Source organism: Taudactylus pleione, unplaced genomic scaffold (genome assembly GCF_031769625.1).
Source record: "Taudactylus pleione unplaced genomic scaffold, aTauple2 ptg000351l, whole genome shotgun sequence".
Lineage (NCBI taxonomy): Eukaryota > Metazoa > Chordata > Amphibia > Anura > Myobatrachidae > Taudactylus > Taudactylus pleione.
The window spans coordinates 1-144,179 of NW_028284752.1; the positions used below are offsets into that span (position 1 = coordinate 1).

A 144,179-nucleotide genomic window follows, 5' to 3' on the forward strand; every position below is an offset into this window, starting at 1 on the left:
CAGAGCCGGACGCTATTTGCGCTCGCTCAGAAAAAGGGGCCAGCTATTTAAATTGAGCGCTCGCTCTTTGCGGTCTGTTGACACCTCTATGTCTGAGCGAGCGAACGAAACATGCGCTCGCTATTTTGTAAAAACGCCCCCTGGCCGCTCGCATCCTACGTCATCACCGCTATTTATTAGATTAATCGAGTACATCGAAAGGTGTCTGAACTGCTCGCAGTGCTTGTGGTTGGATTTTCCTACCGCAATCATGCGAACAGTTCAGGCTAAGAAACAACCAAGCGACGTGGTCGATGACGCTGCTTTGTTAATTATGCACACCCTTAAAACGCCCGTTTTGACCGTTTGGCACGCCTGCGTTCGGATCTATACTCCCCGTTTTCAAGCACCTTCCCCTGTTACCACCCACAAACGCCTCATCCTGTCACTCAAATTAGCAGGCACTCGCTATTTTGCGAGTGCTCGATTTCCGACCGCAATGACTGGTTGGTGCATGCGCATTATGACCCATACGCATGCGCAGTTGTGCGAACATCGCTCGGAGCGAACGAGCGGCCGCTTACGAGCGGCTCTGAATCAGGCCCTATGTTTCTCTTTTTACTACAACTCAGCTATTCTGGTCTACTGACTCTTCTAGCTCAAATATTCATAGTGTCAAAAAAAATGTCTAAAGCTGGGTACACACTTAACGATGTGTGTACCCAGCGACGCAAAGGACGACCGCACTGCCGATGGGCTGACATATCTGGCGACCGGTACACATTAGACGATCCGGTGCCCGACCGCCCGATATGTCTGCATCAGCCGCATCCCGTTGCATGGGGTCGTCAGCCAGATTGTCAGATTGAGTTACATGTAGGGCCAATCTGATGATGCGGCTGACCAAATGGGAGTGTGCTAAGTCATTAGTAGTGTGTACACAGCTCGACAATGTGTCTAAATATCAGCAAATGTGTGCCTAACTTAAGGCAGAGATTCCCAAATGCAGTCCTAAAGGAACCCCAATAGTTCAGATTTTAGAGATATCCATGGTTGAGCACAGGTGGTTAAATCAAATTGACTGAGGTACTAATTAAGGGCCTGATTCAGACCCACTCGCGAGCGGCTGTCCGCTCGTAAGTGGGTCGATGTTTTGGACTGAGCATGCGCACGACGGAGGGAGCTCCGTCGTGCGCATGCGCCAGACGCGACGAGCGAAGGAAAGTCCTTCGCTCGTTGTGTCCGATCAAAGGGGGCGTGCTGTCAATGTTGATTGACAGCACGCCCCCTTTGGTGGGCGTGCCTCCCTGACGGGGGCGTTCCCACGGGAACGCCTCCCGTCAAAAGCCGGCCCACTGACATCACTAGTGATGTCAGTGGGAGTGATTTTGGCTCTGATAGAGCCAAAATCACTCCGGAGCTTGCGGTTGAAAACCTCAACCGCAGGCTCCGGCTCGCAAATTCGATGGTCGCGATGGTCTCGACCATCGCGACCATCACAATGCACGCTCGTATAGCCTGTGGGTGGTGACCCACAGCTATACGAGCGTCCAGGAGGACGCTCCATGAAAATGGAGCCCGGCCCTCATTCAGAGCGTGCGCTCTGCTCAGAGCGTACGGCTCTGAATGAGGGCCTAAGTCACCTGTGGTAAAGCATGGATATCCTTAAAACCTGGTTGCCTTGAGGACTGAGGGCCTGATTCAGACCCGCTCGCAAGTGCATTGCGCTCGCAAGCGGGTCGATGGTGGCCCAGTGCGCACGTGAAAAAGCACTCGCTCCGGGACTCATTACAAAAGGGCCGGCTGTCGATGTTGATTGACAGCTTGCCCCGTTTTGTAGGCGTGGCGGGGGGTGGCTTCACAAATGGAGGCGTTCCCATGCGAACGCATGCCGTTTGTGGGCGGCCCCACTGACATCACCAGTGATGTCAGTGACAGAGCCTCTGGCTCTGTTTGAGCCAGAAGCTCTCTGGGGCTTGCGGCCACGAGACCCTACCACAAGGGTCTCGTCGCAAGCCAGATGGTCGCGATGGTCTTCACCATCACGACCATCATCATGGCCGCTCGCAATAGCTGTGGGTGGTAACCCACAGCTATGCGAGCGGCCAAGAAGCCGCAACTAAAAAAACCTGCGCCCGCACTGATTCAGAGCGAGCGCTCGCTTTTTGTGAGCGCCTCTGAATCAGGCCCTGAGTTTTGAAACCTCTGGTCTAAGGAAAACAAAGCAATTGCACTGGAAATGTCACAGCTCTGCATGAGAAAATCCACATAGGTGAGTGGGTAAGAAGGTTACAAGAGTACTATCTCCTAACATGCCGAACCTGACGACTGTCGTCAGGTTGACAGGCATGTTGGATAGATAGTCGGGGTCGGCAAGGACCCAGCGTGCACGCGCATCGCTGGTCCTTGCCGGCTATCCACTAGCAGACTTTCTGCACGTTCCGACCAAAACCTCCTGGTTTTGGTCGCATCGTGCAGAAAGTGGCAAATGGATAGGCCCCTTAACACTCTTGGGAACAAATTTGAGGAGCTGGCATCTTCTAGCCAAGCTGTAGAAAAGACTTCCAAATGTACAGTCCGAATTGGCTAGCTTCCATGAACATCAAGATTTGGGGGTCTATTTACTAAGCTTTGGATGGCGATAAAGTGAATGGAGATAAAGTACCAGCCAATCAGCTCATAACTGTCATTTCTCTTTCATCCACTAGGGGACACTGGAAGCTAGTACACTGGGGTATAGAGGCATGGATAGTTGGAGCTGGCACTTTAAATAATTTAGAAGTGTGAAGCTCCTCCCCCTCTATTCCCAACCAGCCCTCAGTTTAGTTAAATGTGCCTAAAGAGCTGGTCACTAAAGCTGTGCTCCAGCAGTATACTTTGGTGTGGGTCCGGGTCCCTGGTGCCCTGACTCAGAGTCAGGCAAGAGTGCACAGGGCTTCTGTTAAAAGCATTTGACAGCTCCTTACTGCAGCAGCACCTGTCACCTATAATGGGAGTAAGGGAGCAAAATGTGTATAAACCCCAGCTGTGCGTCCCCCGTCTCCCGCCCCCCCCTCTACCCGACGTAGCATGGTGTGACAGTCGGGACTTTCCGTCCAGGATTTTTCATTTACCTAGGCTATTGCTTTTTTTTCAAACAGGGCTAGATGCTGGTCTCCGTTTAGGGTCCTTGAAAGTGCAGATATCTGCCCTTTTTATTTTCTTTCAACGCAAATTGTCCCCCATACCTGAGGTGCAGACTTTTCTTCAGGGAGTGTTGTGAGTGCAGCCACCTTTTGTTCCACCTACAGCTCCCTGGGACGTGTATTTGGTACTTAGGTGTCTTCCATGTTTGAGCCGCTTGATGAAGTAGATATCAAGTTTTTGTCTCCTCCTGGCATTGGCTTCGACCCGTCGGGTTCCGGAGTTCGGGGCCCTGTCTTGTAAGCCCCCGTACCTTATCTTTCATGATGATAGAGCAGAGGTCAGGACGCAAGCTGCTTTCCTTCCTAAGGCTGTGTCGGCTTTCCACATAAATCAGCCTATTGTGATGCCTTCCTTGGTTGAGGACTCTGGAGTATCCCCGACTCTGGATGTGGTTAGAGCTCTCTGTTTCTATGTAGCTCAGACAACGTCTTTCCATAAGTCTGATTCACTTTTTGTTCTGTATGATGCTGTTCGGATGGGTTGGCCAGCGTCAAAACAAACGTTGGCGAGGTGGATTCGACTGGCTCTAAGCCAGACTTTTGTCAGCAGTGATAGGTAACCTCCTCCGTCTATTTCAGCGCATTCCACACGCTCTGTGGGTACGTCATGGGCGGCACGTCAGGGTGCTTCCACCATGCAGCTGAGCCGTGCGGCTACTTGGTCCTCTGTACATACTGTACCTTTGTGAAGTTTTATAGGTCTGACATGTTTGTGGCTTCTGCTTCACGATTTGGCCACCTAGTTCTGCAGGTTTCTCAGAGCGCTCCCGCCCGTTTAGAAAACTTTGGGACGTCCCCAGTGTACTAGCTTCCAGTGTCCACTAGTGGATGAAAGAAAAAATGGGATTTTGGTACTTACCGGTAACTCCTTTTCTCTGATTCAACAGGGCACACTGGATGCCCACCCAGCTCTTTGCCTGCCTGTTCAATTCATTCTGTGTGTTGTGTAGTTCTGTTTGTTGTGTGACCTCTTTACTCCTTTTGTTCACCATCTTCTGTTGGTCTTCATTTTTCTAAACTGAGGGCTGGTGGGGAATAGAAAGGGAGGAGCTTCACTCTTCTAAATTATTTAAAGTGCCAGCTCCAACTATCCACTCCTCTATACCCCAGTGTACTTGCTTCCAGTGTCCCCTGTGGAATCAGAGAAAAGGATTTACCGGCAAGTACCAAAATCCCATTTTTTCAAACACAGCATGTGACTTGGCAGTTAGGAGCTGATTGGCTGGTGCTTTATCTCCTTCCAAGGCTTAGTAAATAGACCCCCTTGGAAACATACCTCTTAAACTCAGTGGTCGAAGTTGGAATTTTGATACGCCCACAGTAGTAGTGCCCCATATACAATACCCACAGTAGTAGTGCCCCCTATACAATGCCAACAGTAGTAGTGCCCCTTATGCAATGCACACAGTAGCAGTTCCCCTTATGAATGCCCACAGTGGCAGTGCCCCTTATACAATGCCCACAGTAATAGTGCCCCTTATGCAATGTCCACAGTTGTAGTGCCCCTATACAATGCCCACAGTAGTTTTGCCTCCTATACATTGCCCACATATGGAGAAGTCAGCGCAAGCACCTCTCCAGGCCGGCCTCGCGCAGTCACCAGATCTTCACTGATTTCAACATATAGTCCATACTTGTATGTTATAGATAGAAAACAGAGCTCATAAGCCCCAATCACAATTTAAAGCCAGGGCCAGATTAACAATGGGGCAGATGGAGCAACAGCTCTTGGTAGCCATATAAAATTAGGCCCATCATCATGACCCCATGATGATGATCAGCCACCAGCTGGCCACATGGTCGGCCATAAATCGTAAGATTGTATTTCTGTTTTCCTCACAAAATGTTGCAATTTTTATACTTTTGCATATTTAGGGACACATTGGGGTTGATAGTGTTTGGGGTGTTTATGCCCACAAGGCACTGGCCACACCAATACAGCACTGGACATAGCTACTCTGCTTCTCCAAATAGTCTTTTGATTTTCAGCCCCAGGCCCATGTTGCCCTTAATCCGGCTGTGTCTAAAGCTAGGTATACACATGTACAATCTTTCAAACCTATTTTACTTTAGATTTCACTTACATTGCGAAGTCCCAATATTTATGCGTACACACATGTACAATCTAACTTGACAGAACTCATCTGTCTAAAGTATTAAATGAAAAGATTGTGACACCATATGTAGATTTCAGGCTACGCTGTTGCCAGATGTAAACACAATTAGCATAATGGGCTGGAAAAGATCTGATTTAACAGCACATAAACTAGCATACAGGAAGAGGGGATGTAGTCAGGAAGCTGATGGTCTAAATGCAGACACCCGGCTTCCCTACTGCCTAATCCCGGCAAGGTACTTCTGCTACTGGGGGGGGACTTAGGGTTAGGCACCCACGGCGGGAGGGTTAGGTTTAGGCTAAGGGAAGGGGGGGTTGGGGTTAGGCACCCCCAGGGGGAGGTTAGGGTTAGGCACCCCCCTGGGAGACTTGGATTTAGGCTGCAGGGAAGGTTAGGGACTTCTCTGCAGTTAGGTTTAGGCACTTAGAAGGGGGTTAGGGTTAGGCACTTGGGGGGGAGGTTAGGGTTACGCACCCCTCTGCCAGGCTTCCACTGTCGGGATTTGAACCGCTGGCCAGGAAGAGAACTGGAAGCATCGCATCAATGTTTTCTACAGTAGTACTGAGTGTAGAATACATTCTGTTAACTCACTGTCATGATGCAAGAGTTCCTCTGTGGAAGACGGTGAGCTGGGGGGTTCGGATAGCTGGGGAAGTGACAGTCCTAGTTCCCTTAATAAAGGTCAAACCCAGGTGTTGGCGAGACCTAGCCAGAGGCGCGGAGTCTAACCCACTCGGTGGTCTTCACCAGTGACCTCCAATTGGGATGTGGGTTTCGCCACAATGAGTGAGCAGGTCACGGCCCCCTGGCTAGGTACCTGGGAGAGACGAGGAAACTAAGGAATGACACTGTAAAACTTGTTCACAGGAGATGAACTGAATACTTGAACACAGGAGTTGAACGGAATTCTTTAACTCAGGAGTTGAACTGAATACTTGAATACAGGAGTTGAAATGAATACTTGAATAGAGGAGTTGAAATGAATAGTTGAACACAGGAGTTGAAATGAATACTTGGACACAGGAGTTGAGATGAATAGTTGAACACAGGCGATTAACTAAGAAATGTAGGAGAAGTAATCACAGGAATACAGACTGACAGCTGAATTACTAATTAGCTTGAATCCTGGCACATGTAACACAGGCCCTGATTCAGAGCCAGACACGATTTGCGGACGGTCGTTCCAAAAAAGGGGCCAGCTATTTAAATTGAGCGCTCGCTCTTTGCGGTTTGTTGACGCCTCTATGTCTGAGCGAGCGAACGAAAAATGCGCTTACTATTTTGTAAAGACGCCCCTTTGCCGTTCGCATCACACGTCATCTCTGGTATTTATTAGATTAATCAGGTACATCAAAAGGCATCTGAACTGTTCGCAGTGCTTGTAGGTTTTTCCTACCGCAATCACTGCGAGCAGCTCAGGCTAAAAGACAACCAAGTGACGTGGTCGATGACGCTCCTTTACTAATTATGCACTCCCATTAAACTCCCTTTTTACCGTTAGGCACGCCTGCGTTCGGATCTCCACTCCCCCGTTTTCAAGCACCTTCCCCTGTCACCACCCACAAACTGTACATTCTGTCAATCAAATTAGCAGCCCCTCACTGTTTTGCGAGTGCACGATTTCTGACCGCAATGACTGGTTTGCGCATGCGCATTATGACCCATACGCATGCGCAGTTGTGCGAACATCGCTCAGAGTGAACGAGCGGCCGCTTACGAGCGGCTCTGAATCAGGCCCACAGTCAGCTTGGGAGCTGAGCAGCACACTAATAGAAAACACAGGAACTGTTACATGAGACACTGGAGTTCTGTGATGAAGCAGAAGTAACACGCTGAGAATTAGCATGGAAGCTAATACAAGTGACACTGGGGAGGTCAGCGTGAGGGCTGAAACAATACACTGGGGATATAACGTAGAAAACACTGGAGACCCAAACAATCACTGGAGCAACGAAGTTGAACAGCAGTTTTCTGTTCCTGGAGTCAGACTTAAATACCCCTGGGTAGCTGGTCATTGGCTCAGAGGATCAGCTGTGTGACCACAGGACTGCCATTGGGAGAGACTAGTCAGGTAATATGGACCAACATGGCTGCACCCATGCCCGTAAACCAGGACGCACGCACGGAAGCCCTAGCAGACCCAGGGAGAATACTCAGACACCACTCACCTCCACTCCCAGTGACTGAACACCTAAGCCCAAGGACGCCAGCGCGGAGGTGAGTAGCGGCTGATCCCAGGCCGCATCCTGACACTCCCCCATCCTAAGTTTTAACCAAATAAAACCTTGTGCTTGTTGTATAGTTGCTATGATGAAAGCACTGCGAGCAATTAAAAAAAGAGAGAAGCAAGAAGCGTAGTTGCTGAACCAAAGTTTGGCTGCAGAGGTGACACACCTATTCCCATATGCCATTGATACAGGAGAATTGTGAGAGTAATCCTGATGACTTCAGAAATGTCCTGCTTATGGATGACCCTAACTTCTCCAACTGGTCACCCCACTCATAGAAAAGGAGGACACCTGTTTTAGGAGACCAATTTCAGCAGAACAGGGAGTGGTGGCTCAATTACGATTTTTGGAAGGACACTCGCTGATCTGAGGTACAGTACAGCTATATCTTTGCAAGGGAATGGGATTAAAATGCCGGTTCAAATCCCAACAGCATCAGCCTGATAGGAAAAAATCCTGATAGCAGCAGGTAAATCACCTAACCCTCCCCTCTCCCCCCTAACCCTCCCTTAGGGGTGCCTAACCCTAAACTCCCAGGGTGGTGCCTAACTCTAAGTTCCCCCCGGGGGTGCCTAAACACAACCCCCGCACCCTAAGCCTAATCTCCCCCCAGCGGCGCCTAACCCTAACCTCCCCTACCCCTAGCCTAGCCCTCCCCGAGGGGTGCCTAAGCCTAAATCCCCCCAGGGTTGGCTAAACCTAACCCCCCTTTCCCCATGGCTAAGTGCTAGGGACAGCTGGACTCACTTCGATCGGTCTGGCGACCTTCGGCACTCCGGCGTCGGGATGAAGATAGGCATTGGTATTTTGACGCCTATCTTATATCCCTTGCCGGTCTTCTGGTGTCGGGATATAGACCGGAGACATTTAGTCTGCAGGTCTAGTAACTACGTCCCCTTTGCAAGCCCTGGGAGATATAATACCTGAGACCTGTGAGGCAATCACTGAAGTTCTTCAGGGGCAGCACATGAAGGTAAATACAAAGGGCAAGATTCAAAGTTGGACTGATTTGCAGAGCCGCACACAAGCGTCTGGACAATTCCGTCCATCTAAAATGCTAAAGTAGTATGAGGTGTTTATAGGAAACAGACACATCCTTGCTGCATCTGCGATCCCAGCGCTGCGACTGAGGTCACAGCCTGGGATCACCATTGCGACCATCAGACCCTGACCTACTCCCTCCCAGAAAACGGACAACACGCCCTTGTTTCCTGGAATAATGGTAAGCCACACCCCCGCTCGGCCCACCAAATGCTGCAGCAAGTAAATCATCACAGGACCCGTTCTACACATGCAAGAATGGGTCCTGCGTATGCACAGCCCCCAAAACATTGGAGATGTGTGCTAAGTATGGATATGGGATTTTTTTCAGTATATACAATACGTGGGGGTCTGGCTTGCATTGCGGGAGTTCAGAGGCATCCATGGCAGGGTGCGGGGGTCCAGCGGCGTCCGTGGCGGGGTGCGAAGGGGTCCAGCAGGGGTGTGGGACCATCGATGGTTTGCGAACCGATGTTAAGGAAACATCGGTGCTGTGGACTCAAACAATCAATGGTTTCTATAGATAGTTGAACACATAGGCCAAAATTGCAATTTTTTTGATATACAGTGTTTTTTTTTTTTTTTTTAAATAACATTTAAATAACACAATTTCTGTGTGGTTTTTGGAAAAATAATTAATTAAGTGGTTAAACACCAGTCTGCTTTGAAATCTTTGCCTGGGTGAGACCTTGCTAATGCAGTATAACTACCTTGTGTCTTGTTGCTATGCTTAGTTTTGCCATGGCATGTGACCTGTGACCTGAAACTGTCTTGCACAACCTCACCTTTGTAGCAGAGTTTGGCTGTTCCTCACCCAGTTTTAAGCTTCCTACACAGCTGTTTCTGTTTCAGTTAATGACTATGTTTCAACCTACATATGATCATTTTCACCTGTTTGGTATGATTGGTCCATCATACACCCATACTTGCCTACTTTTGAAAAAGCATTTCAGGGAGATTGTGACAGCAATACCTATGAGCGCAGCGGTAAAGTGGGCGTGTACTGCTACATCTGAGAGGCGTGTCATTAAAACTGACTTACATCCAAATGTAAACGATCCCCAAAGCAGTTAGTAAGATCTACGTGTTGAAGAAAACACACTGATATTTTTCAAAAAATTAATATAGCCATAGGGATCATTGTGCCTTATAACCAATGCAGGGAAATTACACTAATGATCCCATTTGAATGTACTGTATATATTTGTTTTTATTATATATATAACAGCTACATAATGGGGATAAGGTACAATCAGTGAGATTGCTGGACTTTTCAGGGAGACAGAGAGATTGCTACTATTTCAGGGAGTCTCCCTGATAATCAGGGAAAGTTGGCAAGTATACATACACCTCACTATAAGCCTAAAAAATCCCTGACTTTCTGCAAGTGTACCTAGAAGAATTGATGCTGTTTTGAAGGCAAAGGGTGGTCACACCAAATATTGATTTGATTTAGAATTCTCTTCTTGCGTTTTGGTAATTGATAAAAATAAACGATTAACACTTCTATTTTTGAAAGCTTGCTTACTTTGCAGCATTTTTTTCCACACCTGCCTAAAACATTTGCACAGCATTGTGTATATACACAGCATCAGACCACATTAATGCCTTTACATGCCTTCAGACTCCCTTTACATGCTATCAGACATGATCCACATGCATCACACCCCTTTAATTGTCATCATGCTCCCTCACATACAGGGCCGGCGCAACCCACTCAGCATAGCCTGCACTGCAGGGAGGTGCCGTCGCTCTCCCTGCAGAGTTGCTGAGTACTTTGTTGCTGCTGCCGGCTGCCGCTGAGCCTGTTGAACTGTATGACAGGCAGCGGCAGCCTACTGCAGAGAATGGCAGTTGAGTATGAGCGGCTCTTCACACACACAGTGGGCAAAACAGTTTTAAACTCAGCCAATGTAATAAAGTCACAGAACATGCAAACTTTCATATTTTTCAGACTCAAAAAACCCTCAAGATTTAAACTCTCATCCAGGTGTTTCCTGTACTGAAAATACAACTCGATCAATGTATTAGTATAAGAGTTTTACTGCTAAACTCTCACATTTTCTAAACTCTCACCCTATTACATTTGGCCCAGTGTGTATGTGAAGAGCCACTCACACACACTCGCCTGTTCAGAACGTTCTCCCTCTTCCTGGCTGGGCATCCCCTTCCTGCCCTCCCTGCTGGGCTAAGCCTTACCTGCTGTTGAATGACAATCAGGCTCAGTATCACTCATGAACAGCTCCTCACCGCCAACGGCAGCACCGCAGCTCGTTCCCCGTGGCTGGGTCTCCCCCTTCCTCCTATCTGCAGCTGCGTCTGTGAGACCTGCTGTTAAATGACAACCAGGCAGTGGGCTGAGCATGCTTGGCTGAGCGGCTCCTCCACCGCCGCTCATATTTTTCTATGGCCGGATTCCCCCCTTCCACATGTTTGCACTGCGTGGCTGCACCTGACCTGCTGCTGGGCCTGCAGTGCTGTCGAACTGACTGACAGCCAAGCAGCAGGCTGGGACTGAGCCCGAGCGACTCTTCGCCGGTGGCACTGCAGCTCTTGTTCCCCTGCCGGGTCCCCTTCCCTCCCTTCTCTCCTCCCCTCCCCACATGACCTGGCTCTCCTCCCCTCCCCACCTGACATGGCTCCCCTCCCCACGTGACCTGGCTCTCCTCCCCTCCCCACATGACCTGGCTCCCCTCCCCACCTGATATGGCTCTACTCCCCTCCCCACGTGACCTGGCTCTTCTCCCCTATGCACCTGACCTGGCTCTCTGAATGAATGCAGTCTCCAGTGCCGCCTTCCCTCCTCTCTGCTCCCTATGTTCCCCTCTCCTCTTATAACAGGTCAGGAGTAGAATGAAACGGTGTCCAGCCAAAGAGGAGCATCAAGAAATTGAAAATGAGTGGAGAAGACAGAAGAAACAAATAGTTGCAGAAAAAAAGGTAAATGTTTTATTTTAAACGTTTATAATATATTTATTTAATAAGGTAATATGTATATGTGTATTAATATAATAAATAATATATGTAATATTTTAAATGTAATATACACAGTGTATATTTCATTCAGAGTATTAAATATACTATTTATTATTATTAATTAGGGATGCGGTCATAATCGAAACTGCGGGGATTCCGGCGTTCAGAATGCTGTCGCTGGAATCCTGACACGTATCAGAATACCGGCGCTGGCATCCCGATTGCCGGGATCCCGGAGGTAAGTACTGGGTTTAGGGGAAGGGTTAGGCACTAAGGAGATGGTTAGGTTTAGACTGAGGTGGAGGGTTAGGTTTAGGTTGCAGGGAGAAAGGGTTAGGGGCAGGGCCGGTGCAATGTAAGGAATTACCGGGCTGGAGAGGTGCCACCGCTGCCTACTCCATCTGCTGGATGCCCGCTGAAATTTTGTTACCAGCAGGCGCCCAGCAGCTCCTTCCCTGCAGCGGCAGCCAGAGGCTGGAGACCACTCCTGAGCTCCGCCTTCTGGCTCCCATGGTGGGTGAAGGGAGAGACATTATGATGTCTCTCCCATATTTCCCAGCACGAGGACCAAGGAAAGAACAGTTGGACAGGGGCGGGTGCAGGAGCGGGGCTTCAGGTAAGTATAGTATTGTGTTGTGTGTGTGTCTGTGTCTGTATGTGTAAGGAGCACTACTACTGGAGGCACTGTATAAGGGGCAGTACTACTGGGGGCACTGTATAAGGGGCACTACTACTGGGGGCACTGCATAATGGGCAATACTACTGGGGGCACTGCATAAGGGGCAATACTACTGGAGCACTATATAAGGGGCACTACTACTGGAGGCACTGTATAAGGGGCACTGTATAAGGGGCACTAATACTGGAGCACTGTATAAGAGGCACTACTACTGGAGGCACTATATAAGGGGCAATACTACTGGGGACACTGTATAAGGGGCACTACTACTGGGGGCACTGTATAAGGGGCAATACTACTGGAGCACTGCATAATGGGCACTACTACTGGGGCACTGTATAAGGGGCACTACTACTGGGGACACTGTATAAAGGGCACTACTACTGAGGACACGGCATAAGGGGCACTACTGCTGTCCTATGTAGAAAACTGGAAGGGCTCAAATTTATAGTTTGCAGGAGGACGCCAAACACCCTAGCACCGGCCCTGCCCACATATGCCATCCAAGCCTTTCCAAGTGTCGTTAGACATCACCCCAATGCCCCTTAAAATACCATCAGGTTTCCCATTATACCCACAAAGGGGTTTAAGATAAAACCTTCCCAAAATATCTTTCACCTTTCCTCCTCCACTTACCATTACTGCTGTCACTGGAGTTGGAGGCTGGACTGGAGCCCATGCAAAGCGTAGAAAAGCGGGAAAGGAGCCCTCTTTCCTCCTGCTTCAAATGGATAAGCTGTTGAGCTCAGTGACCTGGCACCTGGCATTGACACGGCACTGTGTCTGTGTCAGTGCCCCCTTACCCCACTTGCTGTTCAGTCAGTGTGCTGTAGCAGGCTAACAACACAGCAGCTACTCTTGCATTAACTATTGCAGCACTACAATGCTGCACAGGGTCAGCACCAGATTACAATAGAGCTGGGATTCTTCATGGTAACGTCACTCAGATTGAGATTGGATTTCAGCAGCCACCAGAATGCCCATCATTTTTCACGTATGCGCAGTCGCACTAAAACTGCTTCTAGGTACTGCATAGTTTGCAGCAAGCACTGTAAGTCTGGCGATGAGCAGTGTGGGCTTCCTGGTGGAAATCACACACCAGACTGGCAGTCCCAGGGGGAGGAGTTTCATACAGCCTGGTGTGAGATTAGCACTAAGCTTCCAATAGGAAGAAGCTCCTACTTGCACCATCCTCTTTAAAAGCTGGTCTATCTTTGGGGGCTTGGGCCATCTCCACTCCTACACTGTCAATAAGTAATGAATGCTGCTGCGACCGCAGCTCACTGGGGATGATGTGTGGTGGCAGATTTTACTAGGGCCTCTGTAACCCTTAGGTTAAATCCGCCACATGCACTGTTATCAGGGCCGGATTAAGGGGGGGCAACAGGGGCGGTCGTCCCTGGGCCCCCACACACAGAGGGCCCCCACACAGGGTCAATGTGACCCTGCCGAGAACAGGTGCCGGCGGCACCTGTTCCCGGGAGGAGGGCGCTCTGCAGCTGCATGCAGCAGCACAGTCAATGCTGCTGCATGCAGCAGCACAGTCAGTGCTGCTGCATCAGCTTGGGGCAGGGCGGTAGTGCGGATGGCACATAAGTGCCCTCCGCACTACACAGCACAAACACACAGCCGCCGCCACCGGCAGCTGTGTGTTTGTTTTAGCAGCCGATGAGAGTCAGACAGACTCTCATCGGCTGCTGCGCCGCGACCCACTGCCGGAGCATCCATCTTCCGGCTCCCGCAGTGGCTGATGGGAGAGACGTCGATGGGAGTGACTATTCCTAAGGGCATTGCTGGGGGGGTGAGTGACTATTCCTAAGGGCATTGCTGGGGGGGGGGTGAGTGACTATTCCTAAGGGCACTGCTGGGGGGACGGACTATTCCTAAGGGCACTGTTCGGGGGGGGACTATTCCTAAGGGCACTGCTGGGGGGGATGGACTACTCCTAAGGGCACTGCTGGGGGTACTACTGGGGGCACCACACACTGTTGGGACCACTACTAGGGGACACTGTATAGAGGGGGGGTACTGCTAGGGGCACTGCTGGGGATAACACTGGGGGCACTGCACACTGCTGGGACCACTACTGGGGGACACAGCATAGAGGGGGGATCACTACTAGGGGTACTCCTGGGGGGACTGCTACTGGGGGCACGGCTGGGCTGGGCTCAGCGCTATGTGGCTTGAAGGGGGCCCCCACAACCTAGTTGCCCTGGGGCCCCCACAAGCCTTAATCTGGCCCTGACTGTTATAGGTCTGATGAGTAGTTTCATTTTGGCAAATCTATTAGAGAAATAATTAACTAACAGTGAGTTTGGGAAATTCAAGCTAATTTCTCTAGATCTTGTTGGCTGTAAAACGGTAGGTGGTAGGAGATATGGTTTCAATGAACTGCACTCAGTGTTAATAATGTAACAAAAGTGGCTCAGTTATATAAAAAAAAGGGGTAATTGTAAGCATATGAAACGAGCGCTATTAAAAAACAAAGTGGACAAACAAATAAACATATAAACAAACACAATACACCCCACTGAACACATAAGTAATGTTTAAGCTCTTTTGAAGATGGTAGGAAGCAGGTCCAGGCAAGTGCACAATGGTGAAATAGAGTCCAAAGCAGACTAACTGTCCCTACCTGTATCTCTGTATCTTCAATCCTGAGCAGCATGGGCTTTTCCTGCCGGTGAATGCCGGGAGGTGTGCAGTGTGTTGGAGGGGCAGCAACGGATGTGCGTAGCGGCACAGAGTGACGTCAGCGGATCAGACAGCAAAGGCTCCGCTCCTCTTCCTCCACTCAGATAGTGGGTCCAACGCGTTTCATACCTTTCAAGGATATGATCTGGTCATTCATTACTTCCTTATATTGGCAAAACTTTATTGAAAAATTGATAAAAGACCAGAAGTGGTCATCACTAAAATGGCCGAAATTGGCGGTAACCTCATGGTTAATAGAAGCCATATGGTTCAGTGGACAAACATCACAAGACAAAACAAGACAACAAAAAACACATAATAAAAAATAGTTATAGGTCAGGGGTTACCCTTAGGTATCAAAAAAGAGATAATTTGCAATTTTTAAAGTAAAACATTAAGTTCTATATCTGCATTAAGCCCTAATGAATGAAGTGTTTTTAAAGAGTAGATCCATTTAGTTTCATTTCTTTTTAATGTATCTACTATATTTCCTCCTCTCCAGTGAGACATGATTTTCTGTATACCGATAAATTTTAAACCTGATGGATCTTTATTATGTTTTTCTGAAAAATGTAGGGACACACTGTGTTTTTAACCCTCTCTTTATGTTATATATATATGCTCAGCAATTCTAATTATAATTTTTCTTTTAGTTTGTCCTACATATTGGAGCCCACATGGGCACTCCAAAAGTTAAATCATGCCCTCTGTATTGCACGCAAGTTGTTCTAGGTGGTAGATTGATTTTAGCATTGGAATAGGTGGAGGTAACATGTTTGGCGAATGCCTACGACTAGTTGCAGAATAGCAATTGTCATTGCTAATATGGTTTCCACCCTGTCCACTACCCTCACAGTAAGCAGATGATATATGTATGTACATATACAGTGTGTATGTATGTGTGTATATATATATATATACACAGGTCCATAAATATTGGGACATTGACAGAATTTTCATATTTTGGCCTCTATTCACCACCACAATGGCTTTGAAATGAAACAAACAAGATGTGCTTTAACTGCAGACTTTCAGATTTAATTTGAGGGTAATTACATCCAAATCAGGTGAACGGTGTAGGAATTACAACGGTTTCTATATGTGCCTCCCACTTTATTAAGGGGCCAAAAGTAATGGGACAAACTAAACAATCCTAAATCTAACTTTCACTTTTTAATACTTTGTTGCAAATCCTTTGCAGGCAATTACAGCCTGAAGTCTGGAATGCATAGACATCACCAGATGCTGGGTTTCATCCCTGGTGATGCTCTGCCAGGCCTCTACTGCAAATGTCTTCAATTCCTGCTTGTTCTTGGGGCATTTTCCCTTCAGTTTTGTCTTCATCAAGTGAAATGCATGCTCAGTCGGATTCAGGTCAGGGGATTGACTTGGCCATTGCATAACATTCCACTTTTTAGCCTTAAAAAACTCTTTGATTGCTTTTGCAGTATGCTTCGGGTCATTGTCCATCTGCACTGTAAAGCGCCGTCCAATGAGTTCTGAAGCATTTGACTGAATATGAGCATATAATATTGCCGAAAACACTTCAGAATTCATTCTGCTGCTTTTGTCAGCAGTCACATCATCAATAAATACAAGGGAACCAGTTCCATTGGCAGCCATACATGCCCATGCCATGACACTACCACCACCATGCTTCACTGATGAGGTGGTATGTTTTGGATCATGAGCAGTTCCTTTCCTTCTCCTTACTCTTCTCTTCCCATCACTGTGGTACAAGTTGATCTTTGTCTCATCTGTCCATAGGATGTTGTTCCAGAACTGTAATGGTTTTTTTAGATGTTGTTTGGCAAACTCTAATCTGGTCTTTCTGTTTTTGTGGCTCACCAATAGTTGACATCTTGTGGTGAACCCTCTATATTCACTCTTGTGAAGTCTTCTCTTGATTGTTGACTTTGACACATATACACCTACCTCCTGGAGAGTGTTCTTGATTTGGCCAACTGTTGTGAAGGGGTTTTTCTTCACCAGGGAAATAATTCTTCTGTCATCCACCACAGTTGTTTTCCGTGGTCTTCCGGGTCTTTTGGTGTTGCTGAGCTCTCCGGTGCGTTCTTTCTTTTTAAGAATGTTCCAAACAGTTGATTTGGCCACATCTAATGTTTTTGCTATCTCTCTGATGGGTTTGTTTTGATTTTTCAGCCTAATGATGGCTTGCTTCACTGATAGTGACAGCTCTTTTGGATCTCATATTGAGAGTCGACAGCAACTGATTCCAAATGCAAATGTCACACCTAGAATCAACTCCAGACCTTTTACCTGCTTAATTGATAATGAAATAATGAGGGAATAGCCCACACCTGTCCATGAAATAGCTTTTGAGTTGATAGTCCCATTACTCTTGGCCCCTTAAAAAGTGGGAGGCACATATAGAAACCGTTGTAATTCCTACACCGTTCACCTGATTTGGATGTAATTACCCTCAAATTAAATCTGAAAGTCTGCAGTTAAAGCACGTCTTGTTTGTTTCATTTCAAAGCCATTGTGGTGGTGAATAGAAGCCAAAATATGAAAATTCTGTCAATGTCCCAATATTTATGGACCTGACCTGATTGTATGTATGTATATATATATATATATATATATATATATATAATCCCATCCATTTTTTATAAATTTTTATTCTTTATTTATATGCCACCACAAGGGTTCCACAGTACCTTACAGACAATATAAACAAATGAGCACATAAGAAAACAATTATTAGCAGTACAGAACAATGCAGGACAAGGACATGGTTTCTAAACATTGCTGCATTAGTGATCATAACACTTACATAGGCAGCAAGGTGTCCGCAACCAAGTGTTAGGTTTCATTGCGGGGAGTTGGGAGTAAATTATAGCATAAGTAAGTGTAGGAGAAGCACATAAGAAAAGAGGGCCCTGCTCATGAGAGCTTGCGTTCTAACATATTCACTGTTAGTGAATTATTCTTCTAATCGATTTGCTGAAGTCATTAGGTTATACAATTCAATTTTATGTTGTATGTTTTCATTTTGATATGATCTTATAAGTTAATAGTTGTCCTAAATGTATTCATATTTTAATATGTTTAAATTACTCAGAAATAAACCTCTAAACCTTGGATAGAAATAAAGTGGAGAGAGATAAACCAACCAAAGAATCAGCTCCTGTCACTTTATAGGCTGTTTGAAAAATGACCGTTAGGAGCTGATTGGTTGGTACATTATCTCTCTCCAAGGCTTTGTACATTTAGTTGTGCCCCTTATACAACTGTATGAAATGATATGACCATGCTGTATGTATAGGTTATAAAAGCATTTTTGTGGTCACTTTACAGCAGATGCTGGTGATGATGATGATGACACGAAGTGATGTCATAATGAATTACTGAGCTTGGGCACTGTGACATCACAATGGTGTCAAATGATGTGCTGAGCTACTGGCTTGGAACTCTCACTTCTTACAGTGAGGTAGATGGTAGCAGGTATGTTTTCTAATAGGCCCAAGTCTTATCCTGTCATTTTCTATCTTTTCCCAATATTATCCTCCTATATATCTCTTCCATCACATTCTATAGGACATTACCTATTTTCTATCCTTCCCTTCATTTATTCTGTAATAATATAATCTAAACCATTGCTTATGTAATTAGTGGTACTTACCTATGGTATCTGTAATACATTGGACACAATGCATCTTATGTGCTATTCTACTGAAGTGTAGCTGGAAGGCGCTAGATGCTCCCATTTATCTCATGCAATAATCTCATCCTACAAAATGTAACATTGCCTTTGCATTGCTCCTAAAACCATGATGCAGCTTTGTGTCTACCCCGTACTGTACAAGGAACATCTCTCTCTGGCCAGCTCCCTCTATGGGCCAGTGCTCCTGTTCCTCCACCAATGTGTTCCCTAAACCCATGCACTTCAGTGGAAATAAGTCGCACAGCACATCCAAAGGGGATTTTATCCAGCAACTCAGCTGATTGGTGCTATGTAAATGAGTCCCATTACATTACATTTCTTAATCCACCTATGAAATCGGCCTTGACACAGTAGGAACAATTAGAATGGGAGTTATTGCTAACAAGGAGCATTCCTAATACAATTATTGCTTTTACTTTTCTATAACAACTATTTTTATTTTCAGTGTAAGAAGAAATTTTGAGCGCGTACATTTGTACTTAAAGTATTTGGGAATATAGCAATGCTGAGACGCAGCATGTCCATGAGTTCCCTGAGGTACTGTATGTAACTATCTATAAGATGGAATTGGAGAGTATTTTTATTTATTAGACCCCTAAGTCTTGTTTTTTTTTATTTGCTTAGTTTTTTACTCTACTAAATGGATGATACCTGTATGTACAAGGTGGTTTTGACTTTTTGAATGAGTAATTTTGCTGTGTGACCAGTTATATAATGTATGAGGACCTGTTGCTTACTTAGAGCCTTGTGTGTTACTTATAGTTTTCTAGATGCAGCCTAAAAGTCACTATGTTACATACAGTTGGGCTGATGCAGAGTGAGCACTACACCAGCTCCTCTAGTGTAGCTTATGTGATATGCCCAAAATTATGGGGGAGAGGCATTTACACCTACACAGATGGAGGGACAGGGAAGGGAGGCATTCTAATGTAGGCCAAGCTCAGTAGGGGTCTGATCATACAATTGTGAACACAATCATACCTGGGCACAAATACTGTACACATACAGGTCTGAGGAAGCCATATTCTATCTGGTTGAACAGGGGCAGGTGCAAATACTGGGTGATGACTAGTGAAGATCTTATGGTTGGATGTTTACAAATGCATCACTGAAGCTAATAGGTGTTTCCTTTGTTGTCTATTAATACATTAAGTTTTTCTGAGTGTGTTTTATAGATTAGTTTGGGTGTGTATGAGACGTACAGTTGTTTCTGCTGTATTAGAGAAGAGTGTAAGTGTATGTGATATATGCCTGGTGCTATGCTACAATGCAGCTCCCCATGTGTCTTGCAATGGCATCGGTATGAATTACCACCGGACTTCGGTCCGGCGGTTCAAATCCCGACAGCGGCTCGCCGACATGGCTGAAAATCCCGATCATCCTATAGGTAAGTATTAACTAACCTAACCTCCCCCCCCAACCCTAACCCTCCTTAGGGGTGCCTACCCCTAACCTTCCCCCCAGTGCCTAAACCTAACCCCCCCTTCCCCACCGCATAAAAAAAAAGTCCCCCAGGGGGGTGCCTAACCCTAAGTCCCCCCTGGGAGCCCTAAACCTAAGCGCCGGCTGTCCGCAGCGGCGCCTGGCATCCCTTCGATCGGGATGCCGAGCGCCGGTCTCCCGGCGTCGGTAAAATGACAGGCGTCTAGATTTAGATGCCTGTCATTTAACCCTCGCCGGTAGTAAAGCAGTCAGGAAGCCGGCTGTCGGGATTAGATCCGCCGGCTTCACGACTGCATACCCTTGCAATAGTAGCAGCTGTGACTATACAACTGCCAAGATAGTTATACTAACTCTGTATTTTCTTTTGTAGCCTTCACATGTTGGAAGACACTGAAGATACTGAGGTAATTGTAATTTGTTTCACAACATAATAAATATAAATGCTGAACTGCAGGGCTGCCATCAGAAATTGTGGGGCCCGGGACTAACAAAACAGACAGGGCTCAAACCTCCCCCTCCCCACACACACAATGCGGAAAACAAACACTTGAGGAGAGCACCAAGTGCCGACGGTATGTACGGCTAGTCCCACCTCTCCTTACGGCCCTGTATAGCGATATGCAGAGCTAGACGCACTTCAAGATACAGTTGCATCTGCCCATGCAGCAAATTTGCCTGCCGGAATGCAGTTATGAGAACGGCGGCCGCAATGCCGCCGGTTTCGATACTGACAGCAGAATCCCGACTAGGGACTTAAGATAGGCATCGAAAACCGACGCCTATCTTAATCCTGATGCCAGATTGCCAAAGGATGCAAGCCCGAACGAGGTAAGTCCGGGGCGCCCTTAGCGTTAGCTTCGGGGGGAAGGTTAGGTTTAAGGGTTAGGGTTAGGTTTTTGGGGGGGAGTTTAGAGTTAGGCACCCCTAGGGGGGAAGGTTAGGCACCACTGGGGTAGGGGGGGTTAGGGTTAGGCACTAAGGGGGAAAGGTTAGGTTTAGGCACGAAGGGGGGAGGGTTAGGTTTAGGCACTAACGGGGAGGGTTAGGGTGCGGGGTGGGGAGGGTTATGGTTAGGCTACTAAAAGGGAGAGTTAGGGTTAGGGGAGGAAGGGTAAGTATACTTACCCGACCCATGTCAGGATACCAACCATCTGGATGCCGCTGTCAGTATTCTGATAGAAGGCATCCCAACAGCCGGCATTATATACCCATTCCGTATCTGCCATGCTGCTACTAGGTGCCAATGACATGCCTCCAAACAGCTACAGTATATATATATCTATATCTATCTATATATATATACATAAGTCCAAGTTCAGTCCAGCACTCCTCTCCTAATTGGAGACAGCTTGCTCCTGGTGCCCTCCTTTGGGGTGTGAATCCCCCACAATATAAGAATACAATGCTAGCTTCACTCAATAGACTTTTGGCAATAAATAAACTTCTGTGCTTTAGTCATCGTTTTGGGGCGTGACAGCCCCTTCCTCAGAATACGCAACATGTTGTGTATCCTGAGGAAGGGGCCGTCAGACCCCGAAACGTTGATTAAAGCACAGAAGTTTATTTATTGGCAAAAGTCTCCTGAGTGCCGCCAGCATTGTATTTATATATATATATATATATATATATACACATACATACAGCCACCTATCCAGCCCTGCACTCTGACGATTCCTCTTCCCGGCCACCTTCTGCCTCATTCTCAGAAGCCCTTCAGACAGTGGTGTTGCAGCCCTCTTTTGCCTGCCTCAGCCACCATTTTAATCTTACCATGTTTCTTGTGTTCCCGGCTGCTACTCGGGCACTGCGGCTCTTCTCTCCTAGTCCTTCAGTGGCGCACGGTAGCGTCATGACATCACGCGCGCTGGATAAACTTTATTGTGCATCTACACTGCAGAGGGGACGGACGTCGGACAGCAGGACTGGGACCTCTCACATGGCGGGTTCCTTTCAGTAGAGACAGGTTGGGGAGCAGACCGTCCGGGGTCCCCATATACATTATTTGCACTGGCAGTAGCGGCAGCAGCGGGTGTAGGATGGGGGGGTCTTTCACCTAGCCTGGCTGTAGCGGCGGTGGGCAGGTGGCAGGAGTGGGCCAGGCACCCCTTCTCTGTCTTAGGGGTAAATTTACTAAGATGGGAGTTTTATTTAAAAAGTGATGTTGCCCATAGCAACCAATCAGATTCTACTTCTCATTTACCTAGCACCTTCTAGAAGATAATACCTGGAATCTGATTGGTTGCTTTGGGCAACATCACTTCTTAATAGAACTCCCATCTTAGTAAATTTACCCCTTAGTGTCCAGGCGTGGAACAGTAGTCCCGACAGTCCCCCCCTGATGGCAGCCCTGCTGAATTGTGTTGTACATGTTTCTGTGTGTATAATTGTTCCTCTGCTTACATGCTGCTTTGTACTATTACAGGCTGGAGAATCCCTGGAGGCAGGTATGTGTTGGCATTGTAAATATTCTTTATTACAATTCAGGATGCTCAGGTGGCAGTGAAGCAGTGATTCTGGCTGCAGGGTACCATTCCAAGCACCCTGCTAGCCAGTTATAGGGGCCGTGGGTGAGTGGCGGTGGCTCTCACAGGGCTCTGCACTCTGGGCCTGATTCAGCAAGTAACGCAAGTGGGAGAACGCACGGTGTGAGCCGTTGTTTGCGATCTGCGTATGCATCGCATTGCGCGTGCGCGAACAGGTTGCAGAGTACGCTAAGGGCTCTCTCAGAGTACGCAGGGTGCCCGCAGAGACCTCCAATGATGATTGACAGGAAGTGCCATTTGTGGGTGGTGACAGGGGGGTGGTCGGCCAAACACAGACGTGCCTGTGTGTTCGCACGCCGTTACATGGGTGTACATAAATTAATCTTAGTGGTGCCGCATGCAGTTGGGCTCCTCTCTGTGTGCAGGAATCTCTTAAGTGCTGCAGCAGGGTCAGGTCTACCTTTAGTTTTCACGCAGCTTCGATGGCACTCAATGTTCCCGATGTTTATGCTGTCAATCACGCCAGTGGTGGGCGGCTTTATCTTGTGGTGGGAATTTGCATCTTGTGCTGAGGTTTCCGTGCGTATGCACTGATTAGCATATACTAGCAGCGGATTGGTGCATGCACCTGCTAGTGTGAGTTCCTTGCTGAATCAGGCCCTCTGTGCGGTGGCACCGCTCGCACACCCCTAATTACAGTACTGGTTGGCATACACTGTTGTATTATATGCTACTTTATAACAGCTAACATAACTAAATGACATGTATTTTGTTTTTCAGATTCAGATTCTGATCCAGACGATGCGTAAATATATTATTTGATTAGTACAGTTATCCATCTCGTGAAAGTCCCATAAATAATGACATGAAGTTCTCATATACAATGTTTTTTTCTTGGAGCATATTTCATTTATTTATTTTATTTTCATGAACTTTTTCAGAAGATCAGTGATAACCATGACACATTTTAGTTTCTTATACATCTGGCTTATCTGTATTTGCCTGTGTAGCTCCACGTCATACTCCAGATTCAGCAAGAACGCCGCTATTAATGGTGGAAACATTGTCCATCAGTTTATCACTTATGGGATTCTTCTCTCTTCTAAATGGAGAATCTACATTTCAGTGCTGGGGGACTGAATAAGACACAATATATAAAACTAATATGGACACGACTTAACCCATAATGTTAGTGGTGGACACCTAAATATTGTATCAGTTCTGTTTTTAGCTGTCAGTGAAATGTGACATCACTAGAAGGTTTCTCTGGGGTTCTTCCTGTAGAGAACTAACTCAGCCATGCAAGACGTTACTATAAAATTCATGCTGAGAAATATATAGTTACAGAAGGTATCTTGGTTACTAATATTATAATATCCTAATCCCCTCCCCCGAACACTATAGACTAATAATATGGGGTAATTTTACTAAATTGAGAGATTTTAGAAGTGAGTTTTAGAAGAGATGTTGCCCATAGAAACCAATCAGATTCTAGCTATTATTTTCTAGAAGGTGCTAGTTAAATGTTAAGTAGAATCTGATTGGTTGCTATGGGCAACATCTCTTCTAAAACTCACTTCTAAAAACTCTCACTTTAGTAAATTTATCATCACTACTTTAAGAATAGGAATACAATATTATCATTGGCCTTGACATTGCCCCTGGTTTTAGGGCCATTTGACTAGAGCAAGGTTCACCGGTTCAATAGAAAAAAGTATTGCTGAATATATTTTGCTGGCAAGCATACAATATTAGTCATCTTTTTGTAACCATTTACATTTCAGATTTATGGAAACAGTGAGAAACCATAAAGTAGTATTTGGGTATGTATCCATATCACAAACTCATGTTTTCCTGCCATTGCAAGAAATTATTATTTCCTCCAGGTTGATGTAGGTGTAGCCATGCTTGGTGTGCCTGCTCTTACAGCAAGGATCATGCAAGTTGGGACTTGGGGGTAGATTTACTAAAGCTTTTAAAATGAAAAGTGGTGGTGTTACCTATAGTAACCAATCAGATTGTAGCTATAATTTCTCTGCTACATCCTAGAAAATAATAGACAGCATCCGCGTGGTTACTATGGGCAACATCACTTCTAAAAACTTTCACTTTAGTAAATATACCCATCAGGGTTTGATTCAGAGACGGACTCAATGGAGATATTTACGCAGATCGAGCGATTGTTTGCCAGTACACATGCGTATAAGTAGCAATGGGCATGCACCGTTATTGCTTTGCATTTACGTCCGCACAGAGGATCCACTCGCAAAGTGAGAGACAGGTAGTCAGCCTTTTGGGGTGATAACGGGGCTTGTCAGAAAAACGTAGGCGTGTCTGACCATTTGAGCGCCGTTTCACGGGCGTGCACAAATTAGCCATTGCAATTGCATTTGCAGCATGAGAGCTCTTAGCTTGCAAAGAGAGCTGCAGTGTCTGTAGATGGTCGGACCTGCTGCTAGGACAAGATGGCTGCTCGATGTGTATGGATGTTATAAATATATTTACTCAGGTAAGTGATGTTGTACGCAGATTAAAAGGCAGCAATGGGTGTACCTATGCCCTGATGATTTTTGCAAGAATAAGCATAATTTTGCAGCTGCATTGTGTACAAAATCTCAGCTGGGATTGCATTAGTGTCCAACTCTGAATCAGGCCCTTAGTGCATTAGTGATAATGGTGCCCTGGAACTCCATGTATATGTAAGCTATAGGTTTACTGTGCACGTCAATGTGCATGCCACCAAAAAAATTATTATATTGGGTCAAATGTAATAGGGTGTCTGTTTTAGTAACAGCACAAACTCGCACCTTCTCACATTTTTTAAAGGTGCGAGTTTGTGCTGAAACTCGCAAATGTAATAGCCTGCAAACTTTTCAGCTCAAGCCTATTACATATGCAAATTTAGGTGAGTTTAGGACTATGTAAACTGGCACCTTTTAATGCGACTAGCATTAAAAGGTGCGCATTATACAGAAGCCATCACATATCAGTGAGATCCGTGACGGCTTCTGTGTGTGTTTTTTTAAAAAAAAGACGAGCAGCCCTCCCCCAAAAGCATAACCAGCCCGGGCTTTCTAAAGCCTGCCCTGCTTCTAAAAATACAGGGGACAAACTGCGTAGGGGACCCCACTATATTAAGAACCAGCACAGGGCTTTGCTGAGCCAGCCCTGGTTGTGGAAAAACAAGGGACAAAATGAGTAGGGGTCCCCTGTATCTCCATAACCAGCGCGGGACTCTTTCTAGCAGGGAGGGGGTAATGCCACAGCCAGGGAAACCCTTTCACTGGTTTTCCTGGCCAAAGCATTAACCCTGACCGCTAGTCAGCCCAGGCAGGGGATCCTTGGGGGGTCGAGGACCCCCCAATAAAGGGTCCCCCTCTCCAGGGCAACCCAGGCCTCGGCTGATGGCGTGGGGCTATCCCTGGCACCCCTGGGCGGTGGGTGCCGCGTTGATAGTGTTATTGTGTAGTGTAAAATAGATGTTTAAATATTGTCTTTAGCTGTGGTACTACACGTCCCAGCAAGCCTCCCCCACATGCTGGTACTTGGGGAACCACAAGTGCCAGCATGCGGGGCATTACGTGCCCGCTGGCACCTGTAGTTCAACAGCCAAAGCAATACGTAAGAAAACACAACACACACCGTGACTGTAAAAGTTTATTATAACATACATGCACACTCACACTCACTAACACACATACTCACCTAGTATCCCTGATGCCATCATGGTACCTATAATAAAAATCCATACTCACCTCTCCTATGCGTAGTTCACGTCCTCGTCATTTCAAGTAGGTATCCAGGGGGTTAAAATTAAAAAATAAAAATACCCGAAACCAAGCCGGACTGAGAAAAGTGTGTGTGTGTACCTTTCCTCCACGCGAATTACTGGGGCCCACATGTGCCCAGTCATTGTATACATTGATGTACCACAAGGTTACTTGAGGTGAACCTTGTGGTCACATCATTGGATACAATGTCACTGTTCCCACCATAGACTTCAATGGAGATTTCTCCCCATTGAAGTCTATGGAGGAGACAGGCTGACAGCACACAGCCAATCAGCGAGCAGCTCCGACGGAGGCGCCCACTATTTGGCTGGCGGCTCCTACAATGACTGGGCACACTTGGACCCCAGTCATTCGCGTACACACACATACCTTTCCTCAGTCCGGCTTGGTTTTCGGGTGTTTTAGTTTTTTTATTTTAACCCCCTTAATGCCTACTTGGAACGAGGAGACATGAACTATGCATAGGAGAGGTGAGTATGGATTTTTTAATATAGGTACCCCTACGGAATTCTACTAGACAAGTGGACATGATGGCATCAGGGATACTAGGTGTGTATGTGCGTTAGTGAGTGTGAGTAGGAGTGTGCATGTATGTTACAATAAACTTTTACAGTCACGGTGTGTGTTGTGTTTTTTTATGTATTGCTTTGGCTGTTGAACTACAGGTATCAGCGGGCCCATAATGCCCCGCATGCTGGTACTTGTGGTTCTCCAAGTACCAGCATGTGGGGGAGGCTTGCTGGGACGTGTAGTACCACAGCTAAAGGCAATATTTAACATCTATTTTACACTACACTTTGACATTATCAACCCGGCACCCACCGCCCAGGGGTGCATGGGATAGCCCCGGGCTATCAGCAGAGGCCTGGGGTGCCCTGGAGAGGGGGACCCCTTTATTGGGGCGGTCCCCAACTCCCCAAGGATCCCTGGCCTGGGCTGACTAATGGTCAGATATTAATGCTTTGGCCAGGGAAACTAGTGAAAGGTTTCCCTGGCTGTGGTATTACCCTCCTGCTAGAAAGAGTCCGGTGCTGGTTATGGAGATTACAGGGGACCCCTACTCGTTTTGTCCCGTTTCTCCACAACCAGGACCGTCTCACCAAAGCCCTGTGCTGGTTCTTAATATAGCGGGGACCCCTACGCATTTTGTCCCCTGTATTTTTAGAACCAGGACAGGCTTTATAAAGCCTGGGGCTGGTTATGCTTTTTTTTAATCTCATGGATATGTGCATGTTTCTGTGTTAATCTGACCTGCTCAGGATATACTCGCTATCCTGAAGCTGGTCTATTATTTGGGGACTTTTGGAAAACGTTTTTTTGCGAATCTAAAACTCGAACCCTATTACATTGGGCGAGTTGATTGTTTTCAATAGGAAAACATCTGGATGCGATTTTGAGAATGGGGATTTATAGTAACTGATAAAAATGTGCGTTCTAGTGAACTGACACCCTGTTACATTGGAGAGTTGTGAAAAAGTGCGAGTTTAGTACTAAACTCGCAATTTACCAAAACAGACACCCTATTACATTTGGCCCCTTGTGTCCCAGCACAATGCAGATTGTAGATTGTGATCATATCAGCACTGTGCACCTAATGATCTATGCCTGTCTTCTTAGTTGGGCAAAAAACCCAATTCTTACACCATCTCAGAGGTGGCAGTGATGGACTGTGATCACTTCTTTCTTTAAAGTGCTGTCACTTGAACTATGTTAATGCACTCCCCAAAGTTACCTCAAGGTACGTACACACTGGGCGATATTACTGAGCGATTGCACGATTATGACATCGTAATCATGCAATCGCTCAGTAATCGTGCTTAACTCGTGCACTAAAATGTAGGAAACGACCAGCGATGCGCGCGCCCGCTGGTCGTTTCCGACATTGTCCATCGCCTGAACATGCAGGCCAATCTGCCCATAACGACAGATTGCCCATGTTCAGGAATGATGGAGTGTGCCTCCACTGAACGACTGATCGTTCAGTGTAGGCACTACAGGGGATCAGGAACGACGGTACGATTACAATGTCGTAATCGTACTGTCTTTCCTGATCGCACAGTGTGTACGCACCATTACTGTTATGATTCATTAATACATAAACGGTCATACAAGCAATATTTCAGAAGTATCAAAGGAAAAGCTTTAATTATTTAAATATGTATTTTGTATGCATAGAAGTTAGTTGTGATAGGAAGACCTCGCTCTGCCAGGCGATTGCATAATATTTTGATCCCACTGGATCTTGGAGCTGCCCGTCCAGTTGAGATGTCCCTGGGTTCCTGCGGCAACTGTATGGGCGGTCAGTGGGTCGCCGTACTCACAGCCAGACATGCCGATATATCTGCAAGCATAAAGCCGGCCAAGTGTGTACCCTCTCATCACAGCTTCATGAACTCTGATTAGTGGATAGCTTCAGCCATCGACTAATCAGTTGTGGAGACTGGTCAAAACAATCCACCAATCAGCATTAAGTAACTTAACACAGATGGACACTGCTCACTGCATGTACTATGTATTAGTGACAGACAGGTGGCCAGGAGAAAGGCAGAAGATACCTCCTGGTCACGCTGACCGGGAAGCATCCTCTGCCTGTCTCTTGACCATCAGTCATATATACTGTATGAGGAGCGGGCCTGAAGCCCCAAAGTACCTAAAATGTGCGGAGGGAGTTTCGGGCCACCACTGTGATTGGGGGGATTTTGGGTACCTGCAAAACCCCCTTGCATGTACCACTGTGCAGATTGGGTGCGAGGCCCTATTTCGGTCTGTTATGATATGGTAGCACATGTTGCATAAGGAAAACCCTGATAATTACTATGTGTTTCCCTGATATTCTTTTCTACACTGGAAACTGTATTTACATAATTCATCAGCTTTTATTAATAGATATTAATTATAAACAAAATTATAATTTTGGCCATAGTGCTTTAATCGTAAAAAGTTATTACAGCATGAATGTTCTACAATGTTTATTTTTGTAAATAATCTATACTGCCTATGTCACTATGTCACACCCATTGGCCTAATGTGTCCTTATTCATCAACCAGGGATGTTCTATGAGGTACAAGAATTTTCTAGGCAGCTTAATAAATACCTTCAGTGGGACTTTAATGGGGTTGTGTAGTCTTTTAGGACCCATACACAGATCAGTGTTTTGTTAAAATGTATCAGATTGTACAAACTTATTGTGTGTAGAAAATATTTTCAAATACAGCATATTTTTCAATAAAGGACATGTTTGAGCATCCACATTAATGTGTGGGAAAATAGAGAAGATACATAGCAATTTAAGTACATGTTCTAATCTGCGCTAAATGTATTATTATAGATGAATCTGTTAGTAGTTTTTGAAAAGAATCCTGTCATAGACAGGATTCTATAAATATATATATATAACTATTTTTCTTTTTTTCATAGGGAAAACTTCTGTAGAATGACATGGAGACCATCTCTAGCTACAATAGTGAGCATTGAGTAAGTGTATAGAATAACATTTGTTATTCAGCAATTATGGCGCCAATTAATCAAAGGGTGAAATACCTATTGCCAATGAAAATTGGTGTCTTCAGCATTGATAGGGCTTTATTTAATTATGCCATAAATCACTAAGGATTACTGCTGGCATTAGGTCTCTAGCTATCCCTTGTTAGTTAACTGAGTACATTAAGCCTCATGCTATCTGAATGTGATGGTGTTCAGACTGGACATCACTGTATGTGTGTCACACTGATCTAATAGTTACAGTCTAACATAGAATGCTCCATCCTCTTATATCACCAGACAGACCTTGAATCCCAATCTCCCCCCCCCCTCCCCCATGCTTATGCAGTCAGTCCCTGCAATGTGATGTTAATAGGACAGGTGACTCAGCTGACTACTCTCCTTCCTGCAATTAAATATAGCAGAGGGTCATGGCAGTACCGGCATACTATGTTAATTAAGCACAATAAATGCATGCTACACTTTAGGTTCAGTTTTGCCAGGTATGAATTTATTTATTTATTATTTATTTATTAACAGTTTCTTATATAGCGCAACATATTCCGTTGCGCTTTACAATTGTAAACATTAATAAAACATAACTGGGTAATAGCAGACAGATATATAGGTAGGAAGAATATATATATATATATATATTAGGGGTGTGCACCGGCCACTTTTCGTGTTTTGTGTTTTGGTTTTGGATCTGGATCTTTCTTCGTGTTTTGGATCTGGATTGGTTTTGCCAAAACCACCCTTCCGTGTTTTGGGTTCTGGGTTTTGTGTTTTGGATCTGTATTTTTTTGAAAAAAAGCATAAAAACAGCTAAAATCACAGAATTTGTAGGTTTTTCTGCTCCTATGCTATTATTAACCTCAATAACCTTAATTTCCACTCATTTCCAGTCTATTCTGAATACCTCACACCTCACAATAGTGTTTTTATGTCCAAAAGGTTGCACCGAGGTAGCTGGATGACTATGCTAAGCGACACGAGTGGGCGGCACAAACACGTGACCCATCTAGGCGTGAAACTGCAGTGGCAGACAGGATGGCATTGAAAAACTAGGCCCCAAACTGTACATAATGCAAAGAAAAAAAAGAGGTGCAAGATGGAATTGTCCTTGGGCCCTCCCACCCACCCTTATGTTGTATAAACAGGACATGCACACTTTAACAAACCAATCATTTCAGCGCCAGGGTCTGCCACACAACTGTGGCTGAAATGATTGGTTCGTTTGGGCCCCCACAAAACAAGCTGGCAATTAATCTGTCCCTGCACAAACTGGCTCTACGGAGGCAAGAAGTCGTCCTCATCCTCCTCATCCACAGATTCCTCACCCTCTTCAGTGTTATGTACATCCTCATCCTCACAGAGTATTAATTCGTCCCTGCTGGAACCACAGGTCCCTCTGTACGTTCTGGAGGCTGGTCTCCCTGGAAGAGTTGATCATTCATTTTATGAACATCATCTTCTCCACATTTTGTGGAAGCAACCTCCTACGCCTTTCGCTAACAAGGTTCCCGGCTGCACTAAACACTCTTTCGGAGTACACACTGGAGGGGGGGCAACTCAGGTAAAATAGAGCCAGTTTGTACAGGGACCTCCAAATTGCTTCTTTTTCCTGCCAGTACAGGTACGGACTGTCTGACATGCCTACTTGGATGCTGTCACCGATGTAATCCTTTAACAGACAGACGCACGCTTGTCGCTGCTGCTTTGAGGATTCAAGTGCGGCTACAGCCCACACAATTCACAAAGACAGAAAAAAAAAAAGAATATTTTTATTGTTTGTGGAGCACACTTTGAGGGTTACACCACCCTCTAACAGACAGACGCACGCTTGTCGCTGCTGCTTTGAGGATGCAAGTGCGGCTACAGCCCACACAATTCACAAAGACAGAAAAAAGAAGAAGAATATTTTTATTCTTTGTGTAGCACACTTTGAGGGTGTCACCACCCTTTAACAGACAGACGCACGCTTGTCGCTGCTGCTTTAAGCATGCAGGTGCGGCTACAGCCCACACATTTCACAAAGACCGAAAAAAAAAGAACAATATTTTAATTGTTTGTGTAGCACACTTTGAGGGTGTCACCACCCTTTAACAGACAGACGCACGCTTGTCGCTGCTGCTTTAAGGATGCAGGTGCGGCTACAGCCCACACAATTCACAAAGACCGAAAAAAAAGAACAATATTTTAATTGTTTGTGTAGAACACTTTGAGGGTGTCACCACCCTTTAACAGACAGACGCACGCTTGTCGCTGCTGCTTTAAGGATGCAGGTGCGGCTACAGCCCACACATTTCACAAAGACCGAAAAAAAAGAACAATATTTTAATTGTTTGTGTAGAACACTTTGAGGGTGTCACCACCCTTTAACAGACAGACGCACGCTTGTCGCTGCTGCTTTAAGGATGCAGGTGCGGCTACAGCCCACACAATTCACATAGACAGATAAAAGAAGAAGAATATTTTTATTGTTTGTGTAGCACACTTTGAGGGTGTCACCACCCTTTAACAGACAGACGCACGCTTGTCGCTGCTGCTTTGAGGATGCAAGTGTGGCTACATCGCACACAAGTCACAAACACATTAAAACATTTTTTTAGATTTTTTGGAGCACTTTGAGAGTTACAACACCCTTTAACAGACAGACGCACGCTTGTCGCTGCTGCTTTGAGGATGCAGGTGGAATCTAGACGGGATTTGGAACCGAGGACACACTACCTCCATCAATTGTCTAAATCCCACTGCACTAATGTCGGATACCGGACGCACGTCTAACACCAACATAGCAGTCAAGGCCTCAGTTATACGTTTTGCTTCAGGATGACTGCTGTCGTACTTCATCCTCATCGCTAGGGACTGTTGGAGGGTCAATTGTTTAGTAAAAGTAGTGATGTTCCTACTTCCTCTCTGGGATGATGAACAACTCCCAGCAGCAGCAACAGCACTAGTAGGAAGTGGTTCTTGATCTTTCCCTATTTTATTTTTATCAGAGAAAGTTTGGTCCTCCATTTATGTTATATTGATATATATACGTGCGGCTAAAGCGCACAAAAACACAGAAAATATTTTTTTATTTTTGCTGGAGAGTAGTGCACTTTGTGGGTTACACCACCCTTTAAGAAATGAGCCAGCCGGCTCTTTACTTATGGGACACAGGCGCACGCTTGGCGCTGCTCCTTTGTTGATGCACGTGCAGCCACAGTGCACACAAGTCACAAACACAGAAAATATATATTTTTTTGGTTTGGAGTGTACTTTGGGGGTTACAGAACCCTTTAACGGTCAAGCCAGCCGGCCCTTTACTTATGACACAGGCGCACGCTTGGCACTACTTTGTTGATGCACGTGCGGCTACTGCGCACACAATTCACAAACACAGAAAATAATTTTTTTTTTGGTTTGGACTGGAGTGTACTTTCGGGGGTTACAGCACCCTTTAACGGTCAAGCCAGCCGGCCCTTTACTTATGACACAGGCGCACACTTGGCACTACTTTGTTGATGCACGTGCGGCTACTGCGCACACAATTCACAAACACAGAAAATAATTTTTTTTCGGTTTGGACTGGAGTGTACTTTGGGGGTTACAGCACCCTTTAACGGTCAAGCCAGCTGGCCCTTTACTTATGACACAGGCGCACGCTTGGCACTACTTTGTTGATGCACATGCGGCTACTGCGCACACAATTCACAAACACAGAAAATAATTTTTTTTTTGGTTTGAACTGGAGTGTACTTTGGGGGTTACAGCACCCTTTAACGGTCAAGCCAGCCGGCCCTTTACTTATGACACAGGCGCACGCTTGGCACTACTTTGTTGATGCACGTGCGGCTACTGCGCACACAATTCACAAACACAGAAAATAATTTTTTTTTTGGTTTGGACTGGAGTGTACTTTCGGGGGTTACAGCACCCTTAACGGTCAAGCCAGCCGGCCCTTTACTTATGACACAGGCGCACGCTTGGCACTACTTTGTTGATGCACGTACGGCTACTGCGCACACAATTCACAAACACAGAAAATAATTTTTTTTTTGGTTTGGACTGGAGTGTACTTTCGGGGGTTACAGCACCCTTAACGGTCAAGCCAGCCGGCCCTTTACTTATGACACAGGCGCACGCTTGGCACTACTTTGTTGATGCACGTGCGGCTACTGCGCACACAATTCACAAACACAGAAAATTATTTTTTTTTGGTTTGGACTGGAGTGTACTTTCGGGGGTTACAGCACCCTTTAACGGTCAAGCCAGCCGGCCCTTTACTTATGACACAGGCGCACGCTTGGCACTACTTTGTTGATGCATGTGCGGCTACTGCGCACACAATTCACAAACACAGAAAATATATTATTTTTTTAGCACTTGGGGGGAGCACCCCTGATGGACAGAGCACCCCCTGGACAACACTACAGCACCTCTTTAGGACTGGGACACTGCACAGGACTTTGGAGTGGACACAGCCCCTATGGAGAACTGACTGCACAACACAGTCCAGCCAGCCCCTATGGACTTTGAAGTAGTGGACACAGCCCCTATTAACAACAGCAGCACAGCACAACACAGCCAGCCCCTATGGACTTTGAAGTAGTGGACAACAGCAGCACTACACTACACTACACTACACAGCCCTAACTCCCACCCTCCCTCTTCACTGTCCACAGCCGAGTGAGAAAATGGCGCCGACGTGGGTACCTTATATAGGATCCAAAACCCGCGAGACTCGGAAGGCGGGATGATGACGTTTTGCCTCGATTTCAGATCCGAGTCAGGCGGGAAAAGTCGAGCCTGATTCGGATCGGACTCGGATCGGGGGGGCTCGGGGGGGTTCGGATTTCAGAAATCCGAACCCGCTCACCCCTAATATATATATATGTTTTTCTGGCCTTAGCAGATTGAAGGGTTACTAGTGGGCTGGTGTATGTGCAGTGAAGCATGTTTGGGGCCTCACTGCTTAGGTGCTAGCAACTGAGGGTGGCTTGGAGCAGGTTATGTTAGAGAACAGGAGTAACAATTTCTCTATTACTACTTCCTTGTGCCTCTGCCTGTGTAATCACTCATACGTATATAATATATGTAGCAGGCCTCTAAGGATGAGTTACATCCATAACACACATCTGGGGTCCTCAGACCCTTTTCTTACTACATGGTCTATTTACAGAACGTTCTCCCTTCCTCTTCCTCACTTCTTTCTTCTCCAAGTGATAGTTTGTTTTTGTTTGTTTTTTTGCAGGAAACCGAAGAAATTCTCAAGAAAATGGTGGGGAGCTAAGTTTCAAAAGTGAGTAATAAACAGGGTCTAATCCCTTCTTATTTCAAATTACATTGAAGTGCTGGATAGTGGAGAGCTACTTGACATTTTGCAATGATTTATAGAATTTATAAAAGATAACTTGTTTGAGGGATCATTGATCTCTCCATGAAACTAGGGGTTTGTTGATTCGGGTCTGGGCCCCTTGTGCTAGCTGTATGGACTAGAGTGTGAATGATTCTGGGTGGCTAATAATGCTGTTCCTCATGCCAGTTACTAGTAGCAGTAGAAGACTGATGCTAAAAAATGGTTAGGAGAATAGGTATTGAGAACAGGTGCAGGCTAGCAGAATAGCCCATGGTTGTAGCAGAGTTAAGGATATTACAGGCAGACTGCAGTACACTGGAACTGGGGGCCAGGAGCACAGCTGAGGCAGGCTACAATGCTGTGAAGCAATATTGGGTAGGTTTTCTGGATAGCTCTGGAGCAGAATGCTGTGAAGCAAATACTGGAACAGGTTTGCTGGAACACACTGAGGCTGATTGCTGAGAAGCAAATACTGAAGCAGGTTTGCTGGAACACACTGAGGCAGAATTCTGTAAAACAAATCTGGAGCAAGTACTGAACCAGGAGTCAGGGTACTGATCTTCTGAGATGTTGTGCTGGCAATGAGCAGTCAGCAGTTCCTGGTTTAAATAGGGCACCTATACAACTGATTGGCTGTATGAATCATGTGATCAGAGTTGATGGAGACTGGTTTGTCAGAGCAGATCATGTAATAACGTCCAAGATGGCAGTGCCATGATGAAGAACAGCAGGAACTGCACATTTATAGATGAGTGACCACAGGAGTGCCGAAGGTAACCTAGAGCCCGATGTGTGACACTGCAACAGCTGCTCTTGGTCTCTCACACAAATGTAAAACACACCCCATAATATGCATGGAGGTGACATACTCTAGCTCATAGGTGTAGTTGACTGGATTTGTTGCTAAATATAACGGGTACAAGTCAGTTACTATCAATAAAATAAGCATGTTTCATATTAAAATTTATCGACTACCTCCCCTGATATTTTGGAGGGGTTGAGAGTTTACAAGTTGAATTATCATGCCAACAAGGCAGATTCAATTAGCTGCAAACTAGTTCACGTGACTTTCACTGCAGCATAAACCTGTGGCTGCAACGTTTTGCTTTTCATTTTGAAAATTACGTTAGATTAATGTGGGTTTCACAGGGAGAAATCATGACTTTTAGTTCACACCTCCATACTTGTAAAAGTCCTTATTTTAATGTAAAAATGTCAGGAGACTGAGCAGTACAGATGTGCCCTCATACACTGTTCATCAAGTCGCGTCAAATAGCCACTTGGTGCGCCAAGTCTTGGGTGCTCTGAGCGTCTTTCTTACTTTAAATGTGCAAGTTAGTTGCATAAATAAAACAATGGAGAGCGACAAAACTACATTGCTAGCTTACACTGATTTGACATTTGTACATCTGCGTGCAACTAAGTCTGAATATGTGTAAAAAGGACTTTGATGTGAGCACTCGTGTCTTTTTCTCACGCCAAGTTCCGTTTGGCTAATGCCACAGCCTAGCGTCTCTAATACACGGTTAGTGGCTTTTCGCTGTGTCTGGGATGCGTATAAGAATCAAAATTCAATGAAAAGTATGGTATGCTATTCCCCTTGGAGTGTCACAGTCTTGCACCATAATGCATATAGATGCTTTGCCAGGTTATGGCCTAGAATCGTCCGTTACCTACCGCTGCACCAACTTCCCCTGACCATGTGCGGTCAGACATCTGGTACAGCGGCGGGTGATGAGCTGAGGATTATGCCTTAGGTGCATTTTTGTCTGGGCTTGCTCTGTGATTTGGCTTCTGTGGTTTCCTTCATGGACACAGCCATGACAGTCTGTATCATCTGACTGACCCTCCATCCAATGGAAGCTTGGTTGTTGTCAGCTGACGCTGTCCTCCAATGATCTCCTACCTCAGGGTATATAACTAGGCTCCGGACAGCAGGAAGTTCCCTGTGCAATGTTGTTGCTACTTGTGTCTACTTGCCATCACTACATTCCAGGTTCCTTTGACGTTATACCCTCGAGTCTCCAAGTGCCATCTCCTTGTGCAGCAGTGCACCAGAACACCTTGCCTGTGTGCTTTACAAGTGCCATCTCCTTGTGCAGCAGTGCGTCAGAACGCCCTGCCTGTGTGCTTTTGCAAGTACCATCTCCTTGTGCAGTAGTGCGTTAGAAAACCTTGCCTGTGTGCTTTACAAGTGCCATCTCCTTGTGCATTAATGCGTCAGAAAACCTTGCCTGTGTGTTTTACAAGTGCCATCTCCTTGTGCAGTAGTGTGCCAGAACACATTGCCTGTGTGTTTTACAAGTATGCTCTCCTGGTGCAGCAGTGCGTCAGTACATCTTGCCTGCGTGCAACCTCAAGTGCCCACTCCTAGTGCAGCAGTGCTTTTTTCTGAAGTATATCACTCGGGCCATCATTTGTTTTGTCTCTATTCCCACGGATATCGAATACCTGACAAAAGGACCGCTACCTGCCTTCTAGGTGCAGCTTAAACCCTGTGACCGGATGGCTTCCAGCCCGGACACCCGATCACATGTTGGGGTTTCGATCCCCACTAAACCTTGGGGTATCAGGGATTCCCGCTTACCGTCAGTGACCGCCTGTCACTGACTCCGCCCACTGTGCTGTGGGCGTGTAACGATGCTGCCACCACCGAGCTCCTCCTGTCGGCACTCGGAAACCGCTTTCGAACACCCAGGCTCCTACCTCGGTACCTGGAGCTGCTGCCTTATGCGTTTGACTAGCTGCGGCCACCCCCGATTGGTGTCGGCTGATTCCTCCTGATCCCTCACAATGGACCAGGCCTGCACGGTAGCTGGCAGAGGGCTTGAACTTGGAGACGCGAAGCTCCTACCAGAACAGCCGGAGAACGGAATAGCATTTGGCGCAATGCTGTTGGTTGCAGGATTTAGATGCAATCGTAGTAAAGGCAAGATGTTTATTGCTCAAAGTCTTGAAAAAGACCTTCCTTCAAGTTGAAGGGGTACATCCGTATACAGGAATCTTAACAGCAGTTCTTCTTCACAAAGGATAAACAGGGTTGTACACATACAGGCTCACAGGCCTTATTTTTATATCATTCTTACACACAATATCACAGGGAGTAAATCTGCCCAGTGTTCCTCTCAACCTATCATGCTTCCTCACATACTATAATTTAACCACATATTACATTTCAAAAGAGTCACCCAATTTCCTCCTTTCTAATCTACCACCCAAACCTAAACACAAACTGATTTATCATACATTATAACTGTCTCCTAAAATGTTGATATAACATTTCACAGGAAATACTGTAGTAAATGACATTCATCCTTCCCAATGGAAGTATCTATCAGTTTGGAATTTCCAACCTTAGCACATCTTGGGGCCTATTCATTAACACTAAAATAACGTTTTTAAGGACATTTTCCTTAATTAATGTTATTTCAGTATTCATGTAGAGACTTAACACAGGAGATATCACTGATATCTCCTTGTTAAGTCCCCCTGCATTAATTTCCACACTCCCCGTATGGGGATATGGAAATTATGGTATTCATCAAATTCCGAAAGTTATGTATTTTTGGATTTTGATGGTTTTATTATACGCCACTCTGAGGTGGCGTATAGCGGGTTATACTTACCTGCTTTCAGTTGGGCATGTCTTCCTCCATCGCTCTGGACTCCTCTGGCTCCGTCTGCTATGCTGTCATGTGTTCTCCCCAGCAGAACACAATAAAGTTTAGAGAAAAAAAACTTTTTTTGTTTCCTAAACAGTTTTTTTTTTCTAAACTTTATTGTGTTTTGCTGGGAGACCACATGACAGCATAGCAGACGGAGGCAGAGGCGAGCAGGTAAGTCAGGGACGGGGGGGAGGTAATCGGAGGGAGGGCAGGTGAGCGGGGGGAGCAGGGGGACACACACAAAATTACCACCGCTGTAGGCAGTGCTGCACATGCGCTGGCTATACGAATGTAACAGCGCATGCGCAGCACAGATTCCAGCTGCGGTAAGTCAGAGTAGATAGGGATAACTATCTATTTCCCGAAAAGCTGTCATCGCAAAAATGACAGCTTTTCGGAATAGATAGTTATGGGGAGGAGGAATGATGAATTCCTCCGGTAATTAGGTAGAACTCCATGCGAGTTCTAAACCCAATTACCTCCAGAGAAAGTTTAGGTATGATGAATAGGCCCCTTAGTGACATCCAAAAGGGGCTTTCAAAGGAAGTGCTGTAAACAAAGGGTTTAGCCATATGACACTATTCACACAGAAACCTTCCAGCCAGGTCTCACCTAGAGTTCACTGACTACAACAGGTCTTTCTATTCATCAGACCTCCTGCTAGGAGATGACAATCAGCATCTAATTTCCTGCAGCCCCAGAAGCTTGTCATGTTTTATACTGGCATATCCTAGAAGTGCATTTTCTTTACAAAATATACATGTAAAATCATACATTGTAAATACATTCACATTTCATGTCTGTGCACAGCATCAGACTTTGCACCCTGCAGCACTGGATCCCAGGACCTGCTGTCATAGCTCAGTGCTGCACATACCATTTTAAATGTGTTTTTATTTTTAAACACTCGGTGCCTAGTGCAGAGTACACAGTTACAATGGGTGCCTGGCGCCTTTTGTCCTTTTAAAAATGGCGCCACAGCATGGGGGTTAACCCCTTCAGTGCCGTAGCCGCCATTATACACGTGGGGCCGGCCTCCGGCCACAAACCCATATACCACTTGGAGTGGTCACTGGTGAACACCTCCCAGCAGGTTAGACTCCGCACCTTGGGTCAGATCTCGCCAACATCTGATATTTGTGGATGAGGAGCTCTTACATACAGGCCCCTCGCCTCCGATTCCTCCCTCAACCCCAGACTTCAGCTTTCAACCCCTCAGTAGAGGTTCCCTTAGTGCCAAGCCTGACATGCTAGGTGTATGAGGACACATCTGTACCTATGGTACACCCCTCCTGATGAATAGTAATTCATTTACAAGTGTATAAATGGTAAAATGTGGGCAATAAAGACACTTTCTCTAAAAAGCAGAGAAATGGGCTGAATGATGGAGGACGTGTATGTTGCTGTGTTGTGTTGATGGCCATTGCAGATGGGAGTTGCCAGTGTTTCTCCCAAATATTTTACAAACTTGTATATACACATTTATAACTCACATTAGATACATTTACATGTATTCCAAAATACTCTATTCACTTTTATTGACTAACAAACACAGACTGGCTGTTATTTTTAATTCATTAATAAAAGTTGTAAAATTCAACTATGTGTCACCTTATAACAGCCTCCAATGCTTTGCTTATAGCCTCTAACAGCCTCCTACACTATCCTTATGGTCACCTGCTCTCATATTTGACACTTTTTTGGGGTTCAGGTTTATTTCCCATCTCTTTCATGCACTTTATATAATTCACACATTGCAGAATGAATGTGTTATACCAGCGTGATGCACGTCACTTGCCATTTAAATTGAATTCAGCAAGATATTCCTCCTTTTTTGTGAAAAATTACCACAATATGTGCAGATTAATCGAGACACACAGTACAAAACTCACAGCTAATTGAACCTGTCCCTATGAATCCCACTGTTTCTTAAGCTGAGTACACACTAGACGACGAAATGTACCCGGCCGACGGAACAACATATTGTGTGGTTCATACACACCAAACGATCTGCTGAATGACCGCACAATATGTCTTTCTCTCACCACATAAAATGCATGGGTTCATCACTCAGATCTTCAGATTGAGCAGCATGTACGCAAGAGCTGAAGATGCGACCGACAACCATACAGCAGTGCGTATAGTGCAGTGTTTCTCAAACTCGGTCCTCAGGACCCCACACAGGTCATGTTTTGCAGGTCACCCAGCAGGTGCACAGGTGTACTCATTACTCACAGAAACCTTTTAAAGATCCACAGGTGGAGCTAATTATTTCACTTGTGATTCTGTGAGGATACCTGCAAAACATGCACTGTTTGGGGTCCTGAGGACAGAGGGCCTGATTCAGAGCCGCTCGTAAGCGGCCGCTCGTTCGTTCGGAATGATGTTTGCACATCTGCGCATGCGTACGGTTTTTAATACGCATGCGCGAACCAGTCAGTGCGGCCGAAAATCTTTTGTTCGCTATATAGCGAGTGCCTGCTATTTTGAGTGACAGAATGAGGCGTATGTGGGTGGTAACAGGGGAAGGTGCTTGAAAATGGGGAGTGGAGATCCGAACGCAGGCGTGCTTAAAGGTCAAAGCGGGCTTTTTATGGGTGTGCATAATTAATACAGCAGCGTCATTGACCACGTCACTTGGTTGTTTTATAGTCAGAACTGCTCGCAATATAGCGGTAGGAAAAACCAACCACAAGAATAGCGAGCAGTTCATACGCTGTTCGATGTACTCGATTAATCTAATAAATAGCGGACATGACGTATGGTGCGAGCGGCCAGGGGGCGTATTTTTCAAATAAACGAGCGCATGTTTTGTTCGCTCGTTCAGACATGGAGGCGGCAACAGACCGCAAGGAGCGAACGGTTCATTTGAATAGCCGCCCCCTTTTTCTGAACGAGCGAGCGCCAATTGCGATCAGCTCTGAATCAGGCCCAGAGTTTGAGAACCTGTGGTATAGTGCATACACACTGGACAATTTGAACTATTTGTTGTTCCGATCCATCGAAAATGGGCAAATTGTTTAAAAATAACTCTAGTATGTACCTAGCTTTAGAATCTGGGGGGTATATATTTACTAAAGTTCGGGTTTACAGAAGTGGAGGTGTTATCCATAGCAACCAATCAGATTCTAGCTATTATCTTCTAGAAGGTGCTAAATAAATGATAAGCAGAATCTGGATTGGTTGCTATGGACCCACACTATAGTAAATATAACCCTGGGTCACTGGGCTTAGCCCAATCTAGAATTATGACACCTTTAACAAAAATTGTCTAGATCTAAGTGCAGGTCTCATGATCCATCTGCAATTTAGAGGAAGGGAAGTATATACTGTAATTTCCAGACTGTCCATCACTGTATATTGTATTGTGGATTATCCTTTGTGATGAAAATTATGAACACTTGCTAAATAAAATACATCACACTCTGTCTATCTAGTAAATGTGAAGTACAAAGAAAACCCCCATATCCTGTCAGAGGGATGAGGAGAAAGAGCAGTGATAGTTATACCTCAGTTTAGAAATAAAATGCAGTATATAAACACAGCAGCGCTAGCACAAAGTCACATACAATGCAGATACAACCTTTAGTTGTAATGGGCTCTGAATCAACTACTCAAAACACTAGCAGAGTTGATTGATAGGATATAGAGCATTATATACCTGGCCCCTGGGGAGAGGTATACAGGGAGATCCCAACACCTCCTGAGACCAAACCGTTTTCACAGAGCACTGAACGTGGTCAGGGAGCATCTCAAATACAGAGGTTGGCGGAGCGACCCAGGTGGGCGACACTTCCATAGCCTGAGTCAGGGAAGGGGCTGCCGGTATGAGAGCTTACCTCCCCTATGCTGCACAACCAATCGGGACACTGGCCTCCCAGCAACAGAATGCATCTGAAGCTTGTCCCCGGCACCAGGCAATATGGCCCCGGTGGTCTAGTTTGGGAGTGGACAAAACCGGGCCCTCACTGCAGCAGCTTCCAATGCATCTCCCACGCTGGAAGCAAGGACTTCCCAGTGTCCTCCGCTTGCAGTCCAGGTCACAGCATCGCAGCTAGCAAGCTCCGCCACGACCCTGCCGAAATCACCAGACCACACAGGTTACTGGCATTGCGGTGCCAGCGGGGGTAGATGGAGTGGCAGCACAGGTGTCTTACAAGAGTCTTGGAGAAAAAACTTAAAACAAAACTTGGGACTACCTCAGTCCCGTCTGTTATAATGGTGCGTCTCCTGCCACACCAAATGAAAAAACTGAATGCCTGTGGCTGGGGGTGGGGTATATATGGAGGAGGACCCAGTGCATCCTGGGACCGGAAGGCATTGACTGTTTGGTGCCTGGTTTCGTCCAAACCACATATTCCCCAAGGCAGTTCATGTGGACCCTATGGATACTGAAGAAGAAAAAGCAGATTTCTAAATAGATCCAGCAAACTAGCAGATCTCATAGATTAGATACATACACACTACAGAAAGTAAGACTGCTGGGAGAGAGGATTTGCAGTTGGAAGAGGAATACATTAACATGTATGTAGCAGGTAGATTCAGGTGACAACTGGAGATATACAGTAAGTGCTTTAAAACAAATGGGCTTTCATTTCACAAAAGGTACAGCCAGTGCACAGCAGCACAAATGACAACTCAGGAACATAGCAATATAGCTTCACAGCAGAACAGTAATATGGAAAGTCAGGGTATGCCGCATCCAATACACAGAGCACTGCCAAAGGTGCACTCCCATCTGAATGCACCACTCAAGCAGGTTTATATACCTGAACTCCCCAAATTGAAGAAAGGGTGTGGTTCTTTCCTGAAGCATAGAAAGTTAACCCTTTATTCAAATTTGGGAGATTTCCACCCTGCTACAATGTAACTCATAATGAAAGCAGGTTGGTGGTTCTATTGCAGTGGTTCTCAAACTCAGGACCTGATTCAGACCCGGTCGCTATTTGCGGCCGCTCGCTGTCTAAAAGGGGCTGGATATTTAAATCATACGCTCGCACTGTGTCGCGTAAAGCTACCCACTATTAGCGAGCGGCGGCACTATGCGCTCGCACCTGTATAAAGATGCCAGGCGTCATCTCCGGCAGTTGTAGGATTAATCGGGAACATCGAGAGCCATCAGAGCTGCTCACAGCACTTGTGGTAGCCTTTTTCCACCACAACATTGCGAGCAGTTCAGGCTAAAATACAACCCAGTCGTGTGTAATGACGCTACTTTGCTAATTATGCACACCCACTAAACTCCGTTCTGATGGTCGGGCACGCCTGCGTTCGCACATCCACACTCCCGTTCACAAGCACCTTCCCCTGTTACCACCCACAAACAGCACAATCTGTCACTCAAAATAGCGGCCCGACTACGGGCTACGGGCGAGCACTTTCCTATTGCACTGACTGGTTCGCGCACACTCATTGCGAATTATGCGCATGCGCAGATTGCGAAAAATTGTTCAAGGCGAGCGAGCGCAGTATAGCGTTCGGGTCTGAATCAGGCCCTCAGCCCTCAGGACCCCAAACAGTTCATGTTTTCCAGGTCACCTAGCAGGTGCACAGGTGTATTCAAACAAAATCCAGAGGTGGAGCTAATTATTTTACTTGTGAGGCGACCTGGAATACATGCACTGTTTTGGGTTCTGAGGGCCGAGTTTGTGAACCGGTGTTCTACTGCAAAGATGTCCCTTAATACAGAGGTTCCCAAACACCACCAATACAGATCAGGTTTTAACGATATGCATGCTTGAGCCCAGATGGTTAAATTAAATTGATTGAGGTGCTAATTAAATCACCTGTTCTCAGGCATAGATATCCTTAAATCCTGGACTGTAATGGCACAGTTTGGGAAACTCTGCCTTAATGCATAACTATTGTGGAGTCCGGGGCTGGGAAAATATCTTGGTAGTGCCTCAAAATTAATGTTTCTTGGCATAAAAGTCTAAATGTACATTATTATCCATTACAGATTTGCCAACTACTGCTCCTGCATGAATGGAGGAAAAACATACAATCTATAAAGTAAGTACACAGTCAGGCAGCACCAGATTAAGGCTTGTGGGGGCCCCAGAGCAACTAACCTGTGGGGATCCCATCAATAAATATGCACAGGCTCACGCAGCGAGTACTACAGTATGTTGCTTACCTTGTCTCCGACCTCTCCACTGACAGACAAGGTTGCAGCATACCAGACATGACCTAGTACACTGCCAGGGGGATACACAGGATATTGAGTGGGGGGTTATATATAGAGAGAGATACAGAGAGAAGGTGAACAAGAGACGAAGGGACAGGGAGGGAGAATGAAAGAGAGAGGGAAGTAGAGAGAGGGGAGAGAGAGAAAGGGAGAGGGAGCAGGGAGAGAGGGAGGAGACAGAGGAAGAGGGAGGGTGGACAGAAAAGGAGGAGGAGGGGAAGGGAGAGCACAAGAGAGACGGGGGAGAGAGAGTGGGATGGAGGGGAGAGAGAGAAAGGGAGAAGGAGGAGACAGAGGAAGAGGGAGGAATAGAGAGTGAGAGGGAGGGAAGAAGGGACAGGGAGGGAGAATGAAAGACAGAGGGAGGTAGAGAGAGGGGGGGAAAGAGATAGCGGGATGGAGGGGAGAGAGATAGCGGGATGGAGCAGGGAGAGAGGGAGGAGACAGAGGTAGAGGGAAGTTGGACAGAAAAGGAGGAGGAGGAGGAAAAGAGATGGGGCGGAGTGAGAGGGAGGGGAAGGGAGAGTGTAATATACACTTAAAATTTTTAGAACTGAAGTTGCGTGGTGTGCTGAGGATTCTTTCAGTCAATTTGCTTACCAATTTGTTTGGCAGTCCTGTTCGATTGCAGTAAGGCTCCGATTCTCAAGGTATTGACTCAATTTCAAGTATCAAAGCAAATTTATTCTCAAATCCTCAAACAAGGCAATTGAATACAATGGAACAGTTTCTAGCAACATTAATATACATTACCATACATTAATACATTTCAAAAGAAACAATATAATGGACACTTTTCTGAGAATTAAATACACTTTGGTCCGAGTTATATTTATTAATCAGGTACGCAGGATACTCGACCCACCTATGAGAGCAATAAGTTAAACACAAATGGGCATACAACAACATATCCCTGTGCAATGGTTTGACTCTAACAACATTACCAACTATTTTCAGGTGCACCTGAATAAGGTATTACACTAGTCTCTAGTCCCCTCTCTCCATGCACGAGATAATTGGCCACTAGTGTTAGATCAACGTTGCCCGGGTTGGTGAATTGTTCATTAAAGGCAGGGATTAAGTAATCCTAGTGCAATACAAAGTCCTGCACGGTTTTTTAGGTAAGAACAATTAGATAGCTGTCTGGCTACCGTATTTGTAGTATATCACTTTCCCTTTCAGAAACAGCTAGGGGTCAATTGATGAAAGTCACTGAAGAGCAAGGCCGCCATCAGGGGGGGACTGCTGGGACTGGAGTCCCGGGCCCGCACACTCAGACAGTGAGGGAGGGCCCGTCCGCTCCTAACAACTAACCTCTGGGCCAGGCCCTGTAGTCCAATCAGTGTCTTGCCATGCTGCAACAGAACAGTCCCTGCCTCCCTGGATAAACTGGCCGGCTGCAGAGCTCCTCCGTTCGAACAGCCAATTTGAAGTGTCTGCGCATGTGCAGAAGCAGGGCTGTAGCGAGGACGCTCCAGCCGGCTGCCGACGCCCGTGCGGACTGAGCAGAACTCAGACGACCACCCATGAAGGTAGGTAATATAAAGTGCGGTGAGGGGGAGAAATTAATTAAATATATATGGGGTGAGGAGGAATCTTTCCTTAGGGGCTGTCTCCTCTTCTGCCCGCAGCTTCCGGATCTCCTCTCGGGGCCGTCCACGATGAAGTTTCTCCTCCAGGAGGGTGTCTTTCCGGGCAACGCTGGGGTCAGAGTCACGGTGCAGGCTCCTTCCCTTGATCCCGGCATGCATATCCTCCGCACCGGTCCTCCGTGTCTTCGGGCACTTCTCCAGACAGAAAAGTGGGGTCTTCTTGAGGCTGGGCCCTTCGGTCCTCCCAGCTGTCCTCGGCGGCTGTTTTCCCCTGGTCCTTCCTCCGGCAGCCTGGTCTGGTGCGGAGTCCACGGCGGGTCCTTCTCCTATGCCGGCAAGCAGGGACTGGCACCTCTCCACTCCGCTCTCAGGACAGCTCTGGTACGTACCGTCAGCAGTCACCAGCAGGGGAGAGCAGGTGGGTGTACGTGTGAAGGATCCGGCAGACAGGCAAAAAAATGCCGCACGGTCGTGCAGACAATCCTCAGCTCCTCCGGTGATTGCTTCTGCAGGTATCGGCTGCACTTTACCCTAACAGGGCAGCAGGTCCAGCGATCACTCTCCCCACCGCGGGGATCCTCATAGCAGCTCCCTTGTTCTTCCTGCTCCGCAGCCAGCAACTCTCTCCTTCATCAGCCATGCCAGGAACCCCTGGTCCGGTCAGAGCTGCCCTTCTTTCTCAGCAGCCGCTTCAGCCCCCCATTGGTTAGGGGCCCCTAGTGTTGCCCACCTCTAGGGCCCTCTGCCCTGCAATTTAAGGGACCAATCAATGGGGGCCCTTTTTAGCGGGCTCACTTAGTTACTAGCCAGCTGAAAATTCTGCTTCCTGGGCAGCGTCACCTACAGTTCAGCCGACAATTACAGGGCTGTGTTATCTGTATAATAAAAAATTGGGGGACCCCTAGGTGGGCACAAGTTTGGGTGTACCACACACATATATATATATATATATATATATACATTGGCTCACAGGAACATATGCCCAGGTGCCCTCCACCCTCCACACAACAAACTTGTGAATATATAAACCAGGTCCGTTGGATCTCATAGGACTTATACTTATCAATGATTCACAGTATTGGTGGCTCCTTTGCTATGACAGATTTCCTCCAAAGCTTTGTTGGAGCTAAGGAGCCACTTATAGCGTGATTTATTGATGTGAATAAGTCCTAAGAGTGACGCCTGTCCTGGTATGTGCATGTATGTATATATATATATATATATATATATATACACACACATACATACAGGATTAATCACCCTGTGGTTGCCAGGTGGGTGAGCGAGGGAGTATCCCACTCCCTCCACAGACACCGCCCCTCAGCAGACCCTCCCCCATTGTGGCTTCTACCAGCCGGCAGGGTGGTGGGGGGCCCTGTCTATTTTTTTAGTCCTGGGCCCCACAGTTTCTGATGGCAGCCCTGCTGAAGAGCAATTGCAGCAATCACTCCTGGCTACTCTCTCTGTATCTTGGCGGATGATATGGCTGTTCTTTTTACTCACTCTGCCCTTCACAATTCCTCTCAGCTGCCAAATTGGTACTGCAAATGGTATGCCCTTTTTAGAAGAGGGAGCTGTTTAGCTAAAAATTTGCAATTCCACTGTACTTAGGTTATTCTGAGGTAAAAGGGCTGTCACTGCAGGGAGCACTGCATTCCACTATACTTAGGTTATTCTGGGGTAAAAGGGCTGTCACTGCAGGGAGCACTGCATTCCACTATACTTAGGTTATTCTGAGGTAAAAGGGCTGTCACTGCAGGGAGCACTGCATTCCACTGTACTTAGGTTATTCTGGGTTAAAAGGGCTGTCACTGCAGGGAGCACTGCATTCCACTGTACTTAGGTTATTCTGGGGTAAAAAGGCTGTCACTGCAGGGAGCACTGCATTCCACTGTACTTGGGTTATTCTGAGGTAAAAGGCCTGTCACTGCAGGGAGCACTGCATTCCACTGTACTTGGGTTATTCTGAGGTAAAATGGCTGTCACCGTAGGGAGCACTGCATTCCACTGTACTTAGGTTATTCTGGGGTAAAAGGGCTGTCACTGCAGGGAGCACTGCATTCCACTGTACTTAGGTTATTCTGGGGTAAAAGGGCTATCAGTATGCATATTTACTTTTGCTGGTGTGAGTGTAACACAGTCTTGGTACAGTATACTTATTTACTTTTGCTGGTGTGCGTGTAACACAGTCTTGGTACTCTAACTATAATGCTGCACTGAGCCTTTTGTAACTCTCCTGAAGTGTCAAGGCAAAGTCTGACTGAATGGGGCTTTCTAGTTCTGTGCTAATGGGCATGCATCAGTGTATTTATAAGGTGCTGATGTGTTAATGAAGGGATCACTGACAGACCTGTTCCGTTTATTTCTCACAGCCCAGCACCCAGGACAGAGTTCCTCTCTTCAGTCCAGCCCCAGCCGTCAGTCACTCGGAATGGGAGCGTTGTGGAGGCGGCCCCCCGACGACACTGCTTCCTCCGGCAATGCCTCCTGGTTTCCTGTCAGCCCTGGTCCCAGCACTCACGTTGCGGAAGGCAGCGAATCCGCTTATCAGCTCCCGGTAAGACGCGCTCCCTTCACAGGGTTCCACTCCGCACCGCTCTCCTCAGAGGCTTCCCTCAGGCTACACACACCCAGCATTCCCTACGGCGGCGCTCTTATACTAGCGGTCGCTTGCTGGTCATTTTCCCTCTGACTGCACGCACTGCAGTGGTCAGTGGTTGCCTTCATTACTCTAGGGGGGAAAAGGGTTGTCCCCTTGGTTGCCGTTGAGCTGGTCCGCGGCTGACCGCGTGCCCATTAGTTTCCTATGTCCGGCGCGGGCTGCAGGCTCCATTCTCCCTCAATAAGGGGGTTTCTTTATGCAGTTAAACTGGACATGACTTGTACTTGGGACCACAGTATATACGAATAATAACTTGCCCTCGACTGATACAAGCAAGGCAACACACTTATGTATACATCAATCAGCCTATTTCTTTTTGTTATAAACATTGTGTAAATATATTAATTAACTTAACCTTAAAGGGCAATGCATCTTATATCATTTATTTACTGTGTACATATATGATCTTGGGTCATAAACACTTTAGGGGTATCACATTCCTCCCCGCTAGAATGATGCATTTCCCCATGCATCCGCATTTTCTAATAAATCTGAACCACTATTTATTTTGCAACAACTGTAGCAACTATAACTTTAACACAGTATTTACACATGTAACAATTTCACTTGGTTATTTGTCTTTTACAGCTTCAACGGTCAATAGCTGCCCTATGGCCTGTACCGGATGGGTAGTATTCCCTTGGTAGCTCTGGTAGACCTTCGGAGTTCAGGAACTTTGAACATGTCTTCATAAGCTATTTCAGGCTGGTCATTTTCCCTTGATTCTTCAACTGCAGGGTTAAAACGACCATGGACTACCGGCCAGTACATGCTCATCATAAGTTTCAGGGTATCACCTGGCTGTGATTCAGTTTAATTTCCTAGAACAGGTGACATTTTTTCAGGTTTAGTTTCAGGCTCTCCTCCCGAGCCTTGACAGAGTTTCAGTTGGTCTCGATGAACTAATTTTTCCAGGGACCCATTCTCTTGTCTAATTTTATAGGTCGGAATCTCGGCATTGGGGATTTCAGTGATTTTGTATAGAATGGGTTCCCATCTTGAATCCAGCTTACTGTGCCGTTGATTGTTTTTTTCCATACTTTATCTCCCACTTTTAAAGGTTTAGCATGTGCTTTCAAATTATAGTATTCCTGCTGTCGCTTCCTCTCGATTTCCATGTGTTGATCCACCAATGCTTGAGCTGTTTTTAACCGATTTTGATGCTCTTGGACCCATTCAGTCCTGGGGTATGTATCCAAACTGAGGGTTTCAGGTACATTTAATTGGAGATCAACTGGTAACTTCCCGGGTCGCCCAAAGAGCAGATAGTAAGGAGTGTATCCGGTGGTACAATGGACAGTGTTGTTATATATGTACATCAGTTCGGCCAACAAGGTGGGCCACTCTTGTTTTTGTAGTGTTGGAGCTCCATTCCCTTGGGGATGATAGGCGGTGGTTCACATTTTTTTGCATCCATATAGCACACACAGCTCCTTGAACAACTGGGATTCAAAAGCTGGGCCTTGATCTGTTAGAATTTTTGAGGGGTATCCATAAGGACGGACAAAGGCTCAACAGAAAAGTTCTGCTGTTGTTTTGGCGGATAGATCCCGAATGGGGAGAACGACTGCAAACTTGGTATAATGATCCAGCATTGTGAGGGCGTACTGGTATCCCAATCGACTTGTTTCCAGTTTTATGTGATCGATGGACACCACCTCCAGGGGTTGCCGACTGATAATGGGATGAAGAGGTGCTTTCTGGTCATGGATAGGAGGTTGGCGAGCACTGCAAATGGAGCAACTTTTACACCAACTTTCCACATCTTTCCGGAGGTTGTTCCAGTAAAATCTGGTCCGGAGATTCGCTTCGGTCTTCTGGTACCCGAAGTGGCCTGACTCATCATGGTAAGCTTTTAACACCCTGTTGACTGTTGATTTCGGCACCACAATTTGTGTGATCAGAGAGTGGGTTTTTGGATCTGTACTTTGCAGGACAATGGTATCTCCATGAATCTCTAATTTTTCTCTCTATCGCCACAATTGTACCAATTCCGGCTCTGCTACTTGTCTTTCAAACTTAGTCATGCCTTGTCGCGTGAGCATCATCCTTTTTAATCTCCGGAAGGAGGGATATTCATCTTGCCATTGTGCCCACTCATTTTAATTTTCTGTCATTCTTGGTGGAATGTTTTCTGCTGCACCTATAGTTAATGCATTCTGCTTTGAAACTCTTCCAGGTAGATTGAAGTTTGGGATTTCTATTTCTTCCCAAGGATCATCTTCTGTGAATTCTTTCGCTTCACCAGGAATTCGCGATAGGGCATCGGCATTAATGTTACTGCGGCCACTCCGATATTGAATCCGATAATTATAACGCAGGATACTCGACCCACCTATGAGAGCAATGAGTTAAACACAAATGGGCATACAACAACATATCCCTGTGCAATGGTTTGACTCTAACAACATTACCAACTATTTTCAGGTGCACCTGAATAAGGTATTACACTAGTCTCTAGTCCCCTCTCTGCATGCACGAGATAATTGGCCACTAGTGTTAGATCAACGTTGCCCGGGTTGGTGAATAGTTCATTAAAGGCAGGGATTAAGTAATCATAGTGCAATACAAAGTCCTGCACGGTTTTTTAGGTAAGAACAATTAGATAGCTGTCTGGCTACCATATTTGTAGTATATCACTTTCCCTTTCAGAAACAGCTAGGGGTCAATTGATGAAAGTCACTGAAGAGCAAGGCCGCCATCAGGGGGGGACTGCTGGGACTGGAGTCCTGGGCCCGCACACTCAGACAGTGAGGGACGGCCCGTCCGCTCCTAACAACTAACCTCTGGGCCAGGCCCTGTAGTCCAATCAGTGTCTTGCCATGCTGCAACAGAACAGTCCCTGCCTCCCTGGATAAACTGGCCGGCTGCAGAGCTCCTCCGTTCGAGCAGCCAATTTGAAGTGTCTGCGCATGTGCAGAAGCAGGGCTGTAGCGAGGACGCTCCAGCCGGCTGCCGACGCCCGTGCGGACTGAGCAGAACCCAGACGACCACCCATGAAGGTAGGTAATATAAAGTGCGGTGAGGGGGAGAAATTAATTAAATATATATGGGTGAGGAGGAATCTTTCCTTAGGGGCTGTCTCCTCTTCTGCCCGCAGCTTCCGGATCTCCTCTCGGGGCCGTCCCTGATGAAGTTTCTCCTCCAGGAGGGTGTCTTTCCGGGCAACGCTGGGGTCAGAGTCACGGTGCAGGCTCCTTCCCTTGATCCCGGCATGCATATCCTCCGCACCGGTCCTCCGTGTCTTCGGGCACTTCTCCAGACAGAAAAGTGGGGTCTTCTTGAGGCTGGGCCCTTCGGTCCTCCCAGCTGTCCTCGGCGGCTGTTTTCCCCTGGTCCTTCCTCCGGCAGCCTGGTCTGGTGCGGAGTCCACGGCGGGTCCTTCTCCTATGCCGGCAAGCAGGGACTGGCACCTCTCCACTCCGCTCTCAGGACAGCTCTGGTACGTACCGTCAGCAGTCACCAGCAGGGGAGAGCAGGTGGGTGTACGTGTGAAGGATCCGGCAGACAGGCAAAAAAATGCCGCACGGTCGTGCAGACAATCCTCAGCTCCTCCGGTGATTGCTTCTGCAGGTATCGGCTGCACTTTACCCTAACAGGGCAGCAGGTCCAGCGATCACTCTCCCCACCGCGGGGATCCTCATAGCAGCTCCCTTGTTCTTCCTGGTCCGCAGGCAGCAACTCTCTCCTTCATCAGCCATGCCAGGAACCCCTGGTCCGGTCAGAGCTGCCCTTCTTTCTCAGCAGCCGCTTCAGCCCCCCATTGGTTAGGGGCCCCTAGTGTAGCCCACCTCTAGGGCCCTCTGCCCTGCAATTTAAGGGACCAATCAATGGGGGCCCTTTTTAGCGGGCTCACTTAGTTACTAGCCAGCTGAAAATTCTGCTTCCTGGGCAGCGTCACCTACAGTTCAGCCGACAATTACAGGGCTGTGTTATCTGTATAATAAAAAATTGGGGGACCCCTAGGTGGGCACAAGTTTGGGTGTACCACACACATATATATATATATATATACATTGGCTCACAGGAACATATGCCCAGGTGCCCTCCACCCTCCACACAACAAACTTGTGAATATATAAACCAGGTCCGTTGGATCTCATAGGACTTATACTTATCAATGATTCACAGTATTGGTGGCTCCTTTGCTATGACAGATTTCCTCCAAAGCTTTGTTGGAGCTAAGGAGCCACTTATAGCGTGATTTATTGATGTGAATAAGTCCTAAGAGTGACGCCTGTCCTGGTATGTGCATGTATGTATATATATATATATATATATATATATATATACACACACACATACATACAGGATTAATCACCCTGTGGTTGCCAGGTGGGTGAGCGAGGGAGTATCCCACTCCCTCCACAGACACCGCCCCTCAGCAGACCCTCCCCCATTGTGGCTTCTACCAGCCGGCAGGGTGGTGGGGGGCCCTGTCTATTTTTTTAGTCCTGGGCCCCACAGTTTCTGATGGCAGCCCTGCTGAAGAGCAATTGCAGCAATCACTCCTGGCTACTCTCTCTGTATCTTGGCGGATGATATGGCTGTTCTTTTTACTCACTCTGCCCTTCACAATTCCTCTCAGCTGCCAAATTGGTACTGCAAATGGTATGCCCTTTTTAGAAGAGGGAGCTGTTTAGCTAAAAATTAGCAATTCCACTGTACTTAGGTTATTCTGAGGTAAAAGGGCTGTCACTGCAGGGAGCACTGCATTCCACTGTACTTAGGTTATTCTGGGTTAAAAGGGCTGTCACTGCAGGGAGCACTGCATTCCACTGTACTTAGGTTATTCTGGGGTAAAAAGGCTGTCACTGCAGGGAGCACTGCATTCCACTGTACTTGGGTTATTCTGAGGTAAAAGGCCTGTCACTGCAGGGAGCACTGCATTCCACTGTACTTGGGTTATTCTGGGGTAAAATGGCTGTCACTGTAGGGAGCACTGCATTCCACTGTACTTAGGTTATTCTGGGGTAAAAGGCCTGTCACTGCAGGGAGCACTGCATTCCACTGTACTTAGGTTATTCTGGGGTAAAAGGGCTGTCACTGCAGGGAGCACTGCATTCCACTGTACTTAGGTTATTCTGGGGTAAAAGGGCTATCAGTATGCATATTTACTTTTGCTGGTGTGAGTGTAACACAGTCTTGGTACAGTATACTTATTTACTTTTGCTGGTGTGCATGTAACACAGTCTTGGTACTCTAACTATAATGCTGCACTGAGCCTTTTGTAACTCTCCTGAAGTGTCAAGGCAAAGTCTGACTGAATGGGGCTCTCTAGTTCTGTGCTAATGGGCATGCATCAGTGTATTTATAAGGTGCTGATGTGTTAATGAAGGGATCACTGACAGACCTGTTCTGTTTATTTCTCACAGCCCAGCACCCAGGACAGAGTTCCTCTCTTCAGTCCAGCCCCAGCCGTCAGTCACTCGGAATGGGAGGGTTGTGGAGGCGGCCCCCCGACGACACTGCTTCCTCCGGCAATGCCTCCTGGTTTCCTGTCAGCCCTGGTCCCAGCACTCACGTTGCGGAAGGCAGCGAATCCGCTTATCAGCTCCCGGTAAGACGCGCTCCCTTCACAGGGTTCCACTCCGCACCGCTCTCCTCAGAGGCTTCCCTCAGGCTACACACACCCAGCATTCCCTACGGCGGCGCTCTTATACTAGCGGTCGCGTGCTGGTCATTTTCCCTCTGACTGCACGCACCGCAGTGGTCAGTGGTTGCCTTCATTACTCTAGGGGGGAAAAGGGTTGTCCCTTTGGTTGCCGTTGAGCTGGTCCGCGGCTGACCGCGTGCCCATTAGTTTCCTATGTCCGGCGCGGGCTGCAGGCTCCATTCTCCCTCAATAAGGGGGTTTCTTTATGCAGTTAAACTGGACATGACTTGTACTTGGGACCACAGTATATACGAATAATAACTTGCCCTCGACTGATACAAGCAAGGCAACACACTTATGTATACATCAATCAGCCTATTTCTTTTTGTTATAAACATTGTGTAAATATATTAATTAACTTAACCTTAAATGGCAATGCATCTTATATCATTTATTTACTGTGTACATATATGATCTTGGGTCATAAACACTTTAGGGGTATCACATTCCTCCCCGCTAGAATGATGCATTTCCCCATGCATCCGCATTTTCTAATAAATCTGAACCACTATTTATTTTGCAACAACTGTAGCAACTATAACTTTAACACAGTATTTACACATGTAACAATTTCACTTGGTTATTTGTCTTTTACAGCTTCAACGGTCAATAGCTGCCCTATGGCCTGTACCGGATGGGTAGTATTCCCTTGGTAGCTCTGGTAGACCTTCGGAGTTCAGGAACTTTGAACATGTCTTCATAAGCTATTTCAGGCTGGTCATTTTCCCTTGATTCTTCAACTGCAGGGTTAAAACGACCATGGACTACCGGCCAGTACATGCTCATCATAAGTTTCAGGGTATCACCTGGCTGTGATTCAGTTTAATTTCCTAGAACAGGTGACATTTTTTCAGGTTTAGTTTCAGGCTCTCCTCCCGAGCCTTGACAGAGTTTCAGTTGGTCTCGATGAACTAATTTTTCCAGGGACCCATTCTCTTGTCTAATTTTATAGGTCGGAATCTCGGCATTGGGGATTTCAGTGATTTTGTATAGAATGGGTTCCTATCTTGAATCCAGCTTACTGTGCTGTTGATTGTTTTTTTCCATACTTTATCTCCCACTTTTAAAGGTTTAGCATGTGCTTTCAAATTATAGTATTCCTGCTGTCGCTTCCTCTCGATTTCCATGTGTTGATCCACCAATGCCTGAGCTGTTTTTAACCGATTTTGATGCTCTTGGACCCATTCAGTCCTGGGGTATGTATCCAAACTGAGGGTTTCAGGTACATTTAATTGGAGATCAACTGGTAACTTCCCGGGTCGCCCAAAGAGCAGATAGTAAGGAGTGTATCCGGTGGTACAATGGACAGTGTTGTTATATATGTACATCAGTTCGGCCAACAAGGTGGGCCACTCTTGTTTTTGTAGTGTCGGAGCTCCATTCCCTTGGGGATGATAGGCGGTGGTTCACATTTTTTTGCATCCATATAGCACACACAGCTCCTTGAACAACTGGGATTCAAAAGCTGGGCCTTGATCTGTTAGAATTTTTGAGGGGTATCCATAAGGACGGACAAAGGCTCAACAGAAAAGTTCTGCTGTTGTTTTGGCGGATAGATCCCGAATGGGGAGAACGACTGCAAACTTGGTATAATGATCCAGCATTGTGAGGGCGTACTGGTATCCCAATCGACTTGTTTCCAGTTTTATGTGATCGATGGACACCACCTCCAGGGGTTGCCGACTGATAATGGGATGAAGAGGTGCTTTCTGGTCATGGATAGGAGGTTGGCGAGCACTGCAAATGGAGCAACTTTTACACCAACTTTCCACATCTTTCCGGAGGTTGTTCCAGTAAAATCTGGTCCGGAGATTCGCTTCGGTCTTCTGGTACCCGAAGTGGCCTGACTCATCATGGTAAGCTTTTAACTCCCTGTTGACTGTTGATTTCGGCACCACAATTCGTGTGATCAGAGAGTGGGTTTTTGGATCTGTACTTTGCAGGACAATGGTATCTCCATGAATCTCTAATTTTTCTCTCTATCGCCACAATTGTACCAATTCCGGCTCTGCTACTTGTCTTTCAAACTTAGTCATGCCTTGTCGCGTGAGCATCATCCTTTTTAATCTCCGGAAGGAGGGATATTCATCTTGCCATTGTGCCCACTCATTTTAATTTTCTGTCATTCTTGGTGGAATGTTTTCTGCTGCACCTATAGTTAATGCATTCTGCTTTGAAACTCTTCCAGGTAGATTGAAGTTTGGGATTTCTATTTCTTCCCAAGGATCATCTTCTGTGAATTCTTTCGCTTCACCAGGAATTCGCGATAGGGCATCGGCATTAATGTTACTGCGGCCACTCCGATATTGAATCCGATAATTATAATTGGCTAGACGGGAGGACTATCTTTGTTCCAAAGCTCCCAGTTTTGCAGTGGACTGATGTGCCAGGGGGTTACAGTCAGTATATGCAATGAAAGGGGTTGTAGCAAGATAATCTCAGAATTTTTCTGTGACCGCCCACACCAGAGCCAGGAATTCTAGTTTGAAGGCACTGTAATTTTCGTCGTTTCTCTCAGTTTTTCTCAAACTTCTGCTGGCATATGCTATTTTCCGTTCTCGGACATCTTTTACCTGGGATAGTACAGCACCTAATCCTTGTTTGCTGGTATCAGTGTAGAGACGAAATGGTTTACTATAGTCCGGGTACGCCAGCAGAGGGGCCTCAGTCAGAATTTTTTTAAGCTGGTCAAATGCGGCCTGTCGCTCCTCTGTCCAGGGCTGCCCATGGACTATGACTTTCTTGGATAATGCCAGAAGCTCTCATGTCATCCAACAGCTTCCGCACGGTTTGATATAAACCTGGAGCCAGTGGTCGATGCCGCTCTTTTACAGGTGGATGATCTCCAGTGATTATATCATGTTGGATCTCTGTCACCGCTCCAAGGTCAGTTGGACCCTGGCTAAAAGCCTCTGAATTTTCCCTAGCTAGGTTAAGAGCTCCCAGTCGATGTTCTTCAGAGGTGCCACTATCCCCTATTTGAAGTTCATCCCACCACGCCTTTTCAATTTTAGGTTCGACCTTGATAGAAGCCATTAATTCCTTCTGCTGGACACTAAAACTGAGGTTAACGACATCCTGAAAAGTAGTCCACATCAGTTTAGCCATAGGTTGGTTCCGGTATAATTTAACTCGGCAGTTATGAGGGTTCAGAATACGTATGGGTACTCTACCATTCTTTACAGTCACTAGAGCACTTTCTACCAAGACGTCACAACTGGCGGAAATGACACTTGGTTCAATGAAAGCCTCGTAATTCTGTCTGTTGGCAAGTTTTTCCCCACACTATGGTCTCTGAGTTTGGCTGGAGTTTGACAGGTTTACTGTCTGTAATTCTAACTTTGCCAATAGCTCCGGGATTCTGTGCCAATTTTTGATGACCTTGGATAACCTTAATAGTCTTCTGTAAAGTTTGTCGTGCGGGTAAGACTGCCTGAGACATCTATCCTCTTAATATAGAGACCAATTCTTCTGGACATTGCTGGAGGATGTTCATCCTTAGTATAATGGGTGCCACTTTTGCATCACTGGTTTCAGTTACCAGACAGCATTGTCGAGCGAGAGGTTTTTCCAATTTGCACATCGGTCTCCCAGTACCCTACACAGGAGATACCTAGGCCATTACTGGCAATTAATTGTAGCCATGACGGAGGTGGTAATAATAATTGTCCATCCCCCCAGTGTTGGTTGAACTTAGCGAGCTGTATAGTGGTGATCTGTGACCCGGTATCCAGCATGGTAATGTTTCTACGCCGTTGATCAAGATGGGGATAGTGGGACACGGTCCTACATATTGGGGCTGGCTCTCACCGAGGTTCAGGCCCCCATCCTCGGGGTCTCGGAGTTTAAAGACTCAGTGCGATCACAATTCCTTGCGATATGTCCACTTCTCTCACACCTTCTACAGATGGGTCTCCCTTGAGAGTCAAACCTATCGCTGGGTCTTCTCCCATTTGCTCGAGGAGTTTCCCACCTGTCATTCCTGGTTGACCTCCAATCCAAGTTCTGTCGTGTTTGAGGGGGATAGGTATTTCTTGGCTGCTTTAATTGTCGCATTTCTTTGCGCATTTCTGATAATTCGATTGTTTTTTCAGCCAATTGTCCCTTTAAAGCTTGTATGGGGTCCTGAGCTGGTAGTTGAACACTTTGTCCAATGGAATCTCTCGCAGGGCTGTTTTCAGTCCTCGTTGGGTAGGATGTGTCTGGGTACCCTGGCATTTCTGGAAATGCAACTCCTTGTCTCGCACTATTTCCTATCACTTTAATAGCGGCCTCTTTAAAGTCCAAAAAAGTGTGATCTTCCAGTTGCATCCTCAATTGAGTACGGACACTTTCTTTATTTGCGCCCTCAATGAATTGTGAAACCAGGGTCTCGTCAGCATCCCTAATTTCCTGATTGTCAATGGCTTGGATGGCTTTTAAAGCCTCTTGGAGACTCAAGGCATAATCTCGAAGGGTTTCACCCGTCTTTTGGCGTCGACCGTAGAATTTCATTTTTAATTCTGAAACTGTCTTAGTTTCAAAGGTGGTGGACAGTCGTTCTAATATCTGTGACACCTTCTGTCGTTCCACCCGTGGCCATGACGACACTTCTCTAAGAGCAGCTCCCTTGAATTGGCCAATTAGTATTTCTACTTGTTGCTGCTCGCTCACAGGATATAGGCGGAACATGGCTTTGATCTTCTTTTTAAATTCTAATAAGGTAATACGAAATAATACGGCATCGTGATGGGCGACACCAGTGTGGATGGCATTGCTCCACTGGGTGGTGCATTGGATGACGATGAATATTTCTGACTTGGTGAGGCGGATAATAGTCTCCTGCCTGGAGTAGATGCAGAATTCTGGGGTTCCGACATTTTTCTTTTGTTCGTCCTGTTCGTATGACGCCAAATGTAATATACACTTAAAATTTTTAGAACTGAAGTTGCGTGGTGTGATGAGGTTTCTTTCAGTCAATTTGCTTACCAATTTGTTTGATTGTAGTAAGGCTTCGATTCTCAAGGTATTGACTCAATTTCAAGTATCAAAGCAAATTTATTCTCAAATCCTCAAACAGGGCAATTGATACAATGGAACAGTTTATAGCAACATTAATATACAATACCATACATTAATACATTTCAAAAGAAACAATATAATGGACACTTTTCTGAGAATGAAATACACTTTGGTCCAAGTTATATTTATTAATCAGGAACGCAGGATACTCGACCCACCTATGAGAGCAATGAGTTAAACACAAATGGGCATACAACAACATATCCCTGTGCAATGGTTTGACTCTAACAACATTACCAACTATTTTCAGGTGCACCTGAATAAGGTATTACACTAGTCTCTAGTCCCCTCTCTGCATGCACGAGATAATTGGCCACTAGTGTTAGATCAACGTTGCCCGGGTTGGTGAATAGTTCATTAAAGGCAGGGATTAAGTAATCATAGTGCAATACAAAGTCCTGCACGGTTTTTTAGGTAAGAACAATTAGATAGCTGTCTGGCTACCATATTTGTAGTATATCACTTTTCCTTTCAGAAACAGCTAGGGGTCAATTGATGAAAGTCACTGAAGAGCAAGGCCGCCATCAGGGGGGGACTGCTGGGACTGGAGTCCTGGGCCCGCACACTCAGACAGTGAGGGACGGCCCGTCCGCTCCTAACAACTAACCTCTGGGCCAGGCCCTGTAGTCCAATCAGTGTCTTGCCATGCTGCAACAGAACAGTCCCTGCCTCCCTGGATAAACTGGCCGGCTGCAGAGCTCCTCCGTTCGAGCAGCCAATTTGAAGTGTCTGCGCATGTGCAGAAGCAGGGCTGTAGCGAGGACGCTCCAGCCAGCTGCCGACGCCCGTGCGGACTGAGCAGAACCCAGACGACCACCCATGAAGGTAGGTAATATAAAGTGCGGTGAGGGGGAGAAATTAATTAAATATATATGGGTGAGGAGGAATCTTTCCTTAGGGGCTGTCTCCTCTTCTGCCCGCAGCTTCCGGATCTCCTCTCGGGGCCGTCCATGATGAAGTTTCTCCTCCAGGAGGGTGTCTTTCCGGGCAACGCTGGGGTCAGAGTCACGGTGCAGGCTCCTTCCCTTGATCCCGGCATGCATATCCTCCGCACCGGTCCTCCGTGTCTTCGGGCACTTCTCCAGACAGAAAAGTGGGGTCTTCTTGAGGCTGGGCCCTTCGGTCCTCCCAGCTGTCCTCGGCGGCTGTTTTCCCCTGGTCCTCCCTCCGGCAGCCTGGTCTGGTGCGGAGTCCACAGCGGGTCCTTCTCCTATGCCGGCAAGCAGGGACTGGCACCTCTCCACTCCGCTCTCAGGACAGCTCTGGTACGTACCGTCAGCAGTCACCAGCAGGGGAGAGCAGGTGGGTGTACGTGTGAAGGATCCAGCAGACAGGCAAAAAAATGCTGCACGGTCGTGCAGACAATCCTCAGCTCCTCCGGTGATTCTTTCTGCAGGTATGGGCTGCACTTTACCCTAACAGGGCAGCAGGTCCAGCGATCACTCTCCCCACCGCGGGGATCCTCATAGCAGCTCCCTTGTTCTTCCTGCTCCGCAGCCAGCAACTCTCTCCTTCATCAGTCATGCCAGGAACCCCTGGTCCGGTCAGAAATGCCCTTCTTTCTCAGCAGCCGCTTCAGCCCCCATTGGTTAGGGGCCCCTAGTGTAGCCCACCTCTAGGGCCCTCTGCCCTGCAATTTAAGGGGCCAATCAATGGGGGCCCTTTTTAGCGGGCTCACTTAGTTACTAGCCAGCTGAAAATTCTGCTTCCTGGGCAGCGTCACCTACAGTTCAGCCGACAATTACAGGGCTGTGTTATCTGTATAATAAAAAAATTGGGGGACCCCTAGTTGGGCACAAGTTTGGGGGTACCACACACACACACATATATATATATATATATATATATATATATATATATATATATATATATATATATATTGGCTCACAGGAACATATGCCCAGGTGCCCTTCACCCTCCACACAACAAACTTGTGAATATATAAACCAGGTCCGTTGGATCTCATAGGACTAATACTTATCAATGATTCACAGTATTGGTGGCTCCTTTGCTATGACAGATTTCCTCCAAAGCTTTGTTGGAGCAAAGGAGCCACTTATAGCGTGATTTATTGATGTGAATAAGTCCTAAGAGTGACGCCTGTCCTGGTATGTGCATGTATATATATATATATATATATATACACACACATACATACAGGATTAATCACCCTGTGGTTGCCAGGTGGGTGAGCGAGGGAGTATCCCACTCCCTCCACAGACACCGCCCCTCAGCATACCCTCCCCCATTGTAGCTGCTACCAGCCGGCAGGGTGGGGGGGGCCCTGTCTATTTTTTTTAGTCCTGGGCCCCACAGTTTCTGATGGCAGCCCTGCTGAAAAGCAATTGCAGCAATCACTCCTGGCTTCTCTCTCTGTATCTTGGCGGATGATATGGCTGTTCTTTTTACTCACTCTGCCCTTCACAATTCCTCTCAGCTGCCAAATTGGTACTGCAAATGGTATGCTCTTTTTAGAAGAGGGAGCTGTTTAGCTAAAAATTAGCAATTCCACTGTACTTAGGTTATTCTGAGGTAAAAGGGCTGTCACTGCAGGGAGCACTGCATTCCACTGTACTTAGGTTATTCTGGGTTAAAAGGGCTGTCACTGCAGGGAGCACTGCATTCCACTGTACTTAGGTTATTCTGGGGTAAAAGGGCTGTCACTGCAGGGAGCACTGCATTCCACTGTACTTAGGTTATTCTGAGGTAAAAGGGCTGTCACTGCAGAGAGCACTGCATTCCACTGTACTTAGGTTATTCTGGGTTAAAAGGGCTGTCACTGCAGGGAGCACTGCATTCCACTGTACTTAGGTTATTCTGGGGTAAAAAGGCTGTCACTGCAGGTAGCACTGCATTCCACTGTACTTAGGTTATTCTGGGGTAAAAGGGCTGTCACTGCAGAGAGCACTGCATTCCACTGTACTTAGGTTATTCTGAGGTAAAAGGGCTGTCACTGTAGGGAGCACTGCATTCCACTGTACTTAGGTTATTCTGGGGTAAAAGGGCTATCAGTATGCATATTTACTTTTGCTGGTGTGAGTGGCAAAAGTCTGACTGAGTGGGGCTCTCTAGTTCTGTGCTAATGGGCATGCATCAGTGTATTTATAAGGTGCTGAGGTGTTAATGAAGGGATCACTGACAGACCTGTTCCGTTTATTTCTCACAGCCCAGCACCCAGGACAGTGTTCCTCTCTTCAGTCCAGCCCCAGCCGTCAGTCACTCGGAATAGGAGGGTTGTGGAGACGGCCCCCCGACGACACTGCTTCCTCCGGCAATGCCTCCTGGTTTCCTGTCAGCCCTGGTCCCAGCACTCACGTTGCGGAAGGCAGCGAATCCGCTTATCAGCTCCCGGTAAGTCGCGCTCCCTTCACAGTTTTCCACTCCGCACCGCTCTCCTCAGAGGCTTCCCTCAGGCTACACACACCCAGCATTCCCTGCGGCGGCGCTCTTATACTAGCGGTTGCATGCTGGTCATTTTCCCGCTGACCGCACGCACCGCAGTGGTCAGTGGTTGCCTTCATTACTCTAGGGGGGAAAAGGATTGTCCCCTTTGTTGCTGTTGAGCTGATCCGCGGCTGACTGCGTGCCCATTAGTTTCCTATGTCCGGCGCGGGCTGCAGGCTCCATTCTCCCTCAATAAAGGGATAGTCTTTATGCAGTTAAACTGGACATGACTTGTACTTGGGACCACAGTATATACGAATAATAACTTGCCCTCGACTGATACAAGTAAGGCAACACACTTATGTATACATCAAATAGCCTATTTCTTTTTGTTATAAACATTGTGTAAATATATTAATTAACTTAACCTTAAAGGGCAATGCATCTTATATCATTTATTTACTGTGTACATATATGATCTTGGGTCATAAACACTTTAGGGGTATCACATTCCTCCCCGCTAGAATGATGCATGTCCCCATGCATCCGCATTTTCTAATAAATCTGAACCACTATTTCTTTTGCAACAACTGTAGCAACTATAACTTTAACACAGTATTTACACATGTAACACTTTTTCACTTGGTTATTTGTCTTTTACAGCTTCAACAGTCAATAGCTGCCCTATGGCCTGTACCGGATGGGTAGTATTCCCTTGGTAGCTCTGGTAGACCTTCGGAGTTCAGGAACTTTGAACATGTCTTCATAAGCAATTTCAGGCTGTTCATTTTCCCTTGATTCTTCAACTGCAGGGTTAAAACGACCATGGACTACCGGCCAGTACATGCTCGTCATACGTTTCAGGGTATCACCTGGCTATGATTCGGCTTCATTTCCTAGAACAGGTGACATTTTTTCAGGTTTAGTTTCAGGCTCTCCTCCCGAGCCTTGACAGAGTTTCAGTTGGTCTCGATGAACTAATTTTTCCAGGGACCCATTCTCTTGTCTAATTTTATAGGTCGGAATCTCGGCATTGGGGATTTCAGTGATTTTGTATAGAATGGGTTCCCATCTTGAATCCAGCTTACTGTGCCATTGATTGTTTTTTTCCATACTTTATCTCCCACTTTTAAAGGTTTAGCATGTGCTTTCAAATTGTAGTATTCCTGCTGTCGCTTCCTCTCGATTTCCATGTGTTGATCCACCAATGCCTGAGCTGTTTTTAACCAATTTTGATGCTCTTGGACCCATTCAGTCCTGGGGTATGTATCCAAACTGAGGGTTTCAGGTACATTTAATTGGAGATCAACTGGTAACTTCCCGGGTCGCCCAAAGAGCAGATAGTAAGGAGTGTATCCGGTGGTACACCGCCCACACCAGAGCCAGGAATTCTAGTTTGACCGCCCACACCAGAGCCAGGAATTCTAGTTTGAAGGCACTGTAATTTTCATCGTTTCTCTCAGTTTTTCTCAAACTTCTGCTGGCATATGCTATTTTCCGTTCTCGGCCATCTTTTACCTGGGATAGTACAGCACCTAATCCTTGTTTGCTGGTATCAGTGTAGAGACGAAATGGTTTACTATAGTCCGGGTACGCCAGCAGAGGGGCCTCAGTCAGAATTTTTTTAAGCTGGTCAAATGCGGCCTGTCGCTCCTCTGTCCAGGGCTGCCCATGGACTATGACTTTCTTGGATAATGCCAGAAGCTCGCACGTCATCCAACAGCTTCCGCACGGTTTGATATAAACCTGGAGCCAGTGGTCGATGCCGCTCTTTTACAGGTGGATGATCTCCAGTGATTATATCATGTTGGATCTCTGTCACCGCTCCTAGGTCAAGTTGGACCCTGGCTTAAAGCTTCTGAATTTTCCCTAGCTAGGTTAAGAGCTCCCAGTCGATGTTGTTATATATGTACATCAGTTCGGCCAACAAGGTGGGCCACTCTTGTCTTTGTAGTGTCGGGAGAGCTTGTAGCATATTAATCACTGTCCCGTTCATCCTCTCACAAGCTCCATTCCCTTGGGGATTATAGGCGGTGGTTCGCATTTTTTTGCATCCATATAGCACACACAGCTCCTTGAACAACTGGGATTCAAAAGCTGGGCCTTGATCTGTTAGAATTTTAGAGGGGTATCCATAAGGATGGACAAAGGCTCAACAGAAAAGTTCTGCTGTTGTTTTGGCGGATAGATCCCGAATGGGGAGAACGACTGCAAACTTGGTATAATGATCCAGCATTGTGAGGGCGTACTGGTATCCCAATCGACTTGTTTCCAGTTTTATGTGATCGATGGACACCACCTCCAGGGGTTGCCAACTGATAATGGGATGAAGAGGTGCTTTCTGGTCATGGATAGGAGGTTGGCGAGCACTGCAAATGGAGCAACTTTCCACATCTTTCCGGAGGTTGTTCCAGTAAAATCTGGTCCGGAGATTCGCTTCGGTCTTCTGGTACCCGAAGTGGCCTGACTCATCATGGTAAGCTTTTAACACCCTGTTGACTGTTGATTTCGGCACCACAATTTGTGTGATCAGAGAGTGGGTTTTTGGATCTGTACTTTGCAGGACAATGGTATCTCCATGAATCTCTAATTTTTCTCTCTGTCGCCACAATTGTACCAATTCCGGCTCTGCTACTTGTCTTTCAAACTTAGTCATGCCTTGTCGCGTGAGCATCATCCTTTTTAATCTCCGGAAGGAGGGATATTCATCTTGCCATTGTGCCCACTCATTTTAATTTTCTGTCATTCTTGGTGGAATGTTTTCTGCTGCACCTATAGTTAATGCATTCTGCTTTGAAACTCTTCCAGGTAGATTGAAGTTTGGGATTTCTATTTCTTCCCAAGGATCATCTTCTGTGAATTCTTTCGCTTCACCAGGAATTCGCGATAGGGCATCGGCATTAATGTTACTGCGGCCACTCCGATATTGAATCCGATAATTATAATTGGCTAGACGGGAGGACTATCTTTGTTCCAAAGCTCCCAGTTTTGCAGTGGACTGATGTGCCAGGGGGTTACAGTCAGTATATGCAATGAAAGGGGTTGTAGCAAGATAATCTCAGAATTTTTCTGTGACCGCCCACACCAGAGCCAGGAATTCTAGTTTGAAGGCACTGTAATTTTCGTCGTTTCTCTCAGTTTTTCTCAAACTTCTGCTGGCATATGCTATTTTCCGTTCTCGGACATCTTTTACCTGGGATAGTACAGCACCTAATCCTTGTTTGCTGGTATCAGTGTAGAGACGAAATGGTTTACTATAGTCCGGGTACGCCAGCAGAGGGGCCTCAGTCAGAATTTTTTTAAGCTGGTCAAATGCGGCCTGTCGCTCCTCTGTCCAGGGCTGCCCATGGACTATGACTTTCTTGGATAATGCCAGAAGCTCGCATGTCATCCAACAGCTTCCGCACGGTTTGATATAAACCTGGAGCCAGTGGTCGATGCCGCTCTTTTACAGGTGGATGATCTCCAGTGATTATATCATGTTGGATCTCTGTCACCGCTCCAAGGTCAGTTGGACCCTGGCTAAAAGCCTCTGAATTTTCCCTAGCTAGGTTAAGAGCTCCCAGTCGATGTTCTTCAGAGGTGCCACTATCCCCTATTTGAAGTTCATCCCACCACGCCTTCTCAATTTTAGGTTCGACCTTGATAGAAGCCATTAATTCCTTCTGCTGGACACTAAAACTGAGGTTAACGACATCCTGGAAAGTAGTCCACATCAGTTTAGCCATAGGTTGGTTCCGGTATAATTTAACTCGGCAGTTATGAGGGTTCAGAATACGTATGGGTACTCTACCATTCTTTACAGTCACTAGAGCACTTGCTACCAAGACGTCGCAACTGGCAGAAATGACACTTGGTTCAATGAAAGCCTCGTAATCCTGTCCGCTGGGGCCATGGCAAGTTTTTCCCCACACTATGGTCTCTGAGTTTGGCTGGAGTTTGACAGGTTTACTGTCTGTAATTCTAACTCTGCCAATAGCTCCGGGATTCTGTGCCAATTTTTGATGACCTTGGATAACCTTAATAGTCTTCTGTAAAGTTTGTCGTGCGGGTAAGACTGCCTGAGACATCTCTCCTCTTAATATAGAGACCAATTCTTCTGGACATTGCTGGAGGATGTTCATCCCTAGTACAACGGGTGCCACTTTTGCATCACTGGTTTCAGTTACCAGACAGCCTTGTCGAGCGAGAGGTTTTTCCAATTTGCACATCGGTCTCCCAATACCCTACACAGGAGATACCTAGGCCATTACTGGCAATTAATTGTAGCCATGACGGAGGTGGTAATAATAATTGTCCATCCCCCCAGTGTTGGTTGAACTTAGCGAGCTGTATAGTGGTGATCTGTGACCCGGTATCCAGCATGGCTAATGTTTCTACGTCGTTGATCAAGATGGGGATAGTGGGACACGGTCCTACATATTTGGGCCACCATTCTTCCGGATGAGGATCTACTCCGCCGGCTCTCCCCGAGGTTCGGGCCTCCATCCTCGGGGTCTCGGAGTTTAAAGACTCAGTGCAATCACAATTCCTTGCGATATGTCCACTTCTCTCACACCTTCTACAGATGGGTCTCCCTTGAGAGTCAAACCTATCGCTGGGTCTTCTCCCATTTGCTCGAGGAGTTTCCCACCCGTCATTCCTGGTTGACCTCCAATCCGAGTTCTGTCGTGCTCGAGGGGGAGAGGTATTTCTTGGCTGCTTTAATTGTCGCATTTCTTTGCGCATTTCTGATAATTCGATGGTTATTTCAGCCAATTGTCCCTTTAAAGCTTGTATGGGGTCCTGAGCTGGTAGTTGAACACTTTGTCCAATGGAATCTCTCGCAGGGCTGTTTTCAGTCCTCGTTGGGTAGGATGTGTCTGGGTACCCTGGCATTTCTGGAAATGCAACTCCTTGTCTCGCACTATTTCCTATCACTTTAATAGCGGCCTCTTTAAAGTCCAAAAAAGTGTGATCTTCCAGTTGCATCCTCAATTGAGTACGGACACTTTCTTTATTTGCGCCCTCAATGAATTGTGAAACCAGGGTCTCGTCAGCATCCCTAATTTCCTGATTGTCAATGGCTTGGATGGCTTTTAAAGCCTCTTGGAGACTCAAGGCATAATCTCGAAGGGTTTCACCCGTCTTTTGGCGTCGACTGTAGAATTTCATTTTTAATTCTGAAACTGTCTTAGTTTCAAAGGTGGTGGACAGTCGTTCTAATATCTGTGACACCTTCTGTCGTTCCACCCGCGGCCATGACGACACTTCTCTAAGAGCAGCTCCCTTGAATTGGCCAATTAGTATTTCTACTTGTTGCTGCTCGCTCACAGGATATAGGCGGAACATGGCTTTGATCTTCTTTTTAAATTCTAATAAGGTAATACGAAATAATACGGCATCGTGATGGGCGACACCAGTGTGGATGGCATTGCTCCACTGGGTGATGCATTGGATGACGATGAATATTTCTGACTTGGTGAGGCAGATAATAGTCTCCTGCCTGGAGTAGATGCAGAATTCTGGGGTTCCGACATTTTTCTTTTGTTCATCCTGTTCGTATGACGCCAAATGTAATATACACTTAAAATTTTTAGAACTGAAGTTGCGTGGTGTGATGAGGTTTCTTTCAGTCAATTTGCTTACCAATTTGTTTGATTGTAGTAAGGCTTCGATTCTCAAGGTATTGACTCAATTTCAAGTATCAAAGCAAATTTATTCTCAAATCCTCAAACAGGGCAATTGATACAATGGAACAGTTTATAGCAACATTAATATACAATACCATACATTAATACATTTCAAAAGAAACAATATAATGGACACTTTTCTGAGAATTAAATACACTTTGGTCCAAGTTATATTTATTAATCAGGAACGCAGGACACTCGACCCACCTATGAGAGCAATGAGTTAAACACAAATGGGCATACAACAACATATCCCTGTGCAATGGTTTGACTCTAACAACATTACCAACTATTTTCAGGTGCACCTGAATAAGGTATTACACTAGTCTCTAGTCCCCTCTCTGCATGCACGAGATTATTGGCCACTAGTGTTAGATCAACGTTGCCCGGGTTGGTGAATAGTTCATTAAAGGCAGGGATTAAGTAATCCTAGTGCAATACAAAGTCCTGCACGGTTTTTTAGGTAAGAACAATTAGATACCTGTCTGCCTACTGTATTTGTAGTATATCACTTTCCCTTTCAGAAACCGCTAGGGGTCAATTGATGAAAGTCCCTGAAGAGCAAGGCCGCCATCAGGGGGGGACTGCTGGGACTGGAGTCCCGGGCCCGCACCCTCAGACAGTGAGGGAGGGCCCGTCCGCTCCTAACAACTAACCTCTGGGCCAGGCCCCGTAGTCCAATCAGTGTCTTGCCATGCTGCAACAGAACAGTCCCTGCCTCCCTGGATAAACTGGCCGGCTGCAGAGCTCCTCCGTTCGAGCAGCCAATTTGAAGTGTCTGCGCATGTGCAGAAGCCGGGCTATAGCGAGGACGCTCCAGCCAGCTGCCGAGGCCCGTGCAGACTGAGCAGAACCCAGACGACCACCCATGAAGGTAGGTAATATAAAGTGCGGTGAGGGGGAGAAATTAATAAAATATATATGGGGTGAGGAGGAATCTTTCCTTAGGGGCTGTCCCCTCTTCTGCCCGCAGCTTCCGGATCTCCTCTCGGGGCCGTCCATGATGAAGTTTCTCCTCCAGGAGGGTGTCTTTCCGGGCAATGCTGGGATCAGAGTCACGGTGCGGGCTCCTTCCCTTGATCCCGGCATGCATATCCTCCGCACCGGTCTTCCGTGTCTTCGGGCACTTCTCCAGACAGAAAAGTGGGGTCTTCTTGAGGCTGGGCCCTTCGGTCCTCCCAGCTGTCCTCGGCGGCAGTTTTCCCCTGGTCCTTCCTCTGGCAGCCTGGTCTGGTGCGGAGTCCATGGCGGGTCCTTCTCCTATGCCGGCAAGCAGGAACGGGCACCTCTCCACTCCGCTCTCAGAGCAGCTCTGGTACGTACCGTCAGCAGTCACCAGCAGGGGAGAGCAGGTGGGTGTGCGTGTGAAGGATCCGGCAGACAGGCAAAAAAATGCCGCACGGTCGTGCAGACAATCCTCAGCTCCTCCGGTGATTGCTTTTGCAGGTATCGGCTGCACTTCACCCTAACAGGGCAGCAGGTCCAGCGATCACTCTCCCCACCGCGGGGATCCTCATAGCAGCTCCTTTGTTCTTCCTGCTCCGCAGGCAGCAACTCTCTCCTTCATCAGCCATGCCAGGAACCCCTGGTCCGGTCAGAGCTGCCCTTCTTTCTCAGCAGCAGCTTCAGCCCCCCATTGGTTAGAGGCCCCTAGTGTAGCCCACCTCTAGGGCCCTCTGCCCTGCAATTTAAGGGGCCAATCAATGGGGGCCTTTTTTAGCGGGCTCACTCAGTTACTAGCCAGCTGAAAATTCTGCTTCCTGGGCAGCGTCACCTACAGTTCAGCCGACAATTACAGGGCTGTGTTATCTGAATAATAATAAAATTGGGGGACCCCTAGGTGGGCACAAGTTTGGGGGTACCACACACACACACACATATATATATATATATATATATATATACATACATTGGCTCACAGGAACATATGCCCAGGTGCCCTCCACCCTCCACACAACAAACTTGTGAATATATAAACCAGGTCCGTTGGATCTCATAAGACTTATACTTATCAATGATTCACAGTATTGGTGGCTCCTTTGCTATGACAGATTTCCTCCAAAGCTTTGTTGGAGCAAAGGAGCCACTTATAGCGTGATTTATTGATGTGAATAAGTCCTAAGAGTGACGCCTGTCCTGGTATGTGCATGTATATATATATATATATATATATATATATACACACACATACATACAGGATTAATCACCCTGTGGTTGCCAGGTGGGTGAGCGAGGGAGTATCCCAGACCCTCCACAGACACCGCCCCTCAGCAGACCCTCCCCCATTGTGGCTGCTACCAGCCGGCAGGGTGGGGGGGGGCCCTGTCTATTTTTTTAGTCCTGGGCCCCACAGTTTCTGATGGCAGCCCTGCTGAAGAGCAATTGCAGCAATCACTCCTGGCTACTCTCTCTGTACCCTGGTGGATCATATGGCTGTTCTTTTTACTCACTCTGCCCTTCACAATTCCTCTCAGCTGCCAAATTGGTACTGCAAACGGTATGGCCTTTTTAGAAGAGGGAGCTGTTTAGCTAAAAATTAGCAATTCCACTGTACTTAGGTTATTCTGAGGTAAAAGGGCTGTCACTGCAGGGAGCACTGCATTCCACTGTACTTAGGTTATTCTGAGGTAAAAGGGCTGTCACTGCAGGGAGCACTGCATTCCACTGTACTTAGATTATTCTGGGGTAAAAGGGCTGTCACTGCAGGGAGCACTGCATTCCACTGTACTTAGGTTATTCTGAGGTAAAAGGGCTGTCACTGCAGAGAGCACTGCATTCCACTGTACTTTGGTTATTCTGAGGTAAAAGGGCTGTCACTGCAGGGAGCACTGCATTCCACTGTACTTAGGTTATTCTGGGGTAAAAGGGCTGTCACTGCAGGGAGCACTGCATTCCACTGTACTTAGATTATTCTGGGGTAAAAGGGCTGTCACTGCAGGGAGCACTGCATTCCACTGTACTTAGGTTATTCTGGGGTAAAAGGGCTGTCACTGCAGGGAGCACTGCATTCCACTGTACTTAGGTTATTCTGAGGTAAAAGGGCTGTCACTGCAGGGAGCACTGCATTCCACTGTACTTAGGTTATTCTGGGGTAAAAGGGCTGTCACTGCAGAGAGCACTGCATTCCACTGTACTTAGGTTATTCTGAGGTAAAAGGGCTGTCACTGCAGGGAGCACTGCATTCCACTGTACTTAGATTATTCTGAGGTAAAAGGGCTGTCACTGCAGGGAGCACTGCATTCCACTGTACTTAGATTATTCTGAGGTAAAAGGGCTGTCACTGCAGGGAGCACTGCATTTCACTGTACTTAGGTTATTCTCAGGTAAAAGGGCTGTCACTGCAGGGAGCACTGCATTCCACTGTACTTAGGTTATTCTGAGGTAAAAGGGCTGCCAGTATGCTTATTTACTTTTGCTGGTGTGAGTGTAACACAGTCTTGGTACTCTAACTATAATGCTGCACTGAGCCTTTTGTAACTCTCCTGAAGTGTCAAGGCAAAGTCTGCCTGAATGGGGCTCTCTGGCTCTGTGCTAATGGGCATGCATCAGTGTATTTATAAGGTGCTGAGGTGTTAATGAAGGGATCACTGACAGACCTGTTCCGTTTATTTCTCATAGCCCAGCACCCAGGACAGTGTTCCTCTCTTCAGTCCAGCCCCAGCTGTCAGTCACTCGGAATGGGAGGGTTGTGGAGGAGGCCCCCCGATGACACTGCTTCTTTCGGCAATGCCTCCTGGTTTCCTGTCAGCCCTGGTCCCAGCACTCATGTTGCGGAAGGCAGCGGATCCGCTTATCAGCTCCCGGTAAGTCGCGCTCCCTTCACAGGGTTTCCACTCCGCACCGCTCTCCTCAGAGGCTTCCCTCAGGCTACACACACCCAGCATTCCATGCGGCGACTCTCTTATACTAGCGATCGCATGAAAGTAATTTTTCCGCTGACCGCACGCGCCGCACTGGTCACTGGTTGCCTTCATTACTCTAGGGGGGAAAAGGGTTCTCCCATTGGTTGCCGTTGAGTTGGTCCGCGGCTGACCGTGTGCCCATTAGTTTACTATGTCTGGCGCGGGCTGCAGGCTCCATTCTCCCTCAATAAGGGAGTAGTCTTTATGCAGTTAAACTGGACATTACTTGTACTTGGGACCACAGTATATACGAATAATAACTAGCCCTCGACTGATACAAGCAAGGCAACACACTTATGTATACATCAATCAGCCTATTTCTTTTTGTTATAATCATTGTGTAAATATATTAATTAACTTAACCTTAAAGGGCAATGCATCTTATATCATTTATTTACTGTGTATATACTGTATATAATCTTGGGTCATAAACACTTTAGGGGTATCACAAGAGCGCAAGACAGAGGGAGGGAAAGAGAGGGAGAAAAGAAGGTACTGATAGAGCGCGTGCACACTACCTGTCGCAGCATCAGATTTCTATTGGGGGGGGCACTTTATAGTGCATTGCCGGTTGTGTACAGCGGAAATGTCTGTGACTGACGTTCTTCACACACATATCCGATCTGCTATGCAGCACAGCAGATGACAGATATATCTGTCATGTGCTGGTGTGTACGGGCGATCTTCTGATCGCCTGTACACATTCTGCAAGGACCCAGCAGTGATTGACAGCTCAACTGGGCAGGCAATTTAAATTCTTAGTTGAGCTGTCAAGCACGGCACATTTTGCAGATGATTGATAAGTGTGTATACACTTACCCGTCGACCTAAGGTGTACCCAACTTTATACTAGAGATGAGCGGTTCGGATTCTGTGGAATCCGAACCGCTCTGAACATAGGGGAGCCGAGTCCACTCAAACCCTGTTCGGGTGTTCCCCACCTGACTCGGATCCCCATTTGGGCAGAACAGTGGCCTCCTGATATCAGATTCTCGCAAGGGCTCCGCTAGTGTAGGGCAGAACGTTGTGATAGCGGTCTGCCCTACAAAGAAACAAACGCACAGCCACCAGCGGCAGCTGTGTGTTTGTAATAGCAGCCAATGAGAGTCAGGCAGACTCTCATTGGCTGCTGCGTCCCCGCAGGGAGCCGGCTGGGGCCGGCTCCCCCCCTCTGCGGATGATGGGAGAGAAGTCACGAGTGACGTCTCTCCCATAGTGCAGAGAGGAGCGGACGGCTGCGGTCACAAGCAGGAGCGGGGATTCAGGTAAGTTTTTTTTTCTGTGTAAGGCGGCGCTACTGGGGGCACAACTACTGGGGGCATAATACAAGGGGCACAACTACTGGGGGCATACTACTGGGAACATACTACTAGGGGCACTACTACTGGGGGTATACTACTACAGACACTACTACTAGGGGCATACTACTAGGGGCACTACTAATGGGGGCATACTACTGAGGGCACTGCATAGGGGGCACTACTACTGAGGGCATTGTGTAAGGGACACCACTGCTGGAGGCATTGTGTAAGGGACACTATTGCTATGGGCATTGTATAAGGGGCACTACTACTGTGAGCATTGTATAAGGGGCATTACTACTGTGGGCTTTGTGTATAAGGGTCACTAATGTGGGCATTGTGTAAAAGGAGCACTACTGTGAGTCGTAACATAAATAAGAGACTACTTTATGGTGTAATGTGAATCAGGGGCACTATGTGCGGTGTAATGTGAATAAGATTGTGTGCTGTGACTCCTTGGGCCGTAGCCACCTGTGTATACAAGTACTGTGACTTTGCTGGGTAGGTGGGAGGGCCCAAGGACCATTCCATGTTGCACTACCTTTCATTTCTGCCACTGCTGTGTGGCAATGTGTCATAGATGTGCCTTAAACTGTGGTGTCTGTGCCGCTGCTCTGTCGCTTGGTAACCACGCAGCTCACTGCAACCTTTGGCCAATAATGGTGAAAACTATAATTTAAACTGTGAGGTGGTCTAAATTGGCTGGAAATGACTGGAAATTAATGTTATTGAGGTTAATAATACTCTAGAGAGAAAAAAACAAAACAATTTATGTGATTTTAGCTTTTTTTTCAAAATTTTTGTAAAAAATCCAAATCTAGTCACCGCAGTTTGGGAAATCCAAATCCAAAGCCGGACGATGAATTAGAACCAAATCCAAATCGGGCAAAAATTTTCTGGCGCACATCCCTACTTTATACATAACAAAAATATATACACAAATAATATTTACACATTGGGGAGAATTTACGAATCAGCGGCTTCTATAAGCCGCTGCTTCCTGGCAGGTTGCAAGTAACTATTTAAAACGGCACCTGCAGTCAGTGTTACGCACACCGGGCTTTAGACTGACTGCGGGTGCAGATTTAAATATAGACCTGCAACATGCCGGGAAGCAGCAGCTTACAGAAGCCGCTGCTTCGTAAATTCTCCCCATTGTCTATGTTCAACATCAATACTCCCCACCCCTTCCATCTTAGATTAGAATGTATTCAATAATAATTCTGTTTATTTTTATGCTTTGTATATAACAATAACACTCCTTTATTTCATCTAATCACAGATGACGTTGGACTGTGGCCTTCTCCGTACCATCTTGGAGTCTTATAATTTAAGTGTGAATTTATATAATTTTACTACTTAAATTGAATCTTATCATTAAAATTGTCTATGAAGTGTTATTTTCTTCTAAGTCACAACAGTATCAGAGTATACAATAACAAACGTGTAATAGAAATGGATTCCCGCACAGGATGTAAGGGAAAGTATTATATTATATTGTGAGCATGGGTGAATGGCTGGTGGTGCTCCTCGTGAGTAAAAGAAATGCAGAATTATATCTCAGAAGCCAAAGTACTCACTTTTTGAGGGCACACTTGACTTAGAAACGTTAATTGGTTAAAATCTAACTTTTATTGTTAATAAAATAAATACTTTTTTTTAATTAATTAACAATAAAAGTCATATTTTAACCAATTAACATTTCTAAATCACGTGTGCCCTCAAAAAGTGAGTACTTTGGCACTATTCTATGTAACTGATGTGAGGTCAGGATACAAGTTGGTAGAAAGGAATACTTTTTTCTAGAGATGAGCGGCTGTGGTTTTCCGAGAAACAAACCCACCCGAACATAGGAGATCCGAGTTGGATCCGAGTCCGGCTCGCTGTTTCCCGCTTAACTCGGAATCCAAAACGAGGCAAAATGTCATCATCCCGCTGTTGGATTCACGGGATTTGGATTGTGTAAAGGTCCCATCGGCGCCATTTTCACTCCTTCTGTGGAGAGTGTACAGAGTAGACATGCTCTGTTCTTCTAGGGTGCAGTCAGTGTCGTTGTCAGTGACTTGTCACTATTTGTTCAAGGGTGCAGTGTTGTCAGGCTGGGGCTGCAGTACATAAAGTGGGGGATGTGCTGCGGTGTCACTCACTGTAGTCCTGTCAATCAAGGGGCAGGGGCTGAAGTACATAAAGGGCTGCTGCTGTGTTGTCCATAATGGGGCTTGGACTGCAGTTCATAAAGGGGTGCTGTGTCGTCCAGGGGTGCTTTTCCCCAGTGTATAAAAAATAAAAGTTAAAATTAAAATCTTATTTTTTTACTCTTTTTTTTGTGTGTGTCCTAGCCAGGTAGTTACTACTTACGCTATTATTGTTTGGTGACACTGCCCGCAGTTTATCATCCACGTAATTGTGACTCTGCAGGTGGTCTGTCCGCACTCTGCTGCTCCGCAGGGGTGCTTTGTTGTCCATAAAAGGGTGCTGTGTGCTGCTGCCTCATCCAGGGGTGCCTTTCCCCAGTGTAAAAAAAATAAGAGTAAAATATAATATTAGCATTCCTCAAAAAATAAAAAATAAAGATCTTTTTTGTGTGTGTGTGTTAGCAAATTAGCTGTGCTGTTATTGTTCAGTGACACTGCCGGCCAGACCACAGTTTATCAGCCACATATTGTGGCACTGTAAGTCATAGCACAGTGTGTTATTCTTATTCATAAAAAATACTGGTGACACTGTAAGTGGTAGCACAGTGTAATATTCAACTTCCTCAATCATGAATAAATTATTAGTCTACACGCCGACTACAAGACCACAACAAAATGCTAAATAACATGTAAAACATAATAACATCACTGAAAGTGGCAGCGCAGTGCGTTATTTTCTTATTCATAAAAAATCTTGTGACATTGTAACTGGTAGCACAGTGTAATATTCAACTTTTCACTTCTTTCCTCAACCGTGAGTAAATTATTAGTCTACACGCCAACTACAAGACCACAACAAAGTGCTAAATAACATGCGTAACATGTAAAACATAATAAAACCCTGAAACCTGCTGAAACCCTGCAAGAAGGAGCTGATATGAAGTGATTCTGCTAAGTATGTCAGACTTGTAGATCAAGTCCTTTATTCGCTTCACCAGGATCCTAGTATTGTCAGGATCTTCCAATCAGAGCAATACATTTTGGCGACTGTGCTGGATCCTAGGTTTAAGTCATTTTAAGGCTACTCTGTGTAAACCTAGAACCCAGGCTAGCAAGGTCTACCGCCACTAACAGCCACCCGTTGTTCCCTTAGAACTAGGAACGTTCACTGGTATTTATATGAATGTCTGGTCTTAAAACTCGGGGTAGTATCGGTTTACAGGAATGCCCAAAGGGAACCAGAGGTAACGTAAGAAATAGGATCAGGAAAAGTCAGTGGGACGGCTAGGGAGCTGATGATGTGGTTTGAGCCGGTATACAAGTTTGGAGAATTTGAAGGTCCGGTTTTGAGAGCCGATGGTGCGGCTTTGGTTTGAGAACTGGTGGTGCGTCTTAGAGCCGGTAGTAGAAGTTGGTGAGATGATGGTGCGGAGTTGTGAGCCGATGATGCAGCTTAGGTGCCAATGGTGCGGCTTTGAGCCGGTAGTAGAAGTTGGTGAACTGATGGTACAACTCTGGGAGTCGATGGTGCAGCTTTGAGAGCTGATGGTGCGGCTTTGGGAGCCGATGGTGTGGCCTTGAGCTGGTAGAAGAAGTTGGTAAACTAATAGTGTGGGTGAGGTGCCGAAGGTGCGGCTTAGAGCCAGTAGTAGAAGTTGGTGAACTGATGGTGCGGCTTTGGGAGCTGATGGTGCGGCTTTGGGAGCCAATGGTGCGGTTTTGAGCCGGTAGAAGAAGTTGGTGAACTTATGGTGCGGCATTGAGAGCCGATGATGCTGCTTAGGTGCTGATGGTGCGGCGTTGAGAGCCAGTAGTAGAAGTTAGTGAACTGATGGTGCAGCTTTGGGCGCCGATGGTGTGACTTTGGAAGCCGATGGTGTAACTTTGAGCCGGTAGAAGTTGGTGAACTGATGGTACCACGTTGAGAGCCGATGATGCATCTTAGGTGCCGATGGTGCGACTTTGAGCCAGTAGTAGAAGTTGGTGAACTGATGGTGCGGCTTTGGGAGCCGATGATGCGGCCTTGGAAGCCAATGGTGTGGCTTTGGATGCCAATGGTGTGGCTTTGAGCCTGTAGATGAAGTAGGTGATCTGATGGTGCGGCTTAGGTGCCGATGATGCGGCTTTGGGAGCCGATGGTGCAGCTTTGGGAGCCAATGGTGCGGCTTTGAGCTGGTAGAAGTAGTTGGTGAACTGATGTTGCTGCTTTGAGAGCCGATGATGTGGCTTAGGTGCCAATGGTGTGGCTTAGAGCCGATAGAAGAAGTTGGTGAACTAATGGTGCATCTTAGGTGTTAATGATGTGGCTTTGGAAGCCAATGGAGTGGCTTGGGAGCTGGTGGCAGCACAGGAACTGCTGGAGTGGCTGGGAAGTCGATGGAATGTCTATGGAGCTGGTGGCAGCACGGGAACTGCTGGAACAGCTGGGAAGCCGATGGAATTGCTTGGGAGCCTGTAACCAGTGACAAGACAATTCTGCTGGAGACACAGGAAACAATATCATGAGAGGATACACATATGCTGACCATGCAGCAGAGCCAAGAGAACCAAAAAGAACTATATACTCGGCGAGGCAGCAGAGGGCCAGCATGCAGAAATAGGTAAGGAAACCTATCAAGCCGTGCTGTGGAAAACATGTGACGTCTGGCGGCATCCAGATTGCCTAGCAACCGATGGAACTAGAACAACAACTCCAGAAGGAGGTAAAATGCTAGGAGACAAGTCGTGACCGCAACTTGTAACAGTACCCCCTCCCGACGCAGGATTAAAGAACCCCCAGAACCTGGTATATAAGGAAAATCCCGGAAGAAAAGTCTCCTCAGCCTAGGATCATGTAAGGCAGTCTCAGGGACCCAGGAGCGTTCCTCCGGGCCATAGCCCTTCCAGTGAACCAAGAACTGTAAATGACCCCTGGAAATCTTAAAGGCCAAGATTTTCTCAACAATACATTCACGTTGATCGTGGATTACAATCGAAGCAGGTCTGGATGGAACTTTGGGCTTGAATTTGACAGAACTGAAGACCGGTTTGAATAAGGATCAGCGGAAGGTGTTGATGCGGAGAGACTTAGGTAATTGAAGCTTCAAAGCTACCGGATTCACCTGAGTAATGATGCAAAACGGTCCAATAAATCTAGGGCCTAATTTCTGAGTAGGTTGGAGAAGCTTAATAAAGGAAAAAACCTCTAGCGCCTCCTATAGATACTGAATGAATAAGTGAAGCAGTGATTATATAGTACAGGTTTATTAATAAATCATGCTAGCTGTTATAAAAACTCACTGACTCACAACATGTAACAAATAACATGGAACTGTATGACATTCAAACATATAGAAATAGAGAAATAAGATAAAAATGGGATGCAGACACGCTAAAATAGCGGATTATTCTGGTCCCTTGTCAGGATCAATATCCAGGAAGTTTTCTTTGGTGGGGAAATGTCTTAAATACAGCACATTTATAGTCCAAAGAGTAAATCCAAGCAAAGGGCGATCAGTTAAAATGTTTGCCGGCAAACTATAGGGTACCTGATACACTGAAGTGATAACGTCCAGGTCCCCCTCCACTGTCATCAACGCATTTCACCTGTCATTAGGCTTCCTCAGGATGGTATGTGGGTCTCACTTCTGCCACCTTATATACCTGCTTGGTCATCACTCTCCGCCCAGCCGTGCTACGTGTACTTCCGGTCGGCGGGCCGTCATATCCGGTTACCTCTTTGTACTGCTTTACGTCTTGCCACTCGTTCTGCACTTCTGATCCATGCGGTCCAGGCTTCACCGTCACTTCCCGTTCAGTCAGGATGCGCCGATCACCTGGTTCTCCCGCGTGGTCGTCTCTGTGCGTTCCATCTAGTATCGTCACTTCCTGTTTGGGAGTTGCCAGGAACCGAGATGGCCGCGTGTAGTTGTATGTTGTCCGTCTCTTAAAGGGGTCCCTTATAATTTATTCATCACATTTGTTCCTATTAGTAATAGGATACAGTGGACTTCCATATTTTATCAAAATAAAAGCCATAATACTTCAAGGTTATTTTCCAGTATAAGTGTTAGTCAAGAGACACTAAAATTTATAAAATAAATGAATAAATAAAAATGGAGATAATAAAAATAATAATAAAGTAAAATAAAAATAAAATTTAAAAATAAAAATAAAGAAAGAGGAAGGGATTACATATAACACCGGACATCACAGACATATATATAACAACAAATGGGCTCTTAATTTGGTATAAAGGAGATGTCTCCGATAGTTTAGAGATCAATGATCTAAGTTCATCCTCAAGTTCTCAAGAAAGGTGCCAAGTCAAAATCAATATTAAGGCCCTTGGGCTGTAGTGTACCTAGTTCAAAAATTAACTTGGTTTCCTCTTTTAGTAGAATATCGTTAAGATTCCCTCCTCTCCATGGAATTTTTATTTGCTTTAGACCCACAAAAGACAATTGGAGGGATCACTATCATGCTTTTCCTGGAAATGCTTAGAGACACTATGATTCTCCTTATTGTTTTTGATGTTATTCAGATGTTCGTTTATGCGTATGGACAATTTACGTATTGTCTTCCCTACATCTACTTCCCTACCTACTATCTTGCCCACAAGGGCAAGATAGTAGGTAGATGATTCCCTTTGAGTCACATGATATTTTGTGTTTGATTTTAAAAACTTTCTTTGTGGTATATGATATGATGTTACATGTAGGTTTGGTGGTGAAGCTTTTAGTCTTTTTACATGCGCTGCATCTTCCACATTTATAGAATCCTGAGATGTTTTCCTGTAGCCATGTATTTCACTCCTCTTTTTCTGTGTAGAGATGACTTCTAACTAGATTATTCCTTATAGTCGGGGCTCTTCTGTACACGATCCTAGGTGTTATTGGTAAAAATGGGCTGAGTTCTTCATCTGCTCTTAGTATGTGCCAATGTTTTCGGAGAGATTTCTCCAGAAGTTTACTTTGTCCAGTGAATTCAGTAATGAAAACTATGTTGTCTTCTCCAGATGCCTGTTTTTTCTCTTTATATTGCAATAAGGTCCTTCTATCTAGTTGGCGGACTTCCTTTTGATCTTTTTCTAAGTTGTCTTTATCGTAGTCCTTATCTTCAAATTGCTGGATTAGCAATCTTGATTGTTTTTCCCAATCTTCCCTTTTAGAGCAATTCCTTCTCAGTCGTTTAAGTTGTCCTTTTGGGATATTGGTTATCCATTTTTGATGGTGATTGCTGTTTGCATTGAGGTAACTATTGCAATCCACTGGTTTTGAGAAGGTTTTGGTTTCGATATTGTTGTTTTCAATAAAAATGGTAAGATCCAGAAAATTGATCTCCGTTTTGCTGATTTCACTGGTGAACACTAGATTATCATGGTTCTGATTTATGGTAGAAATAAAGTTTTCTAGTAACAGTCTCTCTCCATCCCATATAATGATAATGTCATCGATGTACCGTGCCCACATGATGAGGTTTTCGTGATAGATATTGTTCGTCCAGATTGTTTCTTTTTCCCATAGGGAAGTAGATGTAGGGAAGACAATACGTAAATTGTCCATACGCTTAAACGAACATCTGAATAACATCAAAAACAATAAGGAGAATCATAGTGTCTCTAAGCATTTCCAGGAAAAGCACGATAGTGATCCCTCCAAATTGTCTTTTGTGGGTCTAAAGCAAATAAAAATTCCATGGAGAGGAGGGAATCTTAACGATATTCTACTAAAAGAGGAAACCAAGTTAATTTTTGAACTAGGTACACTACAGCCCAAGGGCCTTAATATTGATTTTGACTTGGCACCTTTCTTGAAAACTTGAGGATGAACTTAGATCATTGATCTCTAAACTATTGGAGACATCTCCTTTATACCAAATTAAGAGCCCATTTGTTTTTATATATATGTCTGTGATGTCCGGTGTTATATGTAATCCCTTCCTCTTTCTTTATTTTTATTTTTAAATTTTATTTTTATTTTTATTTTACTTTATTATTATTTTTATTTTCATTATCTTCATTTTTATTTTTATTTATTAATTTATTTTATAAATTTTAGTGTCTCTTGACTAACACTTATACTGGAAAATAACCTTGAAGTATTATGGCTTTTATTTTGATAAAATATGGAAGTCCACTGTATCCTATTACTAATAGGAACAAATGTGATGAATAAATTATAAGGGACCCCTTTAAGAGACGGACAACACACAACTACACGCGGCCTTCTCTGTTCCTGGCAACTCCCAAACAGGAAGTGACGATACTAGATGGAACGCACAGAGACGACCACGCGGGAGAACCAGGTGATCGGCGCATCCTGACTGAACGGGAAGTGACGGTGAAGCCTGGACCGCATGGATCAGAAGTGCAGAACGAGTGGCAAGACGTTAAGCAGTACAAAGAGGTAACCGGATATGATGGCCCGCCGACCGGAAGTACACATAGCACGGCTGGGCGGAGAGTGATGACCAAGCAGGTATATAAGGCGGCAGAAGTGAGACCCACATACCATCCTGAGGAAGCCTAATGACAGGTGAAACGCATTGATGACAGTGGAGGGGGACCTGGACGTTATCACTGCAGTGTATCAGGTACCCTATAGTTTGCCGGCAAACTTTTCAACTGATCGCCCTTTGCTTGGATTTACTCTTTGGACTATAAATGTGCTGTATTTAAGACATTTCCCCACCAAAGAAAACTTCCTGGATATTGATCCTGACAAGGGACCAGAATAATCCGCTATTTTAGTGTGTCTGCATCCCATTTTTATCTTATTTTATTTTATTTCTCTATTTCTATATGTTTGTATGTCATACAGTTCCATGTTATTTGTTACATGTTGTGAGTCAGTGAGTTTTTATAACAGCTAGCATGATTTATTAATAAACCTGTACTATATAATCACTGCTTCACTTATTCATTCAGTATCTATAGGAGGCGCTAGAGGTTTTTTCCTTTATAAATCACATCTATCAGGGAGGGTGAGCCCCTTATTTCTTTCCTCTCAAAGCGATAACCTATAGGATCTGAAAATACTAGCGCTACCTTCACTCTTCCCTTTTCCCTTGGAGAAGCTTAATGTTTTTCTTAGAGAGCCACACCAAATCACCCTTCTTAAACCCACATGACCTCCAATGTTTATCTGCAGACTCCTTGGAGCAGAGAGAGATCTTCCAAAGGCTTCGATGAACCTTGCTCCAAATGTGACGGAGCCGAGAGACAGAAGGCAAACCAGGCAAATTGGAGTCAAAAGAATTCACTCTGAGATGCTGACCAGTGACACAAAGGAAGGAGACACTGAATATGCAGAATGACACGATTGTTAAAAGCAAATTCCGCAAGCTGCAGATGAGAAACACAGTTGTTATGACATTTGGAGAAATAACAGTCTAAATATTGCTCCAGAGACTGGATAACACGCTCAGTTTGCCCATTGGATTGTAGTTGGTACTCTGAAGAAAGACTGAGGCAAATGCCCAAGGAAGCACGGAAAACTTTCCAGAACTGTGCCACAAACTGTGTTCCTCGATCCGAGACAATATCCATTGGTAAACCATGCAGGCGGAAGATATGCTGGAGAAACAAGCTGGAGAGTTCGTTGGCAGAGGGTAGCTTAGGCAAAGGAATGAAGTGCACCATCTTACTAAATCGGTCCACCACTGTCCAGATAACGGAACATCGAGCAGAAACTGGGAGATCAACAATGAAGTCCATGGTGATGTGAGTCTAGGGTCTCTTAGGTATGGAGAGAGGAAGCAACAAACCTGAAGGAGCCGTATGAGGTGTTTTATTACAAGCACAGACCTCACATGTCAAAATAAATTCATGAACATCCATGGTCAGGGAAGGCCACCAGACCGAGTAAGAAAGTATCTCAATGGTCTTACTAATGCCAGGATGACGAGAATGGAAATTCAGTAAGACTGATTTCCTGAATCTTTCTGGAACAAAAAGTAGACCAGATGGTTTATCAGGAGACAATTCTAATTGACAGGCCTGGATGAGCTCAGCCAAATTCCGGGTGATAGCACAGTGGATGCAAGAGTCAGGAATAATTTGTTCACCAGAACTAATGGTCTGCTGCACTGGTACAAAGCTCCTGGAGAGAGCATCAGCCTTGATGTTTTTCAATTCAGGATGAAAAGAGATGAGGAAGTGGAACCGAGTAAAAATAATGCCCAGCGTGCCTGCCGGGTGTTCAACCTCTTAGCAGACTGAATGTATGATAAGTTCTTATGGACTGTAAGAACTGTGATTTGATGTTTGGCCCCCTCTTGCCAGTGCCTCCAGTCCTCGAAGGCCCACTAAACAAGCAACTCCCTATTTCCCACATCATAGTTGCATTCTGCCGATGTGAACTTGCGGGAGAAAAAAGCACAGGGGTGCAATTTGTTATCAAGAAGATCCTTCTGGGACAGGATGGCTCCAGCTCCTATTTCGGAGGCGTCAACTTCCAGAAAAACGGGAGTTCCTAATTGGGATGCCGAAGCACTGGAGCCTGTGTGAATGCGGTCTTAAGAGCTTCAAAGGCCTGAACAGCTTTGGATGACCAATTGGAGGTGTCAGCTCCTTTCTTGGTCAGTTCTACAATGGGTGCCATAATAGTACAAAAAGACCTGCCAAACTTAATTATGGCTTAGACTTTACTAGGATCCATGGAAAATCCCTGGGAGGAAATGATGTAGAATAAAAAAAGAGATTTGAGTGACATTGAAATCACATTTATACAGCTTAGCATAAAGATGGTTCTCACGCAACTTCTGCAGAGCTAGGCGAACATGCTGATGATGTTGATCCACTGACTGTAAAAAAATAAGAATGTCATCAAGGAACACGACTACAAAACTTACAGGAATTCTCAAAGGACATTGTTAATGAGATCCTGAGAGACTGCCAGAACGTTGGCTAGGCCAAACGGCATGACCAGGTACTCATAGTTTCCTGAGTGAGTACTGAAGGTCGTCTACCATTCATCGCCACTGCTAATTCAGATCAGGTTGTAAGTACCTCGAAGGTCGATCTTGGAAAAGATGTTGGCTTGACGCAGCTGGTCGAAAAGGACTGAGATGAGATGAGAGGCAGCGGGTAGGAGTTTTTAACGGTGATGTTGTTTAGTCCCCTATAGTCGATGCAAGGACGGAGGGATCCGTCCTTCTTCTCAACAAAGAAGAAACCAGCCCCAACCGGAGACTTAGAGGGGCAGATAAATCCTTTCGCCAATGCCTCCTTGGTGTATTCCTTCATTGCCTTATCTTCTGGAACAGATAAAGAATACAACCGGCCTTTAGGTAGCTTGGCACCAGGAACTAATATGATAGCACATTCGTTTATGGCCGGTGCGGAGGAAGGATATCTGCCAACTGTTTAGAGAAGACATCAGAGTATTTTCGGTACTGGACTGGAATGACAGGAGAAATTTCGGCAACAGTAGGCTGGACTGCCCGAATAGGTACAGCAAGACAACGAGATTGGCAGGCACAACTCCATTTCATGATTTCCCCAGATGACCAGTCAATGACGGGATTATGATCTGGAGATGTTCCCCCTCCTCCCCTCCCAACCTTCCCATACATAGTCCCAGAAGCACAATGATAAGAGATGTTTAGTACCAGACTTTAAAATTCCTCTGCCCCCTTCCTATTCGGAGCTTCTGTTATGTGTACTGCCACATTAATAGTTCACCCACCCATTCAAGAATCAAAATGGACAGGTCGAAATCTACATTACTCCCGTCGGTGGGAGGGCCAATGGACAATTTCATCTGCAACTCTTTTCTTTGCATTAAGTGCTATTTGGAGCATTGCGGACTGTCTTTTTGTGTGGATGACAAACATTATTGTTATAGTTTATTAAACTGCCATCCTGTCTGCCACTGCAGCCCCATTCTCTTTCCTAGATGTGCCATTTTGGTAATTTAACTGCCACAGCTGCTGAAGTCTTCGACATGCTGAATACCGAAAATGTCCAGAAATTTTTATGCCCACAGTAAGCATTTCCCACATGCCCCTTTCATTTAAAAATAAAAAACAAACATGTGAAACCACCAAATGTGTACTGTATATACTCGAGTATAAGCCGAGTTTTTCAGCACATTTTTTGTGCTGAAAAAGTACCCCCTCAGCTTATACTCGAGTGAAGTGTAGCGCTGACCGGACGCCGGAGCCAGCAGCTGCGTGTTTGCTGTAATCAGCAGCCGCTGAGAGTCTGTCAGACTCTCAGCGGCTGCTGCTGCTCCCACTTTGGGAGCCATCTTCCGGCTCCCGCAGTGGGTAATGGGAGGGACGTCATGAGTAATGACGTCTCTCCTATGCAAAGCGGCCGGAGGAGCAGATCGCGGCGGGACCAGGAGCGAGAGTTTCAGGTAAGTGATTTTTTTTTTTTATTCTCATTATGCTCTCTCTACTGGGGGGGGGACTACTACAGGGGTCGATTACTACAGGGGGCACTAAAAGGGGGGATTACCACTGGGGAAACTACCAGGGGGGGATTATTACAGGGGGCACTAAAAGGGGGGATTACCACTGAGGAAACTACCAGGGGGGATTTCTACAGGGGGCACTAAAGGGGGGGATTACCACTGGGGAACTACCAGGGGGGATTAATACAGGGGGCACAAAAAGGGGGGATTACCACTGGGGAAACTACAAGGGGGGGATTACTACAGGGGGCACTAAAAGGGGGGATTACCACTGGGGGAACTACCAGGGGGGGATTACCACTGGGGGCACAACCAGGGGGAATTACTACTGGGGGCACAACCAGGGGAAATTACTACTGGGGGCACTACCAGCTACTGTATTTCCCACCCTAGGCTTATACTCGAGTCAATAACTTTTCCCATTTTTTTGTGGTAAAAGTAGGTACCTCGGCTTATATTCGGGTCGATTTATACTCGAGTATATATACGGTAAGTGTTCTTTGTAAATGCCTACCCTCCTCCCTTTGTGCTTCAGAATCCAAAACTTAATTTAAATTTACTACGAATCAACCCTTCCTTTTCCTGCCTTCCACTACACACATTTTTCAACTCCCTCAGTCCTCAGTCTTGATTAATAAAAAACATTTGTTTCCTGATGTGCCATGTTAGAAGATGAACTGCAACATGTTAGTGCTGCCCAATGCTGTCGCTTAGCCAGCCAGTTAGCTCGATGCAGCCTTTTGGCCTAAACTGGATGAAATTAATATTGTGAGCTGTGAGGTGGTCAAAATTGACTGGTAATGATTGGAAATAAATGTTATTGAGGTTATTAATACTGTAGTAACAATAAGAGGCCAAAAATATGTGATTTCAGCTGTTTTTATGATTTTTAAATAAAAAATACAGATCCAAAACACGCAAGGGTGGTTTTGTAAAACCAAATCTGGATCAAAACCTTGAAGGAGATACAGATCCAAAACCAAAACACGTGGGTTGGCGCCATCCCGACTTCTTTTAACATTAGACTGTCCATTCAATTTGGCAAGTAATTGCCAGGTAACTGGATCAATCGGGGGCTGCATGTACAAAACTTATGTAGCAGTCTGCACAATTTACAATCTATCTGTTATCAAACAATATTCCCAGCAGTGCCAAAGGGATAAACAACACAAATAGCAAAGTATTTTAGATAGAGGATAGACAAGCACAGCAGGCATGCAAATTCCCAAACACAGATGAGGACACTCCTTTTTACAGCATAGTATTATGGCACCAAGACAAGCCGCTCTCAGCTAGAGCAGCAATAGCAGCCCACATTCTGTTGTATGAAGTTATCTGGTCATGAATCAGTCAGCTGCATTACTACCAGACACTACAGTCAAAGCTTCTACTACAAATCCAGAGGGACCACTAGGTGGGACCTTCATACAATCTACAGATGTGGTCTCCAACCTTAACCACTGAACTGACATGATCGTATGGGATGTGAAAGCAGCCAGCAGTGCTTCAACTGACAGAGTGCAACCATATCGCCTCGCTGTGTTTTTGAAGAGGAAATTTGTTCTACACATATGCAGAACCGATCTCCTCTGACTCCCCGGACTCTCCTGCGGACCCGAAAATTGCTGGAAAAATCGTCAGTTAAGTGGTTAATTGGGGTGGGAGCTACTTCAGAAGAATGAGACGTCTTGAAGAGCCACATTTTATATTTGAAAATTAAATCTGGCTAATAACCACATTTTTCATAGAAAAACAACAATGCATGTATTACATACACATATCACTGTATTAATAAATGCATTGTTGTTTTTCTATGAAAAATGTGGTTTTTAGCCTGATTTTAGTTTTCAAAAATAAAATGTGGGGAGCTGTCAGCGGGGAGCAGGGGGCTGCTGGATGGTTTGTGCAGGCGGGACAGTGGATAAACAGACCCCGTTTCAAAGTGCCCAACCTATATGTTGGGGCAGTTTAAATGGCCCAGTTTGTAGAATAATTTTATATGGGATTCAGTAACATACATATGTCCTCAGTCATTTCAGAAGCAATTCATAGCAGAAGTAATTGAGGAATGTGCTCTTGTACATAGTATATATACTGTATATGAACAGGATTAGAAAAATATTACACCAAGCAAAAATATGATTTAATAAATTGCACATCTCCTAATGTATGCAGCCATTTTGCAGATCAATCAGCTACAATCAAAGTGGCTAAAGTTTCATGAATGTTGGTCCAGCCCACAAAATCGCTGTTTCTGTTTCTAAAAACAACAGGGAAATGAAAACCGTATTCTGTCCATATCAAATGTGACAGGGGCTGGGGAAAAAATATATTGTCACAATGGCAGTCTTTGCCTCTAATAATCCTATCCAAATGTTACCCTTTTCTCTATTTTTGGATAGGTAACTGCTACTGTATTCACTAGTCGCCATAGTCATTGGCATGCGCCTTTTTATAGTGTCGTCCTGAGGAAAAACGAATGGTCATAAAACTTGAAAATACTACAGAAAAAAAAAGATTAAATCAAGTTTTCATGTCCGGCAACACATGTGAAACCCCCTGCATGTAGAGGGCGCTCTTTACACTAGTAACAACGTCAGCTAACTCTGTAATGTTTCAAAGATCTGACTTTCTCACTATTTGAATCTCCAATGCCATGTCAGGTTATTGCGGCCTTATGTCAATAAGCCGTAATTAGATCCCATCCCCATCGTGCCCTTACCAAGATGCAGGTTTAAGGCCCGTATACTTTATCTATCTATCTATATATACATATATATATTTTTATATATATATATATATATTTATTGTGATAGGGTCAGCATAATTCCACATGAAGTAAATGTGGAATATCCATATCTCCCAGGTTTGGCAGAGCAAAGGCATTAGGAATGTGCAATGTCCAATTCAGTTGATGCCTCAATCAGAATCTGGAAGGCAGCTGATTACAGACACCTGTGTGAGGCAGGTTTAAAAACTGATGTTGATGCGGAGAGACTTAGGTAACTGAAGCTTCAAAGCTACCAGATTCACCTGAGCAATGATACAAAACGGTCCAATAAACCTAGGGCCTAATTTCTTAGTAGGTTGGCGAAGCTTAATGTTTTTCGTAGAGAGCCACACCAAATCACCCTTCTTAAACCCACATGACCTCCAATGTTTATCTTGATCTAGAGATCTCACTCGGGGCTTTTCTCTAAGTCTTCTAGTTGTGTCCAAAACAGGGCAGTGATTCAGAGACATACAGTATACACTATGGGTGCAGGTTGTGTAGTGCACATGTACCAATGAGTCAGGGGCATCCCACAATGGCCCCTTAACTTATGGACCCTCTGCCACAGTTGAACCATAATGGGTGGAGGGGACATTAATATGGCAGGCCTGGGCTATTAGGTGTATGGCTTTGGTGCCCTTCCTTGTGTCCGACAAGTCACTGGGCACCAACCAGCTGCTAATAGTGAGGATCTGCCTCATGCCCTAACTAGCCCAGCTTTATTTATCTCAACCTAGTGCAGAACAACAAATACAGAGCCAGGTCATTAAATCAGAACACCTCTATTTATTTTGACAGACCAGGGGGGCAAACCTGAATACATAATTAGCTTATTCTTTGAAACAACATGGTTAGTGTTTTTTAAGAGTTTCTGTTTTCCCACCAGAATGTCCACAGGATCTCATCATGTATTGTGATGTACATCTGAGAGCTTCTTGCTTTCTTCCAAACAACAACCTAATAGTAGGGCGCATAATATCAGCTTGATGGTTCACCAGCTCTTTACATATTGTCTTCTGTAACTTAACTTCTAGTGATTCATCTCACTTCCATGGAAGACCTTGTTTGTTCGACGATAAGATTTTAAAATACTGTAGGACCACACCAATATCATGCTTTTAACAGGGTCACATATTTGGTCCTGGCTGGAGATGGTGCTTCCAATACATGCAAAAAAATATGGAGATGCACTTTTCAAAGTGTGTGTTGTCACTGGCCTTGTCCTACAATATGGAACCAAGGCAGCCATTGGTGTCGTCCGGTGTTAAGGGCTCTACAGAATCATAATTGTTTTTAAGGCATTAGATATTTGTTGTAGATGGTGTGTATAGCAAAGGAATGAATAGAGATGTAGTGTAGTAAGGTTGACACATGTAGCTTGTATTGGAGCCACTAGTTGGCAGCAGAAACAAGCCTGTGAGTTGCCCTATATTGTAAAATGCAGGGACTAGACTGAGGGTATAAATCAGACCTATACTCTTATGTAGCCACTGCTGCATCTCATTATACAGTGGATGTGCAAGAATATGCAAAGGTGACATAACTCTAGATTTGTATTCAACGCCCATCAGCGCTACGCAAATCCAAGCATCAGCGTACAAAAGACACAGCATTGGTTGCACATCCTTCGATAATCGGTCATCTGAGTAACGCAGTGGCTGCTCATAATGGTCGCAGGAACTGAGATGCCAAAGCTAATTTCACTGTGTATGGGTTCACAGTCGCAGGCTGTGACTCGCTCCTATAATGGTCACGACATGCCTCTGTCTTTAGAAATAAACAAGCGTGAAAATAAAACATCGCTGTTTATCCTGTTCAGTTTTTCTTTGTTACATGAAAATACTTATATCCAAAGGGAGAAGATATAAAAAATATACATAATTAAACGTAAGAAAAATGTATGAAAAACTTTCTATATCCAAGTTAAAACCAATGGGGTTTGTATCAGGAACCGGCTGTTCTACTAAATCCTGAAAAAACTGTCATATCCATATAAAAATATACATAGTTCAATGTAGAAAAACCTTCTATATCCAAATCGAAAACAATAGGGTTTATATGAAGAACCAACTGTTCTGCTTAATACTGTGATTTATACTCCAAAGACAAGCAATCCAAACAGCCAGATATGTATTAGAAATTCCATTTCATTTATTAAAACATCCATAAAAACTGATCACAGAAAGGTGCATATAGCCTTCATATCGGTCAATGGTATGTTAGTCAGACACGATAACATCAAGGGCTCACCGGACCTCTCAGGAAGCCTGATGTTCCATGTGGTAACATATCAGCCTGTGAGTAGACATTAAGCTGGGACGTTCGTACAGCTGATAGCACGATCACATACCAGCCCCTAAGTGGATGTTATCCCAGGACCTCCATACGACTGAGACCACTGACCTTCCTATATATTCCCTGTGGCTCCTGGCGTATACACACCGCTGACTGGTCAGATACGAGGCACTCCTTCCGATTTCTAAAAGACCTGCTGCCGATGCTTTACAGCCCTAATATGGGTGTTTGTCAAGGCACCTATGTCTTTGCTGCAATTCCCCCATTACCTCCCCCAAACACTTCCACACTGCTAGCCACTATGGTAATGTACCTTGACGCATTTGCAGTGCACCTCAGACACATGCAATCAGTCAGCTGCGTAGATATCGGCATTGCGTACTTCTCTGAATCAGGCCCAGAGTATGTGTATAGGTTGGTGGAACAATATCTCAAATATTGGTTATGTTTGGAAAAATGTATGGGCTAAGTTGAGTGAAAACATATAGATGTAATTGCAGACTATGCTGAATTGTGCACACACAGACATAACTCTAATTTCAGAACATAACTAGGGTTTTTGGAGCCCAGGGCAAATTAAAAAATGGCACCCCAAAAAAAATACTATAAAACGATGATGGAAATGTACGTGGAAGACCGGGGGCAGGGCAGGGCAGTGAGGTGTGGGTATGGCTTCCCCTTCCACACTCCTGAAAAGGGGGCATGGTTGGCCAGGTAGGGGGTGTGATCTTGTGACAGCACTGAGTGACAGGGAGAGTATGACAGCAGTGGGTGACTGAGTGAGGGTGACGACAGGGAGAGGGTGAGAGCTAGTGGATGACAAAAATACAGTATTTTCAATTTTCTTATCTGGACCCAGAACTGCAGCGCATGGGTGGTAGCTCCTCAGGCTTGCCTACCCTCCCGATTTGGCCTGGAGCCTCCCGATTTTTGGGTCCCACTCCCGCCCCCCAGAAAGGCAGGCAAGCCTCCTGGCAGCCAGCTACACTCCCAACTTCCCCTCCAGAATAAACTAAAAAACCCTGCAGCGGGGGGACCGGTGACGCGATTCGCGTCATCGCGTCATCATCATCGTGGCCCCGCCCCCTGCTTCACAATGCCAAAAATAAAGGCATTGTGGAGAGGGGGCGGGGCCACAATGACGCAATCACGTGGGCCTGCCCCGGCTCTGCCCCAAATGTGACGTCATGGCCGGGCACGTCCCCCGCTGTTAGCCAACAATCAGCTCCCTCCCGGAAGGAGGGAACTGATTGGCGGCAAGTATGTAGCTCCTCATATAAATCTATGTCTCCTTTCCCTTACTGGAGCTGAAAGCTCCATAAACTTATGACTGGCATTCCCTACCCTTCTGTGGGACTTGTAGTTCCCCAAGTGCTAGGGAGCCACAGACTGACTAAACCTCAAGACACTGGGATGTGATTTGCTCCATAGATGAAATAGTATATACTCTACTTTAGTGCTACATAGGGTAATATAGCAATAATGTAAGTGAGGGAATATGGAGGCTAGTAAGTAGGTAACAGTGACATATATGTATATATAATATGTTTATATGTACTGTATGTATAATATATATTAGGGATGTGCACCGATTTTGGTTTTGGATCTGTATATCCTTGTGTTTTGGAGCTGGATTTGGTTTTGCCAAAACCGCCCTTGCGTGTTTTGGTTTTGGATCTGTATTTTTTCTTTTTTTTAATTTATAAAATCTGCTAAAATTACATAATTTGTTTTTTTTGTTCCTACAGTATTACTGACCTCAATAACATTAATTTCCACTCATTTCCAGTCCACCTCACAGCTCACAATATTGTTTTCTTCTGTTCTAGGCCCAAAATTTGCACCAAGCTAGCTGGCTGATTAAGCTAAGTGGCAGCAGTGGGCAGCACAAACACGTGGCAGTTCAACTGTCAACATGGCACATCAGGAAACAAATGTTTTTATTATTCAAGAGGCCTGAGGGAGTTGGAGTAAGTATGTAGTTGAAGGCAGGGACAGGAAGGGTTGACTGGTAGTCAATTTTATTTAATTATTCTATGCCAAAGCAAATTTATGAGGGAGGAGGGGAGGCATTTACAAAAAATATTTTACTCATTGAACAATCCTTTGCAAAGATTCCACTTCACTAGAAAAGCATTTCCCAACTTGTACAGGGACAGTAAAAAAAACTTAATTAGTGGCCTCCAAAATGCAGTTGTACCCACTGTCCACTTAATCACAGATATGTGGACAAGCCAAATAGAGCAAATGCAAGATTTAAGGTTTAAGTCTTACCTTGTGTCTTTCTTGAGAGCCTTTGAGCGCTATGCCTGTTGCTGTTGAAAGTGGATTTTAATCCTAGAAGGGATGTTGTTTCTTTCTTCCCAATGCACATAGATCTGAAGATATGCAAAGAGCTGTTGGTAAGCAAATTGTCAGCTCAAGTGGCACATGAAGCAGCGATGGCTTCTCCTTCAGTTTCTCAAGCAAGTACATCTGCCGAGAAAAAACTAAACTTTCCCAAAACAACCACTGGTGATGCAGATGAGTCAACACAACCAAGTTTTGACAAAAAGAATTGCCTATAATTAATTACACCTCTACCGTGACTCCATCTGATACGGTCCTCATTCAAAGAATGGTTGAGGACAATTTAAAAAATTTTAATGATAGCATCCAAACAGGCATGTCAGACAGTCCGTTTGACTACTGACAGGAAAAAAAGGTAATTCAGAGGCCCTTGCACAAACTGGCTTTGCATTACTTGAGCTGGCAACAGTTTATATAGTTACCCCAGCCTATACCATCACCCCAGATTATACCATTACCCAAGCCTATATGTTGTGTAAAAATTACAGTTGCACTCCCTATTAGATTGGGGATTCATTATCCACTTTAGTGGATGTGAGCTCCATTTTAGTCCATATAACCACACCCCCTACACATCTTATGTCCTGGGCTACAGGAGGAGCAGCTGCACCCTGGAATACGATTGCATGGAGTTGCCCCTCTGACTCGGTGAAATTCAGGTAGAAGGGCCATGGGTAGGGAGTAGGGACACTATATCAGAGAATGCAGTTTTAGCTGCTTTATTCCATTTTTTAAACCATAGCCTCTAATTTCACCTTTTGAGAATATGTTTATGTGAATCTCAGCTGAGGCTTTTGTGATGTCATTATGTTTAATATATTATGCATGTTATTTACCACTTTGTTGTGTCTTGTAGTCGGCTTGTAGACTAATCATTCATGATTGAGGAAAGAGGTGAAAAGTAGAATTTTTTTTTATTGCTAACTTTGTATTATTAAATTGTAAAATTGTGAAGTTTCCACTTACAGTGTCACAAATTAATTTAATACGTGTTGAATATTACACTGCGGTTCCACTTATAGTGTCACAAAATTTTTTTATGAATAAGAAAAGAATAATGCACTGCGCTACCACTTACAATGACACAAGATTTTTTGTGAATAAGAAAAGAATAACACTGCGCTACCACTGTTACAAGATTAATTAGTTATGAATAAGAATAATACACTGCGCTACAGCTTATAGTGTCACAATACATGCAGGGCCAGCGCTACCACTAGGCAAACTTACGCAGCTGCCTAAGTGCGCCGGCTCAGTAGGGCGGTAATTTGGACTGCACATAAGTGCAGTCCGCACTACACTATAAGTATAACAAACACACGACCACCGGTGCCGGCAGCTGTGTGTTTGTTTTAGCAGCCGATGAGAGTCAGACAGACTCTCATTGGCTGCTGCTCTGACTGCTGGAGCTGGGCTTCCGGCTCCCGCAGTGAGTGATGGGAGAGACGTCATGATGTCTCTCCCATTATGCAGGGCGGGCCGTCCATGAGGACACCAGATAGAGGAGCAGATACCGGAGCGTGGATTAAGATAAGTGGAGTTTTTTTTTTCTTTGTACGTGCGTCTGTCTGACCGGGGGGGCACTGCTGGGGTGAGGGCTACTACTACTACTACTAAGTGCAGTGCTGGGGAGGACTACTACTAAGGGCACTGCTGGGGGGGCTACTACTACTACTACTAAGGGCACTGCTGGGGGGGATCGACTACTACTAAGGGCACTGCTGGGGGGGACTACTAAGGGCACTGCTGGGGGGGCTACTACTATGGGCACTGCTGGGGGGGTACTACTACTAAGAGCACTGCTGGGGGGGCTACTACTACTACTAAGGGCACTGCTGGGGGGGCTACTACTACTAAGGACACAGCTGGGGAGGGGACTACTACTAAGGGCACTGCTGGGGGGGCTACTACTACTACTAAGAGCACTGCTGGGAGGTTACTACTAAGGGCACTGCTGAGGGGGCTACTACTACTACTAAGGGCACTGCTGGGGGGCTACTACTACTACTAAGGGCACTGCTGGGCAGCTACTACTACTAAGGGCATTGCTGGGGAGGGCTACTACTAAGGGCACTGCTGGGAGGGACTACTACTAAGGGCACTGCTGGGGGGGCTACTACTACTACTAAGGGCACTGCTGGGAGGTTACTACTAAGGGCACTGCTGAGGGGGCTACTACTACTACTAAGGGCACTGCTGGGGGGCTACTACTACTACTAAGGGCACTGCTGGGCAGCTACTACTACTAAGGGCATTGCTGGGGAGGGCTACTGCTAAGGGCACTGCTGGGAGGGGACTACTACTAAGGGCACTGCTGGGGGGCTACTACTACTACTAAGGGCACTGCTGGGAGGTTACTACTAAGGGCACTGCTGAGGGGGCTACTACTACTACTAAGGGCACTGCTGGGGGGCTACTACTACTACTAAGGGCACTGCTGGGCAGCTACTACTACTAAGGGCATTGCTGGGGAGGGCTACTACTAAGGGCACTGCTGGGAGGGACTACTACTAAGGGCACTGCTGGGGGGGCTACTACTACTACTAAGGGCACTGCTGGGGGGGCTACTACTACTACTAAGGGCACTGCTGGGGGACTACTACTAAGGGCACTGGTGGGGGCTACTACTACTATTAAGGTAGAAAATTATGGGTATGTGCGCTCTAATCGTCAGAGCTAGGTAATATGAATAGGAGCAGCTAAATGGTCGGGTCACCACTTAACCCAGAAATCAACATATAAATAAGCAAGCATAGAGCTAAGACCAACAAGCGCTCACAAACAATCAACTAAATGATACTGTATACAATAAATTGTGCATGTCACGGTTCCCCACATCAATCAATGAGAAACCTTTGGTAAAATTGATAAGATATATAAAATGAGGATGACTGGTCATACAAAAGCATGAATTGGTATTTTAATAAAATACAGACAGAACAGTCCAGCTATACATGGATTATATTACTAAATGTAATGAACTGAGCAAAATAAAATGGAATACGCCGTATCCACATTGAATAAACAATAAAAATCACCTAAAATAAATAGATATAATGCAATCCACTGTCTCAGTGAAACTGGTCCTGGTTGGCACTCAATGTGCAATCTGACAATAAGTATGGGTCCAATGGACAGACATATGCATTGGACACATAAGGAAGGAAAGGGGAGTGGACAAGTGGGTATGGTACAGTTATATAAGTATCAACAGTAGGGGTGTTTTGAATATACTATACAATAGACAAGTAGTTATTAATGTTAATGATAACCGAATCTTAGAATAAAAAAGATGGTCGACCATATGACTTAAAAATAAATACTGTAATGGTGTGTTCCAATCGCTTGGCAAATGGTTGTAGTAGTCAAAAATAGCAGAGTCTTGTAAAAAAAAGGGAATAATGATAGACCAAATACTTGGAAGTAAAAGTAATGGTGGTGCATTAATCTTGATGCACCATGGATTAGCCGTGTCCTGTATGCTGGGATGAATGGTCTATCATTATTCCCTTTTTTTACAAGACTCTGCTATTTTTGACTACTACAACCATTTGCCAAGCGATTGGAACACACCATTACAGTATTTATTTTTAAGTCATATGGTCGACCATCTTTTTTATTCTAAGATTCGGTTATCATTAACATTAATAACTACTTGTCTATTGTATAGAATATACAAAACACCCCTACTGTTGTTACTTATATAACTGTACCATCCCCACTTGTCCACTCCCCTTCCCTTCCTTATGTGTCCAATGCATATGTCTGTCCATTGGACCCATACTTATTGTCAGATTGCACATTGAGTGCCAACCAGGACCAGTTTCACTGAGACAGTGGATTGCATTATATCTATTTATTTTAGGTGATTTTTATTGCTTATTCAATGTGGATATGGCGTATTCCATTTTATTTTGCTCAGTTCATTACATTTAGTAATATAATCCATGTATAGTTGGACTGTTCTGTCTGTATTTTATTAAAATACCAATTCATGCTTTTGTATGACCAGTCATCCTCATTTTATATATCTTATCCATTTTACCAATGGTTTCTCATTGATTGATGTGGGGAACCGTGACATGCACAATTTTATTGTATACAGTATCATTTAGTTGATTGTTTGTGAGCGCTTGTTGGTCTTAGCTCTATGCTTGCTTATTTATATACTACTACTAAGGGCACTGCTGGGGGGGCTACTACTACTAAGGGCACTGCTGGGGGGCTACTACTACTACTAAGGGTACTGCTGGGGGGGCTACTACTAAGGGCACTTCTGGGGGGACTACTACTAAGGGCACTGCTGGGGGGGCTACTACTACTAAGGGCACTTCTGGGGGGGACTACTACTAAGGGAACTGCTGGGGGGGGTACTACTACTAGGGGCACTGCTGTGGGGGGACTACTACTATGGGCACTGCTGGGTTACTACTGGGGGCACTGCTGGTGGGACCATTACTGGGGGACACTGCATAGAGGGGAGATTACTACTAGGGGCACTGCTGGGGGTACTACTAGGGGCACTGCACACTGCTGGGAGGACTACTACTACTACTACTGGGGGCACTGCACTGGTGGGACCACTACTGGGGGCACTGCATAGGGAGGGATTACTGCCGGGGACACTGCTGGGGGGACTACTACTAGAGGCACTGCTGGTGGAGGGCTGCTACTGGGGGGATTACTAATGGGGGCACTGCTGGGGGGAGACTACTACTAGGAGCACTGCATTGGGGGGGCCACTACTGGGGGCACTGCAAAGGGAGGGTTACTACTGGGGGCACTATATAAAGGGCACTGCATAGGTGGGGGATTACTGGGGGCACTGCATAGGGGGGACACTATTGGGGGCACTGTATAAGGGGCACTATATTGGGGGGACCACTACTGGGGGCACTGCATAGGGGGCCACTACTGCTGGCACTACTGGGGCACTGTATAAGGGCTTGTGCAGCTATTGAGGGCGGGGGGGCATAAGGCTCAAAAAATACCTAGGGTGCCAAGAAACCTTGCACCGGCCCTGAATACATGGACGATAAACTGCGGTCTGGCCGGCAGTGTCACCGTACAATAATAGCGCAGCTATGTTGCTAACGCACACACACAAAAAAAGCACTTTTATTTTTTTTTTACACTGGGGAAGAGCACCCCTGAATAAGACAGCAGCCCCTTGATGAACAACACAGACAGCGCCCCTTTTTGATGGACAACAGAGCACCCCTGTCAAGTGCGGATAGACCTCCTGCAGAGTCACAAATATGTGGACGATAAACTGCGGTCTCGCCGGCAGTGTCACCAAACAATAATAGCACAGCTAAGTTGCTAACGCACACACACAAAAAAAAATATCTTTTTTTTTTTTTGTAGTGGATTGATATTGATATTATTAATTTAATTTCACTTAAAAAATTTTCACACTGGGGAAGAGGAGCCCTGAATGAGACAGCAGCCCCTTGATGAACAACACAGGCAGCACATCTTTTTGATGGACAACAAAGCACCCCTGCCGAGTGCGGACAGACCACTTGCAGAGTCACAAATACATGGACGATAAACTGCAGTCTGGCCGTCAGTGTCACCAAACAATAATAGCACAGCTAAGTTGCTAACGCACATAAAAAAAAGCACTTTTATTTTTTTTACACTGGGGAAGAGCACCCCTGCCAACACAGCACCCCTTTATGGACTGCAGCCCTAACCACTTTATGAACAGAACAACAACAGCAGCCCTTATGTATAATAACACAGCAGCAGCCCCTTGATTGACAGGACAAGTGACAGCAGCTGCTGGACCCACTGAAGCCCCCCTTATATACTGCAGCCCCAGCCCCTTTATGGACAACACAGCAGTAGCCTTCAGCCCAGACCCTGACAGGACAAATGGTCAACACACTGACACATACAGTGACAGCAACCCGTCTGGTCAGTTCACTATCCACACCCGGAGTGAAAATGGTGCAGATCACCAGGACCTTTATAGAATCCAAAACCCGCGAGATCCGACAGCAGGAGGATGACGTTTTGCCTCATTTTGAGATCTGAGTCATTTAGGAAAACCCAAGCCCAGCCCGGTTCTCACCTCGGATATAGAAGTACATGTGGGTCCGGTTATATAAAAAAAAAATATATATATATATAAATAATTGTTTTTATATAGCTCCACCCCCAGTAGTTTCACCCACAATTCTTGAACCTATTTTTCCATATATATAAACAGAGATTTATTGTATATTCCATGTATCTTCTGAATATGTGTATAAAATATTACGTTTTAACATCCATTGACTAGCTCCCTACATACCAATTTTTTTTGTTTTCCATATATTACTGCAGGTCGTGTTTTTATGTTATGCATATCTATACAGTAGCACTTTCAATGTTTTTCTACAGACGCTTTCTGCGCGCTGGGACTGAGAGCGTCACGGTCTCTCTAGGTTGGTTTACTCTTTTGATTCACAGGACAGGTATAGGATAGTATGTCTCACTCTATTACTGATTCCACCAAGACACAGAAAAATATAAAATTTTTAACATGGAACGTTGAGGCCTTACACCCCAATCAAACGGCGTAAAATCTTACAGCAACTAAAAAATGTTAAACCTGACATAGCAGTACTACGGGAAACTCATTGGAAACAGAGTGACCCTAATACTCTTAGAGACTCTTGGATAAAGAATCTGGATACAGCTGTATCCTTCACATCCAAGAAAAGAGGAGTGTTAGTAATTTTCCATAAATCTTTAAGATACACAATTATAGACTTGATTCTGGACACCGAGGGTAGATTCTTATTTCTTAAATTGACTCTAGAAGGTGAACTAATTACGCTTGTTACTTTGTATGCTCCCACAGGTCACAACAATGCATTTTTCTCCGACCTCTACGCTTGACTGTGGAAAAATGGAAACACCTCCCACTCTCATACAGTACCTCGGTAGATGCCAGTTAATCCTTTCCCAGGATTTTATATTTTTTTCAGATGCGTCCTCTGTTGCCTTTAGATTCTGACCTAAAATTGATCAACAGGGAGATCAGCAAGTTCATTTGGGCGGACAAAAACCCAGGATCTCACTATTCAAACTTAGCCAACCACCCACTTTAGGAGGAATCAACCTCCCTTGCCTAAGATCCTATGCTATAGTGTCAAATTACCGATACGCAATTGACTGGATTAAAGGAACAAATGGATTTGCTGACACTTTAGTAGAGCAATCTTTCAACGCTGAGACCCCATTAGTTAGCTTATTACACACACATCCCTCATCTTTCTCATCTCATGTAACAAAATGAACTACTTTATACTACGTACATGGCATGGCGACGAGCCAGAGCTCAATTGAAAGTCCCTCCTAACGTTTCCTTGTTCCTTCCCATTGGTCATAACCCGGGGTTTCATGCTGGTTTATTAACACAGATTTTTAGGACCTGGAGTGCACAAAGACTTAGTTACACATATCAATTACTAGACCTATCCACCATGACTATTTACTCCCACAACCAAATACAGGAAAAATTCCTCTGTATTCAGATCCCATTGTTCGTTTACCTCCAAGTACGCAGCTATATCACTACGTTACACCCTAGAATTCCCATTATATCTGGGAAAAGCGGTTGGGATGATGTGTTGTCTCGCTGTCCTTCTATGTCATTTTCCACTTCCATGCTACATACTTATATACGCCGAGAAATACATTTGGAGGTGGACACAACTGGAGTTGCCAAATGGCATTCTACATTCCCTAACATACCCTTATCCACCATTTTCAAATCTTTTGTTAGACTTAACAAGCAAATAATCTCGGCATTTTACGCTGAAATGCAATATAAATTACTGCATCGCACCTACTTCACCCCCAAACTAAGATTCATTACATGCGCTGCTACAGACTCAAATTGTGTTAAGTGTAGACAACCTGATGCAGACTTAATACATTGTGGCACTGTGCAGAAGCACAGAAGTTTTGGTCCCTAGTACACACTTATATATCCAACTCACGGCCTGGTATAATGAGGAAACCTTGTCCTCGGGTAGACTCCCTTTTTAGGCCCTGCAATACTACGCTCTTTATGAATCGTATTATATTTTATTGCTGTAGTCCTATTGATGTCTTGTTATTTTTTGACCAATTTGTTGTATTGTACATTGCAGTCTTACAATAAAAATATGTTTTAAAAAAAAAAGATAAATATCTGGCCCAAGGTACCTGTATTTAAAGTGATTCTGATTGTTTAATTAGAGAGTCCTGGTTTCAATTAATTCACATGAATAGTTCACATAGGTCTTTCAAACTGTATCTCTCAGCTCATTAGATTGTAGCAGTTTCAAATAGTGAGATCTCTTTTCATAAACCCAGTGCATATAAATTGTTATTCTCACTATTTTATAACAACATAAGTCATTTATATATAACAATACAATTGATACAAATAAATAAATAGTGAAAATAAGAATAAAAATAATAAAAATAAATATTAAAGGCCATTCTCAAAATATATACTTCTTCTCAAATGTATATAGTTCTTTTGAGAAGTCTATGGGCCAAATTTAATAAATGTAACACTTTTTAAACTTGGCCAATATAATAGAGTCCGAGAACAAAGCAACAGAGCATACTCACATGTTTTTCAGACTCAAAAAACTCTTATGATTTAAAATCTCATCCAGATGTTTTCCCATTTTGAAGATAAAACTGGACCAATGTGACAGTTTACTGCTAAATCTCACATTTTCTAAACTCTCACCCTATTACATATGGTCCTATATGATGATTCATTAGCCATATAAAATTCATGCTCCAAATAGGTATAATATAAATGTCTAGATAGTCTCTTTTTTTATTAATTATGATACTATATTTAGTTTTGAAATTTCTGCAACTGTCAGTGTGGCATCTTCTGCCTCTCATGAGGATGCAAGACCTTTTCACTCCGAGTCTAGAAGAGGTGTCAAAAAAATAAAAACCACTAAAGCAGTAGAACAAACTGTTCATAAACAGAAATGTCACAAATCCCCGACAATAGCCTAAAGGCCCCCACACATCAGAACGATATCGTTCCAACCAGCCAACTAGTTGGCTGGTTGGAATGATAATCGTCTAGTGTGTGGGAGCAAACGATAGTCAGCCGTTTGCTCCCACACGCTGAAAAACGGCCAAAAACGGTTGTTCCAACTAGTTGGGGAAAATCAAACATGTTTGCTTTTCACCAACTATCGTTCTAGTGTAGGGGGAAAGTTCCCCTCAACTGAACAATAAGTAGGCGGACACTGGCTGGCAGTGTCCGCCTACTGCTGTCACTCACCTCTGATAACTGCCCCTCGGAGATCCACCGGTACTGCTGCCACTGCTGTCTCTCTGCTGGGGGGAGACATATCCGGGAGCTGTGTGCTGCCATTAGCCGCCTCTGCAGAGGAAGAGAGCAGCAGTGGTAACTTAACCAGTACAAGCGCCACTTCAGTGCTCCTATTCTCCCCCAGTAGATATACAAGCCCGTACAAGCGGCACCACTAACCCTCTACCCCCCATGCAGGCAGCATCTCAACTCCGATCTGCTCCCCCCTAAGCGGCACCTCTCCTTTGATGTGCCCCCCCCTCCGATCGTCCCTCTTCTGGTATAAGCGGCACCTCTCTTCCAATGTGTCTCTCCGATGCAGGCAAAGCTCCGATCCGCCCCCCTTCTGGTACAAGCGGCAACTCTCTTCCGATGCCCACCCCAACCACCTCCTAAAAATGGCGACTCTCCTCCGATCCCCACAAGCAGCACCATCCCTCCTATTCCCCCCTACTGCCCCAGTACAGGCAGCACTGCCCATTACATGCTCCTCTGACCCATGGAGATCAGCAGCAGCTACATGGGAGTGTTTCATTGTGAGGCTGTATCTGCTGACTGAGGCTTTGGATACAATTCAGTAGTCAGCGAAGGGAGCGAATTGCCGTTGCCACAACATTTAAACGCCAGCAACTAAAGCCTGTCTCACACCCTTCACTCAGCCGGCTGAATGCCTGATTCACACAAAAGTGCTCGCTATCCTATGGGGTAGGTAGTGAACACTTTTGTGTGAGATTCCAATGCCGTAAAGTGAGGCGCCTGCCGCGCAGATTTGGCCGTATGAACAGATTTGCCCTTAATTAAATCCCCCCCTGTGGCTTCTGGCTTCTTGTGAGTACAGTGTATACAACTACAGTCTTCTATTCATGTGTAGGGGTAAATAATACTAAATCCACATGCGGCGCTTATCAAGACCTTATGGACTGTATCAATGTTCTGCATATAGCCCAATGTCCTAGGATGCCATAAATCCGGAAAACATATAAATGCAAATATAAAAATAAATAAACAATTCTTCACAAATTCCCCCTTTGTCTCTCCACACTCAGGGTCTGATTCAGACCCAGTCGCTAGAAGTGTACGCTCGCTCCCCGCGTATGCAAATTCGGAGCACAACCAGCAAAGCAGGAGATCGCACGGCAAGGCATAAGCACACCCACTATGTCTTGGCGTGCGATTGCTTTGTGTATGCAGACGCCCACCAGCCTGTCTTAAGATGCCCACTTGCGCACGCCATCTCCAGGAAGTGTATGCAACCATCGGTACATCGGGTACCAACGGGAGCATTCGCAGCGCTTGTGGTTGCCTTTACCCTACCGCAAGCACTGCGAGCAGTTCAGTGTAAAAACCAACCAGGTGACATGTACTGTAATGCTGCCTGTTAATTATGCATGCCGCTGAAACGGCGTTGAAACACTCAGGCACGCCTGCGTTCACACCTCAACTCCCCCGTTACTGCTGGCCTGCCCCTGTCACCACCCACAAATGGCCTCTCCTGTCACTCATTCCACTGGGCTGACTTTGCTGGGTGAGCGACCGCTTCCCGATCGCTCGGACTAGTTCACGCACGCACACTGCGATGCATATGCATGCGTACATTAGCAAACATCGCCAGCAACAAGCGTACACTTGCTTGCGACCGGGTCTGAATCAGGCCCCCAGTCCTGTAGAATTTTCTTATATAAAAAATAGTCTTACAAAAGTCTTTTATGATCTCAGTCCCGAAAAAAAGGAATGGAATTACTGTCATTCACGTTAAACCAATCTTGCAGTACAAAGATATCACAAAGATAGTTCCTTGTGGTATTTGATCACAGGGTCCACCTTAACATACTCCTCCAGAAATCCACTCCATACACCAGCACCTTTACTCATAAGGATAAGGACAGTATCACTAGCTTATCAGACACTATGTATGCAGATCAGTGATTGGAATTTAGGCCCTCATTCAGAGCTGTACGCTCTGAGCAGTGCGCACGCTCTGAATGAGGGCCGTCCTCCATAACTATGGAGCGTCCTCCTGGACGCTCGTATAGCTGTGGGTCACCACCCACAGCCTATACGAGCGTGCAGTTTGATGGCCGCGATGGTCTTGACCATCGCGACCATCGAAACTGCGAGCCGGAGCCTGCGGTTGAGGTTTTCAACCGCAAGGCCCGGAGTGATTTTGGCTCTATCAGAGCCAAAATCACTCCCACTGACATCACTAGTGATGTCAGTGGGCCGGCTTCTGACGGTAGGCGTTCCCTTAGGAACGCCCCGTCAGGGAGGCACGCCCCCGGCACGCCCACCAAAGGGGGCGTGCTGTCAATCAACATCGACAGCACGCCCCCTTTGATCAGAAACAACGAGCGAAGGAAAGTCCTTCGCTCGTCGCGTCTGGCGCATGCGCACGACGGAGCTCCCTCCGTCGTGTGCATGCTCAGTGGAGAACATCGACCCACTTGCGAGCGGACAGCCGCTCGCGAGTGGGTCTGAATCAGGCCCTTAGTCACCAAATAACTCCTTCTCTGCTGGTCTCCTTCTCTGGTAATAGTCAAAGGGAACTGTCACCTGTGTCTATAGCTGCAACAGGGAACGTCTACACTATTATTAAAAAAAATCCCCAGGAGCGCACAACATCACCATACCAAAACCCAATGGTCTCCTTCTCTGTCCAGTTCTGCTGTAGAGTGAGTGGGAGTGAGTGGCCCTTTTATGTGTATGTTACCTTGTTTAACAATTAGTCCTTACACATGCTGTGTACTTTCATATCAAGTTATTGTCAAAATATAATGAAAAACGTGATATACAAAATAAAACAACTATGTAACAATAGGTATTAGTTACAGGTATTGATCCCCAATGCGTTTCATCCCATCTGCAGGACTTTTTCAAGGGTTTTTGTGTGTGTAGGGGTGACCATCGATGGTTAACAACCGTTGATGAGTAACCACTGATGGTCAATGGTTTTGCCATCTTTTGGGGAGAACCAATAGTTTTCCCCCACAGATGGCACAGAGCCCGGCAATGTTTTTTTTTTTGTCCCCGGCACTGGGACACAGATCATAGCTATGCCCCTGATGCAAACTGCTAAGCCCCACCTCCCATTGTGATTGGTCCACTGGCCTTTGAGTCCGAGAGCAGGGATGACCATCGAGGACAAAATCATTGATGGTACCATGTTAATGGTTTCATTCCATCGTGGGTTAGCCACCAATGGTACCATTGATGGTTAACCTACTGATGGCCATCGCTATTCATGTGACCACTGATACCAATAACATGTATGATCCTAATTCTCAGTCTTCATCCGTCAGAGACATTATCCCAAATTTAAAACTGCACATATGTAAACATGATGTAAAATGTGTTTGTGTAAAGTTGGAAAACTTTCAAATTAGTTTTCCAAAAAAAAAACCTAAATAAATAAAATGGCATCTCTCTGGGATTAAGGCAGAGTACCATAAACTACAGAAGGTGCCAATGTACAGTTGGACACATTGTGTGAAAAATAGACATAAAATGCTCCAGAAAAAAATAATTTCCAGTTTGCAAAGCTATATGTTGCCCCAGTCCCAAGATGTTTCAGGGGTATATGATTACAGAATTGCAGATGCATCAAAAACCAGTCCAATATCCAGGACCGCCATCAGGGGGGGACTACCAGGTCAGACTTACTGACGATCCAGAGATCAGGCTGGGCCGGTGGCAGGGTGCCATTATTGATTTGGGGCTGCCTGCTCAAGATCTGGCAGGCTAAGGCTGCAGCAGAGGCTAACGGAAAATGTCTACCCCCATAGGAGGATATGGAAATATGGCTGCCATCAACCAATGGGGAGCCAGGTTTCCTTTCCCAGGAACCCAAGGAGCTGGAGATGGAAAAGGAGGTGGGGCTTATTGGAGGAAAGACGAAGATGAATAGGTGAGTAAGGGGGAACTATAGTACTGTGTGTGGCATAAATCTGACAGGCAGAGGGGAATGTGTGCGTGTGTGTTGGGAGGGGGGGAGGGGTCTTATTGACAGGCAGAAAGGAGTGTGTGTGGGGAGGACACTGACAAAAAATTCCCAAATATGGGTCAGTATATAGATATTTACAAATACATTTCTGTATGAGGACTTTATACTGGAAAAAAACTAGGGGGAAATGTAATAGAATCTGAGTGTTAGTGCAACTATGGACTCACATCAGGCCGCAGTGAGTATGATGCAGGTTTTGTTCTTAAAGTCGTACTATGTAATACTGTAGCTTGCAAATTGTAGTGTGCAAGTTTTTTTTATGAATACTTGCAACTTGTAATGTGTGTTTAATTACAAGGTGAGAGTTTATCAGAAGCCTGCACAGATCAGTGTGATCCGTTCAGGCTTCTGTATGTTAAAAGTTTAGGAAAGTGTAAGCCGGTCCCGGTTGTCAAAATACGGGGGTAAAGGGGGGTTGAGCCATTCCTGGTTATAGAAATACTCAATTAAATCTCACCAAAATTCAATTTGTTCCATATGAGGGGGTTTATTTCTCAAGAGGTGTCTTTCAAAGCCTTCCATCTTCATAAGATGTATATTAAAATATTATATTAAATGCAAAATCAGATGTGTTTTGCATTTAATATTATTGCCACTTTAACTTTAAATCCTGCACAGAAAACTGACAAATTAAAAAGCATCTCTTGATAAATGATCTCTTTATATCTTAGTTATTTTACATTGCATATGTGAAATTGGCCTCATTTTCAAGGTATACTTTCAGTCTTATTTACAAGGTATATTTTCAGCCTTATTTACAAGGTATACTTTCAGCCTTATTTACAAGGTATACTTTCAGCCTTATTTACAAGGTTTACTTTCAACCTTATTTACAAGGTTTACTTTCAGCCTTATATATAAGGTATACTTTCAGCCTTATTTACAAGGTATAATTTCAGCCTTATTTACAATGTTTACTTTTAGCTAGTGATGAGCGGTTCGGATTTTCTGAGTGTATTATACAAGCTCCATGACTGGGCTTAGCCAACTGTGTGCACTGTGTATTATACAAGCTCCGTGACTGGACTTAGCCCACTGAGTGTATTATTTATATTATACAAGCTCCGTGACTGGGCTTAGCCCACTGTGTGTATTATACAAGCTCCGTGACTGGGCTTAGCCCACTGTGTGTATAATACAAGCTCCGTGAAAGGGCATAAGCCCAGTGAGTGCATACAAGCTCCGTGAAAGGGCATAGCCCACTGTGTCTATTATACAAGCTCTGTGAAAGGGCATAAGCCCACTGAGTGTATTATACAAGCTCCGTGACAGAGCATAAGCCCACTGTGTCTATTATACAAGCTCCGTGACAGGGCATAAGCCCAGTGAGTGCATACAAGCTCCGTGAAAGGGCATAGCCCACTGTGTCTATTATACAAGCTCCGTGAAAGGGCATAAGCCCACTGAGTGTATTATACAAGCTCCATGACAGGGCATAAGCCCACTGAGTGTATTATACAAGCTCCGTGACAGGGCATAAGCCCACTGAGTGTATTATACAAGCTCCGTGACAGGGCATAAGCCCAGTGAGTGCATACAAGCTCCGTGAAAGGGCATAGCCCACTGTGTCTATTATACAAGCTCAGTGAAAGGGCATAAGCCCACTGAGTGTATTATACAAGCTCTGTGACAGGGCATAAGCCCACTGAGTGTATTCTACAAGCTCCGTGACAGGGCATAAGCCCACTGAGTGTATTATACAAGCTCCGTGACAGGGCATAAGCCCACTGAGTGCATACAAGCTCCTTGAAAGGGCATAGCCCACTGTGTCTATTATACAATCTCCATGACAGGGCATAAGCCCACTGAGTGCATACAAGCTCCGTGAAAGGGCATAAGCCCACTGAGTGTATTATACAAGCTCCGTGACAGGGCATAAGCCCACTGAGTGCATACAAGCTCCGTGACAGGGCATAAGCCCACTGTGTCTATTATACATGCTCTGTGACAGGGCATAAGCCCAGTGAGTGCATACAAGCTCCGTGAAAGGGCATAAGCCCACTGAGTGTATTATACAAGCTCTGTGACAGGGCATAAGCCCACTGAATGTATTATACAAGCTCCGTGAAAGGGCATAAGCCCACTGAGTGTATTATACAAGCTCTGTGACAGGGCATAAGCCCACTGAATGTATTATACAAGCTCCATGACAGGGCATAAGCCCACTGAGTGTATTATACAAGCTCCGTGACAGGGCATAAGCCCACTGTGTCTATTATACAAGCTCCGTGAAAGGGCATAAGCCCAGTGGGTGTATACAAGCTCCGTGAAAGGGCATAGCCCACTGTGTCTATTATACACGCTCCGTGACAGGGCATAAGCCCAGTGAGTGCATACAAGCTCCGTGAAAGGGCATAAGCCCACTGAGTGTATTATACAAGCTCCGTGACAGGGCATAAGCCCACTGAGTGTATTATACAAGCTCTGCGACAGGGCATAAGCCCACTGAGTGCTTACAAGCTCCTTGAAAGGGCATAGCCCACTGTGTCTATTATACAAGCCCCCTGAAAGAGCATAAGCCAAGTGAGTGCATACAAGCTCCGTGAAAGGGCATAAGCCCACTGTGTATTATACAAGCTCCGTGACAGGGCATAAGCCCACTGAGTGTATTATACAAGCTCTGTGACAGGGCATAAGCCCACTGAGTGCATACAAGCTCCGTGAAAGGGCATAGCCCACTGTGTCTATTATACAAGCTCCGTGAAAGGGCATAAGCCCACTGAGTGTATTATACAAGCTCTGTGACAGGGCATAAGCCCACTGAGTGCATACAAGCTCCGTGACAGGGCATAAGCCCACTGTGTCTATTATACACGCTCTGTGACAGGGCATAAGCCCAGTGAGTGCATACAAGCTCCTTGAAAGGGCATAAGCCCACTGAGTGTATTATACAAGCTCTGTGACAGGGCATAAGCCCACTGTGTCTATTATACAAGCTCCGTGAAAGGGCATAAGCCCAGTGAGTGCATACAAGCTCCGTGAAAGGGCATAGCCCACTGTGTCTATTATACAAGCTCAGTGAAAGGGCATAAGCCCACTGAGTGTATTATACAAGCTCTGTGACAGGGCATAAGCCCACTGAGTGTATTCTACAAGCTCCGTGACAGGGCATAAGCCCACTGAGTGTATTATACAAGCTCCGTGACAGGGCATAAGCCCACTGAGTGCATACAAGCTCCTTGAAAGGGCATAGCCCACTGTGTCTATTATACAATCTCCATGACAGGGCATAAGCCCACTGAGTGCATACAAGCTCCGTGAAAGGGCATAAGCCCACTGAATGTATTATACAAGCTCCGTGAAAGGGCATAAGCCCACTGAGTGTATTATACAAGCTCTGTGACAGGGCATAAGCCCACTGAATGTATTATACAAGCTCCATGACAGGGCATAAGCCCACTGAGTGTATTCTACAAGCTCCGTGACAGGGCATAAGCCCACTGAGTGTATTATACAAGCTCCGTGACAGGGCATAAGCCCACTGAGTGCATACAAGCTCCTTGAAAGGGCATAGCCCACTGTGTCTATTATACAATCTCCATGACAGGGCATAAGCCCACTGAGTGCATACAAGCTCCGTGAAAGGGCATAAGCCCACTGAATGTATTATACAAGCTCCGTGAAAGGGCATAAGCCCACTGAGTGTATTATACAAGCTCTGTGACAGGGCATAAGCCCACTGAATGTATTATACAAGCTCCATGACAGGGCATAAGCCCACTGAGTGTATTATACAAGCTCCGTGACAGGGCATAAGCCCACTGTGTCTATTATACAAGCTCCGTGAAAGGGCATAAGCCCAGTGGGTGTATACAAGCTCCGTGAAAGGGCATAGCCCACTGTGTCTATTATACACGCTCCGTGACAGGGCATAAGCCCAGTGAGTGCATACAAGCTCCGTGAAAGGGCATAAGCCCACTGAGTGTATTATACAAGCTCCGTGACAGGGCATAAGCCCACTGAGTGTATTATACAAGCTCTGCGACAGGGCATAAGCCCACTGAGTGCTTACAAGCTCCTTGAAAGGGCATAGCCCACTGTGTCTATTATACAAGCCCCCTGAAAGAGCATAAGCCAAGTGAGTGCATACAAGCTCCGTGAAAGGGCATAAGCCCACTGTGTATTATACAAGCTCCGTGACAGGGCATAAGCCCACTGAGTGTATTATACAAGCTCTGTGACAGGGCATAAGCCCACTGAGTGCATACAAGCTCCGTGAAAGGGCATAGCCCACTGTGTCTATTATACAAGCTCCGTGAAAGGGCATAAGCCCACTGAGTGTATTATACAAGCTCTGTGACAGGGCATAAGCCCACTGAGTGCATACAAGCTCCGTGACAGGGCATAAGCCCACTGTGTCTATTATACACGCTCTGTGACAGGGCATAAGCCCAGTGAGTGCATACAAGCTCCTTGAAAGGGCATAAGCCCACTGAGTGTATTATACAAGCTCTGTGACAGGGCATAAGCCCACTGTGTCTATTATACAAGCTCCGTGAAAGGGCATAAGCCCAGTGAGTGCATACAAGCTCCGTGAAAGGGCATAGCCCACTGTGTCTATTATACAAGCTCAGTGAAAGGGCATAAGCCCACTGAGTGTATTATACAAGCTCTGTGACAGGGCATAAGCCCACTGAGTGTATTCTACAAGCTCCGTGACAGGGCATAAGCCCACTGAGTGTATTATACAAGCTCCGTGACAGGGCATAAGCCCACTGAGTGCATACAAGCTCCTTGAAAGGGCATAGCCCACTGTGTCTATTATACAATCTCCATGACAGGGCATAAGCCCACTGAGTGCATACAAGCTCCGTGAAAGGGCATAAGCCCACTGAGTGTATTATACAAGCTCCGTGACAGGGCATAAGCCCACTGAGTGCATACAAGCTCCGTGACAGGGCATAAGCCCACTGTGTCTATTATACATGCTCTGTGACAGGGCATAAGCCCAGTGAGTGCATACAAGCTCCGTGAAAGGGCATAAGCCCACTGAGTGTATTATACAAGCTCTGTGACAGGGCATAAGCCCACTGAATGTATTATACAAGCTCCGTGACAGGGCATAAGCCCACTGAGTGTATTATACAAGCTCTGTGACAGGGCATAAGCCCACTGAATGTATTATACAAGCTCCATGACAGGGCATAAGCCCACTGAGTGTATTATACAAGCTCCGTGACAGGGCATAAGCCCACTGTGTCTATTATACAAGCTCCGTGAAAGGGCATAAGCCCAGTGGGTGTATACAAGCTCCGTGAAAGGGCATAGCCCACTGTGTCTATTATACACGCTCCGTGACAGGGCATAAGCCCAGTGAGTGCATACAAGCTCCGTGAAAGGGCATAAGCCCACTGAGTGTATTATACAAGCTCCGTGACAGGGCATAAGCCCACTGAGTGTATTATACAAGCTCTGCGACAGGGCATAAGCCCACTGAGTGCTTACAAGCTCCTTGAAAGGGCATAGCCCACTGTGTCTATTATACAAGCCCCCTGAAAGAGCATAAGCCAAGTGAGTGCATACAAGCTCCGTGAAAGGGCATAAGCCCACTGTGTATTATACAAGCTCCGTGACAGGGCATAAGCCCACTGAGTGTATTATACAAGCTCTGTGACAGGGCATAAGCCCACTGAGTGCATACAAGCTCCGTGAAAGGGCATAGCCCACTGTGTCTATTATACAAGCTCCGTGAAAGGGCATAAGCCCACTGAGTGTATTATACAAGCTCTGTGACAGGGCATAAGCCCACTGAGTGCATACAAGCTCCGTGACAGGGCATAAGCCCACTGTGTCTATTATACACGCTCTGTGACAGGGCATAAGCCCAGTGAGTGCATACAAGCTCCTTGAAAGGGCATAAGCCCACTGAGTGTATTATACAAGCTCTGTGACAGGGCATAAGCCCACTGAATGTATTATACAAGCTCCATGACAGGGCATAAGCCCACTGAGTGTATTATACAAGCTCCGTGACAGGGCATAAGCCCACTGTGTCTATTATACAAGCTCCGTGAAAGGGCATAAGCCCAGTGAGTGTATACAAGCTCCGTGAAAGGGCATAGCCCACTGTGTCTATTATACACGCTCCGTGACAGGGCATAAGCCCAGTGAGTGCATACAAGCTCCGTGAAAGGGCATAAGCCCACTGAGTGTATTATACAAGCTCTGTGACAGGGCATAAGCCCACTGAGTGTATTATACAAGCTCTGTGACAGGGCATAAGCCCACTGTGTCTATTATACAAGCTCCCTGAAAGGGCATAAGCCAAGTGAGTGCATACAAGCTCCGTGAAAGGGCATAAGCCCACTGAGTGTATTATACAAGCTCCGTGACAGGGCATAAGCCCACTGAGTGTATTATACAAGCTCTGCGACAGGGCATAAGCCCACTGAGTGCTTACAAGCTCCTTGAAAGGGCATAGCCCACTGTGTCTATTATACAAGCTCCCTGAAAGAGCATAAGCCAAGTGAGTGCATACAAGCTCCGTGAAAGGGCATAAGCCCACTGTGTCTATTATACAAGCTCCGTGAAAGGGCATAAGCCCAGTGAGTGTATACAAGCTCCGTGAAAGGGCATAGCCCACTGTGTCTATTATACACGCTCCGTGACAGGGCATAAGCCCAGTGAGTGCATACAAGCTCCGTGAAAGGGCATAAGCCCACTGAGTGTATTATACAAGCTCTGTGACAGGGCATAAGCCCACTGAGTGTATTATACAAGCTCTGTGACAGGGCATAAGCCCACTGTGTCTATTATACAAGCTCCCTGAAAGGGCATAAGCCAAGTGAGTGCATACAAGCTCCGTGAAAGGGCATAAGCCCACTGAGTGTATTATACAAGCTCCGTGACAGGGCATAAGCCCACTGAGTGTATTATACAAGCTCTGCGACAGGGCATAAGCCCACTGAGTGCTTACAAGCTCCTTGAAAGGGCATAGCCCACTGTGTCTATTATACAAGCTCCCTGAAAGAGCATAAGCCAAGTGAGTGCATACAAGCTCCGTGAAAGGGCATAAGCCCACTGTGTATTATACAAGCTCCGTGACAGGGCATAAGCCCACTGAGTTCATACAAGCTCCTTGAAAGGGCATAGCCCACTGTGTCTATTATACAAGCTCCGTGAAAGGGCATAAGCCCACTGAGTGTATTATACAAGCTCCGTGACAGGGCATAAGCCCACTGAGTATTATACTAGCTCTGTGACAGGGCATAAGCCCACTGAGTGCATACAAGCTCCGTGAAAGGGCATAAGCCCACTGAGTGTATTATACAAGCTCCGTGACAGGGCATAAGCCCACTGAGTGTATTATACAAGCTCTGCGACAGGGCATAAGCCCACTGAGTGCTTACAAGCTCCTTGAAAGGGCATAGCCCACTGTGTCTATTATACAAGCTCCCTGAAAGAGCATAAGCCAAGTGAGTGCATACAAGCTCCGTGAAAGGGCATAAGCCCACTGTGTATTATACAAGCTCCGTGACAGGGCATAAGCCCACTGAGTTCATACAAGCTCCTTGAAAGGGCATAGCCCACTGTGTCTATTATACAAGCTCCGTGAAAGGGCATAAGCCCACTGAGTGTATTATACAAGCTCCGTGACAGGGCATAAGCCCACTGAGTATTATACTAGCTCTGTGACAGGGCATAAGCCCACTGAGTGTATTATACAAGTTCAGTGACAGGGCATAAGCCCACTGAGTGTATTATACAAGCTCCATGACAGGGCATAAGCCCACTGAGTGTATTATACAAGCTCCGTGACAGGGCATAAGCCCAGTGAGTGCATACAAGCTCCGTGAAAGGGCATAGCCCACTGTGTCTATTATACAAGCTCCGTGGCAGGGCATAGCCCACTGTGTGTATACAAGCTCCGTGACTCCAGTTCATAGTGATAAATTAATATGGATCACGAGAATGAACCGAGAGGAGAGCAGAAACAACAAGCAAATGCTAGCAATGCAGCGGCTGGAAGTCCATCACTTTCATCTAAAGCTGATGCTCAAGGGCATAGAGGCTTTAAAAACTTAGGGAACCTGAAATAAAAAAATTTAGATTTCACAGGGGTAAAGACAAAAAAAAACCTCTAAAGACTACTACTATTGCAGAGAAACAGAAAATTGGCAACATACCATTCACCACACGTAGCAGCAAGGAAAGACTCAGGCTTTGCCCTTTATTTCTGAGTGGTGGTTCTGCAACTGTCAGTGAGGCATCTTGTGCCTCTCATGATGATAAAAGACCTTTTCAATCAGACTATAGAAGTGTGAAAAAATGTAAAACCAATAAGGCAGTAGATCAAACTGTGTTTTTTGAAACACAAATGTCAGAAATCCCTGAGGAGAGTCTAAGTGGGTCCACGAGTGGCATTGCTATATGTAAGCCTGACCTTTCAGAGAAGCCGCCCTCCACAGTTTCTTTTCCATCTGTAGTTGTGGGGATGAGCAGTATTGCCGAGGACATAGAAATTGAGGATGCCACCATGGAATTGCAAGAGGATGAGAGGAATATATGTGCAGCTAACGCTGACACTAATGAGGATGTTGAGGATGAGGATATTATTTGTATAAGTCAGGCACCAGTGGAAGCCAAGATAAGAAGGCCATTGCCATGCCTGGGCATAGAACCAACAAATCCACATCTTTTGTGTGGAATTACTTTTACCCAAACCCTGACAATGTTTGTCAAGCCATTTGTAGCCTCTGTGGGACCACAGTTAGTAGAGGTAGGGACATTAAGCATCTAGGAACCTCCACGCTATTACGTCATCTGCAGCGAGCTCATGGCAGGTGTTTGATAACAGAAACTACTGCTAAAAAAATAACAACAAGCATTCCAGCATTAGCTAGATGCCTTCTCTCTACTAAATCCCAGCACCTGCAATTTCCACCGACAATACCTTCCTCCTCAATATTCTCAGGAATGATCAGTGGTAGCACAGCATCCAATTTGTTAATGCTAAGTCACGGTGGCTCCTCCACTTTCCAGGACACCTCAGAAGAAACTGAATCTTTGAGCACTAGGCCTGCTGCTGCTGTTGCTGGTGGATCTTCATCCCAGAAGTGGACCAAGAAGACTACTAGTAGTATACCAAAAAAATAATTGACTGTTAAAGAATCTCTTGCAAGGGGAAGCAAGTATGACAGCTCTCACCCTGTCGCACAGCAGATCACTGATGCCATGACAGCTATGCTAATATTAGATCTGAGTCCAATATCCGCAATTAATGCAGTGGGATTTACACAGTTAATTGAGGTCATCTGCCCCCGGTACCAAATTCCATCTCGGTTTCATTTTACCCGAAAAGCCATTCCTCGGCTGTACCAGGACGTTAAACAGAACCTAATTATTGGCCTGCAAAATGCTATTGTACCCACTGTCGACTTAACCACATATATGTGGACAAGCGGTAGTGGACAAACTAAAGATTACATGACTGTGACGGCCCACAGCAGCAGTATCTAACAAACAACACCAGCTCATTCAGAGGCTGGCAACTCTGTGCATCACCGGATTCAATAAGAGGCATACCGCTGACAACCTCTTAGAAAAACTAAGAGATGTCATAGAAACATGGCTTACCCCACTTGGACTCTCCTCAGGATTTGTGATTTCTGACAATGCTACAAATATAGTGAAAGCATTACAGCTGGGTGAATTCCAACACATCCCCTGTTTTGCTCACACAATAAACTTAGTGGTGCAGGGTTTTTTAAAAAACGACAGGGGCGTGCAGGAGATGCTGTCTGTGCCCCGAAAAATTTCGGGACATTTTCGGCATTCAGCAACAGCGTGCAGGAGATTGCAGCACCTGCAAGAGCAGTTTAATTTGCCCTGCCATCAACTGAAGCAAGAAGTGGTAACAAGGTGGAACTCAACCCTGTATATGCTTCAGCGGATGGAGGAACAGCAAAAAATCCATCCATAGCTATATGACAAGCCAGTACATTGGGAGAGGAGGGGGGATGTACCTTAGCCCAGCACAGTGGAGAGTACTTTCTGTCTTGTGACAGGTGCTCAAACCATTTGAAGTTGCCACTTGTGAAGTGAGTGCTGACACTGCTAGCTTGAGTAAGGTGATTCCCCTGATTTCGCTTTTGGAAAAGCAGCTGGAGAAAGTGAAGGATGAGATTAATCAAAGTGATTCCGCAAAAAGTATGCTGGACTGATAGATCAAGTCCTTTGTTCGCTTCGCCAGGATCCACGGGTGGCCAAGATCTTGAAATCTGATCATTATATTTTAGTAACCATGCTTGATCCTAGGTTCAAGTCGTATGCTGTGTCTTTCTTTACAACTGACCCAGATCTTAAAAGAACCAAAGCGCTCCTGGTGAGCAAGTTGGCAGCTGAAGTGACACATGGCACTACGATGACGTCTCCTCCTTCGGTTACTCCAGCAGCAGCCAGAAAAAAATTCACCTTTTCCAAAAGACCCAGTGGTGATGCAGATAAGTCAACATTTTGACATCTGGTTTGGTCTAAAAGATTTACCCAACAGGACACCGTACACGTAGACATGTCACAGAGTCCCTTCGAATATTCGAAGAAAAAAAAGGCAATTTGGAGACCCTTGTATAAACTGGCTTTGCATTACTTAAGCTGCCCACCCTCCAGTGTGTACTCGGAGAGAGTTTTCAGTACAGCCGGGAACCTTGTGAGCGAACGACGAAGGAGGCTACTTCCCCAAAATGTAGAAAAAATGATGTTCATTAAAATGAACAGGAAATTTTACGAGGAAAACCTTTCCCGCCAATCACGTCACAGTACAGATACTTCTCTAATGGTGGATTCCAGCGGGGATGAACTGATATTGTGTGAGGAATCGGATGATGTACACACTGATGAGGTTGAGGATGGCAATGATGGTGACATCATGCCACTGTAGACCTCTTGCCTTTAGTAGATTGGAAGATTTTTTTGTGGGGGCCCAAACAAACCAAGCACTTCAGCCACAAAGTGGCAGTACCTGTCGCTGAAATGCTTCATATGTTAAAGTGTGCATTAGGGGTGTGCACCGGCCACTTTTCGTGTTTTGTGTTTTGGTTTTGGATCTGGATCTTTCTTCGTGTTTTGGATCTGGATTGGTTTTGCCAAAACCACCCTTCCGTGTTTTGGGTTCTGGGTTTTGTGTTTTGGATCTGTATTTTTTTTTAAAAAAAGCATAAAAACAGCTAAAATCACAGAATTTGTGGGTTTTTCTGCTCCTATGCTATTATTAACCTCAATAACCTTAATTTCCACTCATTTCCAGTCTATTCTGAACACCTCACAATAGTGTTTTTATATCCAAAAGGTTGCACCGAGGTAGCTGGATGACTATGCTAAGAGATACGAGTGGGCGGCACAAACACGTGGTCCATCTAGGAGTGACACTGCAGTGGCAGACAGGATGGCAGTTTGAAAAACTAGGCCCCAAACAGTACATAATTCAAAGAAAAAAAAGAGGTGCAAGATGGAATTGTCCTTGGGCCCTCCCACCCACCCTTATGTTGTATAAACAGGACATGCACACTTTAACAAACCAAACATTTCAGCGCCAGGGTCTGCCACACGACTGTGGCTGAAATGATTGGTTCGTTTGGGCCCCCACAAAACAAGCTGGCAATTAATCTGTCCCTGCACAAACTGGCTCTACAGAGGCAAGATGTCGTCCTCATCCTCCTCATCCACTGATTCCTCACCCTCTTCAGTGTTGTGTACATCCTCATCCTCACAGAGTATTAATTCGTCCCCGCTGGAATCCACAACCACAGGTCCCTCTGTACGTTCTGGAGGCTGGTCTCCCTGGAAGAGTTGATAATTCATTTTATGAACATCATCTTCTCCACATTTTGTGGAAGCAACCTCCTACGCCTTTTGCTGACAAGGTTCCCAGCTGCACTAAACACTCTTTCGGAGTACACACTGGAGGGGGGGCAACTCAGGTAAGATAGAGCCAGTTTGTACAGGGACCTCCAAATTGCTTCTTTTTCCTGCCAGTACAGGTACGGACTGTCTGACATGCCTACTTGGATGCTGTCACCGATGTAATCCTTTAACAGACAGACGCATGCTTGTCGTTGCTGCTTTAAGGATGCAGGTGCGGCTACAGCTCACACATTTCACAAAGAGAAAAAAAAAGAAATTTTTTTTTATTGTTTGTGGAGCGCACTTTGAGGGTTACACCACCCTTTAACAGACAGATGCACGCTTGTCGCTGCTGCTTTGAGGATGCAAGTGCGGCTACAGCCCACGCAATTCACAAAGACAGAAAAAAAAGAAGAATTTTTTTATTGTTTGTGGAGCGCACTTTGAGGGTTACACCACCCTTTAACAGACAGACGCACGCTTGTTGCTGCTGCTTTGAGGATGCAAGTGCGGCTACAGCCCACACAATTCACAAAGACAGAAAAAAAAAGAAGAATTTTTTTATTGTTTGTGGAGCGCACTTTCAGGGTGTTACCACCCTTTAACAGACAGACGCACGCTTGTCGCTGCTGCTTTAAGGATGCAGGTGCGGCTACAGCCCACACAATTCACAAAGACAGAAAAAAAAAGAAGAATTTTTTTATTGTTTGTGGAGCGCACTTTGAGGGTGTCACCACCCTTTAACAGATAGACGCACGCTTGTTGCTGCTGCTTTAAGGATGCAGGTGCGGCTACAGCCCACACATTTCACAAAGACAGAAAAAAAAAGAAGAATATTTTTATTGTTTGTGGAGCGCACTTTGAGGGTTACACCACCCTTTAACAGACAGACGCACGCTTGTCGCTGCTGCTTTGAGAATGCAAGTGCGGCTACAGCCCACACAATTCACAAAGACAGAAAAAAAAGAAGAATTTTTTTATTGTTTGTGGAGCGCACTTTGAGGGTGTCACCACCCTTTAACAGACAGATGCACGCTTGTCGCTGCTGCTTTAAGGATGCAGGTGCGGCTACAGCCCACACATTTCACAAAGACAGAAAAAAAAAGAATATTTTTATTGTTTGTGGAGCGCACTTTGAGGGTTACACCACCCTTTAACAGACAGACGCACGCTTGTCGCTGCTGCTTTGAGGATGCAGGTGGAATCTAGACGAGATTTGGAACCGGGGACACACTACCTCCATCAATTGTCTAAATCCCACTGCACTAATGGCGGATACCGGACGCACGTCTAACACCAACATAGCAGTCAAGGCCTCAGTTATACGTTTTGCTTCAGGATGACAGCTGTCGTACTTCATCCTCATCGCTAGGGACTGTTGGAGGGTCAGTTGTTTAGTAAAAGTAGTGGTGTTCCTACTTCCTCTCTGGGATGATGAACAACTCCCAGCAGCAGCAACAGCACTAGGAGGAAGTGGTTCTTGATCTTTCCCTATTTTATTTTTATCGGAGAAAGTTTGCTCCTCCATTTATGTTATATTGATATATACGTGCGGCTAAGGCGCACACAAACAAAGAAAATATTTTTTTTATTTTTGCTGGAGAGTAGTACACTTTGTGGGTTACACCACCCTTTAAGAAATGAGCCAGCCGGCTCTTTACTTATGGGATACAGGCGCACGCTTGGCGCTGCTCCTTTGTTGATGCACGTGCAGCCACAGTGCACACAATTCACAAACACAGAAAATATTTTTTTATTTGGTTTGGAGTGTACTTTGGGGGTTACAGCACCCTTTAATGGTCAAGCCAGCCGGCCCTTTACTTATGACACAGGCGCACGCTTGGCACTACTTTGTTGATGCACGTGCGGCTACTGCGCACACAATTCACAAACACAGAAAATATTTTTTTATTTGGTTTGGACTGGAGTGTACTTTGGGGGTTACAGCACCCTTTAACGGTCAAGCCAGCCGGCCCTTTACTTATGACACAGGCGCACGCTTGGCACTACTTTGTTGATGCACGTGCGGCTACTGCGCACACAATTCACAAACACAGAAAATATTTTTTTATTTGGTTTGGAGTGTACTTTGGGGGTTACAGCACCCTTTAACGGTCAAGCCAGCCGGCCCTTTACTTATGACACAGGCGCACGCTTGGCACTACTTTGTTGATGCACGTGCGGCTACTGCGCACACAATTCACAAACACAGAAAATATTTTTTTATTTGGTTTGGACTGGAGTGTACTTTGGGGGTTACAGCACCCTTTAACGGTCAAGCCAGCCGGCCCTTTACTTATGACACAGGCGCACGCTTGGCACTACTTTGTTGATGCACGTGCGGCTACTGCGCACACAATTCACAAACACAGAAAATATTTTTTATTTGGTTTGGACTGGAGTGTACTTTGGGGGTTACAGCACCCTTTAATGGTCAAGCCAGCCGGCCCTTTACTTATGACACAGGCGCACGCTTGGCACTACTTTGTTGATGCACGTGCGGCTACTGCGCACACAATTCACAAACACAGAAAATATTTTTTTATTTGGTTTGGAGCGTACTTTGGGGGTTACAGCACCCTTTAATGGTCAAGCCAGCCAGCCCTTTACTTATGACACAGGCACACGCTTGGCACTACTTTGTTGATGCACGTGCGGCTACTGCGCACACAATTCACAAACACAGAAAATATTTTTTTATTTGGTTTGGAGTGTACTTTGGGGGTTACAGCACCCTTTAACGGTCAAGCCAGCCGGCCCTTTACTTATGACACAGGCGCACGCTTGGCACTACTTTGTTGATGCATGTGCAGCTACTGCGCACACAATTCGCAAACACAGAAAAAATTTTTTTATTTGGTTTGGATATAGTGTACTTTGGGGGTTACAGCACCCTTTAACGGTCAAGCCAGCCGGCCCTTTACTTATGACACAGGCGCACGCTTGGCACTACTTTGTTGATGCACGTGCGGCTACTGCGCACACAATTCACAAACACAGAAAATATTTTTTTATTTGGTTTGGAGTGTACTTTGGGGGTTACAGCACCCTTTAATGGTCAAGCCAGCCGGCCCTTTACTTGTGACACAGGCGCACGCTTGGCACTACTTTGTTGATGCACGTGCGGCTACTGCGCACACAATTCACAAACACAGAAAAAATATTATTTTTATAGCACTTGGGGGGAGCACCCCTGATGGACAGAGCACCCCCTGGACAACACTACAGCACCCCTTTAGGGCTGGGACACTGCACAGGACTTTGGAGTGGACACAGCCCCTAAGGAGAACTGACTGCACAACACAGTCCAGCCAGCCCCTATGGACTTTGAAGTAGTGGACACAGCCCCTATTAACAACAGCAGCACAGCACAACACAGCCAGCCCCTATGGACTTTGAAGTAGTGGACACAGCCCCTATGGACAACAGCAGCACAGCGCAGCACAGCACAGCACAACACTACTCTGCACTACACTACACTACACTACACTACACAGCTCAGCCAGCCCTAGCTCCCACCCTCCCTCTTCACTGGCCACAACCGAGTGAGAAAATGGCGCCGACGCGGGTACCTTATATAGGATCCAAAACCCGCGAGACCCGGAAGGCGGGATGACGACGTTTTGCCTCGATTTCAGATCCGAGTCAGGCGGGAAAAGTCGAGCCTGACTCGGATCGGCATCGGATCGGGGGGGCTCGGGGGGGTTCGGATTTCAGAAATCCGAACCCGCTCACCCCTAGTGTGCATGTCCTTTTTAAGATCCAACATAAGGGTGGGTGGGAGGTCCGAAGGACAATACCATCTAGCACTACCTTTCATTTCTGCCACTGCTGTGTGGCATAGTTTCATAGATGTGCTTTAAACTGTGGTGTCTGTGCCACTGCGCCGCTGCTCGGACGCTTGGTAACCAGTCAGCTCACTGCAACCCTTAGCCAATAATGGTGAAAACAATTATTTAAGCTGTGAGGTGGTCTAAATTGACTGTAATTGACTGGAAATTAATGTTATTGAGGTAAATAACACTCTAGGAAGAAAAAAAAGCCCAATTTATGTCATTTTAGATTTTTTTGCCAATTTTGGCAAAAAATCCAAATCCAAATCCAAAGCCAGTCACCGCAGTTTGGAAAATCCAAATCCAAAGCCGGACGACGAATTAGAACCAAATCCAAATCCGGCAAAAATGGTCCGGCGCACATCCCTACTTTTAGCCTTATTTACAAGGTATACTTTTTCTTTATATAGTACACTATGGTTCTGATCCTTCATGGGCTGATCATTTCCTTCATACTTTATCTAATGGCTGGCTACTCCTATCTGGTGACTGGCTATGTCCCTTCATGGGCCCCTACTATATGATTAAATGTCTGACTCTTCTATCTTACAGTGAACACATGCAGAATACAGTAAAGTTATGTACAGTTGTTTCTCTGACTATGCAGGTAAAAAATCTGATGACACCATACTACAGTCCATGAGTTTCAGGAGGATTGTGCCAGACCCAGGAAACCATCATGGAACTTCCATCTCTCACTGATACATGCTAGAAACAATGACAGGTAAATACTACAACTCACCAACATGATCATTCAGCTGCTGACTGGATTGGCATACATTACACAGGAATACTGAGGGTGTGGCCAGAGCGTATTAAGTGAGGAGGGAGCCCATGTGCAGTCTCTATCCGGGGTCCCCACCTCTATACCAGGCAGCGGGCAGCGCACTGAGTGCAGTAATAGTGCGCATGTGTGTAGGTCACCAGGGAATGCACAGCAGCCATTTTCCCAGTGATTTCCCTATTGTGCGTATGTAAAACACTGGGAATATGGCCGCTGCGGCCATTTTGTAGAGCGCTACTACCACCGATGCAGGACTCCGGAGAGGTGTATCAAATACGTGGGTGCAGGGTGTGCAAGGTGGGCCCCCCTGGATCCAGGGGCCTGTGTGCACTGCACACCCTGCACCCATTATATATATGCCCCTGGATGTGGCCCTCAGTTCTCCTGTGTATTCCTCAGGGTGCTTCTCTCACCATTCTCTCTTTTTTTTTAAGATTGAAATTCTAATCCCAAAATAGTTTTCTTTTATGTAAGTATGTAGTCATAATTACCGAAGTCTGAATTCTATCAGGGGTATTCAATTTGGAGCGAAAAGTTCATTTTCGACAATTTCAATTATCCCCGTATTCAATTTCAAAGACTTTTCGCAGGTGCGAAAAGTCTTTGAAAGAAAACGGGGATAAGTTTTCACCATTTTAAAAAAAATAGCCTGCACCCCATGGAATGACATTTAAAAAATAACTGTGTCAAAAAAAGTTTTAAAAAAAATAGGGACACCCCAAAAAAATAATTTAAAAATTTGGGGTGAAAAAAAAAGAAAGAACAAAAGTGTTTAAAAATAGGGAAATAGGTTCAGGGCTATTCTGCAAGTATGCGGCAGGTGTTTTCTAGAATAGATTATTAGGGGCAGGTGCATTTTTGCAGAATTTTAAAAAAGCACTTTAGGGACTTAAAAATATGCCAGTACCCATTTTCATGTACCCCAAATTTGATGGGACCACTTAAAAAAATGAAAAAAATAACCTAAGTGCTCTTCTGCATCACTTCTTCAATGTTATTTAAAACCCAACTTACTTTTGCAGGCTAAAACAGGGGTTCCCATAGTGATCCCCCATATCTGGACAGCTTTAGGGGGGTCCTACAATTTATTCCAGATAAATCCCACTTTTTTTCGACTATCCTGTTTCGCCAGCTCCCGTTTTCGTACCTTTTTAATTGAATATAGGGATAAAGCGGGCGCGCCCGATACCTTATCCCCAGAAAAGCTCTGATGTGGAGCAAAAAGTCCAGCATGGACTTTTTGCTCCAAATTGAATACGGCTGTATATCTTTGGTGCTTTGCAGCTAAAATGAATAAAAGGAGCAAATATAGACAATTATAGCAGTATTTGTATGACAGATCTTCCATTATTATCATTATTGTTATCATTGACTTGTAAGGTACCACAATGCTTAGTAGCGGTGGACAGTGGCAAAAGACAGAATAGTGAGGTCTAAATAAAAAAGAGTGCAGCTGCGACAAGAACAGTGAGAGTGGTGGAGATTGGGGCAGGTATGAGGATGCACTAGTGGGTGTAATATAGATGACATCAATTTATCATGATCCTGGGCTGCCTCCCAGATATAGCAATCTGGATTAGCTGGTTGTGACACCAGCGCACCTCGGTCACTTACCAAAATACACAATTTTACTGCCACCATGAAAGTTTATGGAGTCTTTGCATTCTCCACACAAATTATTAAAAATACACCTTCAGTTACACACAGGTAGCATGGGCCTCACAGGCTCGCAAGTTCTATAAGAATCATGTTCTATAAGAATATATTATGGTGCATATGCACGGTCAAATTTGATGAACGATGAATGATTGAATGATTTTTACAACGATTTGAACGATTTCATCAATGATGAACGATTGAACTATTTCTGACAGTATTAAAATGAATGAAATCGGCAAAATCTGACTGCAAACACAGTCGATGTCAGAGATCGTTATCTGACATGCGGGAACCCGTATCGTTCATCGATGCATGCTCTACATGTCAAAGATATGAACGATTGAATGATTTTTACAATCGTTATCGTTCATATCTGATAAGAAATCTGAAAGTGTGTATGCACCATTATATTAAGGGCCAGATTAAATTAGGGGCCCGATTCAGACTCGGTCGCAATGCAGCGATCGCACGTAGCTGTCAGGGGCCAGTTATGCGATCGCGCGGCCTGGCTTAAGGACGCCCTCTATGTCTTAGCGTGCGCCAGCAAAGTGATTGCAAGCCAGTCTAATGTTGCCCCCTCTCCCTTCGCAGCACACGTCATCTCCAGCAAGTGTTTAAGACAATCGGTAACATCGAGAACCATCGGAGGCATACGCAGTGCTTGTGGTAGACCCTACCCTACCGCAAGCACTGTGAGTGCTTCAGTCAAAAAAGGAGCCAGGTGACGTGTACAATGATGCTCCAATTTAATTATGCATGCCCTTTAAATGCCGCTTTGATGCCCAGACATGCCTGCGTTCGCGGCACCACTCCTCCGTTCACAAGAACCTTTCCCTGTTACCACCCACAAACGGCACTTTCTGTCACTCAAACTAGTGGGCCATCTGTGGCTTCTGGGTGATCGCTTCCCGATCGCATTGATTGGCTCGCGCACGTGCACTGCGAAGCATACGCATGTGCAGAACGCAAAAATCATCAGCCAGCGTGCAATCTTTGCATTTTGACGGGGTCTGAATCGGACCCTAGGTACGAAATTGGCTGATTTTATCACCTGCGATAAAATCAGCTGATTTCGCACCTAATTGAATCCAACCCTAAATGTGCTTAATCCCAAAAAATATTTTCAAAGTTTAGGTACAAAAAAATATGAATAAAAATGACACACATATATATGCAAATAATTTCAGAAAATAAAATGTGGGGCAGCACAGACAGCATAATGGCTAGCATTACTGCCTCACAATATTGAGGTTGTGGCTCGATTCGGGTTGGAATTTGTATATTCTCCCTGTGTTTACGTGCGTGTGCTCCGGTTTAATCCCATAGTCCAATTAACCCTAGTGCAGTGGCTCCCAAACTTTCTTGAATAATGGCACCCTGGAGAATCAGCATGTTTTTCATTGCACCCCTAGGCCAACATTCTTTATTGAGAAATTTAGCAAAAATTATTAAATTAAGTAAAATGTTCTTACCTGTCATCCTTAGGTTCAGTTATATGGTGGTGGTTCAGTTATATGGTGGTGGTTCAGTTATATGGTGGTGGCTCAGTTATATGTTAGTCACATATTTTATGATAGGCAAAAATAGTGCCGGTGGCTGCCAATCACATTTTTGCCTATCACATTGATCATAAATAATTTGATTGGTTCTGGACCACCAACCCAAGTTCCCCAAGGCAGCTAAGGGTGCTGCGGCACCGAGTTTGGGAACCAGTGCCCTAGTGTGTATGTATGTGATAGGGAAGGGAAGAGGGGCGTATCTATAATGGGTGCAGGATGTGGAGTGCACACGGACCCCCAGGTGCATGCGCAGTGAGGAAATCTCCGGGAAAATGTCTGCCACGATTTGTGCATGCGCAGTAGACTAGTGCACAGACTATACTGATGCTGCAGTAGCCGGCCAGCTGCGTAAGTCAGCTGCTGGCCGCCGGGGAGAGAGGAGGGGGCCCTGGACGGGGAATGCACATGGGCACCTTCCTTTCTTAAGATGCCCCTAGAAGGGAATATAGATTGTAAGCTCCACTGGGGCAGGGACTATATGAAAATTAAAGTGGATTTTGAATCTACTGCAAGGAGAGAGGAAAAATATGTTTTTCTGTGTAAGAATAAGAACACTGGAAGAAGTATTCTTATGGTGTGATTATCTATGCCCCATTTTAGGTACAGCTGTAGTTGAACAATAAAATAGGCTAAGTAGTGTTCTCACCCCTTCAGATCTGCACAGGCCATCAATTCCCAGAACTACACAGATACATGATACTTGTATGTACACTTTCCCTCATAGTATGGTTGTACAAAGTATATAAGCAAATGAGCACATAAGAAAACAGTTATTAACAGTACAGAACAATGCAGGACAAGGACATGGTTTATAAACATTGCTGCATTAGTGATCATGACACTTACATAAGCAGTAGGGCGTCCACAACCAAATGTTAGGTGTCATTGCGGGGAGTTGGGAGTACATAATAGTATAAGTAAGGATAGGAGAAGCACATGAGGGATGAGGGCCCTGCTTGTGAGAGCTTACATTCTAAAATACTTACTGTTAGTAAATTATTACTCTAATAGATTTGCCCAAAGTCATTAGGTTATACAATACAATGTTATACTGTATGTTTTCATTTGTTATGATCTTATAAGTTAATAGTTGTCCTAAAAGTATTCATATTTAAATATGTTTAAATTACTCAGAATTAAAACCCTAAACCATGGGGAGAGATAAAGTGGATACAGATAAAATGGTCTATTTACTAAGCCATACATGGAGATAAAGTACCAGCCAATAAGCTCCTAACTGTCACTTTACAGGCTGTAAAGGTCTATTTATTAAGCCTAGGATGGTGATAAAGTCAACAGAGATAATTTACCAGTCAATCAGCTCCTAACTGCCATGCCACAGGCTATGTTTGAAAAATTACAGTTAGGAGCTGATTGGTTGGTACTTTAACTCTTTGCACTTTATCTCTCTCTAAGGCTTAGTATATCTTAAAGAGATATATTGGTCATCTAGTTGTGCCCCTTATACAACAATATAGGCATTTTTTGATCACTTTACAACAAATGCTGGTGATGATGATGATGATGAAACAAAGTGATGTCATAATGAATTACTGACATCACAATGGTGTCAAATGATGTGCTGAGCTGTTGGCTTGGAATGCTCACTTCTTACAGTGAGGTAGACAGTAGCAGGTATGGTTTTCTAATAGGCCCAAGTCTTATCCTGTTATTTTCTAAATTTTCCCAATATTATCCTCTTATACAATTTATCTTTCCATCTCTTTCTGTAGGACATTACATGTTCTATCCTTCCCTTCATTTATTATGTAATAATATCATCTAAACCATTCATTATGTAATTAGTAGTACTTGCCTATGGCCTACAGAATGTAGTTATAAATGAAATATTGTATTTTATATTTATATTTTTCTGTTTTTGACGGTTGTTACATTGTTTGTCTTTATTACATGTTACACCCTTGTGTGTTTGAAAGTTTATAATACATTGGACACAATGCATCTTGTTATGTGCTATTCTACTGAAGTGTAGCTGGAAGGCGCTAGGTGCTCCCATTTATCTCATGCAATAATCTCATCCTACAAAATATAACATTGCCTTTGCATTGCTCCTAAAACCATGATGCAGCTTTGTGTCTACTCCGTACTGTACAAGGAACATCTCTCTCTGGCCAGCTCCCTCTATGGGCCAGTGCTCCTGTTCCTCCACCAATGTGTTCCCTAAACCCATGCACTTCAGTGGAAATAAGTCGCACAGCACATCCAAAGGGGATTTTATCCAGCAACTCAGCTGATTGGTGCTATGTAAATGAGTCCCATTACATTACATTCTTAATCCACCTATGAAATCGGCCTTGACACAGTAGGAACAATTAGAATGGGAGTTATTGCTAACAAGGAGCATTCCTAATACAATTATTGCTTTTACTTTTCTATAACAACTATTTTTAATTTCAGTGTAAGAAGAAGTTCTGAGCGCGTAGAATTGTACTTAAAGCATACGGGAATATAGCAATGCTGAGACGCAGCATGTCCATGAGTTCCCTGAGGTACTGTATGTAACTATAAGATGGAACTGGAGAGTATTTTTATTTATTAGAACCCTAATTCTTGTTTTTTTTATTTGCTTTGTTTTTTTACTCCACTATATGGATGATACCTGTATGTACAATTCTATTAATTAAAGGTGGTTTCAACTTTTTTAATTAGAAACTTTGCTGTGTGACCAGTTATATAATGTATGAGGACCTGTTGCTTACTTAGAGCCTTGTGTGTTACTTATAGTTTTCTATATGCAGCATAAAAGTCACTATGTTACATACAGTGGGGCTGATGCAGAGTGAGCACTAAAGCAGCTCCTCTAGTGTAGCTTATGTGATATGCCCAAAATTATGGGGGGAGATGTATATGCACATACACAGATGGAGGGACAGGGAAGGGAGGCATTCTAATGTAGGCCAAGCTCAGTAGGGGTTTCCAATTGTGAACACATGCATAGCTGGGCACAAATACATACAGGTCTGAGGAAGCCATGTTATATCGGGTTGGACAGGGCAGGTGCAAATTCCGGGTGATGATGGAGGTTTCCAGCATTAGTGAAGAGCTTATGGTTGGATGGTTACAAATGCATCACTGAAGCTAATAGATGCTTTCTTTGTTGTCCATTCATACATTTAGGTTTTCTGAGTGTATTTTATAGATTATTTTGTATGTGTATGAGATGTAGAGTTGTCTCTGCTGTATTAGAGAAGAGCGTAAGTCATACTTGCCTACCCTCCCAATTTGGTCGGGAGCTTCCCGAAAATTAGGTGCTGCACCCGACCTCCCGTGAATGTAGGCAATCCTCCCGGCTGCTGCCCACCTCTCCTATCCCCCCACAATTACCTTTGAAACCCCACAGCAGGGGGGGCCGGTGACATGATTCACACTGAATCGCGTCATTTTGGCCCCACCCCCTGCTTCACAATGCCTGTAATATCGGTATTGTGTAGTGGGGGGCCAAAATGATGCGATCACGTGGCGCTGCCCATAAATAATTGTAATCTGGCTGGCCCCACCTCCTTGTGCTGGCCACGCCCCCTATCATGCCGATCTGGCTGCTCCCTCCCGGAAGGGGCAGCCAGAAAGTCAGCAAGCCTGGCGTAAGTGTAAGTGATCTATGCCTGGTGCTATGCTACAGGTGCTGCTCCTCATGTGCCTTACAATAGTAGCAGCTGCGAATATATAAATAATTGCAGCTCTTTTACAGATTGCATGTCTGCAATTTGGAATATACTGTACAGTGACTACAGTGTGCTATTTTCTATAATGTATATTTCAGTAATTACTAATTGAACTACACAGAGCAATTCCTGCCATTCCTCAAATTAAAGGCTCTCTATCTCTCTCCCTCTCTCTCTGTCTCTGTCTCTCTCTCTCTCTCTCTCTCTCTCTCTCTCTCTATCTCTCTCTCTATCTCTCTCAGTTATACTAACTCTATTTTCTTTTGTAGCCTTCAGCTTCCGGTGTGGAAACATATTGAGGTAATTGTAATTTAATAATAATTGTAACATAATAGATATAAATTATGAACTGTGTTGTACATGTTTGTAACTTTGTATGTGTATAATTGTTCCTCTACTAACATGCTGCTTTGTACTATTACAGGCTGGAGATTCCCTGGAGGCAGGTATGTGTTGGCATTGTAAATAGTCTTTACTACACGACATCCACATTGAATCTCTTTAGGAATTCCCCTTTAAATACCTTTTACCTATCACACCTTTCCTCTACCACTGATATTCCTGCCACACTGGTTGGCATCAGGGCCGTAACATTGCTGTTCTGTGCCCTGTGCTGGCCACTCCCCCTGAGAGCATGATATCATGCAGAGGGGCGGGGCCAGCAGTCCTAGTAATTACAGCTCTGACGGGAGCATCCTCAGATATCCAGGGGGGGTGTTAGAGCTGCAGGATGCTCAGGTGGCAGTGAAGCAGTGATTCTAGCTGCAGTGTGCCATGCCGCTCACAGTGCTCTGTATGTTGGCACTGCTCGCACATCCTTAGTAGCAGTACTGGCCTACCCGCCAACATGACCCATTCCATTAGGTACAAAATGCTCTGCTCCAGGACTTCCCACCTAATATATGATTGCAGTCACCTGTGTTGCACTAGGTAATTGGTGAGATAGGTGTTTCTGCACTGGTTGGCATACACTGTTGTACTGTGCTGTATACTATTGTTATGCTACTTTATAACAGCTAACATAACTAATGACATGTATTTTGCTTTTCAGATTCAGATTCTGATCCATATGATACGTAAATATATTATTCTACTTGTACATTTATCTGTCTTGTGAAAGTCCACCAAATAATCTCATGAAGTTTTTATATACAATTATTTTCCTTGGAACATATTTCATTTATTTATTTTATTTTTATGAACTTTTTCAGAAGATCAGTGATAACCATGATACATTACAGTTTATTACACATCTGGATTAGCTGTATTTGCCTTTGTAGCTCCGCGTCATATTCCAGAATCAGCAAGAATGCCGATATTAATGGTGGAAACATTGCCCATCAGTTATTGCTTATGGGATTCTCTTTTCTAAATGGAGAATCTACATTTCAGTGCTGGGGGACTGAATAAGGCACAATATGTAAAACTAATATGGACAGGACTTAACCACAAGCTGAACACCCATAATGTTAGTGGTGGACACCTAAAATATTGTATCAGTTCTGTTTTCAGCTGTCAGTGACACAATGTGACATTACTAGAGGGTTTCTCTGGGTTCTTCCCCCTGTCTATAACTAACTTAAACATACAAGATGTTACTATAAAATTCATGCTGAGTTTATATAATTATAGCAGGTATTTTAGTTACTAAGATCATATTTTATTTGTTAATAAGAGTTATTTGTATAGTGCACACATATTCCACAGCACTTTTCAGAGAATATTTTACCATTCACATCAGTCCCTGCACCAGTGGAGCTTACAATCTATATTCCATACCACATGCACACTCATATATACACTAGGGTTCATTTTTGTTGGGAGCCAATTAACCTACCAGTATATATTTGGATTGTGGAAGGAAACCTGAGTATCCAGAGGACACCCACGAAAGCATGGGGAGAATATATAAACTCCACACAGTTAGCATACCTCCCAGCATTTCATATCCATGAATAGGGACATTGGTGTGGCCATGTCATGATGGGGGGTGTCACTATATTACAATACCCTAACCCCATCTGCCCCGAACACTATAGATCAGTGATTCCCAACCTCAGTCCTCAAGGGACACTAACAGTCCTGGTTTTAGTGATATCCATGATTGTCCACAGATGGTTAAATCAAAATAACTGAGGTACTAATTAAGTCACTACTTTATGTATAGGAATACCATACTATAGTTAACCTTGACATTGCCCCTGATTTAAGGGCCATTTGACTAGTCCGGTTCACCTGTCCAATAGAAAAATGTATTGCTGAATATATTTTGCTGGCAAGCATACAATATTAGTCATCTTTTTGTAACTTTTTACATTTCAGATTTATGGAAATAGTGAGAAACCATAAATCCTAACAGCTGTTCCTAAAATATACATTTTGTTGCTTGTAGGCTCTGCAATCCATAACTCGAGAATGCATGATGCGATCTCCCCACCGATAACACCGGAATACTGTAAAAAGAGTATGCATCAGTACAACTCCAAACACGACTTGTTTAGCATGTATAATACCTTAGTTATCAAATATCTTTATTTCTCAGCATTTAAACTAACTGAACCAACTTAAATTATACACTTTAAAGCGTATTGAACCTTATGTGTGAATATGTAATGTGTGGGTATTCAGGGTTTGATATAAGGACGCTAGTTAACTTGGGGCAGATACGTGCGCATAAAGCTAATAAAACAGTGGTTTCATACAAAGTCCTATGCATTCGCTAATATGCGACTAGTTAACAGCGCAATTGTGTGTATTAATGTGTGTATGAGAAATGGTGACAGTTGCAAATTCATGGTGCTAATAGTATTATCGCCACATGTACTAAAATGTGAGTTTATCTAAAATGGCGCTTAGGCGGCCATTCGCAAAATGGCGTCTTGCGATCTCATTTTCAAGATGGCGTCTTGCGGCCATTCGCAAGATGGCGTTGCCGCGATTAAATTCAGCCAATTATTCAGCTTCGACAGAACACACTGGCAGATATATTAGCTGATCAACTGATTAGCCAATTTATTGTGTGCCCTTTGGCCAGTGTGTATGTCTGCGATCAACATAGTTCACAGACATATCGCATCAGCTGTGCTGCACAGCCAATGGCAGATATATCTGTCCATCGTGCTGTGTGTATGGGTCACTTGCAGCAGAGGCCACAGAGAGTGGGGCGCGACGCATAATGGTTGTTCAGTGTATATGAGCGACCATCACCTGCAGATATATCTTTTAGGTGTATACCCAACTTAACACAGGATGTTTCATTCTCTTGTATCACCATACAGTCCTTGAACCCCAGCCTCCCCCCCCCCCAGTGCTCCTGCTGCTGACTGCTATAATGCAGTGACTCCTGTACATACTATGCTTATGCAGTCAGTCCCTGCAATGCTATGTTCATATGACAGGTGACTCAGCTGACCCTGCTCTCCTTGCTGCAATTAAATATAGCAGAGGGTGGCTGATAACTAGGTCATCATGGCAGTACTAGCATAATACGTTAAGCACAATAAATGCATGCTACAATTTAGGTTCAGTCTTGCCATGTATGAATAATATAGATATGCTTTTCTGGCCTTAGCAGATTGGAGGGTTAACATTGAACTCTTCTGAGGCCCCTACTCTGCTCTTCTGCACTTGTACAGTGGGCTGGTGTATGTGCAGTGAAGCACGTTTATGGCCTCACTGCTTATGTGCTAGAAACTGAGGGTGGCTTGGAGCAGGTTATGTTGGAGAACAGGAGTGACGATGGGAATTTGTCACCTTTGAATAAGAATCGGTATCAGAAGCATTTCTCTATTACTACTCCCTTGTGCCTCTGCCTGTGTAATCACTCATACGTATATACAGTATGTACAGGCCTCTAAGGATGAGTTACATCCATAACACACATCTGGGGTCCTCAGACCCTTTTCTTACTACATGGTCTATTTACAGAATGTCTGCCTTCCTCTTCCTCACTTATTTCTTCTCCAAGTGATAGTTTTTTTGGGGGGGTTTTTTGCAGAAAACCAAAGAAATTCTCAAGAAAATGGTGGGGAGCTAAATTTCAAAAGTGAGTAATAAATAGGATATACAGTAATCCCTTCTTATTTCTGTAAGGGTCAAATTACATCGAAGTGCTGGATAGTGGAGAGCTACAGTACTCGAGATTTTGCAATGATTATTACAATTTATAAAAGATAACTTGTTTGAGGGATCATTGATCTCTGTATGTCACTAGAGGTTTGTTGATTCGGGTCTGGGCCCCTTGTGCTAGCTGTATGGACTAGAGTGTGAATGATGCTGGGTGGCTAATAATGCTGTTCCTCATTCCAATTACTAGTAGCAATAGAAGACTGATGCTGCAGAATGGTTAGGAGAATAGGTATTGAGAACAGGTGCAGGCTAGCAGTATAGCTCATGGTTGCGGCAGAATTAAGGATATTACAGGCAGACTGCGATACACTGGAACTGGGGGCCAGGAGCACAACTGAGGCAGGCTACAATGCTGTGAAGCAATACTGGATCAGATTTTCTGGATAGCACTGGAGCAGAATGCTGTGAAGCAATACTGGAGCAGGTTTTCTGGATAGCACTGGAGCAGAATGTTGGGAAGCAATTCTGGAACAGGTTTGCTGGAACACACTGAGGCTGAATGCTGTGAAGAAATTACTAAAGCAGGTGTGTTGGAACACACTGAGAAAAATTATTGAAGCATGTGTGCTGGGACACACTGAGGTAGATTGCTGAGAAGCAAATACTGAAGCAGGTTTGCTGGAACACACTGAGGCAGAATTCTGTAAATCAAATCTAGAGCAAGTACTGAACCAGGAGTCAGGGTACTGATCTTTTAAGAGATGTTGTTTCCGGCAATGAGCAGTTTCTGGTTTAAATAGGGCACCTGTACAACTGATAGGCTGGATGAATCATGTGACCAGAGTTGCTGGAGACTGGTTTGTCAGAGCAGATCATGTAATAACGTCCAAGATGGCAGGAACTGCACATTTAGAGATGAGTGACCACAGGTCTCAGGAGTGCCGAAGGTAACGGGGACCCAGACCCGATGTGTGACACTGCAACAGCTGCTCTTGGTTGCTCAAACAAGTCTAAAACACACCCCATAATATGCATGAAGGTGACATATTCTAGCTCAGGTGTAGTTGACTGGATTTATTGCTAAATATTAAGGTGCATACACACACGATGATTTTTTGAACGATTATCGATAACGATATCGTTTATCTTTCATTCATTGAAAAAATCGTTCACTTTCTGAGTTAAAACGATGAACGATTATCGTTTATGCACGTTCACGTTTGTAGTTCAGTCAGACTGACCAACTCAACGATTTTCAGTAAGGGAATATGCAAAAATCATTTGTAGTTCAAAAAAATCGTTCATTACAGTTAGTAAATGAACGATTTTAGTAAACTATTTTCATTCATTTTTCCCTTGAAAAAATGAACGAAAATCTTTAACTAAAATCGTTCATTTACTAAATCGTTGTGTGTGTGTATGACCTTTACTAGTACAAGTCTGTTATGGGAGTTGCCAGTGCTTTTTCCAAATATTTTACAAACCTGTTTATACACACTTATAACTCACATTAGATACATTTAAATGTGTCCCAAAATACTATATGCACCTTTATTTACTAACAAACACAGCCTGGCTGTTAGTTTTAATTCATAAATAAAAGTTTGAAAATTCAACTATGTGTCACCTTATACCAGCCTCCTATGCTTTCCTTATGGCCTCTAACAGCCTCCTACACTATCCTTATGGTCACCTGCTCTCTTATTTGACACTTTTTGGGGGGTTCAGGTTTATTTCCCATCTCTTTCATGCACTTCATATAGTTCACACATTGCAGAATGGATGTGTTATACCAGTGTGATGCACGTCACTTGCCATTGTAATTGAATTGCACAAGATATTCCTCTTTTTGGTGCAGAGTTAGCACATGCAGATTTCTCGAGTAATCACAGTACAAAACTCACAGCTAATTAAACCTGTCCCTATGAATCCCACTGTTTCTTAAGCTGGGTACACACTAGACGACGACGTGTACCCAGCCAGCGGAACAACATATTGTGTAGTCTGTACACACCACACAATCTGGTGTACGACCGCACAATATGCCGATCTCCCGCGGCATAAAATGCATGGGGTCGTCAGTCAGATCTTCAGATTGAGCAGCATGTATGGAATAGCTGAAGATGCGATGGATGACTTTGCCTGAGCGCATATAGGACCTGATTCAGAGCTGAACACTGTTCCAATGTTCACGCAGTTGAGCCATTATTGGTGGACTGTGCATGCATCTCAGCCGCATTCCACACATGCTGCAGATGAATTGCGATTGTGCATGTTGTGAGGATTCACTCGCAATTGAGTGACAAGAAGAGACCGTTATGTGAGTGATTACGGGTAGGTCCGTCCAAAACGCAGGCGTATCGGGTCCGTTTCCTGGGCGTGTACTAGCCAGCGTCTGTGATCGTGCATGCACAGAATGACCCTCCAGCGTCTCAATTACCACAGCTATTCTGAGTGACCATAGACTTACTCAAGCTGTCGATGTTTTGAAAATCTGCATACAATGCTGAGTTTGTGTACACAGTTGCGGGCAACTACGAGGGCTCCAGTGGGCGTCTATTACAAAATCTGCTAGCTGATGCATTAGCATATTTTAGCTACTGCGATGAGTAAGAGTATGCAGTTGCATATGCATTACCGTCCACCTCTGAATCAGGCCCATAGTGCGTACACACTGGACAATTTGTCGTTCTGATCTGTCGGAAATCGGCAAATCATTTAGAAATGTATCTAGTGTGTACCCAGCTTTAGACTCTAGAGGGTTTATAGAAGTGGAGGTGTTGCCCATAGCAGCCAATCAGACTCTAGCAATGATCTACTAGAAGGGATTGGTTGCTATGGGAAACACCTCCACTTCTATAAACCCACACTCTAATAAATATATCCCTGGGTCACTGGATTGCCATAAGGCCTCCATACATTAGTAATTGATTGCAGCAATCGTGCAATCAATTGTGTATAAAAATCTTTCCCTTTTTCAATCGATTGTGGCAATTCTGCAATCGATTGAAAAAGGGAAAGATTTTTATACACAATCGAGTGCAAATTGCACTATTGCTGCAATCAATTGCTGATGTATGGGGGCCTTTAGCCCTATATAAAATTCTGACAACATTAACAAAATTTGAAGAAAGGGTATGGTTCTTTCTTGAAGCACAGAAAGTTAACCCTTTATTCAAATTTGGGAGATTTCCACCCTGCTACAATGTAACTCAAAATTAAAGCAGGTTGGTATTTCTATTGCAAAGGTGTCTTTTAATGCAGAGGTTCCCAAACTCTGCCATTGCAGATCAGGTTTGAAGGATATCCATGCTTGAGCCCAGATGGTTAAATCAAATTGATTGAGGTGCTAATTAAATCACCTGTGCTCAAGCATGGATATCCTTAATTCCCGGACAGTAATGGCACAGTTTGGGAACTTCTGCCTTAATGCATAAGTATTGTGGCGTCCTGGGCTTGGGAAATATCTTGGTTTGCGCTACCTGTGCGCGTCATCCATATACACAATGCCGGTTCTTGTATAGGCTGAGGGCCTGTCCAGCAGCTCCAGGAGCGCTGGGCAAGCCCCTAGCACGACAAAAACAGGGCTGTGGCTCACGTGTGCCAAATTTCCTGTGAAGCCACGCCCCTTGTTGATAGGCCAAGCCCTCTATTTCCTCCTGCCCAGAATGAAATGTTGGGAGGTATGTAATTGATCTAATTTTTTTCTGCCAGTGACTCAAACTGAATATTTCTTGGCATAAAAGTGTAAATGTACAATATTATCCATTGCAGATTTGCCAACTCCTGCTCCTGCATGAATGGAGGAAAAACACACAATCTATAAAGTAAGTACACAGTCAGGCAGCACCAGATTAAGGCTTGTGGGGGCCCGGGGTAATTAATTTGTGGGTTGCCCATCAATAAAATTGCAGACTCACACAGTGACTACTACTGTATGTCCCTTACCTTGTCTCAGGATTCTCCACTGACCAGCAAGGTTGCAGCATACTACGTCATGATCTAGTACACTGCCAGGGGCAAACGCAGGATATTGAGTGTGGGGTTATATACAGTCAGGTGCATAAATATTGGGACATTGACAGAATTTTCATATTTTGGCCTCTATTCACCACCACAATGGCTTTGAAATGAAACAAACAAGATATGCTTTAACTGCAGACTTTTAGATTTAATTTGAGGGTAATTACATCCAAATCGGGTGAACGGTGTAAGAATTACAACTGTTTCTATATGTGCCTCCCACTTTTTAAGGGGCCAAAAGTAATGGGACTATCAACTCAAAAGCTGTTTCACGGACAGGTGTGGGCTATTCACTCATTATTTCATTATCAATTAAACAGGTAAAAGGTCTGGACTTGATTCTAGGTGTGACATTTGCATTTGGAATCAGTTGCTGTCAACTCTCAATATGAGATCCAAAGAGCTGTCACTATCAGTGAAGCAAGCCATCATTAGGCTGAAAAATCAAAACAAACCCATCAGAGAGTTAGCAAAAACATTAGGTGTGGCCAAATCAACTGTTTGGAACATTCTTAAAAAGAAAGAATGCACCAGAGAGCTCAGCAACACCAAAAGACCCGGAAGACCACGGAAAACAACTGTGGTGGATGACAAAAGAATTATTTCCCTGGTGAAGAAAAACCCCTTCACAACAGTTGGCCAAATCAAGAACACTCTCCAGGAGGTAGATGTATATGTGTCAAAGTCAACAATCAAGAGAAGACTTCACAAGAGTGAATATAGAGGGTTCACCACAAGATGCAAACCATTGGTGAGCCACAAAAACAGGAAGACCAGATTAGAATTTGCCAAACAACATCTAAAAAAGCCATTACAGTTCTGGAACAACATCCTATGGATAGATGAGACAAAGATCAACTTGTACCTGAGTGATGGGAAGAGAAGAGAAGGAAAGGAACTGCTCATGATCCAAAACATACCACCTCATCAGTGAAGCATGGTGGTGGTAGTGTCATGGCGTGGGCATGTATGGCTGCCAATGGAACTGGTTCCCTTGTATTTATTGATGATGTGACTGCTGACAAAAGCAGCAGAATTAATTCTGAAGTGTTTCAGGCAATATTATATGCTCATATTCAGTCAAATGCTTCAGAACTCATTGGACGGCGCTTCACAGTGCAGATGGACAATGACCCGAAGCATGCTGCAAAAGCAACCAAAGAGTTTTTAAGGCTAAAAAGTGGAATGTTATGCAATGGCCAAGTCAATCCCCTGACCTGAATCCGATTGAGCATGCATTTCACTTGATGAAGACAAAACTGAAGGGAAAATGCCCCAAGAACAATCAGGAACTGAAGACATTTGCAGTAGAGGCCTGGCAGAGCATCACCAGGGATGAAACCCAGCGTCTGGTGATGTCTGTGCGTTCCAGACTTCAGGCTGTAATTGCTTGCAAAGGATTTGCAACAAAGTATTAAAAAGTGAAAGTTAGATTTAGGATTGTTTAGTTTGTCCCATTACTTTTGGCCCCCTAAAAAGTGGGAGGCACATATAGAAACTGTTGTAATTCCTACACCGTTCACCTGATTTGGATGTAATTACCCTCAAATTAAATCTGAAAGTCTGCAGTTAAATCACATCTTGTTTGTTTCATTTCAAAGCCATTGTGGTGGTGATAAGAGGCCAAAATATGAAAATTCTGTCAATGTCCCAATATTTATGGACCTGACTGTATATTGAGAGAGATAGAAGGACAATGATATAGAGAGAGAGAGAAAGAGAGGAAGGGACAGGGAGGGAGAATGAAAGAGGGATGGCGAGAGAGAGGGAGGGAGGGAGGTGAGGATTAAGCGAGAGAGAGGGAGAAGGAGTAAGAGAGAGAGGGAGAGAGGAGGGAGAGAGTGGGAGGGAGACAGACGCTGGGTGGATAGAAAAGGAGGGGAGAGAGATAAGGGGGAGAGAGAGGTAGGGGGGAGAGAGATAAGAGGGGAGAGAGAGGGAACAGGTTTGTGATTGGCAGGCACTTCACGGCATTAGACCCCACCCCTACCCCTACACCCGTGAATCGAGGCATCATGTCAGCGAGGATTGGGGCTATATCTCTACAGTGGGCCGGGCCACCCACTGTAGAGATGTAGACAAAGCTGTCTCAAAAGTGTCCCGGTTCCAGGCAATGTTTGTGGCAGTGTGGGGGCCACCAATGTGTGGGGGTCCCTGGGCGACCTCCCAATCTACCCCATCTATAATCCGGCCCTTTACACAGAAACCTTAGAGGTGTGAACAGTTTACTTTCGAGTTTGTCACACTATAAGGTATTTTCATTCCAGCCAGTGGCGTCCCTCCCCACGGTTACACCTGGTGCGGGGAGGGTTGCAGTGTGCACAGCCTTGCATGCAGAGGGCATGGCTTCAAAGACAAGGGATGTTGCCCCATGGCCTGAACTCATGTTTTAGTCACTCTGGGGGTCCCAGAGGTGTGTATTGCTCCCGTGGCCCACTCTGTGTGCACAGGGCTGCCATCAGAAATTATGGGGCCCGGGACTGACAAACTAGGCAGGGCCCCCATCCCTTCTCCACCAGGGCCGGTTCTAGACATTGTGGAGCTCAGGGCGAAAGTTCTTAGTTGCACGTCCCCCCCACAAAAAAAGTTTTTTTAGATGGCGTTCCTCGGCACGTGCGCTTATGGAAAGGGGAGTGTCCTTCCCTGTGTGTATATCTATAGTGTCAGCCCTCCCCCTGTGTGTGTGTGTCTCTATAGTGTCAGCCCTCCCCCTGTGTGTGTGTCTCTATAGTGTCAGCCCTCCCCGTGTGTGTCTCTATAGTGCCAGCTCTAGCCCTGCGTGTGTCTCTATAGTGTCAGCCCATCCCCATGTGTGTCTCTATAGTGTCAGCCCTCCCCCTGTGTGTGTGTCTCTATAGTGTCAGCCCTCCCCCTGTGTGTGTGTCTCTATAGTGTCAGCCCTCCCCCGTGTGTGTCTCTATAGTGCCAGCTCTAGCCCTGCGTGTGTCTCTATAGTGTCAGCCCACCCCCATTTGTGTCTCTATAGTGTCAGCCCTCCCCCTGTGTGTGTCTCTATAGTGCCAGCTCTAGCCCTGCGTGTGTCTCTATAGTGTCAGCCCACCCCCATGTGTGTCTCTATAGTGAAAGCCCTCCCATTCTGTGTGTCTCTATAGTGCCAGCCCAACCCGTGTGTGTCTCTATAGTGTCAGCCCTCCCTCCGTGTCTCTCTGTAGTGTCAGCCCTCCCCCTGTGTGTGTCTCTATAGTGCCAGCCCTCCCATTCTGTGTATCTCTATAGTGTCAGCCCTCCCCCTCTGTGTGTCTCTATAGTGCCAGCGTCCCCCTCTGTGTGTCTCTATAGTGCCAGCCCTCCCTGTGTGTGTCTCTATAGTGTCAGCCCTCCCCCTCTGTGTGTCTCTATAGTGCCAGCCCTCCCCCTATGTGTGTCTCTATAGTGTCAGCCCTCCCCCTGTGTGTATCTCTATAGTGTCAGCCCTCCCCCTCTGTGTGTCTCTATAGTGCCAGCCCTCCCCCTGTGTGTATCTCTATAGTGTCAGCCCTCCCCCTCTGTGTGTCTCTATAGTGCCAGCGTCCCCCTTTGTGTGTCTCTATAGTGCCAGCGTCCCCCTCTGTGTCTCTATAGTGCCAGCCCTCCCCGTGTGTGTCTCTATAGTGCCAGCCCTCCCCCTGTGTGTATCTCTATAGTGTCAGCCCTCCCCCCTCTGTGTGTCTCTATAGTGCCAGCGTCCCCCTCTGTGTGTCTCTATAGTGCCAGCGTCCCCCTCTGTGTGTCTCTATAGTGCCAGCGTCCCCCTCTGTGTGTCTCTATAGTGCCAGCCCTCCCCCTGTGTGTATCTCTATAGTGTCAGCCCTCCCCCCTCTGTGTGTCTCTATAGTGCCAGCGTCCCCCTCTGTGTCTCTCTAGTGCTAGCTCTCCCCCTGTGTGTATCTCTATTGTGCCAGCCCTCCCCCTGTGTGTCTCTATAGTGCCAGCGTCCCCCTCTGTGTGTCTCTATAGTGCCAGCGTCCCCCTCTGTGTGTCTCTATAGTGCCAGCGTCCCCCTCTGTGTGTCTCTATAGTGCCAGCCCTCCCCCTGTGTGTATCTCTATAGTGTCAGCCCTCCCCCCTCTGTGTGTCTCTATAGTGCCAGCGTCCCCCTCTGTGTCTCTCTAGTGCCAGCTCTCCCCCTGTGTGTATCTCTATAGTGCCAGCCCTCCCCCTGTGTTTCTCTATAGTGCCAGCCCTCCCCCTGTGTGTATCTCTATAGTGTCAGCCCTCCCCCTGTGTGTATCTCTATAGTGCCAGCCCTTCCCCTGTGTGTCTCTATAGTGCCAGCGTCCCCCTCTGTGTGTCTCTATAGTGTCAGCCCTCCCCCTGTGTGTATCTCTATAGTGCCAGCCCTCCCCCTGTGTGTATCTCTATAGTGCCAGCCCTCCCCCTGTGTGTATCTCTATAGTGCCAGCCCTCCCCCTGTGTGTATCTCTATAGTGTCAGCCCTCCCCCTCTGTGTGTCTCTATAGTGCCAGCGTCCCCCTCTGTGTCTCTATAGTGCCAGCCCTCCCCCTGTGTGTATCTCTATAGTGTCAGCCCTCCCCCTGTGTGTATCTCTATAGTGCCAGCCCTCCCCCTGTGTGTATCTCTATAGTGTCAGCCCTCCCCCTGTGTGTCTCTATAGTGTCAGCCCTCCCCCTGTGTGTCTCTATAGTGCCAGCGTTCCCCCTGTGTATCTCTATAGTGCCAGCCCTCCCCCTCTGTGTGTCTCTATAGTGCCAGCGTTCCCCCTGTGTATCTCTATAGTGCCAGCCCTCCCCCTGTGTGTGTCTCTATAGTGTCAGCCCTCCCCCTGTGTGTATCTCTATAGTGTCAGCCCTCCCCCTGTGTGTATATCTATAGTGTCGGATCACCATCTTTGTGTCTCCATAATTTCCAGAACCTCCCTGTGTCACTTCCTCACTTACCTGAATCTTCTCTTTATCTTTATTCCTCCTCAGTCACGGCTGCAGGCTCCTCACTGCCAGTCTTCAGCGTGCTCATGACGTCACGCGCGCAGTGCAGGCTCAAAAAAAAAAAAACTTTATTGTGCCGGGTCACGTGATCTCAGCTCCGTGCCTCACCGACCGTTACTGGGAGCCCGGACACAATCAGTGCAGTGAGTGCACTGTTCCTATCAGGGAGGAGGGGAGGGAGCAGGTCCGGTCGGGGGCGCCCGGAGGTAGGTACTGGTACTCGCCCCCTGTGCCCCCTTTATCCAGCTGGGGATAAAGCACAGTGGGATCTGGAATAGCGGGCGGTGGC

At 45.4% G+C, this 144,179-nt stretch overlaps 1 protein-coding gene across 9 annotated transcripts; it reads left to right on the forward strand.

The window, feature by feature from the left end:
• Positions 1-5,724: 5,724 nt before the first annotated feature.
• Positions 5,725-102,283, forward strand: LOC148508691 (uncharacterized). 9 transcript variants are annotated; one of them, XM_088444192.1, is made up of 23 exons: positions 5,725-11,490; positions 18,221-18,367; positions 19,033-19,124; positions 20,401-20,434; positions 22,453-22,474; positions 23,294-23,318; positions 24,298-24,336; positions 29,723-29,779; positions 35,028-35,075; positions 44,757-44,809; positions 46,167-46,516; positions 46,616-46,957; positions 48,949-49,133; positions 51,891-52,240; positions 52,339-52,680; positions 54,614-54,798; positions 60,431-60,780; positions 60,879-61,220; positions 63,122-63,306; positions 69,536-69,885; positions 69,985-70,326; positions 72,630-72,814; positions 75,497-75,808. In XM_088444192.1, the coding sequence occupies exons 3-10, from the start codon at positions 19,090-19,092 to the stop codon at positions 44,806-44,808; spliced, it is 312 nt and encodes a 103-aa protein (XP_088300318.1). In that variant the 5' UTR covers positions 5,725-11,490; positions 18,221-18,367; positions 19,033-19,089; the 3' UTR covers position 44,809; positions 46,167-46,516; positions 46,616-46,957; positions 48,949-49,133; positions 51,891-52,240; positions 52,339-52,680; positions 54,614-54,798; positions 60,431-60,780; positions 60,879-61,220; positions 63,122-63,306; positions 69,536-69,885; positions 69,985-70,326; positions 72,630-72,814; positions 75,497-75,808. The 9 variants fall into 9 exon arrangements, with proteins under 9 accessions (XP_088300318.1, XP_088300317.1, XP_088300314.1 ...); XM_088444191.1 differs by lacking the exons at positions 5,725-11,490; positions 18,221-18,367; positions 19,033-19,124; ... (5 more) ...; positions 35,028-35,075; positions 44,757-44,809 and adding an exon at positions 101,020-102,283 and having other exon boundaries at positions 46,173-46,516; positions 75,497-75,548; XM_088444188.1 differs by lacking the exons at positions 5,725-11,490; positions 18,221-18,367; positions 19,033-19,124; ... (6 more) ...; positions 44,757-44,809; positions 75,497-75,808 and adding an exon at positions 101,020-102,283 and having other exon boundaries at positions 46,173-46,516.
• Positions 102,284-144,179: the final 41,896 nt, after the last annotated feature.

What these genes read in the sequence shown, in the direction of transcription:
- LOC148508691 (XM_088444186.1), top strand. An exon ending in CCGCTCTCAGGACAGCTCTG is followed by an intron (nt 46,958 to 48,948) that starts GTACGTACCGTC and finishes TATTTCTCACAG; the next exon opens with CCCAGCACCCAGGACAGAGT. An exon ending in AATCCGCTTATCAGCTCCCG is followed by an intron (nt 49,134 to 54,613) that starts GTAAGACGCGCT and finishes TATTTCTCACAG; the next exon opens with CCCAGCACCCAGGACAGAGT.